We start from the raw sequence: 144179 nt of genomic DNA on the forward strand, positions 1-144179 counted from the left end.
TTACTCTAATTAATTCTGAACATAATTTGTTAACTCTTAATAGTGTCATCATTAACCATTAATGACTATCAATAATCATAGCTTTAAAACCGCTTAGTCAACCACACTTGGATATGCGTGTGACCTTCTAGATTCATCACTAAGTAGCAAATCGGGATGTGTCAAACACTTTGATGCTGACCAACCACTTTGGTCTACAACGAGGATCTCTTCGTCTCCTCAAAATATCCCAAAAGACCTTAAGTGACAACTAACATTATGTCGGGGTGATTCTACTAGTAATGAAGTTAGACTTCAATGAGGACCTATTTGGGCTTTCAATTTCTGTGTACTATAATCCCTCCATCGATTAACATCCCAATTGAGTGAGAGTCATGTAGTGATCAAACTCACTAACTTGATAGCTATGCCAAGATCTAGGGTGGTATGGTCGAGATGACACATCGAAACTTCTTCTGACATTGGAAACATTTTTCCAATCAAGTGTACTTTGGCCAAAGATTCATACAACCACAACCACCACTGATCGCATAGTATGTTTATCTCGCACCGGAGGTCGACTGATCCCATTAGCAATCACTTGCTTTCATATGCCACTACACAGAGACCACACAAGTGCATATCCCAATCCGGTAATCGGATAGCTTTTAGCGAAGGCAAATCTTAGGCACCGATATACAAGACAACTGTGTTGCCTCTGGTTTAAGGACTAGTAACACAATCAAATGCCTGTGACAGATCAAATATCCTCTCAGCCATGTGATCTGTCACATTCAGTAAATGTTCCATTAACATCTACTCACATGTCTACTATATCCATATCATGGATTATGGCATGCGACTCACCATTATTTATCATTAGTATCTCATACTAATCAAATGTAGTAACCCATGTGCCGCCAGTCTGTAATTGATTACTCATAGTCTGTTTCTAAGAAATCTAAGGATTGAGAATCTATACTTTAAGAAATCTTTAGCTTGATAGTTTTTGTCACATATTCTTAACATTTAAGAATAAGACTATCAATAAAAAATTTAAGGGCTCATTCATATACAATGATTGGAGATGTATGAATGAAGATATGACCTTAATATATGAAAATATATTATTATATTTGTAAGATTTATATCATTAACCCCTAATTGTTACTGTTGGATGTCATCTAAATATAACATTAGGGCACTAACACTAACAATAGTCACATAGAAAGTACTTTATGGAGGCAGGAGGCCACTCAAGCTAGGAACATAGATGCTGAAGCTAGAGAGAGAGAGGAGAGAAGTGGGGAAAATTGGGAAAGGAAAAATGGGAATAATGAAAAGAGACCATGGTAAAAATTGGGAAAAGAAATGAGGAAGACAAAATGTTGGATTTTATTTTGGGTTTAATTTTTTTAATAAAATATTTATTATTAAAAAAATAAAAAATATATTAATGACAAAAATTTTGGGCCTTCCTAAATTGGAGGCATTAGGCGGCCACCTAATTCACTTCATGGTTGGGCCGCCTCCGACTATGGTGAGACTTTTAATTGTTAAATGTGACACTATTTTCGTATTATTATCTTATACATCATTTAACATTTAATTATAAAAAGAGTTATGGATTTTATTTTAAAATAATAACTTTAATTTCTCAGTTGAGATAAAATTAAAATAGAAAAAATAATTATTTATGTTTACTTTAAATAACAAAATATAATAATTTAAGTAAATATAAATAATTTTATCCAATCACATATATATATATATTTAGGGGTGAGCAAATTTCGGATTAACTGAACTGAACCGACTGATTTGATTGGTTCGGTTCAGTTACTTTTAATAATCGGTTTGGTTATTAATTTATAAAAGAATCGGTTAATCAAACCGCATTAACACCCCCCGGCTCCCTCACCGCACGCGGCAATTGCCTTACAGCTGCTCAAGAAAAGATAGTGCCCACTGCCCAATATTAACAATCAATTGCCAGAAACCCATCTGTCACTGCCATCATTGCCAACACCCCATCCCCCCATCTGCTACTGCCAGAAACCTATCTCCCCAGAAACCCCTATCACTTTCTCTCTCTCCCCCATTCCTTCCCCCTTCAGCGCTTCTTTTCCCTTCCCCTTCTCTAGTTCTCCCCCCTCTGCGGTGACAACTGACCCACCGCCACCCCCCCACCTCTCTCTTTCTCTGCCCTTCCTTCTCCTTCGGCGGTCCCTTTCCCCTTGTGTTCTTCATCACTTCATCAGAAACTTTTTTGTGCGACAGCGAAGGCGGCTGCCATTGCTCTCTCCGATGAAGACACCGACGTCATGGACTTCAGTCACTCCATTTCAGCCCTTCGTCAGGTAAATTCTCTAGAATTTTTTTTTTTTGTATATTTTTCACTATAAAATTAATTTTTAGATCTATAACAAATTAGCCTTTGGATCAACCTTATTTTTTAATATATGAGATATTGCTGTTGTGAGAATCTGATGATGTGTTTCGATCATCGAAATCGCTGGCCGATGGCAATAGTGGTCGGTTAAATCAGTTTCAGTTAGTTCGGTTAGGTGGGTTTTGTTGGTCGGTTCGGTTACTTTTTTTTAAATGGTTCGGTTCGGTTAAGAATTTTTAGGAGGTTCAGTTCGATTATAACCGAATGCTCACACCTATATATATTTAATTTTAAAAACAATGAATTACACACACCTTACATGTCCAATAACTAATTTGTAACATAAGTTTACTCTAGAGTGACTACACCACTACACTAGACTATCTGCATCAACCCTTATCCAAATTGCCAAATCACTTCTCCCTTTAATGAGTGCAATTTTATTCACCCTTTTTAACTCACCCCTCATTAGTTTTCACTAAAGATGGGTGAGACTCATTTCTCAAGAAATTTACTCACTCTATTTTTTCTCTCTCTTCTTTCCTTGCTCCAGTATCTCTTTCTCTCTTCTCTAGTAATCACCTCTCATCATCTCTTATTATCTCATTATATCGTCTCGTTTCTCATGTACCACCCCTATAACATTATTTATTGTCACGAAGAGAGAAGATGCAAAGGCAATTGATGCACGAGAGGTGAGGCGACGAAACACTAGACAATGAGAGGTGGAGGAGACATGATAAAAAAAGAAAAAAAATAGAAAGAGAAAGAAAAAAATAATAATAATAACGAACCCACAAAATTAATGGGGTAACTTTCACCTCCGTTAAAGGTGAACAAAATCGCACCCCCCTTTGACACAAACCCCCCAAATCTCGTGTCCCTCGCTCTCGCATGAGATAAAATGGAAGGGAAGAGAAAGCACGTGTGACGCGCACGTGAGAGTACTCCACTATAAAATGAAGAGCCCTATAACTGGCGGGAATATCATTCATCTTGTAACTCCTCAATTTCCGACCGCTGCCATGAACAACGGCAACAGCAAGAAGCGACCGCCGCCGCCCCCCGCCCATCAACCGCCGCAACAGCAGCAACAGCAGAAGCACCACGCTGCCATGGATGAAGAAGAGATGGACGAGGACGTGTTCCTCGATGAAACCCTCCTCTATGAGGAAGAATCCCAGGTCCTCCGAGACATAGAGGAGAGGCAAGCCCTCTCCTCGCGTCTCTCCAAGTGGAAACGCCCCACTTTGTCACTCTCCTACCTCTCTCAGTCACAAAACATCGGTAAATCTATTGCCATCACGGCGCAGCCTGAAATTCTGTTCGGAGTTGTGCTTGCTGCTTACTAGGGTTTTGAAGTATACGATTTTTGAGTTTGCAGTGTTTCAGCAATTGGAGATTGATTACGTGATCGGAGAAAGTCACAAAAAATTGCTTCCTAATTCGTCTGGTCAGGCTGCTATTATCAGGATTTTTGGGGTTACCCGAGAAGGTTTACTCTTTACATCCCCCTTCCTCTTTGTACATGTACATTCAGTATTCTTGTCTATGGACTTTTGACGCAAGTCATACATTTTTTGTTTCCCATTTTATTTCCTTTTTTTTTTCTGAGTTGCCAGTGCACGTTTAACATCGTTTAATTCTAGTCCATCCCATAGAGTTCTATCTTCTTACAAGCCCTCATTTCTTGATGCAGTGTTGATTTCCATTTGCAATATATCGCTAGTCGCATATATAACAGGGTATTATTTTTGTACTAGAAGACGGAGCTGTATAATTGCTGAAGTTCAGGCCTAAATTGAACAGCCCCACAAATTAAGAATCCTATAAATTTTAAAATGGTTAAACTGGCTTTTGTTATTGTGTTTTTGAATTTTATGATTCTTTCCAGCCAGAATTAAATGGGCAACTGCTGAAGTAGTGCATATTCGTAGAAAGCATGGCCTTGCTTTTAAAAGTAGTGTTTGCCAAAAACATTGCTTTTATTGGTTTAGTGAATTTTATTTTTCTAATTAATACTAATTTACTTGTCTGTTAAACTGACAAAGTACTTATACAACAAGTAGTTTGAACATTTTACTCCTGCTTAACTGTTTGCAGCCAAAACCTTTGTTTTGTTCCTTAAATCATTTTGTTAGTTAAAGATGTGTTGTACACTTGGTGCATGACAATTGTATGCTCCAGAAAACTTTGCTGTTAAAATTTGTGTAGAGAATGGTTTCTCAAACTTTTAGTATCTTTGGCTATTTGGAAGATGTTATTAACAAGGAGCTAGTATTCTTAGTCTTTCAAGGGTAAAAACAGAAATAAGAAAGAAAAGGCCCGTACAATGTGTATATAGTTCTGTCATATAGAACAAAAATTTGTTTCTCATGAACTATGATTATATGGCTATTGTTCAGGACATAGCGTTTGCTGTAATGTTCATGGATTTGAACCATATTTCTACATCAATTGCCCTCCAGGAATGGGTCCTGATGATGTTTCCCATTTTCATCAAATTCTTGAGGTACTTTATTTACAGCTTGAATGATATATTTTCCTATATGTTTCTATGTCAATGTTTTTATTTTGCATCTATTGACACGGTTTTTGCCTGTGCTGTCATTCTTAGGGGAGAATGAGGGAGGCGAACAGAAACAGTAAGGTTCCTAAGCTTGTTTGCCGAATAGAGCTGGTGCAGAAAAGAAGCATTATGTACTATCAGCAACAGAGTTTCCAACCTTTTCTTAAAATTGTAGTTGCATTACCAACTATGGTTACCAGCTGCCGTGGTAAAACTAAGGCTTTTCTTACACCTCCAAAATTTTTATTTCAAGTTAATTTGGTGGTTTCTGTTTAACTAATGTTATAGAATCTCCTTTTCCTTCTTGTGAAATTTATACTGTACTTTATGCATGCTATGCTCTCTATGTGGCTTTTTTCTAGTGATGCCACATTTTTCAAGCTTTTCCTTGGCCTAATATGTGACACCTCCCCTGGAAAGTGAATCTCAAGCCAAGACTTAAAGATTATGAAGCCTATCCATTCATCTAAAAAAATCTACAAAGTCTACAAAAGAATTTAAACTAGACCACTAATTACTATTATCCCCAATGTTTATATAACTGAAATAAATACAAAAATAAGATATCCCTATAGTGAATCCATTGATGTCCCCCAATTTGAGTCTAACTCTAGTCCTATTGCTGCTGATCACCTGAAAAATGTAAGGTGGAGTGTCTAGCTTATAGGCTAGTGAGGGTTACCTTGCATATGTAGATCATATCCAAAATATTTGATTTCATATAAATATAACTAAAACTGACTTCATTCACAAATATTCCCAATGCATTAATTTGTGTAAACAATATAAACTCATGTCCCATGGTGTAGCAAGAATGAAGAATTTTGAACAGAAAAGCTTATTGATTCATTTACATGCAACCCTAGTTATAGGGTTGGAGTACACAGTCATAGGAGGTTTACAATAGGAAGGATTACAGCACGTTTGGGAAAGATTATAATACAAAGGATTAGGAAAGTTTCTTAATCTATTTTAAGAAACAAATCTAATCAAGACCAAAAAAATAAAACATTCTAAAAACTGTACTGCTGCCTCGTCTTCTTTCCTTTTCGGAGAATCCTTTCATGCCAACACTCCCCTTCAAGCTGGTGAATGAATATCTATCATTCCCAGCTTGCATATTAGGTCTTCAAATCTCTTAGTCACCAATCATTTTGTCAAACAATCTGCCATTTATTGCTCAGAAGGAACATAAGGAATTTGAATTATACCTTTTTCAAGCTTTTCTTTTATAAAGTGTCGATCAATCTCAATGTGCTTGGTCCTGTCATGTTGTACAGGATTATGTGCAATGCTTATGGCTGATTGGTTGTCACAAAATAACCTGATTGGTTTTCTGATAGCAATCTTCAAATCTTCTAGCACAATCCTCATCCATAATAATTTACATAGACCAAGTGCCATAGCTCTATACTCGGCTTCAACACTTGATCTTGCCACTAAGCTTTGCTTCTCACTTTGCCAAGAGACCAAATTTCCTCCCAAAAACGTGCAATACCTTGTAGTAGATCTCCTATTAGTTATAGATCTAGCATAGTTCGCTTCTGTATACCCTTGTATATCCAAAGAACCTCTTGCTTTAAATAGGATTCCTTTACTCAGGGTAGTTTTCAAGTAGCACAATATTCTTTTCACAGCCTGTATATGACTCTCAATAGGGCAATGTATAAATTGACTTACTAAGCTCATTGCATAGGTTATGTCTGGCCTAGTGTGTGATAAGTAAATCAAACACCCTTCTAACCTCTTATATTTGCCTTTATCTACTGGTGGGACTGCTGGTGTCTTCTCCCAATTTCACATGAGGATATACTAGAGCATAGTTACCTAATACGCCCCTCCCCCCCGGGAACCACGTTCTAGTACGCGCGCACTGGAACGCGGTGCGTTTGCGTCTTGGAACGCTTGGGGATGCGTCTCGGAACGCTTGGGGACGCGTCCCAGTTCCCCTGTAATGAAGACCCGGATCTTTGATGCCATTAATTTTGGCTTACACTCAGGCTCGCCATTAACCCTTCCTCAAACCCTCTCTCGCTCAAGCGCCTGCCGCCCAGCCGCCTCTGCCTTTCTCCCTCTCTCGCTTCGCTCGTTGTGGGCTGCCGTCTCTCACTCTCACTCGCTCCGGCCTTCGTGCCTTCGTCGGATGACTCGGACCGTCGCTGACTCGCTCGCCCTCCTCGGTCACTCGCCTCGCTCAATCACTCTTCCTTGCTGCCTCTCTCTAGCTCCGTCGCTCGCCTGCGCCGCCTCGCCCTCGCCCCCTCGCCCTTGATCGTCGCTCGCCCTTGTCGGCCGTCGGCTCTCCCCTCGGTCTCTCGCTTGCTGCCTCTCTGGCTCTCGCTCTGTCGCATTAGCTGGTGGAGACTCCACATCCCATTTTATTTTTTTAAATTTTATGATTTTATAATTATTATATTAATATTTATTTTTTTAATATTTTTATTATTATTAATATATTTAAAAAACTAAGTGACGAACCGGCGAACCGAAGAAGCCTACCCCCCACGTACTGCGTTCCGGGAAAAATGACGTACCACGTTCCCGTACCGCGTTCCGTGTACCGGACATTCCACGAACCAGGTAACTATGTACTGGAGTGCATACTCCTTTGCTTCCCAGTAAACCTGTCTCCTTCAAAAGGTCCAATACATACTTGTGTTGGGATAGAAATATACCCTTTTCGGAGTAGGCTACCTCTATTCCCAAGAAATATTTAAGTAATCCTAACTTTTTGATCTCGAAATTTTGGGCCAACTTGTTTCTTAGATCTTGCTGTTCATCCATATCATTCCCTGTCACAATGATGTCATCCACATAAACCAATAATGTAGTTACTTTTTCCTTCCCTGAGTGCTTGATACCCCATACACTTCATTGCTTTAGAAAATTTATCAAACCAAGCTCTCGGTGATTGCTTGAGACCATATAAGGCATTTTTAAGTCTATACATCTCATCTCTTTTTCCTTCCTTAAATCTTGGTGGCTGCTCCATGAAGACCTCTTCTTCTAAATCACCATGAAGAAATGCATTCTTCACATTTAGTTGGTGTAGTTGCCATCCATAGTGAGCTACTAAGGATAAGAGAATTCTTACCATGGTCATTTTGGCCATTGGAGAAAATGTCTCCAAGTGGTCAATCCCATATGTTTGGGTGTAACCTTTGGCCATCAATCGAGCCTTGTACCTCTTCAATGAACCATCTGCATTGTATTTTAGGTTAAAAACCCACATGCAGCCCACTGGAACCACTCCCTTTGGCTTAGGAACCGAGTCCCATGTGTTATTTTTCTTTAATGCCCTCATCTCCTCTTGCATGGCTAGCTCCCATTGTTTATCTTTTAAAACCTCTTCCACCGAATTAGGAATAACAATGGTGTCTAGAGCAGTCACAAAACTTCTATGTCTTGTGGACAACCTGTAGTAAGAGAGGTAATTGGCTAGGGGATGTTGAGTGCATCGCCTAACACATTTTCTAATGGCAATAGGAATATCCAAATCAGTAGAAAAGATATGGACAGGCTTAAGGGAACAAACCTTCTCAGGATCTAGCTAGGAATCATATGTTGTTTCATGCTGAGAATGAGGTATGAACAGTTCCCTGTGGTACACAAAAGGGGAGCCCTTGAACCTTACCGGAGATGTTGATGATCCAGGTTGATTGACTTGCTTAGGGTTCGGGAAATCATTTGGACAAGAAAGGAGTGACCACGAGGAGATAAGGAGACTGAATCAGTAGGCAAAATAGGGTTAGGAGTAGGATTATTAGAATATGCTGGTGTTGAGGAATTTGGGGAAAGAAGGTCAAGATCTAGGTTAGGAAGATTAGGATCAGCAGCTTGGTCTGCAATCTTGTGATGCTCCCCCTGAAGACCAACATTAGAATGACCAAAGAAGGGTTGTGACTCAACAAAAGTCTCATCTTTTGAAACAAGGATTTTTCGAGTAGAGGGATGATAGCATTTATAGCTTTTTTGAGTGGAAGAATGACCAAGAAAGAGACACCTAAGTGCCCTAGGGTCTAGCTTGTCTTGAGTATGTGGGGGAATATGAACAAAGGCTACACAACCAAAAACCCTAAGAGGAAGAGAAGTATGTAGACTAAGAGAGGCGAAAAAGGTGGAAAGACACTAAAAGGGACTGCTATGCCCAAGAACCCGAGATGGCACCCGCTTGATTAGGTAGGCTGCTGTCAAGACAGTCTCTCCCCAGAAACCTTTTGGAACATTATGATGATGAAGAAGAGTTCTAGTGACAATGAGGTGTCTCATCTTCCACTCAGTCATTCCATTTTGTTGTGGAGTGTTGATGCAAGAAGACTCATGAATAATCCCTTTGTCTTAGAAGAACTTATGCAATTGCTGATTAAAATATTCCCTTGCATGATCAGTTCCAAATTTCTGAATAGGAGAACCTAATCGAGTCAAAATCATGGAATAGAAGTGAGGTAACATAGTACTAACAACAGCCTTTGAGAAGAAAAACCAAAGTCATCATAGTACAATCATCTATGAAAGTAACAAACCATCTAGCCCCAGAACAATTGAGACTCTTAGATAGTCCCCAAACATCTGAATGAATAAGAGCAAAAGGATGAGAGGATCTTTTATTACTAATAGGATAGGAAACTCGATGATGTTTTGAAAGTTCACATACATCACAATGAAAAACACTAGGATTTACTTGTTTAAATAAAACAAGGTACATAGCTTTAAGTAAGTGGAAAGGTGGGTGCCCTAAGCGGTAGTGATGGAGCCAAATATCATTGTGAGAAGATTGAGAAGTACATGCTAGTTTGGGCTGGATTTGATGAGGCTGCAAGGTCTCCCTTCTCAAAACATACAATCCATGTTTCTCCTCAGCAGCTCCAGTCATCCTCCTTGTAGCCATTCCTTGAAACTCACAAGAATAAGGAGAGAAAATGACTCGACAATCCTCAGTGACATAATGAACTGAAATCAAGTTGGTTGATGACATGCAAAACTCTTTTAATAGTGAGTTTAGGATTTAGGGTTAAGAGTAACCTGTCCCTGACCTTTGATTGGAATAGATGTCCCATTAGCAATAACAATCTGTTTAGGTGTCACAAGGGGTTGATAGGTATTAAAAACATTTGGATTAGAGGATATATGATCTGTAGCTCTTGAGTCTAGAATCCACATATCATTCCTATTGGATTTAAAGGCTGTTAAAGAACTCAAATGGAGTTTATTACCTGGCTGATTACCTTGCTGGGCAATGGAGCATGATCCATCTTGAATAGTTTTTGGGAACATCTTGAGTTTGCTAACTTCATCAGCAAGCTTGTTGATTTCATCAGTTTTTAGTTGATTCTGCTCCAATCCGGGTACTGCCTTTACCTTTTCCACCATTTCTTCTTGCTTAGTTGAAAAATAAGCCTGATTTTTGGAGGTTATATTCTTGAATCCTCCTAGTTTCTGCAACACTGCCTCCTTCCCATACAACTTGAAGCATGTTTCTCGAGTATGCCTTGGTTTTTTACGGTGTGAGCACCACAATCCTTCTTTTCCATACATCTTGTTCTGTCTATCAGACCATACACCCTCTTTTCTAGGCAGCTTGCCCTATCCATCTTCCTTTCCTTGCAACAATTTAAACCTTGACCCTGCTCCTTTGTTTGTAAACATGGATGATCCTTGTAAATCATGTCTCCTAGCATTGCTATTCTCTTATTTTCTTCACTTTGAACAATTGAAAAAACTTCATTAAGAGATGAAAGTTTTTTCCTTCCAAGAATTTGAATCCTTACTTGGTCATACTCATTGTTGAGTCTGGCCAAAAACTCCACCACTCTATCCCTTTCAAAAATCGAATGAAGAGTGGTTGCATCTTTCTCGCATTCCATTTTAATGTTTTGGTAGTGGTCAGATTTCAGCCAAAAACCATTCATTTTGTTATAATATTCAGTGATTGATGAGGCCCCTTGTTTAGTATTATCTAATTTCATTTTAATCTCATAGATAACTAAAGCATCTTGAATCTTAGAATAGGGACACCTAATCATCTCCCATATGTCCTTAGTAGAAGACAAGAACATGAAGTTTTTTTTTTTTGATCGAAAGGTACATGTATATATATATATATATATATATATATATAAAGATCAAACTGTACATGATACATTGGGAAGAACATGTAGTTTTTACTAACATCTGGCTGTGCGGCATTCCACAATCGACATGATCATGGAATCCTCTATATCCCAAGCATGAAACCCTGGATCTGATTCCTTTGGGCTTGAATCAGTCAACTGACATATTTTTCCTTTCCCCCTTAGGAATGTCCGAACCAACTGCGCCCACTGCAGGTAGTTGCGTCCATCCAATCGATATGATTGGTGCATCCCTGGTAGATTGCCAAAAGATAGTCCTCCCATTAGAGCATCAACTGCATTAGCCTCATCAGTTGCTAATGCTGGAACTACCTCAGATACTTCTGACATGATCAAAGGGAAGAAATTCTATTGCAATGAAGACAAAGATAGGAAGGGAATTTGAAACTTAAGTGACTGGAAGTATGGAAATAACGGCCAGAACCAGTCAAAGGAGGATGGACGAAGAATGGTACTGAAGGCTGGAGGGTAGGCTGAAACTGAAACACGAAAAAAAAAAAATCTTGAGGCCAGAAATCAGAGGGCAATTGGAAGTGGCTTTGATACCATGAAGAATTTTGAACGGAAAAGCATATTGATTCATTTACATGCAACCCTAGTTATAAGGTTGGAATATACAGTTATAGGAAGTTTACAATAGGAAGGATTACAACACGTTTATGAAAGATTATAATACAAAGGATTAGGAAAGTTTCTTAATTTGTTTTAAGAAACAAATCTAATCAAGACAAAAAATAAAAAATTCTAAAACTGCACTGCTGCCTCCTCTTCTTTCCTTTCCCAAGGATCCTTTCACGCCAACAAAGAATGATTTAACATATTTTTACTTCAACGTACATAACAGAATTATTCAAGGGAACAATAAAATCCATAATCAATCATCAAGATAAAAGTCTCACTGGGTGTCTATTTAGCCCATGGATACAACAATGTACAAGGGACCATGGGATTTTGCCTAGGTCTTATCCCACTAGTACTTGGTGGGGAGACCAAGATGTACCTAGTTTCTTCTCCCCACTTTGAGAAACTATAATTACCTTTGCGCCATATAGGTAGCTAGATTCTAGCTGTCAGAGTAACTCCTTGTCTTCTACAATTGTCTCGTAACACACGTAACCATATATGCTATTGCCATAAATAAATCTTTTCATGTTTCTCAAAATGTCACAATCCATGTTCTAAATTTGTTTCATAATTATCACGTCATATATACACATCAAATAAAAATTGAGAAAATAGACATCATACCAATATGCTTTTCAATTGTGCATGGGAATAAATTTTCAAAACATATGTTATCATAGAAATAACCACTCACCTGATTCTTTTGCAGAAATAGTGCACAAATATCCTTAATTTGAGCCATCTCAATAGTTTAAGTCATTTATAATTTTTAATTCCTTAAATTTCTATATTAAGGATAGCCAATGGGTATACCCATAATTTCTGAAGTATCCCTCTAATTTCCAGCCAATGGGTATACCTATAATTTCTGAAATATTTAAGGGATAGTTTGTTAGTTTCCAAGACTTGAGGACCCTTTATTTAAAATTCCAAGTTGTAGGGACTTTTTTGTAATTTTATTAAAACATTTGGAATTAAACAACAAATATTTTAGACTCAAAGGGGTTTAAAGTACAAATAATAAAGCCTCTTTTCCCTTACTAGGCCAGACTTGACCTTGAATTGGACCTTGGGTCGAAATTTGGTAGTTGGTGCACTACCAAATTGAATGGGGCTATGCCCCAACTTTCTTTGCCATGAATGCAAAGGCCAGACTTTGATTGTGTTGCCTGGGCCTTGTTGGGCTCGTGGCTGACCTAGCAGTCTCAAGAATGGCCGGCAACCTTCATGGTGGTTAGTGATAGCCTTCTACCATGGTGATAAGTCAAAAAAAAAAAAAAAAAAAAAAAAAAAAAACCAGTAGAGAAAGAAAAAAGGAAGGTCACCTCAAATTTGCCACTGGAAAGAGGGAGCGTCGTTGCTGGTGTCGATTGAGCTCTGCTGAGTACTTTCTTCCTTTTCTTTGTGTGGTCTTCCTCTTTGGCTTTTCTCGCTTCTATGCATAAACCTCAAAAACCCTTTTGCAGTTTTCGTTCTCTTATATTTTCCCGGTTAATCTCACTTAGAATGCTCAAAGGTTTGTGTGATGATATAATCTCTTATATTTTCCTGGTTGATCTCTTATATTCTCTTCTTTGTGTGATGATATAATCTTCCTCTAGGCTTCATATTTATGGGCCTATTAGGGCTTATTCATTCCTCATCTGGATTGGACTCCCTTTACCTTTAACTTCTCCTAATCATCATTGAATCCAACTCAAATTATATCTATATATTGTTCTAATTTATCCCTACAATTTACATCTTGAACTGAATCCTACTCCCTCAAACTCCTCCACAATTAGTTCTCCTAATCTTCAATGGTTTCACAATTCCTATCTCGTTTTGGATTTGTATTTTTCTCTGGATGTTACATAATTACTTCATAAGCCACCTCTTACATGGATTGTAGGCAGATGGATTAGGTGCCAAGTCTACAGTTGTTACTGATTTATTGTTGCACTGGATTCACTACCACCCTTTAGGATTTTGCGTCCAAGCATGTGGGTTTGTAGTTCAAGCCGGAGTTTGACTGTGTTCACAGTCAACATATTGCCTCCTGCTATCCATTTATATCTTCTTTAACATGGCAGGTATCCTTGACAGAGGCATACAGATAGATGGGCTTGGTATGAAGAGCTTTATGACTTATGAAAGTAATGTTCTTTTTGCACTTCGATTCATGATTGACTGCAACATCGTTGGCGGCAATTGGATTGAAGTTCCATCTGGAAAATATTGCAAGTCAGTGAAGAATCTGTCTTATTGCCAATTAGAGTTTGATTGCCTGTATCCTGATGCACTGTGCATAGTTTTTTTATACTGATGGCTTCCACGTATTCACTTGTTATAACACCGTGTCCTCTGCTTGTCCAAAAAAAGGAAAAGAAAAAATACCTTTCTTTAACATTCTCTCTTAGTTATTCAGAACTGATTAGCCACGCTCCAGAAGGAGAGTTTTCAAAAATGGCTCCGTTTCGCATATTAAGCTTCGACATTGAGTGTGCTGGTCGGAAGGGTCACTTTCCGGAGCCTACACATGATCCTATTATTCAGGTTAATTCTCCATCATCAAATCTAATTTACTCATGTAACTCAATTGTGAGGTAATGTTTTTGTTGCTAATACAAAATTTCTTACTTCATTCTAGGTGGCCAATCTGGTTACCTTGCAAGGACAGGACCAGCCATTTGTTCGGAATGTCATGACCCTAAAGTCATGCTCACCAATAGTAGGTGTTGATGTGATGTCATTTGATACTGAAAGGGACGTGTTACTAGCTTGGAGGGTAACTATTACTATTACTACTGCTACTGCTACTTTTTTTTGTTATTGTTAATTATTATTCACAAATGATCATTAAACACTTAAAGTAATGACACTGTGCCTGAGTTTGTACTCATTCTCAAAGAACTTGTTGGGAAAAGATTGTGCTATAAGTGGAATGATATCCTTTTAGTATTTGCATCTCAATTCTTTTTGATTGTAGTTGTGGAAAAGGTTCTGAGGGGGTTTGGTGTTGTTATAAGGGGCAACATAGGTGAAGGAACAGTAATGCTGAAATCAACTTAATTTATGAAGTTTAGAAGACCGCCATGCATTTATCTGTCACATGACAAATATTTAGTTCTTGGCATTTCTTGAAGTACTTGCAAAAGTTATAGGGGTTTAGTCATTTATCCTCTGCTTTTTCCAATTTCTTCTTTTTTCTTTCAACAAGTGCATTTCTGTGTGCTGGTTTTAATGAGGTAAATTGGAGTCTGATATATTTTTATAATTTATTCTATATTGTTTCAGGTTCTCCTTTCCTTTTTAATTCATGCATTGTGTTCTAAGAGGATTGAGTAAACAGCATCTTTGATCACTTCACAAGAAAGTCTATTCGCTGCTTTGTTTTTCACCTTTATAGCTTCAGTCATGCAAGGTTTCTTTTCAGGACCTTGTTCGTGAAGTGGATCCCGATATTATAATTGGATATAACATCTGCAAGTTTGATTTGCCCTATCTCATTCAGGTTGTTTAATCTCTGCTATGATATGCTTCACTAATGCCAAAGTTACTTTCGTTTTATCTGTTTTCTGTGAGAGTGAGCAGAACATAAGATTTCTTGTTTCTGACCCTTGATCAAATTGATTTAAGCTCATTTGAATAATTTTGTTGTGTAGAGAGCTGATGTTTTGGGGATCTCAGAATTTCCAATACTTGGACGCATCAGAAACAGCAGAGTCCGTGTCAAAGATACTACTTTTTCTTCAAGGTTGTGTTAGATTGTTCATCCCTCAACTTTGTTTCTTTAATTTAATTAATTACAATTACCTGAAATGGCTGAATATGTAATTGTTAGTCTTGTACTTGACTATAAATTTCCACCTGTACAATATGCCACATGGCACACAACATATCTAATTTGACAAGACTTTCAATTTGCTGCTCAGTTAAGTTGATATTTTTAATATTTAGCAACCACATTATGCTAGTTTCTTCTCTGTTGATTTTAGTGATTGTTTCAAATTTCCTTACCTCATTAGTATGTGATAGATCATTTCATCTCTTCATCTCTGCTAGTATGACTTTTGTTGTTCTCCATTTTTTGTTAGACTTTTGATACTTCTCAAAACTGGTCTAGTTTGTAAGTTAGCCAAGTAGGCCCTTTAGCAAACTGCTAGGAAATTCAATCTCCTACTTATCACCAAGTAGACCTTGTAGCAAACCGCTAGGAAATACAACAAGATATACAATGAGAAGATTTGAGAGTTGAAACTCTTAGTTACAAGATCTCTCTAAAGTATATAACAAGGCTTTAACAAGATAATACAAATGATACATAGCCTTGGTTGAGAGAAAAATTGAAATAATAAGAACTAGTGAGAAGAATGAGAACACTTGTAAGCTTCTATTAGTTAGTCAACCTCGTTAGTGAATCCTTAGCTTGGTATTTATAGCTTTCGTCCGATCTTGGAATTAATTAGTCTTTTAACGAGCTGTTGGAGCATTTAATACTTGCAAAAATTAGCCATTTAAACAAGTTAGTGAAGAAACGTCGACAATTTTTCAAACTGGTCAATTGTTTTCATTGGCAAATTTGAAATCTTCTTGTGGCTTTGGGCATAGGGTTGACCTTTTCTAAGAATGACTGATTTTCTTGAAAAATCTGTCGATTGTTCTAAGTAACTGATCGATTGTTTTCTAAAATGGTCGACTGTTTGGCAAATAGGTCACTATTTTGAGAAACTTTCAACATGTTATGGTTACGTTGACTCTTTTTGAACTTTCACAAAAAATACATAGAACATGATTTTGCCTTGTTGATAGTTCATGAGAACAGTCGATTGTTTTTTCTCAAAGGTAAAAAAAGGTCAAAATCAGCTGACTGTTTTGGCAAACAAGTCGACTGTTTTGCCTTGTTTCAACGGCCCATTACCTCAGACTAAAATCGGTCGACTCTTTTTGGCCTTTTACACCTAAGGGTTAAACCTATCGACTCTTTTCTAAAACGATCGACTCTTTTTGGCCTTTCATAAAAAGTACAGAAAGTATTTAATTTTTTGAAAATATTTTGACAATTTACTTTTTTTTTTAAAAATTATTTGACTTCAAAATAAATTCTCTTTAATATTATCTTCCAAGTTGAAAATTCATGCCACAAAAGATTTTTGATTTTTCATTTTCAAGTTCCAAAGATATAAAATTTTTCATCATTAAAATATCATCAAATGTAAATTAACGGTCGACTCTTTTTGGCCTCTTATACACCTAAGGCTTAAACCGGCAGACTCTCTTCTAAAATGGTCAACTCTTTTTGGCTTTTCATGCACCTAAGGCTTAAATCGGTCTATTCTTTTTTAAAACGATCAACTAACAAAGAGTGTGTTAACTTTTTGAAAATATTTGGACACTACTTTTTGTACTTTTTGGTCTTTCATAAAAAGTACAAAGAGTGTTTTAACTTTTTGAAAATATTTGGACACTACTTTTTATAAATCATTTGACTTCAAAAATAATTTCTCTTTAATATTGTCTTTCAAGTTGAAAATTCATGCCACAAAAGATTTTGATTTTTCATTTTCAATTTCAAAGATGTAACGTTTTTCATTATCAAAACATCATCAAAAGCAAATCAACAATCTCCCTCTTTTTTATGATGACAAAATTTCTATGAGAAATCCAAAATTCTCCCCCTTTTTGTCATTATTCAAAAAATGCGTTTTACAAAAGTTTGAAGGATTTAAAGGAATTTTCCATTTGCAAAAGTGGGTGTGAGAATTGGAAAAACAATTTTTTAAAAATTTATCACTCCCCCTTAATCAAGATACTGCCTCTTAAAACATAGAGAGAATGAGACAACAATCAGATATAACTCACTCATAAGATGCATCAAAACAAGTTCATAAAAAGAAAATCTAAAAAAAGGTCTTGAAAATTATATCAAAAGCAACATTAAGAAATTTGAGAACAATTTTGATGATACAACTCCCCCTTAAAGTGAAAATCAAATATGATTTAAAATTTTGGAGAGTAATGTCACAGCGCTAGGGTTTGGCTAGGGTTGTGATAGGAATTTGGAGGGATTTAGGAAAGAGAAAGCAGAAAGGGAGGAAGGTTTAGAACTGAAACAGAAAGAAATGGGGAGGAAAGAGAAGAAGAATCGAGAGAGAGAATTAAGAGAGAGAATAGAGTTTGAAATTCATTCTTCAATTCAAGCATATCCTTCTCTACATGCTATAGCCTATTTATAGGCTTTACAACTAAAAGAATTATCTAGAATAACAGTCCCATGTGTTGTAACAAAATAACAAAAATAGCTCCGAACCAACTAAGGTAACTAATTACATTATTGCCTTCTAATTAGCCTTGGGTCGTGACAATCTCCTCCCCTTGAAAGGTTTCTTATCCCCAAGAAACTTATTATCATTGAGCCACTTCTCTATCTTCATCCAACTCCCACCTTCATTTTCTGTTCAATCTCTTTTTCCCTCTTTCTTCTTCTAGGCTTCTTCTTCTTTGTTCTTAGGATTCCAAGAATTGTCACGGGCATAACTTGGACCAGCACTTCAATAGGGGCAACCAGATTGACCTCAATGACTTTAGATTCAGTCTGAGTGCTTGATGGAATAGCAGATCGAAGCTTGGAGGCTTTAACATTGTTGTTTATGTTTCTTATGAATAGAGTTTGAGATGGTTGTTCCCCATGAGGATGTTCCCTATAAATCAAACTAATAGATCCTCCAGAATCACAATAAGGGTATCCTCCAAAAACTTTAGTATCTCCTAGTCCTGGAGGGAAGCTATCTTTCCCCAAGTCCAATTCTCCAACACTGCCAAAAAAATCTAAATCTTTAGTATCATCTCCAGCCTTGGATTGGGGCACATAGTCAACCCCATCAGTCACCCCCGACAGTAAGTCATCGCCATTAGGGTAAGGTTTTCCAATAGTTTGTGCCTCAATTCCCTCAAGGGATTCAAAAGGTTCCTCTTCCTCACAGTGAGATGTAGCAGCACCAATAGGAGGGCTACCTGGATTAGAAAGTTTACAGAACTTCACCATCTGGGATTCCACTAACCTCGGTTTCTCTAGGGCTGATGAAGCAACTGAATTTTTGTCTTCTATTCCTATTCTTCCATCCATTTTCACACCAAGCTTCTGACAAGACAAGGAAGGAGGTTCAACAGAGTCATAATAACCAGGCTTTGATGCCTCAATGCTGTAATTCCTATCATTGTGTTGAGGTTCCCCAACAATTAAACCATCTGCCCCTGTTGGTAATTCGACCACATCTTCGTCTTGTTCATTGGAATTTTTCTGAAGCTCACTCTCAACATTTTTCTCCTCCACATCAGCAACTCCTCCTTCCTTGTGTTTGCTGGAATTTCCCTCTATATGAACTTCTCTTTCAACAATTTCAGATTGTTCCCTTGCCTTTGCTGCCCCTATTAATCTGTTCATCATAGATTCCCTTTGGATAATGCCATTCACCACCAATATCATCACTTATGTTGCATTCCTCCTTGATAATTCTACATGAACCGGTACACTTCTTCCACTCCACATTGGAAATAGGTAGTGAATCCGCTCCTCGACTTCTTGCTCTCTCCTTCGGCTGCTCCATTTTAAGGAATTATTCTTTGTTAAAACTTCCATGATAATCCTCAAAGAATTCTGCAGGGAATCTATAATGATACTTCTTAGTAAGTATCATTGCAAACTCCTGCAAGTGTTCATGTAGCATCCGACCAAATTCCTTGCTCGATTCATGTACCACACTTCTTGTTCCTTTGTCCAATTGGCTGATCCCCTTCTCCAACTTCTTTTCCCATGTATAAGGCTCCTGGCCAAACTTCCCCTGATGTTTACCTCCAGCTGAAAATGCAGCATCCTGCTACTGCCAGTTAGGCTCCCATGGTCTCATGCAGGCTTTGCTCGTCATGGCGGAAACAAAAACCTGAATCACAACTGCAGCAGCTGAAGTCTGCTGGTTCCGTCGCTGCTGTGAGAACAGTCTTTGTTCCCTTTCGAAATAGATCAAAACCACTTTGGCCATGTCACCTTTAATTATCAGCCAACACACACCTCCTCTTGCGTCGGAATCAATTTCAAGATTTACCCAGAAATTTCCTTGTTGCTTCTCTGTCTCCAATGCCTAATTCTCTGGAATTGTTGGAATTGCACCAGAAGAATAAACCGAAGGCTAAGGAATTGCTCTAGGAGTCGCTGAAACACGTTTCCGATTGGCCTCCGAGATTCATTCGCTCCTTTTCACCTTCAAATTCAAACGAGAGGTTATCAGAAATTCGGTATCGCCAAAGCCGCCTGGCTTGTTTCGCCGCCACGATCGCTGGACTTTGCAACTTCTTGTGATATAATTGGCTCAGCTCAACCCCTTACAAATCGCCCGCTCTGTGACACCTTCCGATTCAGAATCACCTGGGTTGTTTATCTCCTTTGATCAATTGTGATGCAACCAACGGAATTCTCTGGAATTGAGAATCGATGGCTGCAGTAATCTATGAATTGGCTCCCAAATCTGTCGAAATTGCTTTGCCCATCCACTTCGAACAAACTTACTGCAATTTGCGGCTGAGTGTCAACCTTCTGCTCGCTTCCAAGAAAAGCCGAACAACTCTTCCAGACTACAAGCCGTGATCGCTTGTACCTTAGCTTCCCATTCCTGCTGCGCTACTCTGATTTGGACTTCAAATTCAACTCGGTATCACCGTCGGTCTCTCCTTTACACGCCAATTTCGAGCAAGACTTAATAAAATTCGCTGCCGTTCGTCAACATCTTCAATTCGGCTGAGTCCTGATTCCACACCCAATCACCGTCCAACACTCCAAGTCGGCCAATTGTTCGCCTATGATCGCAATTGCCATTGATCATCAATCGTTCAAGAATCTGGACTAGCCTCAATCGCACGCCTTCACAATATGGATCTTACGCACTGATAACAAAACTTCCAGATCGATGGAATTCTGCCAGATCGTCGAAGTTTCCTTATTGGAATCGTCTGGGTTGTTGCTCGCCTTCTTCACGCGTCTATGATGCAACCAACGGAATTATGCAGAATTGAGAATTCGATGGTTACAGTAGCTTACGACTTGGCTTCCAAATCCGCTGAAGTTGCGTCACTTTGATTTGCCTCACATTTGAAATTGCGACTGCAGCGACTCGGAAAAAATAGCAGCGAATCAACCTGCTGCTCCGGAATTCAATAGTCGAACCTTCCGCTTTTCTTCCACAACCGAGGTCGCCTTCAGAGTCCGATAACTAGTCCCTGCATTGGACAGCAGCTGTCAATTCCCGTCGGAAATTAATCAACGAGAAGAACCACCGAGGAACGATGCTCTGCTTCGAATCTGGCTTGCTTACTTCAAATCTGATCGGACACTATTGATTTTCCAAAACCACAGCCAAGGAATGACTGCTCTGATACCAATTGTCACAGCCCTAGGGTTTGGCTAGGGTTGTGATAGGAATTTGGAGGGATTTAGGAAAGAGAAAGCAGAAATGGAGGGAGGTTTAGAACTGAAACAGAGAGAAATGGGGAGGAAAGAGAAGAAGAATCGAGAGAGAGAATTAAGAGAGAGAATAGAGTTTGAAATTCATTCTTCAATTCAAGCATATCCTTCTCTACATGCTATAGCCTATTTATAGGCTTTACAACTAAAAGAATTATCTAGAATAACAGTCCCATGTGCTGTAATAAAATAACAAAAATAGCTCCGAACCAACTAAGGTAACTAATTACATTATTGCCTTTCTAATTAGCCTTGGGTCGTGACAAGTAGTTTTTCAAGCCAAATCATAAAGGTAAGCTTGCGAGTTAATATAATTATAGCATATAAAAAAATATCAATTATCACATGCATAGAGTTGAGAAATAGAAATATACCCTCTAAGGTTGAATTTTAAAACTTTCTTACCTTTGGTTGGCAATCAAGGGACTTCTTTTGAGGGGTGATTTCCTTCTTCACTTCCCACTTTTCTTTATGCTTGATTCATCCTTAAATGTTTTGACTTTGCAAACTCATTTGGATGTCAAGCATAGCAAAATTAACTATCCACATGCTTTTTTGGTACACAAACCATTTTGGGCCCATCATTGTTGGCATAGAAAGTTCCCTTTGGAATCTATATTTGTTTAAATCTTGTGGGATGGTTTCTTATAAAACACTTGTTTATAAAATGTCCACATTTTCCACAATAATGACAAATAATATTGGAATGTGACAACACAGATTTTTGTTTTCTATTTATAAAATTGTTTTGCCCATTTCTTCTTTTGTGAAAATCTTTTCATTGGTTGTCAAGGGTATTTTTCAATTCTTCCTTTTCTTTATTGACAATTTGAAGAGATACTGTTAGACTTCGGTTTTTGTCTTGATGTTCATCATTTTGAATTTTCAAAAGAACATTCTCACTTTTCAAAAAATTTACCTCATTTTCTAATCACAAAATTTTCTTTTTCAACAAAGCATTTTTCAAACTTAATTTCTTAAAATCATGGACTAATTCATCAAAAGCATTTTGCAATTCTTCAAAAGAGAAATTTATCTTCTAGAGTATCAAAAGTTTGATATGTTACCCCATGATCTTCATGTTGAGTCGTCAAGCATATATTGTCATCACTTGATTCATTGCTTGATGTCAATTAATCTTTATCACTCCAAGTTGCAAGTGCTTTCTTCTTGGATTTCTTCTCTCTCTCCTTGATCAATGGACATTCGGTTTCGTCATGTCTAAGTCTTTTACCCCCAAAACATTTTACTTCTCTTCTATATTGTTCCCCCTTAAACTTATCCTTCTTCTTCCTTGAGTTTCTTCTTTCTACCAACTTCTCCCCTCTAATAAATCTCTTGAACTTTTTGGTGAGTATTATTCTATCATCATCCTCATCACTTTCTTCTTCCTCACTTGAAGATTGGGAAGCTTTGAAAGCAAGAGACTTATCCTTTTTCTTCAACTCCTCACTATCTTTTCTTGTCATCATAATCTCATGAGTCATGAGAGATCCAATCAAATCATCAAAAGATAAAACATCTAAATCTTTGGCCTCTTGAATAGCTGTTACCTTGGGATCTCACTCCTTGGGTAGACTCCTAAGAATTTTTCTAACCTTCTCCCCATTCGAGTAAGTTTTTCCTAGAGCTTCCAAACTTGTGACAACATAATTAAATCTAGTAAACATATCCTTAATGGATTCCCAAGATTTCATAGAAAAAAGCTCATACTCATGAATAAGGAAATTTACCTTTGTTTCTTTTACTTGATTTATACCTTTATGAGCAACTTCTAACTTGTCCCAAATCTTCTTGGCTGTTTCGCATGTGGATACCTGGTTGAATTCTTCTAGGCTGAGGGCACAAAAGAGGATGTTCATTGCCTTGGGATTTATTTCAAAATTCTCTTTTCTTCTTCAGTCCATTCCTCCATCTTTTCCATTGAAGGTAGTGTGACTCCATTCATGATGGTATCATAGACATTGAGGTCTTGCCTCAAGTAGCATGAGATCCTCTTCTTCCAATATCCATAGTGTGATCCATCAAAGAATGATGGCCTTGATGTGCTTTGGCTTCCAAAATGTTGAGCTCCAATGAATTATGCCATCTAAGGAACTCCCTTACGTGATTAAACTTGCAAAAACAAAAGGGATATGCTTTGATACCAATTGTGAGATTGGCACAATTATGTTGACACACACACCCAAGGAGGGGGGGGGGTGAATTGGGTGATTTATAAATAGGAAGTTGTATTTCCTAGTGGTTTGGTAGAGGGACTACTTGGTTTAAGTAGGAGGTTTTTAGTGAATTTGCAAAATCTTCAACAGTGAGTTGGAGGAGTGGATGTAGGCGAGTTTTGCCGAAACGCTATTAATCCTTATGTTCATCGTCTTTCATTTCTTTCTATTTTACAGCTTTGCAAATCTTAATTTATATTTACTATTTCATTGCACTAAAAACCCATTTTCACTTAAAAGTTTGTAAATATCCACTTAATTTTCAATCACCCAAATCACCCTTCCTCTTGGATGTGTGGTGACATAATTGTGCCAATCCCACATGTACATCATCCCAAAATATTTTGTGGGTTTGTTGAAAGAAAATGAAATGATCTAGTGCCTTCCCATATTTAACAAAGGTCTTTCAAGATGTCTATTGGGATGAATAGGTGATTGTGTTAAGAATCAACTACATAACGCCACAAAATTTTGGAAGAATTCGGAACTTTTTACCAAAAAAAATGGAAACATAAATTCAAAAATGATATGGTAATTTGGGAGGAATCAACTTCCAAATTAGCCTAAAAATTGATTTTTATTTATTATATTTGTGAGGGCATTGATAATTTGTTGTGAATTGAAAAAGTAGCTTAGTGCACCTAATATGACTGAGCTCCCTTTTTGCCAAAACAATGAATCTCTAGGCTTCAAAAAATTGACTCAAAACTTTTTCAAAAACCAAATAAACAAACAGCAGAAACAAATCATTTCTTGCATGACACAGTGATAGCAGCCTATGCATATAAAACATAACCATACATTATGGAAATGCAATGAGCGGTAAATGATACCTCAGGCTCAAAGAGCATGCTGGTAGGCATGCTAGCTTCTGTTGCGCATTTGGCCTGAACTCTTCAATTTCCCGGTTGAGTTCCCTTGATCCCATTACGTACTAGCTCACCAACCTACTTCCTGAACTAGTTTCTCGTCCACTTCAGTATCTGTCCTTGGTTGACCAAGCCACCCCCACAAGCGCAGGGGACCGAGCCAGTCCGCCCGTGGGTCGCCTTGGAACCCTCCACTGGACTTGTGAGGGAGCTAGGACTGTTCTTCCAAAGGGGCTGTCCATCTCATGGACTTGAAGTGGGATACCCTAAAGGGGGTTGCGGTTGTAAATCCACCACGAGAGAGGGTTTCTCGATGTCACCATAAGAGAGGCTCCCAAGGGGAGTCACTTGGGTAGCTCGTTGAATGGCCGTGTGCCAGCGAGGGCGCGCGGGCTTGGGCGTGTGTGTAACGCCCCACTTTTCCAAATACATAACGATTTCAAATACAAGCTAACATCACTTACGGGCATTATGGAAATCCTTAATCAACGGAGGCAAGGATCGAACCTGAGTATGCTAAATAGCTAGGATTTCCACAACTTAAATAAAATCTGTCACGTACCACATACGTTAGAAAACTATATCACCCTTATGAATACATGAATTTGTAGTACATCCATAGAACCACACACAACACCATACATTCTTAAGCATCTTAACCGCTATTTACAATACGATATTGAGATTACAACGGTATATAATGAAATAAAGCCCATAGCTAATAGCAGACCCAAAACTAGCCAAGTACCACCTCTTTGCCCTTGCTCGATCCGGAACCTAGATCACCTGGCACGTCTAACACACCTGGGACGTTGAATATCCTAGGGGTATGAAACACCCAAGTTAGATTGTTACATCTAAGTGAGTGACTCAGAAGAGGAAAGGATGCATGCAAGAGCAATATGCAATTATGCTAAGTAATATGCTGAAATAAGAACGAAATCTCCCAAGATCATGGCTCACCGCAAGAGCATGAGGTTTAGGCTCATCGCAAGAGCACGAGATCCCCTGTGATGTCTCTACAACTAGCCACAAATACAAATATCGAGATGCATACAAAAATAAATAAGATACACTCAAGGCAACAAGCATGAGATGTAACCTCTCGGCCCCCTTACACAGGCACGAGATATCCTCCTTACTTGCCATGTATGAACCTCTCGGCCCCCTTACACAAGCTCGAGGTAGCCCCCTTACATAGGCCCACGTGGACAGCCCCCTTACACAGGCCCCCGTGGTAGTTCACACACGTCAAGCCACCAACTCGCCACAGTCACCCAAATGACACGATGTCCGACAAAGCAGAAGGAATATGCATAGCCAAGGGAAAATAAGACGTGTAAGTCACAAATGCATGATATGCAAGCCAACATCCACACACAAGTGAAGCAACATATGCTCAAAGTGTCACAAAACATGCAGGAATCACCCACCTCGTTCGTTTCCCTTCGATAGCACTGTTTGTAGCCCGATTTTCGAGTACTAGGGTTGTTTCTGCAGAAATCACGGATTTAGGTGAACCAAAACTTAAATCTTACTACATGGGGTTGTAGACAATTAAAATAGGAGAAGAATGGTGAAAATTTCAGGCCAATCGGAGGCCGGATGCGCCCTTATGTGTCCCTGGAAGGGTGGCCCCACGCTACCCCTTCTCTATTTTGCAACCCAAAATTAAAACGGCCATATCTTGCTCATTTTTTATCCGATTCGTTCTTCGTTTGAACCTACGGACTCCTATTTTCATGCTCTACAATCCTACGAAAAGAAAATTAGCTTACCCCTTCGAATTCCCTTCTTTTTTGGTAGTTTTCCAGCCAGGTCTCTCTTTCCTTTCTTCTTTGCTTTTTCTTTGCTCTTTCCTTGCACTTGCTTTTTTTCCTCTTTCCTTAGCTTCTCGTGGCCTTAATTCCTTCCCTTTATATAGCTTTTTAATGCCCAAATTCTCAAGATTTCACTTGGCCTCCAAGTTACTTATTTTCCACCCAAGTAATCATCACACTTTGAAAATTCTTCCAATCTTCTCAAGCAAGCTTCCACTTTCTCCAATCCTAGCCTTCCAACTACACTTCCAAGATAAGCTTTATCATCTTCTTTCCTTGCAAGCAACTCTTAGCCTTTAAGTTATCTACTTTTCTTCCCTAGTAATGATGGCTTATCTTTGAAAATTTTACCATTTGATTTTTTCTTCTTTTGAAAGCTTTTATTCTTCCAATCTCATTCCTCCATTTTCCCTTTATGTGGCTTGCAAAGCAACCCTTCTTATCTTCATCTTTTAGAGAACCAATAGAATTCTTACTTATTTTGACTTTAAGGTGTAGGTAATTATTATTATCTCCAAAGCTTTAAGACTTTTAAGTTAACTCTCCAATCCAATATCTCCAACTCAAAGCTTCTTAAATAAGCATTTATCATTACAATTATTCTTATTGTTGGAGAAGTTATCATTTCTTATTTGCATTTAGGTCCTTAAAACCATTTTCATTTGCACCTAAATCCAAAACTTCTATTAAAACACTTTATTACATCATCCATCCTTTATATTTAAATTTTGGGGTATTACATCCTCCCCTCCTTAAAATAAATTTCGTCCCCGAAATTTCCTTCTTCATAGCTCACTCAGAATCTATTGCCGAAGCAAATCCCTTCCCCAAGAAATATCATTTTACTCCTCAAAACTCACTTCGAGGTCGATGATTTATTTGACTTGGCTGCCTCGATCAATATGGTTTGCCTTAACTCTTAGCCTAAGGCACAAATTTCGAATAAAAAATCATAGCATTCTCCAAAATCAAATACCAGGGTTTGACCCATTTCCCATTGTCAACACATGACCACACATTCGAGTCTTCTAAAATAGATTGCCAGACTCGTTCACCAGATGGGAGTGAATTGCCAGGCTAGCGACGCAAACAGACGTTCCCTTAGGAATCGCATCCGCCATCAATGGCCATAGGCCTTCACCAGTCCCCACCCTCGGGTCATCAGAACAGGCCCATTCCTGCATCAGCCACTACGTTCACCCAGAACAGGCTATAAGAGCGGACTCACTGGCCACCACGTTCACCCTCCTGAGGTGATACTGGATTACATAACCACAACCCTTTGAAAACTCTGTCCACCGTTGCTACCCCGCATTCAAACCCCTCTGAAAGAACAAGTACCTTAAGCAATCATGAAGACCTCGAACCTTTCACACAGATAACACTGCCCAAGCATTCCCACTACTACATCAACATCTGTGCTAGGGCCAGATTCGGAATAATCAAATTAGAGCCAATTGCTCACAATAGTTGGGGTGTATAATAATTTGCACACTAAACCGAAGGTCAGGTCAGTAACCAGAATAAATCTCCCTTCCCAAGGCCAAATCTGGGGAACACACATATCCCCATGTATGCTATCCTAGAAACACACTTTCCTAAGCAAGTCCATACCACACACATGCCTACACTGGGAAGCATTTCACCCATGGTTATGACCTACCCCCATCCACGTATGCAATTACCATTCCTTTACCCCCATTTCCAAACCTCTGAATTCCCAAGCCCACTTAGCACACGATGTAGTAGTCACATTCCTGGTACCGACACTTTCTCATAATCAAATTCTCTTGAGGAGAACAAGTTAGATATCGGTTCGCAAATACAACCACAAACTAATCTAAGTATGATTTGAACACCTCAATCATTAACTCACGAGGGTTACAGGTGCATTAATCCCAGATACCATCACCAGATACTTATAATAACATGATCTAGAGTAACCTTGTTTCATCCTCCTTTCCACTCTTAATAACATTCCTTAAAACCACAAATCATACTCAAAGTTACAATTAGAACTCATTAACTCACAACTTACTACCTGGCATCCTTTTTTTTTTTTTGCCAAATTATAGGTTGATACATTTACCAGCATTGCTTAGGTGATGTGAATTGGCATAACCACGTTAAGGAGGATTCGAGGTACCTTGTGCGACCGTCGGGTTGTCACTGGCATCTTTTCTCGTCAATTGGAACACACGACCCTGCTATAGCTCTCGGCCTCCTTGATTCATCCTGGATTGATTGACTTCCCTCATTTGCGGGCAGTCCCTAGAGAAATGGCCAGTTCGTTGGCACCTGAAGCACCTGGGTCCTTTTGGACAGTCTCGTGCAACGTGGTCCCTCATTCCACAGGTGTAACATCCTTGGGTTCTTTCTTCACATGGTTTCCTAGGGTGAAACTTCTGACATTTGGGGCAGTTCCTTTTGTGTTTAAAATTTTCTCTTCGAACCCCAAGATCATGTCTTTTCCCAAGTTTTCTATCGTCGGGTTCCCGAAATTCCGTCCTCAAGGCATTCATTCGATGGAGGTTACTCTCCACAGTTAGGGCTTGTAACACCACCTCCGCGTAAGTACGTGCCCCTAGAGAGCTTAGTGCTAATTGGATCTCCAATTTCAATCCCCCAAGGAACTTTTGTGCCTTGGCTTCCTCGTCCAGGTTGTAAACTGGCATGTACTTTATTAGTCGAGTAAAACTATCCTCATATTGGGCCACAGTCATGTTCCCAGTTTGTTTTAGGTTCATAAACTCTCGGCCTTTTTCTAATTTCTTGCATAAGGGAAAATATTTGGTGTTAAAAAGTTCTTTAAATTGGGCCCATGAAATATTTAGCGTACCTTGCCTCTCAGGATCTGGCAAAGTCCTTTGCATAGTTCTCCACCAATGGTCTGCTTCATCCCGAAGTATAAAAGTGGCACAAGTAATCTTTTCCTCCTCTCTACAACCAATAAAATTAAATATCTTTTCGATCTGCTCCAACCAATACTCACTTTCACTTGGGTCAGCTCCCGCTTTTCCTCAAAAGATAGGCAGATTCAACCGCTAGAACCTGTCAATCGCATCAGGAGCTCGAGGGGTAACTCGATTTGTTAATTGCACCCCTTGCATATAAGTTACCATATTTTCCATGACTCGCTCCATTCGGTCCATGCAGGTTCCACCTTCCTAGTTTCCCCCTTGGAATGGGTTTTGTTGGGGGGTTTCTGATGTTTCCTCGTGGGTGTGTTGTGACTCTTCTTCCCGGGTAACATTCCCACGATGGTTTGGAGTAGCTGGTTCAAATCTTCGAGAGCGTCGGGTATTCACCATCTGAAATAGCCACACCCAAAATCATGAGGTTAATTTTTAAACCTTAACAGTAGAATCATCATTCATAACCATCTAGCAAAAATCATATATTTCCCAGCATCCTCGACCTCTGTGGACCTAGCTAAGTTTTCGACTTTCTCAACTCATGTGAACCTTGTTGGTCACCAATCCAACAAATTCCAAACATCTATATCCCCGAATTTTGTATACGGATTTCATGAACTAGGTGTCCACTAGACCGTTATCACGTTCATAACCTTGGTTAGGATAATCTCCAAAACCCCAAATATTTTTTTGTAAAACAATTAGACAACAAAATAGTTTCCCAAGAGCTTGTTATCCTCCAAAATCCTCGAAACACCTGCAAAACATTCGTTAATTCTAATGAACCTTAATTTAAGTATTTACTTGTACCATTCTCTAACCTACTCATCCCACTCACTCACCAAATCCTCTATGTTCTTCAAGCTATCATCTACCCCTTTTTTTTCCCACCATAAAGCCTTCATGGTTAGTTCTTCTAATATGGTAACAAATACAACTCATAGAAAACTTTCACTATTACATATGTACATAGCCACTTCTAGTGCACCACTTTATTTGCACATGACTAAATACCATCTTGTTTCTTTCGTACATATCCACAAGTCTACGTCCTCAAACAACAAAATTTGTTCCTTAGGATAAAGTTACTTTTCCTCATTTTCTGATCCTGGAGGTGGCGTAAGATCTCGTTCCTCAGGTTCCTCTTCGCAACTCTGGTTTGTCGCTTCCCCCATGGGGTTTAGGTATGCCTCTACCTCGCGTAGATGGGTAATAAAAGTTACAAAATCATCATAGGGTCCCAAAATGCGAAGATCGTTTCCAACGTCCTGCCACTCTGGGGTTAGTAAGGAAATCAAATAGAATATTTGTAAGTCCACCATATAGGGATTCATCACATAGGTTGGAAACTGTTGTAAAGTAAGGGTAACTAAATTCAGAAAATTTACGAACTTTTCCCCCGGATGCATATATCGTCCTCCTAGCAACGTGGTCCATCCTCCCATGACGGCACGCTGAAATTGGTTCTCTACTATCCGCGGATCCATTCCTGTCACAGACCAAAATATCTTCCAAGATTAGTCATATCAACACTCAAATAACTCATATCACTATTGCATCTTCAAAGTTAGCTAACTCAAACACAATCCAAACTATTCATTCTAGCTTTGATACCAACTGTAACGCCCCACTTTTCCAAATATATAACGATTTCAAATACAAGCTAACATCACTTACGGGCGTTATGGAAATCCTTAATCAACGGAGGCAAGGATCGAACTTGAGTATGCTAAATAGCTAGGATTTCCACAACTTAAATAAAATCTGTCACGTACCACATACGTTAGAAAACTATATCACCCTTATGACTACATGAATTTGCGGTACATCCATAGAACCACACACAACACCATACATTCTTAAGCATCTTAACCGCTATTTACAATACGATATTGAGATTACAACGGTATATAATGAAATAAAGCCCATAGCTAGTAGCAGACCCAAAACTAGCCAAGTACCACCTCTTTGCCCTTGCTCGATCCGGAACCTAGATCACCTGGCACGTCTAACACACCTGGGACGTTGAATATCCTAGGGGTATGAAACACCCAAGTTAGATTGTTACATCTAAGTGAGTGACTCAGAAGAGGAAAGGATGCATGCAAGAGCAATATGCAATTATGCCAAGTAATTTGCTGAAATAAGAACAAAATCTCCCAAGATCATGGCTCACCGCAAGAGCATGAGGTTTAGGCTCATCGCAAGAGCACGAGATCCCCTGTGATGTCTCTACAACTAGCCACAAATACAAATATCGAGATGCATACAAAAATAAATAAGATATACTCAAGGCAACAAGCATGAGATGTAACCTCTCGGCCCCCTTACACAGGCACGAGATATCCTCCTTACTTGCCATGTATGAACCTCTCGGCCCCCTTACACAAGCTCGAGGTAGCCCCCTTACACAGGCTCACGTGGTCAGCCCCCTTACACAGGCCCCCGTGGTAGTTCACACACGTCAAGCCACCAACTCGCCACAGTCACCCAAATGACACGATGTTCGACAAAGCAGAAGGAATATGCATAGCCAAGGGAAAATAAGACGTGTAAGTCACAAAGGCATGATATGCAAGCCAACATCCACACACAAGTGAAGCAACATATGCTCAAAGTGTCACAAAACATGCAGGAATCACCCACCTCGTTCGTTTCCCTTCGATAGCACTGTTTGTAGCCCGGTTTTCGAGTACTAGGGCTGTTTTTGCAGAAATCACGGATTTAGGTGAACCAAAACTTAAATCTTACTACATGGGGTTGTAGACAATTAAAATAGGAGAAGAATGGTGAAAATTTCAGGCCAATCGGAGGCCGGATGCGCCCTTATGTGCCCCTGGAAGGGTGGCCCCACGCTACCCCTTCTCTATTTTGCAACCCAACATTAAAACGGCCATATCTTGCTCATTTTTTATCCGATTCGTTCTCCGTTTGAACCTACAGACTCCTATTTTCATGCTCTACAATCCTACGAAAAGAAAATTAGCTTACCCCTTCGAATTCCCTTCTTTTTTGGTAGTTTTCCAGCCAGGTCTCTCTTTCCTTTCTTCTTTGCTTTTTCTTTGCTCTTTCCTTGCACTTGCTTTTTTTCCTCTTTCCTTAGCTTCTCGTGGCCTTAATTCCTTCCCTTTATATAGTCTTTTAATGCCCAAATTCTCAAGATTTCACTTGGCCTCCAAGTTACTTATTTTCCACCCAAGTAATCATCACACTTTGAAAATTCTTCCAATCTTCTCAAGCAAGCTTCCACTTTCTCCAATCCTAGGCTTCCAACTACACTTCCAAGATAAGCTTTATCATCTTTTTTCGTTGCAAGCAACTCTTAGCCTTTAAGTTATCTACTTTTCTTCCCTAGTAATGATGGCTTATCTTTGAAAATTTTACCATTTGATTCTTTCTTCTTTTGAAAACTTTTATTCTTCCAATCTCATTCCTCCATTTTCCCTTTACGTGGCTTGCAAAGCAATCGTTCTTATCTTCATCTTTTAGAGAACCAATAGAATTCTTACTTATTTTGACTTTAAGGTGTAGGTAATTATTATTATCTCCAAAGCTTTAAGACTTTTAAGTTAACTCTCCAATCCAATATCTCCAACTCAAAGCTTCTTAAATAAGCATTTATCATTACAATTATTCTTATTGTTGGAGAAGTTATCCTTTCTTATTTGCATTTAGGTCCTTAAAACCATTTTCATTTGCACCTAAATCCAAAACTTCTATTAAAACACTTTATTACATCATCCATCTTTTACATTTAAATTTTGGGGTATTACAGTGTGGGTGCGTGAGCACCACTTTCGAGTGACCCCCACTTGGGGGTGCTTGGGGTGGCTTCTGGTCGGTTGTAGCCTTTCGGTGAAGGCCCCCGGCCTTGCCGGGGGGGGGGGGGGGGGTGGCCTCTGGGGAGGCCACTTGTCACAGCCTCGCGTGCTGGGCCCCCTGCCTCGCGACCACCCTTGGCTGCCTCCCTTGAGTTACCCCCACTCGGGGGGGCCTACGGTGGTTGTTGGGCGGCCATTTGGTCTGCTGTGGCCTTGCGTGCTGGGGCTCGCCCGACCTCGCAACCTCCCCTTGGCTGCCACCCCCTGATGACCCCCACTTTTGAGTGTCGGGGGTGGACCTGGGGCGGCCATGTGGGGTCTTGACCTCTTTCCCCTTAGCCCTTGGCCCATTTTGATTGATTTTTGCGCTCACTTCAATTGATTTTTCGCCTATCCAGACTCTAGACTTATTTTGCCAGGCATAAGAAAAATTAATACATATGAGCCATAGGGCTTGTTATTTTGTTTAACTATAGGATTATGTCAATAACTATTGATTTTATTTCCATGATGAGCTTGAGTTGATAAGATTGTAGTTTTATCTAGTATTAGTGGTTCAACTTTCATAAGGGGGTTGATTAATATGATCTTGATTTATTTGGCCTTAGTTTTGAGTTTTTTAAGTTGAAATAATATTCATACTACTATTATTTAGGTGCAAAGTTTGTGCATTTTTTTTCTTAATATTTTCTTCCTTAGGGTTTCTTTGGAGGCTATAGCTTATGGTATTCGATCCTTCACTTCCTGGATTTGCAGATTTTGCCACTTTGACTTCTGATTGAATAACATTTTATCCAAGTTAAATCAGTATGATTCTTTTGGGCTCACCGGTTTAGTTTGTTCCAAATGTAATTGGATTTAGACGGTAATTTCATTCCATAAGCCCAGCTTTAGTTGGCTGCTGAGTATTTGGGCACCTTGGATTCATTGTTGTCTGACATATCTAGATGTGGTGCATTTTCTTCTGTGAGTGTTGAAACGATGACCTCCTTCAGAGTCTGTTTTCTCTCATGTGTGATGATGCCCCTAGGACTATGGGATGGCATTCTGATTGTGGATTAGGAAATTGCTAGAGGTAAATCTCTTAGAGAGTAGATTAAAATAGCAAGCCAACTTTCCCTCAAAAAGTTTTTTATTTGGTTGATTTGGTGTCATGTCCCAAGGAGAATTAGAAGGGTAATATTGTGATAGGGATATAATAAAAGAGTATTATTGTAATATGGTAGAATAGTTTGTTTTGGATATTTTAGCAATTAGTTAGGTGCACATGGCTGCATGTGCAAGGCTGTTAGGAGACAAATATGCCTATATAAGGCTGATGTAAATGGAGGGGATTCCCATGTTGAATGATAATTGAAATTCCAATTTGTCTCTACAATTTCTCTCTAATCTCTCTCCCTCGTTCTTCTGCCATTCTCTCTCAATTCTCTCTAATTTTCTCCCCCCCCATTCTTCTTCAATTTCCCTTCTAGACATTCTGTTCTTAACTTCAACTGTATCAGATCCTTTTAATTTCCATTCTAGTCCTAGGCGAAACTCTAGGACCATGACAAATGGTATCAGAGCAGTCAATCCTTGGTTGTGGTTTTGATTCCAGTTGAAGGCCGATGAAATCAATATCAGTGATTAAGATCCAGATCGAGGAAGGGAGTGCTGGCTCGGATCTGAAGGTGAAGTAGGTGAATTGGTTCCGAAATGGAAAGGATCGTAGGAAGTGATTCTGGACACAACAAAGAATGGATTGAATAATTGAGTCAATCCATTTAGGAGGCTGTGCTGGAGGCGACTTGGCCAATTGGTTTGGACAGTGCCTTTGATGACTCTTGGTTTGAAATTCAATAAGTGTTGGTGGGAGATTGTGGACAAGCAGACAAGACGTCTCCGATGGAAGCTTCAACGATTCATAGAAGCGGAAGAATAGGTTGATTTGTGACTGATTTTTCCGAGATTGTTGCAGGTGCATTAGTAAGGCGAAGAAAATATTCTAGTGAGTTCGATTGTCGATCAAGGCGAACTCAAGGAGTGCGGTGGTCCTTCAGTCGTGGTCGGTGATTGGGTGAGGGAAAAAAAAAAAAATAGTCGGCGGGAGGCGATCGTTGCGTCCGTAGCAATCGCGAGCAGAGCCGATCTCGGCCATCTAGGTGAACACCCTTAGTTCGAACTTGGAAGGTGCAACAGGCACTCCTGTTTCGAGTCTTGAAGAGGAAGGCGGACAACTGAGGTCGAAAGAAAAGGCGCGGCTGGGAAGATCGCTGAACCATTTCAATTCTAGCAAGCAGTGAAGGCGTAAAGTAGACCTAGATCCGGGTGATCTGGAAGCTATAACTATCGCGAGCAGATAGCGAGTAAGTCCAGAGGGTGTTATCCCTCGCGTTAGTCGATTTTGATTGGGCGGTGAATTTCGACACTCGCTGGGTGGGGAAGTAGGTCAGGCAAGTCCTCCTACCAATTCTTGGTGGCGAGTGCAAGGATCCTCAGGCTGTGATTGCTCCATTCCATCGCTGCTAATTTCCAACGCTTCATGACTAATTTATGACTGTTCATAAGCAACGTCCCGACGGCTCTCGGTTTGAATTTTGAAGGCAAGATCAGATTCAGCTACCATTCTAGTCCGCGTTACTGACGCGATTCCAGCAAGTATAGAGACTGCTTGCAGCAGGCGAGTCAAGAGGCTGTTTATCCATTGTGTTAGTCAGCTCTAAGTGGCAACTCAGTTGCAGCAGAGTGGCGCAACGGATTCGGCGGATTCCGTGTGAGAAGTGGATTCTTCAGCTTATCCAGCTAGTTGATTGTTGGCGCTTGAGGCTGTGAACAAAGGGAACAAGAGGTTGATTTAAGCTTTGAAATTTGGTTAACTTTGTTTGAAGAAGGGAGGCGAAGTAGAGCGGGTGTTCTTCAACTATTGAGTTGCAATTGAGGTGAGTATAGGAACTGCTATAACAGGCAAAACAGAAGCATGTACAGAACTTCCATTCTGTGGCCGTCGAAGTATGTTGTTGGTGAAACGTCGGCCATGGGGAGCAGTGCATATATGAGACCATTGGAGTCTCAATTGCAGCCGAATGATGCTGCATTTTCAGTGGTTAATTTTCAAGCAAGAGAGCAGCCTCAATTGCAGCAGAAGAGTGTTTCATTTTCAGCGGAAATGGAGCCTCATTGGCAGCCAAAGAAGGCTGCATTTTCAGTTGGTAGCAACATGGACAAAGGGACAAGCAATGAGATACATGATACAAGCAAGGAATTTGGTCTTATAATACGCGAGAAGCTGCAAGAGTTTGTGATGGTACTTATTAAGAAGTATTATTACAACTTTTCGATGGAATACTTTGATGATTATCACGGAAGTTTTAACAAGGAGGAATTCCTAAAAATGGAGCAACCGGAGGAGAAGTGCAACATCAGAAATGATATTAAAGGTGAATGGCATTATCCAAAGGGAATCTGTAATGAACAGATTGATAGGGCAACAAAGACAAAAGGAGAATTAAAGGAACACACCAATTCCTTTGGAAAAGAAGTTCTCGATGGTGATGTTTTTGGGATTCTGCAACAAGATCAGTCCAACTTTAAGGAAGAAGGAGAAGAGGAAAAAGAGGTGGAAGAAGAGAGTGAGGAGAAGGAATTGGAGGATGGCACTCAATCAATTGACAGCCTCTCAAGCACTCTTACTAGTGCTGAGACACTTGGCCAGGTGTCAATCATGGAGCAATCGTTGGCTGGAATTGAAGTTGTAGCATCTCCTAATGTTAATGCTCACAAACAGCCTTGGTATGAGCATTCAAGGCAAGTCAACAATTCCCCATTGCTGCATTTCGAGGCTGTTGTTGATATTTTTACAGCAAAGCATGGCTGTGGGTTGAATGGGGGTACAATAACAACTATGGCTGTAGATCTGCTCTCCTTACTTGTATTGGATGGTAGTGAAGTTTTCCCTATTGAAATTCTGGGGCAATTCATACTTGGAATTGATCTTGAAAACCTAAGAATGAAAAAGAAGAGACCTAGAAGTAGAAAGAAAGAAAGGAGGATGATCCGCATAGAGAATGTTGGAATTGGATGAAAAGCAATGGCTACTTGCGGCAAGTTTTTGGGAACAAGAACTCTCTTAAGGAGGGAGGAATTGTCATGTCCCTAGGAGGATTAGAAGGGTAATATTGTGATAGGGATATAATAAAGGGGTATTCTTGTAATAGGGTAGAATAGTTTGGTTTTGATATTTTAGCAATTAGTTAGGTGCACATGGCTGCATGTGCAAGGCTGTTAGGAGACAAATATGCCTATATCAGGCTGATGTAAATGGAGGAGATTCCCATGTTGGATGATAATTGAAATTCTAATTTCTCTCTACAATTTCTCTCTAATCTCTCTCCTTCGCTCTTCTGCCATTCTCCCCCAATTCTCTCTAATTTTCTCCCCTCCATTCTTCTTCAATTTCCCTTCTAGACATTTTGTTCTTAACTTCAACAGTATCGGATCCTTTCGATTTCCATTCTAGTCCTAGGCTAAACCCTAGGATCATGACATTTGGTGTTGGGTATTGCTACCACAATAACTTTCGAGAATCAAGGAGTTTAATCATGGAAACTGCAACCTGATATGTAGGGCTGTTTAGTTGAATAATTCTGCTATCTCGGTATTTATTTACATAGGAAATTTAATGTTGAAAATCGTATCTGGATCCTGCAACAAATAAATAGTTATTGTTATTATAGACCGGCTGGTTTAGATGTGAGCATGATTTTTTCCTTGCTGGTCATGGCTACAATCAGCAATTAGCATTTACTTGGCTGCTTTAGAACATATTTCCTAAGTTTATAGTTGCCTCTTTTAAAGCTGGGAGTGAATCCCTTCTCTATTCCAACTGCTGGTAGTTTGGATTGAGTTTTTCTTGTCGCTTTTGTCTTTCTGCTCATAACTTATACACCTATTTTTTGTTTTGAATTGAAAGAACTAACAAGATGTACTGCTGCTGTCACTGAGAAATGATTTCAGCAATGTTGCAAATATTTTTTTGTGGAACAGCCTCATGCCTATTGTTGATGTACATTTTGTATTTTTTGATTTGAAAGTCAAAAGGAAACTGGATAGTAAATTTCAGGCGTATGCAAACTTTGGATTGGATAATGGATTCTTAGGTTCAAATTTATATTTACTTGCTTTCTTAGATAGTTGTGTCGCCATTTGTATTCTCTATTGTCTACTTGATTGTTGGCAACAATGTAACAAATGCCAAGAGATTTTGAAAGCCCACACTGGATGAGGATGCATTTTGTAGTGATTTACACCTCTGTATGTCATTAGTCAATCACGCTCTTCTATTCTGGAACATACAAACTTTTTATTCTCGCATTATCTTATGAACAAGAATCAAATTTTTCTCCCCGTAGATTTATTCCTTCATGCATGTCGGTGGCAAATTACTTCTGATTTAGTTGTAGTGTACATTGTTGGAGTACTTGACTGATAGTTCTAGTATGACAGGCAGTATGGAACAAGGGAAAGTAAAGAAGTAACAGTGGAAGGGAGGGTCCAATTTGATTTGCTTCAGGTTTTATTCTTTAAGATTGTTTTCTCAAATCTATCATAATGGTCTTTGAAAGCATATTCGTAAAGATTCAATCAAAATCAAATGTTTCTGCTGTCCTTATGATTATCCAGGTCATGCAAAGGGATTACAAGTTGAGTTCGTACTCGCTGAATTCTGTTTCAGCACACTTTCTTAATGAGCAGGCAAGGTTTATGCTCTTTCTATTTTTTGTCATTTCATGGAGGATGTCTAGTTCATTTTTTTGCCTACCCTTATTATTATTATTATTATTATTATTATTTGCATTAGAGAACACTTTTGGACATTTGAATAGTGAAGAGCACATAATGATTCTAATTGTGATGGATGTGCAGAGTAGTTGATCAGAGTGTTCTTTAATTGATAATCATCTGAAACAAATTTAATTTTTTTTACTCTGTTTATTTATCACCATCGCAGATGTGAAAGTATCCATTTGAAATTTGATCAGTGCCTTGCGTCTAATATATCAAAAGTCAAAACCTGAGATGAAGGGAAAGTTAGACCATACCTGATGTTTGCATGAAAAAATGCAATTTAGCATGGCTCAAAAGTCAAAACCTGATCCTTCCTCCCCCAAAGGTTTGGACTGAAGGGAAAAATAAATGGTTATTATAGTTAGGTGAAAAGCTGAAAATTCAAATATGATACTTGTGGTTTTAAGAAGAGAGATGGGGGGAGGGACCTGTAATAACTGTTTTTCAATTTTTTTGGACAAAATTAGTGCTTGAAGTATGCTTGTTGTTTAGTAGATTCCATTCATTTTATACTATTGTCCAAGCCATAAATCTATTTTTGTGATTCTTGAGTTTTGAATTATAAGAGTATGTATGCTTTGTACAAATCTAGGGAATCAAGGTTTGGGATAGCTTTTCTATTTGAACGAGAAAAGACTGATGTCCGCCCAATTAGTGAGGAGGACCTACAAATCCACGCCTACGCTTTATTCACCAAGATGTTGAGGGTGTGAAGAAAGATTTCCTTTGTTTGACTTTAAATAAGCCGATGTTATTATGTATGAGAGGAAGTGAATTGGTTTCTGATCTTAGAAGAAGCTAGTAGGCAAAGGTCTAGATTGTGTTGTATTAGAGAAGGTAATGGAAAAACTAGATTCTTTCATAGGAAGGAGAATCTACAATGTAGAAATAATCATATTTGTAGAAATATCTCTAATTTATGTAATTGATTCCCCAAATCACCTCCTTGATTAATAGAGTATGTGTGAGGAATATTCTGTATATTCTTTCATTTTTTTATACTTTCCTATTATGTTGTACTCTTCCTCTCTAAGAACAAAGAGGAATCAGTGTATTATGAATATAAAAAAAATAGAGAAATTTATTTTCTCCATCTCTTTTAGTTTATATGATATCAGAGCAAGAATTAGGGATTAAATCATAGTCGTTTACTGTGAATTCTTAGGCAGCCTTTCAATCACAGCCGTTCCCTGTGAAACCCTAGGTAGCCATACCTTTATCCCTCTGCCATAACCCAAAAATCAGCCAGCCGTCGTCCCATCAGCCGCCTCTATCGCCTTAGTACAAATCCGTGGGCCGCCACTGCCATTGTCCATCCTCAGGCTACTGTCGCTCAATATTGGCTACTGTCGCCGCCTCTCTATCGGCCACCAACGCTCATATTTGCCCCATCTCTGCGCCGCCCCGTCAGATTTGACCATTGTTTGCCCTTAGGCTGTGTCGCTCAACATCGGCCGCCGCAACACCCAGATCTGGGTATCAACGAAGACTAGTTCTGAGTGTGTCAGCAGGTGAGGACGTCGCCTCCCTAAACTGGCCTCTGTCATTAGATCCGTGGGCCGCCCCTGACCAAGATCCATCCCCAAGCAACCCCTACGAGACCGCTAAAATCCTAACCGTGACGGAGCATGGTTGTCTAGGGGTGAATGCACCCACGGCTAATATTGTTGCTGCCGCTGAGCACGAGATTACGCTTCTGACAGCCATGGCTTAGAACATTACGCAGGCTGATGCATCTATAAAAGCTGTCAAGTGGGAGTGAAGTAAATATGTTGGAGTTTCCCTTGTTGGTAAAACACTTGCTGTAACTAATTGGACAACTAGTCTCCCAAGCTTCTCAGAAAGTTCAAGAAATGATTTTAGTTCTGTCAAAAACTCAGAAGGATCCTTTAGAAAAGAGCAGCTCGATCAAATCCTGCGACTGCTACAGTCTAATCTAATACTTGGTACACCTAATTGTTCTTTGGCCCATTCAGGTAGAACTCCTTTAGCCCTATCAAGTTCCTTAAAATTTGCTCCATGGATCATTGAGTCAGGGGCATTTGATCATATGACCAGCTTGTCTAATCTATTTAATTCATATACTTCTTGTTCAAGTAGTGAAAAAATAAGAATAGCAGACGACGATTTTCCTCATATTACTGGTAAAGGCCTCATTAAAATCTCTAAAAGTATTGATCTTCGTCAGTACTTCATGTTCCTAAACTTGCTTGTAATCTTTTGTCTGTCAGTAAACTCTCAAAAGATTTTAATTGTCGTATTACCTTTGATTCTTATTGCCTATTTCAAGACCAGAACTCGGGGAAGACAATTGACAGTGCTAGAGAGATAAACGGGATTTACTACTTCAATGGGGATTTCTTCGATAATAAAAAAGCTCACGGATTGAGTGGTAAGAGTTCAATTTCTGTCTCTAATCCAATAATGCAATGGCATCTTAGGCTAGGCCATCCTAGCTTTCCTTATTTAAGACACTTGTTTCCTAAATTGTATAAAGGAGTGGATTGTTCTATGTTTCAATGTGAAAGTTGCTATTTGTCTAAAGATCATCGTGTTGAATTTGTTTCCAAACCTTACCGTTCTTCTAAACCATTTTATTTGATTCACAGTGATGTTTGGGGACCCTCAAAAGTTATCACTTTATCTAGTAAAAGATGGTTTGTAACTTTTATCGATAATCATATTAGACTATGTTGGGTTTACTTGCTTAACAAAAAATCTGAAGTAGCAAGAATTTTCAAAGATTTCTTTTACATGATTGAAGCCCAATTTAAAACAAAAATTTGTGTTCTTCGTTTTGATAATGGAACAGAGTATTTCAATGAACGTTTAGGGGAATTTTTGAAAGAAAAAGGTATTTTACATCAATCAACTTATCGTGAAACTCCTTAGCAGAATGGTATCGCTAAATCTAAAAATAGGCATTTACTTGAGGTAAGTAGGCTATTATATTTTCTACGAATGTTCCAAAATACCTCTAGGGGGATGCTGTTTTAACTGCTTGCTATCTAATCAATAGAATGCCAACTTGGGTCTTAAATTTTGAGACACCTTTAATTCTCTAAAAAAACATTTTCCTCTGTGCTGGTTGTACTTCGAACTACCTTTTAAAATTTTTGGATGCACATGCTTTGTTTACATTCCACAAATTTTTCGATCCAAACCGGATCTAAAGACTGGAAAATATGTTTTTGTTGGTTATGCCCCAAATAAAAAAGGGTACAAGTGCTTTAATTCTTTGATAAAAAAAAACTCACATAAGCATGGATGTGTCTTTCATCAAGAATCGACCTTATTTACCAAAAATCATCTTCAAGGAGAGAATAATGTAGTAGAAGATATTTTTTTTGGAAATTTCTAAACCCCTTCCAAACATGATTGATATGATTGACACTCCACTCCACTTTGATAAACAATCCAAGAAAACTGGTGCCCCAAATAATAAAGAACATGATGTGTCTAGTTCATAGGTGCCAAGCATAATGGAGTCGCAACCAGGGGGAGAATTACTACAAATGGATCAACGCAATCCGAAACCTGAGCTTCAGTTTAATATCTGAAGAAAATTTCAGAGAAATTCTATTGATCCGAATATCCCTCTAATAACTGAACAATTGGCATCTTCAAATGATGGCCATTCTTTCACTCAGTTTAATTCTAAACTTACTTCTTCAAATTCTCCCTCATTTGATTTCTCTGATCTTGATGTCCCCATTGCCATTAGAAAAGGAGTAAGATCTTGTACTAAACATCCTATCGCCAAATATCTGTTATACCAAAAACTGTTCAATAGCCACAAGGCATTTCTTTCAAATATTTCTAACTTGTATGTACCAAGAACAATTCAGGATGCCCTAGGTGATCCTGATTGGAAGTTAGCAGTAAAGGAGGAGATGAATGCTCTTGAAAAGAACGGGACTTGGGAGATTGTGGAGCTACTGAGAGGAAAAGACAACTGTAGGTTGTAAATAGGTCTTCATTGTAAAATGTAAGACAGATGGGAGCATAGAGAGGTACAAGGCAAGACTTGTTGCCAAGGGGTTCACCCAAACATATGGCATCGACTATCAAGAGACCTTTGCTCCAGTGGAAAAGATAAACTATATTCGAGTCCTCCTCTCTCTCACAATGAATTTTGATTGGCCTTTACACCAATTTGATGTAAAGAATGCCTTCCTAAATGACGATTTGGAGGAAGAAGTGTTTACGGACCTCCCACCTGGATTTGAGAAGAGCCTTGACACTAAGGTATGCAATCTAAAAAAATCCTTGTATGGTCTAAAACAGTCCCCAAGAGTGTGGTTTGAAAGGTTTGGAAAGGCGGTGAAAAACTATGGTTATATTCAGAGCCAAACGGACCACACAATGTTCTTTAAGCACTCTAGTGACGGTAAGAGGGCTATTTTAACTGTTTATGTGGATGATATAATAATGATTGGTGATGACGGGAGAGAGATTGAAGAGCTTAAGAGGAAACTAACACATGAGTTTGAGATTAAGGACTTGGGACCCCTAAAGTATTTCCTTGGGATGGAATTTGCGAGATTGAAGGAGGAAATCTTTGTCAACCAACGTAAGTATGTCCTGGATTTACTCAATGAAACAGGAATGCTTGGGTGTAAGATAGCTGAAACTCTCATCGAACCTAACTTGAAGTTACAACCTGTTGAGCCCAAAGATGCGGTAGAAAGGGAGAAATTTCAAAGACTTGTGGACAGACTCTTCTATCTATCCCACACTCGACTTGATATAGCATTTTCAGTAAGTGTAGTAAGTTAATTTATGCACTCACCAGGTTCACAACATTTTAAAGCTACCTACAAAAGTCTAAGGTACCTAAAGGGAACTCCTGGAAAAGGTTTGCTCTTCAAAAAAGGAGGACATCTTCACATAGAGGTTTATAGAGACGTAGATTGGGTAAACAGTGTTACTGATAGAAGATTTACATTGGGGTATTACACCTTTGTGGGAGGTAGAAGTAGCCAGAAACAAAACGTGGTAGTCAAAAGTAGTGTTGAAGTTGAATTTCGTTTAGTCACCCACAAGATTTGTGAAAGTGGATAAAGAGGTTACTAGAAGACTTAAGGGTCTTCGAATCCTTACTGGCTAAGGTTTATTGTGATAATAAAGCTGCAATTTCCATTGCCCATAATGTGGTACTATATGACAGTACTAAGCATACAGAGGTGGATAAACACTTCACTAAGGAGGAAATTGATAATGGGGTAATTTGTATGCCCTACATTCCAACAGTTGATTAAGTTGCTGATATTCTTACAAAAGGTACACAAAAAATAGTTTGAAAAATTAGTGAGCAAGCTTGCTATGGAAAATATCTTCAAGCAAGATTGAGGGGGAATGTAGAAATATCTCTAATTTATGTAATTGATTTCCCAAATCACCTCCTTGATTGATAGAGTATATGTTAGGAATATTCTGTATATTCTTTCCGTTTTTTTTTATACTTTCCTATTATGTTGTACTCTTCCTCTATAAGAAGAAAGAGGAATAAGTGTATTATGAATATACAAAAAACAGAGAAAGTTATTTCTCCATCTCTTTTAGTTTATAACATTGTCTAGTTGGTTATTGATGGCATTGAGGTGGTTGGAAAGAAGAAAAATTCCACGGGCATATTAGTTTCTGTGTGAGATTATATAGTGAGGAAAATTGGTCATGATGTGGTTGTAAAGTTATGAGTGAGGATCATAGGGCTCTTGGCTAGAAAGACCTTTCTTGGAAGAGGTGGTTCTAAGGACACTTCCTAGCATGCAGGATGTCAAGTTGTTGTGTCCCAATAGGTTTAGCTTGGTGTTTTTAGCATTGGTATGGCGTTTATTAAGTTGGATGGTTTGGACTTCTTATAGGCTCTTCACGAGCTTAGTTTATTTGAGAAGAAGGTTGGATGCATCATTTATTGCCCTTTTCATCAAAGTTGGAGTGGATGAGGGGTTGAAGAACTTTAGGTCTATGTTACACGAATTTGCATTTTCAAGCATTGTACTAGTGTCAACATGACATGACATTGGTATTGGTATGGGATGTGTCGAACTCTGCATTTTTAGGCTTGTGTTTGTTGTGTTCTTAATACAATAATTAATTTATAATGCGGGAAGAGTGATCTTGATAATCTAGGGGCAATGATGATCAGGAGAATGAGTAACGATGATCAGGAGACTGGGTAACAATGATTAGGAGACTAGGTAACAATGATTAGGTGGCCTGTAGGTCTAAATGCAAATGATCTGAAGAGTCTTGTGGATGGCTAGATGCCTTGGTGAATGAGTGGCTTGCTAATGAACGAATGATCTCTGATGACTGGGTGACTTGCTGATGAATGAGTGGTCGGCTGATGACCGGGTGACTTGTCGATGAACGAGTGCCTTGTCAATAACCGAGTGACCTACCGATGAATGGGTGCCTTGTCAATAACCAAGTGACCTACTGAGATGAACAACCGATTAGGGGCGTAGGTGGATGTCCTTGTGCAAACCCTTCGATGCTTAAGTTTATCTTTGAGTGCTTCCTTGTTGTTGGGCTACTTGTGGGACAACGAGTCTTATATTTTCTCATTGTTGGGCTCCTCGCGAGACAACGAGCTTATCTTTCCTCGCTGTTAGGCTATTCACGGGACAATAGGTATTATACTTGTTGCCAGGCTATACGCGGGACATCAGGATTTATTTTTCCTCATTGTCGAGCTACTCGTAGGACAATGGGTGTTATACTTCCTCGTTGTTGGGCTATTCGTGGGACAAGGGACTTATCTTTCCTCGTTGTCAGGCTATTCGCGAGACAACAGGCCTTTACACTTCCTCGTTGTTGGGCTACTTGCAGGACAACAGGTGTTATACTTCCTCATTGTCGGGTTACTCGCATGACAATAGGCTCTTTCATGAGGAGGGGACTCATGTCATGAGGTAGGAATTCATGCCGTTCTCATGCCTCATATGCTTTTGGTTCTAGGGTTGTGTTCATTTTCCTGTGTGACAAGTTAGAATCTCGTAGAATATATAAAATTTTTCAATAAATTATTTAAAACTTTTATTGCTTATGCTTCACTTTTCCTTAGAAAAGGGGGGACACGCCGCTCCTTGGTCCTGAGTGGATGATGGGCGAGCATTATGCCCGCTCCCTAGTTCTTTGTTGGCGATGTACTCGCGTTTTTGATTTTTAAATGATTCTCACTTAGAATTTTGGTTGTTGAACCATTCTCACGCTCTTGCGCTTCAGTTTTAGGTACTGAATATTGAGCTCTAGATCGTTCTCGCATATCCCACACTTTGGTACTAGGCTTTGATTGTTTACTGGAGCTTTGACCCCTTTTTAGTGCATTCATTGTCCAGAAAAACAAATTCACAAGGAGGGCATGTCATGCATAAAATTCTAAGATTTATAATCTTGCCCACGATACTTCCTTGAAGCGTTCATACGCATTCTGAATTCTTTCGAGGGCTCTTGGTCTTCAGGCTGTGTTACATGTTTCTTGGAAGAGTCTCTTCTCTGTTATTACTCTTCCCACCTTGAATTATGCCCTTGGCCTCCATGGCTGTTTGTAGGTTCTTCCGCCCATGCTCCTGTGTCCATGAATTCCACCAGTTCTCCGTCCTGGACCAATGCCTATATCTGATTTTTCAAGTCTTGGCATTTGTTGGTTGAGTGGCCACGAGTACTGTGTTATTGGCAGAAGGTGTCCCTTTTCTTTTCCGTAGGTTTGTCAGTCTTCTTGGGGAATTTAATAAGAGTCGTTCCTTCTCATTGTGATTGTTTTCTCCCAGCCTCTTATTGGTTGGGCTATCACCAGTCATGCCTCTCACCCTTCATGCCTTTCACCAGTCGTGCCTCTTACCAGTTGCACATTTAGCCTCACCTCTCACTGGCTGTGAATCTCACCGTCCATCATTCTCATCGGTTGCATCCTCTCAACCAGTCATTCTCCTAGTCGCCCAAGACAGGTCACACCCTTTCAGATCCTGATAGCACGACACACGAATCAAAGTTTACGCTCCTCCTTTCCTTCACTAGCCAACACCACCTTCGTCTCCTCCTCCAGTCAGCATGCAACCTTTGATTGTGCAACTTCTAGGCGCTATTGTTACTGTTTCCTCTAGCCAGATGTATTGTCCATCATGATATCTACATTGGTGTGCAGTGTTACTTCATCTACCTGGGCACTTTCATGAGTTGGTATCTAAACTCAAGTTAGCTATCCTCTTAGCTTCTTGAGTTTTGACAGGGGATGTTAGAATCTATTGGGAAAATTGTGAGAATATTTTATAGATCTTTTATATATTCTTTGTAATCTCTCTATTGTTTATTACCTTTTTAGGCTAGTCAAAGACCTTATATATACCCATTGTTTATGTTATATAGAATAATAGAAGAATGCAATATTCTTTCACTGTAACAGCAGCAGCAAATTATAAGATTAACAGTTCCATGATTAGAAAATCTGAGATAATAATGTTCACATATAGGTCAGAGGAGAACAAATGTATAATGTCTGAAATGATTGGAAGCTATGTTATACAGGAGGGGTTGCATTGACGGTGCCAATTAGAGCGAAGCAAAACAATATGGCGGAGCAATATCTTTACTTTGGCTAATTTACAAGTTAAAGTAAAATAAGTAAAGAAAAACAAAGGACTAGGATGTGTTGGAAGTGGATTTAATCAGATTGAGTTTGGCTGCTACAATATTATGTGGTAGAACTTCTTGTCTTACTCAATGGTGGGTTTGCCCAGTGTATTTTCTCGACTAAGTGTTATCTTTTTATTTGTGGTGAGTGAAGCTATCTTCTTAGATATTTGCTGCTACTTTTGCTGCTATTATTCTTGTCAGTGAAGCTGTGGGGGTGAATGACGGGTTGTAATACAAAGTTTAATGTATATAAATTTTTCTTCTCTTTCTTTCTTTCTTTCTTTTTTTTTTTTTTTCCATTCCGTTCTCTCTTCCTTCATTTTCTCATCTACCCTAACCAGGGAAGTGAGTAAAACATTCCTCCTTCCCCAAAAGAAAAAAAAGTTCACTTATTTTTTTTTGCTCATCTAATGGTTTCTTCTATGGAACACACAAATAGCTGCTAACAGTTGGAACTTTTTGTGAACAGAAAGAGGATGTTCATCATTCTATCATATCTGACCTTCAGAATGGGAACCCAGAAACAAGGAGGCGATTGGCTGTATACTGTCTGAAGGTGCTCATATTATTTCATATTTTTAAATAATTTAATACATGTTTTCTTTTAATGGAAGAGTGAGGATGGGCTTGGTTCGCTCTGGTAATTAGAAACTTCTAAGTCTGGCCTTACAGGCCGAGTGGCTAAGTTGCTTTATGTAACTTGATGCCATGGGCTCAAGGCCCCTTAATCTTGCTGAAAGTTTAATGGAGAAAAGAAATGAAAGAAGTAAAGAAAGTAGAAAGTATTCATTAGGTTGCATTTGACAAAGTTAAGATGGTATATATGATTAAATTGTTGATAAAAGCCCATGTTTCTGGTGTTTTAAGGGCTCATATCCTTGCATTTAGAATGTTTTACTCAGGTATGGGATTATCTTCTCTCAAATGGAGTTGTTTCTAACAGCAGGATGAATATAACTTTCTTTTGGCCAAGGCTAAATCACTCATCTATATAATTTATCATCATCACATTCTCCAACTAACCTTCAACATCGCCACAGGGTGAAGTGAATAGTTAGTTTTTGGACACCAGAGTTGTACTGTACCCATTGAAATGGATCTTTGAACTTTTTATGTTGCTGGATAATGTTAAATGTCTAATCTGCAACTAACTTGATGCCCATAACTTTTGTAGTTCCTACAGAAAAAAATAAAAAATAAAAATAAAGTAAAAACTGTTTCTTAAAAGTATGCATCTAAGGTAATAGTTGTAGTGTTTTATACTCAAATCTTGTATGGTTTGTTTAGGTGTTTATTTAAATGTTTGATCCTCGTGTGGAATGAAAGAGCTTTATTACATCAATTGCACATCTTATAACAAACTAAGGGTTCATTTGGCATTACTGTGAAATTTCTGTTGTTGGAAAAATCACTTTCATAAAAAGTACTTTTACAGTAATCACTTCTAAAATAATCAGTTTAGTGCTTGGCCAAATTATCTGAAGAAACTTTTAATGTTGTTATATGCTGTTGAGAATTCATAATAGTTTGATTGTTTTAGGTGCTGCATGTATTGGTTGTACCTTGTACCTAGCTTAGATAACTTGTTCATAGCAGTTACAGTAGTTTAGTATAATTATCTGCAACCCTAGTTCAGTATAATTGAATTAGTTTTTCCTTCCAATCTCTCTTTTCCCTCTCCTCTTTTCTCTCAGTTCTGTATATCATTTCACATGGTGTCAGAGCCAATTGAGAGGTGAATCTGGAGAATTGGAGCAGATTTGATGTAAGTCAAACATCAAATCTTTTCTAGGTTAAGTTGTGATCTGCTGTGATCTGGATCTGGTGACCTAGTCTCCACATTGCGATCTGGTTGCTTCCTGTGATCTGTGATCTGGTTGATTCCCTAGATCGTGAGGTTCTTCTGTGATCTGAAGACTGACCTGTTGTGATCTCAGCTAGGGTTTGATCTGGTTCTGGAGGTTTGGACTGGTATTGGATTGTTGCTGTTGATCTGTTGAAAGCTAGGGTTTGTCAACCAGATCTATCTTTCGTGTGTCAGATCCTGAAGCTGACAGTAGGGAATTCTCTCTGTTTTAGAGAGAATCTCACAGAAACTAAGAGAGAGAATGAGTCGAGAATTTGGGGGGAAAGTTAGAGAGAATTTGAGAGAGAATGAGAGAGAATTGAGAGGGAAATAACATTGATTCAATTATCAAAAGTGAGTACAATTGGGCTGAGGCAGGGTAGTTATACTGCCCAGCTGGAAATAGGCGCCAAAATGGTTGCCTAAAATCCTTTCTAGAACCAGCCACTTGCCTCCCGACTTGTAGGCGTTAGTTAGCTTGCTACACATGTTATCAGCGAGCTAAACTCCCCTTCTAATCAACAAAAACGGAAAAGCTACTATTTATTACAATATTCCTCATGTAGCCGCTAGGTACGTGACATCTTCTCCCCCCCTTCAAACATTTCTTGTCTTCAAGAAATGTGCAGTAGGTTGGCTGTGGTGGGAAACTGCTTCAGTAAATCTGGGAAGTACTCCCATGTGTTGTTATCTGAGTGTAGGGAAGACCATTTGACCAACACTTGGATGATAGGGGCCCCTTGCTTGTAGATGACATGCCTGTCCAATATAACCATAGGAATTGTTGGCTTTGCTTCTTCCTGGAGACTAGATGGAAAGGAAGGATTGGCGGCCTGTGACCCCACACTCTTCTTGAGGAGAGAGACATGGAATACCGGATGCATTCGGGCTCCCTCCGGTAGTTGTAGTTTGTAGGCTACTGGCCCTACCTTAGTTAGTACTGGAAATGGGTCATAAAATTTGGGGCTTAACTTGGAGACTAGTTGGCGAGAGATAGTCTTAAGGTGTTGATGGCTGAGTTTCAAGTACACCTCCTCTCCTTCTGAGAATTCCCTCTCGCTTCTCTTTCTGTTGGCCATTTGTTTCATTCTGTTTTGAGCCTTGGATAATTCTGCTTTCAGTAGCTGCAGGATTTCTTGTCGTTGTTGCATGTAGGCCTCCACTGCGGCAACTGTTGTTGGTTCTTCCACTGCTGGTAACAATGCTGGCTTATAGCCATATAATGCCTCAAAAGGAGTCATATGTGATGGCATGAATTGTACCACCATTGGGCCACGACCAACCACTTGTGCCACTCTCTTTGCTTAAGGAAACAGAGGCACCTTAGATAGGACTCAAGACATTGGTTCACTCGTTCAATTTGTTCATCCGTTTGAGGATGGTAAGCCGTTGACATATGTAGCTTAGTGCCCAGGCATTTCATTAACTTCTTCCAAAATAAGCTAGTGAAGATCTTGTCCCTGTCGGACACAATAGACTGTGGCACGTCGTGTAACCTCACCACGTTATCCAAAAACGTTCTTGCAACTTCTTGGGCTATGAATGGGTGTGACAAACCAAGGAAATGACTGAATTTGGTAAATCTGTCAACTCCATCTGCTTCGCACGCGTACCGTCGGCCATCACCTCTACCAGGTTGCTGCCTCTGATACCAAGTGTTAGGTACTGGTTTGACAATATGGATTCTTCCATAAATTGGGAGGAACGGGCAGAGTCGGGAAAGGATTGAGGAGGAGAAATAGGGAGAAATTAGAGAATAGAGCTAGCGAAGAGAGAATTGAGAAATGAGAGGGAAAGGAATTTGTAGATTAATCCTCACATAATTCCTCATCCTCGACTTATCTGGTATTTATAGAGGAGTTACAAGAATTGGCATGGCAGTTAGAGAATCTGCCCGTGCGTGTGCCTTAAGGAATTTGAATTATCCTTACACTGTTTTATTACATCAATGCCACTACTCACCTCTAATTACAATTATACCCTTGGTCTATGATAGTCTTTCAATAAGCTTGGTCATTTCATGAAAGCAGGATTAGAGGCAATATGAAGAACTGTTTGCTTGTCACACATAAGCTGCATAGAATGGCAGGTCAACGATGAGATTTAAGAAACAAAAGTTTCTGTGACTGAGGAGATCGATGGTTGCGGCAGCAGCAATGCTGCTCTTGCTCTTTGTTGGGGATGAGAAATAGGATTTGAGAAAGAAAAGGGATTGAAGAATCAAAGGTTAAATGAGAGGATAATTGTTGTAATTTTAAATATTTATTGAGGTTAATTGTGTCAAATAATAATTTTACTTTTTGCATCTGCTTTTGCTGTACAGCAGAAGCTCCAAATTCCTGCTTCTGCTGTACAGCAGAAAAAGCACTTTTCTTCTTTGTGACCACATGGCAAACAGGCACTAAAGCTGGTAATTCTTTTGCAGGATGCCTATCTCCCACAACGGCTTTTGGACAAATTGATGTTCATTTATAATTATGTGGAGATGGCTCGTGTCACAGGTGTCCCTATCTCTTTTCTTCTTTCCAGAGGACAGAGTATTAAGGTTATGTTATTTTCAAATTTTAACTTGATGGAAGTTGTGGAATTGATTTTTATTCTGAAAAATAATGTTGACAACTATTACCTTTAGGTGCTTTCTCAACTTCTTAGAAAGGCAAGACAAAAGAATCTTGTTATTCCAAATGTGAAACAGGCTGGATCTGAACAAGGAACTTATGAAGGTGCCACTGTAAGTTTATTCTTTGCTGTTCCTCAATTGAATTGTCGAAGTAATCTCTTCTTTGGGGAACCAAACTTATAGTGAATTGGATTAACAATATGAGCTAAGAAACACGGCAACTTGTATGTGGCACTACCTTGTGCTATATGATGTGGGATATTCATCTTGACTTGTCCTATAACTATTTTTAAACCTGTTAGAACTGGTAAAGTTTGTAGACATGGTGACACTCATCCTAATATTTAGACAAAAACAAAAACAGATTGCAATTTTGTAGAAAATGAATTGGGGCATTGCACTAAAATCAAGAGAAGGCATATTTCTACCTATTAATTCTTCTATAAAATTTTTAGTTGAAGAAACTTGAAAGCTAGTGCTTCTTCTCCTTTGGTTCACTTATGTTTGAAAATACGAAATAAAAAAATTAAGTTCCTCTTTTGATAATAATAAATACTGATTCTTTTTTATTTAAGGATTAAAGAAATTATGTCCACAAAAATATCTTTAAAAAAGTATTGTTTTGTCCACTTGCCATGTCATATCCTTATCTCTTAAAATTTTCATGCTTCGTATGTTTGTGCTTCTAATGGAATTTATCCTCATGTAAATAGATTAGTAGACGGATAGATTCAGGGTGAGGGCCAAATTAGCTCTTGTTCTTTGGCTTAGGGGCCAAATTAGCCCTCCTACTTCCAAAAGGGTCAAGGCCGGCCTTGTTCTTTCAAAGTAGTGGCAAAATTGGCTCTTATTGTACTATCAAAGTAGTGGCAAAATTGGCTCTTATTGTACTTTCAAAGTAGTGGCAAGATTGGCTCTTACTTTCAAAAGGGCCAAATAAGCCCTCATACTACTTCCATGCTCAAGGCCAAAGGTAGTTGAGCTATAAAAATAATGACCATAACAACCCAAATGGAACCCAACCTCAAGCCTAAATTGAACCTTAAATTGCAATTGCATCTCACGATCGCATTTGCAACATCATTCACAATTGAAGTGGCCCTTCCTTTTCCGAATTGAACACAAGAACCCTAGCAACAAAATATGTGATGCAATTGAAACTTTGATTTGAGTTTGATTTTGGGGATTAGGTTTGATTTGGATAAACATAACTCGATTAATGAAAAATGCACTCCCATTTGATGGCGTTTAGATGACATGCATTGTAAGGGTTAATGTGGCTTAAAGTCTACAAGTACAAGGGCTTATTTGGTCCTTTTGAAAGTAAGAGGGACAATTTAGCTCCCTAGCTGAAGTACAAAGGTTAAGTTGGAACTTTGACCATAGATTTATTATGCAATGGGCAAGAAAGCACGATACCAACTTTGTTGGTTCATTCAACGCATAAGATAACTCACAATTGTGGAAGATAAAACTTATGCAAAATTTCATATAATTATATAGAAATATAACTTATTAAATATTTGAACGATGCCATAAAAATCACTTGATCGTCTAGTCTATCCAGATTATTGTTATTATTTTTGATAGTTAACTTATTTGGGATGATTTGTAGGTGTGAATTATTTCACTTATTTTATGGATTCCAAACAAGTGTAGGAAGACTACTTTAGTTCCTATTTGAGATCAAGATGTTCAAAATTTTGGAAATTTTAAACGAATAAAGTTAATAAGCTACACTATGAGACTTTGGGAGAGAGTGATTAAACAAAGAGTGGGAAGAGAAACCAAGGTATCTAAAAACCAATTTAGTTTCATGCTTGGTAGGTTAACAGTGGAAGCGATATATTCATTGAGGTGCCTAACTGGAAGGTATAGAAATAAATGAAAGGATTTATATATATGGTGTTTTCAGATGTAGAAATTGTGTACACAAAGTTCCTAGAGAAGTCTTATTAAGAGTTTTTGAGAAAAAAGAGTCCAAATTGCTTATATACAACTTATTAAAGACATATTATATAACAGAGACTTGTGCTAGAACATGTGGAGGAGACACGAAGCTTTTCTAATTACAATGGATTGCATCAAGGATTTGTTTTATTCATTGCCTAATTTCCCTAATAATGGATGAACTCTCTAACCATATGCAAGCAAAGGTGCTATGGTGTATGTTATTTGTAGTTGTCGATGACATGGTGCATGAGACAAAAGAAGGCATGAACGCTAGATATGGAGGAACATTTTAGAATTTAAGGTTTTAAATTAAGTAGAGTGAAAACTGAGTATACAGAATGTAAGTTCAGTCAAAATATTAGTATGGATGATGTTATGCTAAAATTGAAAGATCAAATGATTCCAAAAAAAAGACCAATTTGGATATCTTGGATCAATCATCCAAAAAGATAGAGAGATTAATGGGGATGTTATCCACAAATTAAGGTAGGAGGGTTAAAATGGAAAGTGCATCTGGTGTTTTACATGATAATAAGATTCCATTAAAGCTGAAAGGAAAATTTTATAAGACGTATATGATAATAAGATTCCATTAAAGCTGAAAGGAAAATTTTATAAGACCAACTACATTATATAGTACAAAATGTTATGTAGTAAAGTAGCTACATGTGCTAAAAGCCTAAAAATGAGTGTGATGAAGACGAGGGTGTTAAGATGGATGTGGGGCATATAAGAAACGATCAACTTAGAAATGAAGTTATTTGTAATGTGGTCTGAGTGGCTTCTACTAAAAATTAGATAGAGGAGACACTATTAAGATGGTTTGATTATGTGAGAAAAAGACCAATAGAGGCTTCTATGAGGAGAGATGATGGAATGGAAAAAGTTAGTAAAATAGGTAGAGGAAGACCAAAAAAACTTGGTGGGAGACACCTAGGGTTGATATTAAATATGTGGGCCTTATAGAAGATAAGGCAATGGATAGAAATGAATGGAAAACAAAAATTCATGTAACTGACCTAGCATAGTGGGATAAAGACTTGGTTTGTCGTTTGAATGCAATCAAGGTAATGCAAGTTGTGTCTATTTTGTTTTATTAAAAATTGGTTAACTTGTGCCAACAATTCTATGAGGTGACATGAAAGTGTAAATTTTCAATTGGTGCATGAATTTAGAAATTTGAGGTCTTAATCCATTAATTATGTTTGGTGTAATCTGGTCGAATAGAGGTCTACTCTACTATTGCTTCAAGTAGCGTCGGTCATAGTTGTCAAAGGCGAGCGGTGCACGCCTCATGCAAGGCGCATGGGGTGCATTCCTTGTATGTATAAATTTATTAAAACCCTATTTGTTGTCCATTTGTCATCTTAGATGTTATTTCTTGTTGATTTGATTGCATATTTTTGTATATCGGTGAGTGGCAAATCTAGCGAGTAAGTCGGATGTTTGCTAGATATCCCATTAACTGGGATCCTTTAGCAGTGATGTTTACTCTCACTAGAGAACTACTCATGTTTGTGTTGGATTTCATTTTTCTTTCTTCTAATTCCTTTTGCAATTTAGAAGAAACTAATTCTTTGCTCTAATTGGTTTTTTACTGTGTGTTCTACTCTAATTCTTTTTTCTTTCTTCTAATTTCTGTTGCAATTTAGAACTAATTGCTAAGAAAAAAAATGTTTTCATTGTGTGCTTTACTAAATTTTTTCTCTTCTAATTTCTTTTGCAATTTAAAAGAAACTAATTGTTTCATAACTGTTTTTCCTGTATGTTCTGCTGTAATTTTTTTCTTTTAATTGCAAACAAAATAAATTAGAAGAAACTAATTGTTTTCTTATAATTGTTGTTTTTTTTTGCCAATGTGAAACTGTTATAATTTTTTCTTGGCTATAATATCTTTTGCAGTTAGAAGAAACTAATTTATTTTCTGCAATAATATTAGTTGTTATTATAGAGTTGTTATTTGTCATTTATGATTTTATGAATTTGCCTCTTACCTCCACATAGGTACATACTGAGAATAGTGCATAAGTATTTTATAAGCATTTTGCATAAATGTGCGCCTCATGTGTTTTGAGGCTCATGCTTCACCTTTCGCTTGACAACTGTGGTGTTGGTCGATGTTGAACAATTTTACTGCCATCCTTAGAAATTAATTGTGTTGGAAAGGCGTTCTGGTCCTTTTCTGGGTACAGTACATGTATGCCACAGTATGGGTTGACAGCTTATGCCACTTCTTTTTCAAAGTTTTTTCACCCACATTCCTTTTATGTTCTTGTTCGATTCTTATTCTGTCCTCAAGCATCATCTTGGTCAAGCTGTAGCACCTCTAACTCTTCACAATTATTGCATGTAACTGCACCTTGACATTAGGGCATGCTGTAACTGCAAATGTGCTACTAAATTGGCATATGCAGAACCTAAAATACTGTTGTAGAAATTGATTTATCATTCTTTTCGAATTTCAATTTTGTAGCCTGTGCCAGTTTGATATATACATTTTAATAGCTAGATGATAGAATGATGGATTGGTAGATGGCTAGCATTTTTAATCCATGGATAAAAAAACCATTAGTAGTTAAAGTTTTAATGTTTACATTTGGCAGAACCCTTAGTAACCTAAGTGATCTCCAAATAACTACTCATCAGTTGGGGAGCCATAATTAGAAGTGAATTCTCTCTCTCTCTGAATTTTGCACATTGCAGGTTTTGGAGGCTAGAGCAGGATTCTACGAGAAGCCAATTGCAACATTGGACTTTGCCTCTCTGTATCCATCAATTATGATGGCATACAATTTATGTTACTGCACTCTGGTAAAATGCTTTTGCTTATGTTCTGTGCCAGTTTGTCTTGAATCTCAAGTTAAATTTAGTTTTAACTGTTAAAGGTGATAGTTTTTATCAAATGAGCTAGTAGATAATTGTTAATTGTACTTTATTGCATGAAGGTAACCCCTGAAGATGTTCACAAACTCAGTCTTCCACCAGAATGTGTTAATAAAACTCCATCTGGTGAAATATTCGTCAAATCAAATTTACAGAAGGTGGGATCTTTTCTATTGTCGTTAACTGTTATCTATTTATGTGCTTTGTGATATTTATAAACAGCAAAAATTATTGTCATTTTTCAGGGGATACTTCCAGAAATTCTTGAAGAACTGCTAGGGGCTCGTAAAAGAGCTAAAGCTGATTTAAAGGTTTTATTAATTGTTCTAGGACATTAAATTCTAATTTATTTTTTGTTGTTCTGCCATGTACTGGAGTTAATTGATTAACTAGTAAGGGATGCTAATTGTTATGTGTTCAATTGTTCAGTCACAGTGACTCTTAACTGAACTCAAATAAATATAAGCTCATGTGAGTATGCTAAACATCATAGGGTCACATTTCCTGCCAGGAATAAATTAATTTCTCTGCCTTTTTCCTCGATTCATATCGATGTATGGGGTCCTGCTAAAATTCTAAATATCAATGGCTTTCGTTGGTTTGTTTCCTTTATTGATGATTACACAGAATGACTCATATTGAAACAATATGGTAGAGCAGACAAAATAGTAGATTAGGGCACAATTGAGAGAGACGAAACTCGTGAATTTCTGAATAGAACTGAAAAATGTGATCAATATACAACGCTATACTGAGTTTATATTTATACTCAACACCTCCTAACTACACCGCCACAATACATACAACTATTTGATAAATAAACACAGCAATTGCAGATAAGAAAATACAGAAAACTGAAATGAAGTTAATAATACTTCTACATTCCCCCTCAAATCAAACTTTCTTTTTGGATGTTTGCTTATCTGAGACTCCTTCAAAGGCAGCCTTTTGAATAGGTGACAACTTTAAGACTGAGTTTGTCACATAGAAGCTGAAATCTACTTCTTGACAATCCCTTAGTAAAAACATTTGCTATCTGATAGGCTGTAGGAACATAACCTATATCAACTTCTCCATTCTCCACCTTTTCTCACACAAAATGAATATCAATCTCAATATGTTTAGTGCGGGAATGAAATACTAGATTTTCAATAATGCTTTTAGCGGCTAGATTGTCACTCCACACAATAGGAGGATGAATACACGAATAACTCAGTTCTGAAAACAAAGATTTAAGCCACATAAGTTCAGTTACACCTTAGGCAATAGTCTTGTATTCAGCTTCTCCAATTGACCTTCCTACAACTGACTGCTTTCGAGAGCTCCAAACTATCAAATTATTTCCAAGAAATAAACACAATCCACTTGTGGAACGTTTATTTACTTTGCAACCAGCGTGATTAGCATCAGTATATACAACTAGGGGCAGATATGTAGAAGGAGGAGAAAATAACAAGCCCAAACGAATAGTACCCTTGAGGTATCTAAGAAGTCTTTTACAAACCAGCTAATGCTGTTGCTTGGGGGCAGATAGGAATTGACTGAGCTTATTAACCGCAAAAGCAATGTCGGGTCTAGTGTAGGTTAGATACTACAAGGAACCAAACATAGTCCCAAATAGAGATGGATTAGAGAAAGGATCACCCTCATTTGTTAAAGATTCTACTGTATTTACTGGAGTGGCACACGGTTTACAGTCTAACATAGCTTCATTTTTCAAGAGATCCAATGTGTATTTGGATTGAGTAAGATAGATGCCACTATGATCTCTATAGGCTCAAATCCAAGAAAATAACTATAATAGATCCAAGAGTCTTTTGAGCAAAATGAGTTTCCAAATCATGAATACAAGCTCTAAGTGTTGTGTCATCTGACCTGGTGATTAAAATGTCATCTACATACACCAATAGAAACAACACAAATTTAGAAGTTCTCTTGACAAAGAAAGAGAGATTAGATATAGCTCTAGTAAATCCCCAAGATTGTAAAGTAGCTCGCAACTTAGTATACCAAGTTCTAGGAGCCTGTTTGAGCCCATAAAGCAACTTTTTCAACTTGCAAATAGATTCAGGAAACTGAGAATCAACAAACCTTTTTGGTTGAGACATAAACACTTCCTCATTAAGCTCACCATTTAGAAAGGCATTATTTATATCCACTTGTTGGATGTTCCAACCAAACGTAACTGCCAATGAGAACAAAACTCTAGTAGTAGGAGCTTTAACCATAGGGTTGAATGTGTCGGCATAATCAATGCCCGAATTTTGAAGAAACCCCTTGGCCACTAAGCGAGCCTTATACTTTAGGATTGTGCCATCAGAATTATATTTGATCCAAAACACCCACTTGCAACCAATTACATTCATATCCTTAGAATAGGGAACTAAATCGCAAGTGTGATTACGCTGCAAGGCAACAAACTCCTATTCCATGGCTTTAACTCATTGTGAGTCTAAGAAGGCCTCATGAACTGAACTAGGTTCTAAAGAATTCATTAAGGCATGAGGTGATGTAATGGCAAGAGATTTGGCCTTGGACCTAGTCAGCATAGGATGACAAGAAGGAGCTAAAGGAGCTGAAAATTTAGACACATGGGTTATAGGTCTAGGAGAAGAAGAAGAAGACTGCACAAGTTGTGAAGAAATAGTAGGAGACAGAGGCAAAGAGGCAGCAGAATTAACAATTTGATAAGGAGGAACCCAGATGTTGTGCTACTGCAGAGGAAGGAAAAGGAGGGGACTAAAAATATAGTGTGGAAAAACTATTAGGAACAGAAGGTGAAGAAGACTTGAATAGACTGAGATAAGGAAAATCATCAGGATTGAATTTGACATGTCTTGAAACATAAATTCGTCCAGTAGGATGCAAACACCGGTAGCCTGCTTGAACATGACTATACCCAATAAAGATACATTTGGCTGAATGAAAATCAAATTTGTGCTTGACATATGGTCTTAGATAACGACAACAAGCACAACCAAAATGTTGGAGCATTAGGTAATTTGGTTGTTTATGATATAACAGTTTAAATGGCGTGTGGAACTTGAGAGGTGATGAAGGAAGCAAATTAATAAGGTGCACTGCTGTTTGAAATGCTTCTACCCAAAATTGAGAGGCATATGAGCATATGACTCATAAGTAAGCCCCATTTCAACAATATGCTTATGCTTCCTCTCAGCTACACCATTCTCTTGATGGGCATGGGGATAAGTGAAACGTGGCTGTATGCCATGACTATGGGGATAAGACAAAAAGGCTTTGAATTTCCCCCGATTATCTGTTTGTAAGGCTTTAATTTTGGTTTGATATTGAAATTCAACAAGTTTGTGAAAGGTAACAAAAGTCGACAAGGCATTAGATTTTAACTTTAAAGGGTATAGCTATGTATAACATGTGTAAGCATCAACAAAAATGTTGTAATATCGATATCCTTCAATGGACAAAGTATGAGATGGACCCCATAGGTCTGAATAGACCAACTCAAGAGGTTTTACAGCTGTAACATGGCAATCAACAAATGGAAGTTGATTTGAGTTTTCCAATTTGACAAGAATCACAAAGAGAAAGTAACGTGGAAGAACAAGGAATCTGAATTTTATGTAGAACTAAGCGTAGTACATTGAAAGAGTGATGCCCTAGCTTTGCGTGCCATTGCTGGTACACATTATTGTTTTGGGCGACATTTACACTAGTCACTAGGTGACAATCCATGACTAAATGGAGCTTGTCTAGTACACTTGCCGAAAGAAAACTCATTACAGTTTGAAGGAAATGTACCGCTAACATGTCTAGGTTTAATAGAATGAGCTGAAGAGCTGGGAATAGTAGGATCAAAAGCTGAACTCAGTTGGTAGAGCCCATCCTTAAGTTGTCCTCTGAGTAGCACTTGTCTGGTATTCTTGTCCTTGATCAAACAAGAATGAGAGTTAAATTCAGTAATAAGATCACAATCTCGTGTGAGTTGTGAGACAATAATTAGATTTTTCTTCATGTTAGGCACATGTAGAACATTTGAGAAAGTAACACAAAGATGTAGGTTTTGTTTGTGAAAGAAAATGTCCAAGACCAACATTAGAGATAGAGAGTTGCTTACCATTTACCAACTGAAACTTTGTCTCCACCATTGTAAGGAGCATGAAGTGACAAATTGTTTAGATTGGAAGTGATATGGTTCGTTGCACCAAAATCAACAAACTAGGAATTATCTGATGTAGAAGGTTGAAGGTTGTGATCAATAGGAGAAGAAGAAGGAAAATGATTATAGTGAGAAGGAAATTGATTATAGTGAGTTCCTTGGACAAAACCTATATCATTCATGTAGGACTCATTAGAATCATTTAGGGACGCTAGAAAAGCTCTTGAATAAGACTGAGTAGAGACTTAAGGATCAAATCTTTGATTAGAATTAGGTGTGCTCTGAAAATTTCTATTAAATCTGTGATAACATCTGTCAACAAAATGCCTTGGCTTGCCACACAATTGGTAATAAATCCGCCTACCAAACTATCTTCCTCGTCCTCTTCCACCTCTATTCATATAACCACCTCCTCTTTGACCAAAACCATCTCGATTGTTCACGAAATTACTAGCACCTCTTGCTGTATATGCAGTCATATTGACTTGCATAGATGAAGGTGTAACTGAATCAAAATTAATTGTCGATTGTGGCAAATTCTTAGATGCTAGTATTTGTTCGTGCATTAGCAACAAGTACTGCACTTTCTCAAGATCTATTTCATCCATTTGGTAAGTAATTAGGCTCACAACTATTTCATAATCATGACCTAATCCATTAAGAATTGCAAGAAGTAACTCCTTATCATCCAATGGCTCGCCTATTGTAGCTGGAGAATGTCCAATCGTTTTGAGTTTAAGGATGTAGTCATTAATAGACAAAGAATCCTTCTTAAGTGATCTTAGCTGCTGCTTTAGTTGAAAGGATTTAGCAACTGTTTGTTATGAATATAAACTTTCAAGTGAAAACCATACCTCAGTAGATGATTCACAATGAATTACCTGTGCCAATACCTCCTTATCAATTGTTGAAAAGAGCCAGCCTAGAAGTAACTAGTCCGATCGCAGCTAATTAAGATATTCCAAGTTCATTGTCTGAGCTCCAGATTCTCTGTTATCATGATCTACTACATACTTTGGTGGCGGTGGAGTCTTGTTAAGGAAAGGCAGTAAATCAAAAGCTCTGATCGTAGCCAGAACTTGAGCCTTCCAAAAGATATAATTGTCGGAATCCAATTTTATCGGAATGAAACTAAATGCTTTTGCAATCGCAGAAAAATTCGATTGCGATGCAAATGATAAAGAAGAGGATGAGCGAGGTGGAAGAGAAGAAGAGGCACTAAGATCAAGATTCGAATTCAGGACTTGCGTCAATGGCTTTAATACCATGAAACAATATGGTAGAGCAGACAAAATAGTAGATTAGGGCACAATCGAGAGAGACGAAACTCGTGAATTTCTGAATAGAACTGGAAAATGTGATCAACAACATACAACGCTATACTGAGTTTATATTTATACTCAGCACCTCCTAACTACCCCGCCACAATGCATATAGCTATTTGCTAAATAAACACAACAAATACAGGTAAGAAAATACAGAAAACTGAAATGAAGTTAATAATACTTCTACACATATCTTATGAAAGAGAAATCAGAGGTTGGGGTTATCTTTCAATCCTTTCACAAAATGATTCATACTCAATTTGGTGTTCCTATCAAATGTATTCGATCAGATAATACCAAAGACTATTTCAATCATGTTCTTAACACCTTCCTCCAAAATGAAAGAATTATTCATGAATCATCTTGTGTTGACACCCCACAACAAAATGGAATTGCAAAAAGGAAAAAGTGTCGCCTTCTAAATGTTTCTCGCTCCCTTCTATTCCAAATGAATGTACCAAAACATTTTTGAGGGGAGGCTATTCTCATGGCCACTTTCCTCATCAACAGACTTCCTTCTAGTTTTCTTTGAAACAAAACCCCACTTTAGCTTCTCTCTAAAACCTATCCTAATGTTGTCTCTGACGCTGTTCCAACACCTAGAGTTTTTGGATGTGTTGCTTTTGTTGACATCTCTTCCTAACATAGAAGTAAATTGGATCCAAGAGCCTTGAAGTGTGTTTTCCTAGGCTATTCTCACTCTCAAAAGGGGTACAAATGTTACCATCCTTCCAAAAAGATGTTTGTCTCTATGGATGCCACCTTTCACGAAGCTAATCCATATTTTTCCCAATCCAATTCTCATTATCAGGGGGAGAATCACTCTTAAGGATGATGACATTTTTCCATTAGAGTTAACTGGTGGATCAGCTGAGCAAGCAAATCCAGAACCTAGCCCTATCTCTCACACTGAATGTGATACTCAGCCAGAACCTAATGAGAGGCAGCAACAGTTTAAGAGTCCGCTACATGTGTACTCAAGGAAAGGGAAGTCTAATTCAGCTCAAATTCAGGTTCAATCATCTGAACCAGATCCTAAAACTGAGGTAACTGATTCTCACACTAATAATTCTCTCCATGATATTGCTAATGACCTTGATCTCCCTATTGCTCTTAGAAAAGGAACCCGAAGTTGTACACAACAACCTATTTCTCACTTTATTTGTAACGGCCCTCTCTCGGAGATCCCGCTAACATAGGACATCCGAAAGGAGGTCATTAAAAGTATAGGTACAGATAAGACTCAATTTAAATCATTCACTTTGAATCTCATAGACAACATAGCCATGAAAGAACATATACATTTCTTAGAAGTTCAACATTCCCTTAAAATCTGCATAGGGCTGAAGCGCCCATACATTACAAAATAAAAGGGCAATAATGAAAAATTTACATCATAAGCTAATCTATCTTTGCCCTCAAAATACCCTAAGACCTTTTGGTTGGGAGAGCCCTATATACGCCTATAATCACGCCTTGCTCGGACCAGCCCCTTCTTTGGCCTTACCTTTAGCTGGAATGATGACAAAAAAGCAAAGGATGAGCCACAAGGCTCAGCAAGTATACAATATATAGCAAGCAATGAATGAAAAGGAATCGAGACATGGATAATTACGATAAAATGGGATAACTCTTTTTCATAATAATTCATATTCTTCCCACATATATATGAAGACGATGAGAATATGGAAATTGAATCAAACTTTTATTCAATTAGTCTTAAAATCCTTTACATACTCGGTCCCTATTTAACATGTATTTAGAGAACAAATGTGGAAACATAAAATTAAACCCAAATAATCAGCCCCAAATAATTAGCCTAAACATTCCAAATATTGGATCTCATTATGGTCTCAATCTCTTACCACAATCTCCTCCAAATTCTCTTCAAATCATTCAGGATTTCAACACTCCCCCACAAGTTGGATCATAGATGTTGATCATGTCCAACTTGCAGATAAACTCTTCAAAGCTAGACCTCTGAAACCCCTTAGTGAATATATCTACCAATTGTTCTCTAGTAGGGATATAGGTCATGCAGATTGTCCTTTTCTCAATTTTCTCCTTTATAAAATGTCTATCAACTTCTATATGTTTAGTCCTGTCGTGCTGAACAGGATTATGGGAAATATTGATAGCAGCTTTGTTGTCATAGTAGAGTTTGATGGGGAACTCTACCGTGATATGTAGTTCCTTCAAAAGCTTTTGTAACCATAGCCCTTCACACATCCCTTGTGCAACAGCTCTGAATTCAGCTTCGGCACTATTTCTGGCTACCACACTTTGCTTCTTACTCCTCCATGTTACTTGATTTCCCCAAACATAGGTGCAGTAGCCAGTAGTAGACCTTCTGTCTTCTGCTGAGCCTGCCCAATCTATATTTGTATAGATCTTTATCTTTTTACTGTCTTTTTTCTTAAAGAATAGATCTTGCCCTGGTGAGCCTTTCAGATATCTGAGAATCTTGTATACCGCTTCTAGGTGACTCTCATTTGGTGAATGCATATGCTAGCTGACCACACTTATAGCAAAAGCAATGTCAGGTCTAGTGTGAGATAGGTAGATCAATCTACCCACTAGCCTCTGATATCTTTCTCTATCCACAAGCTTTCCAACGTCTTCAATTATTTTCCTTGCCTCGATCGGGGTATTGCTATGCTTGCAACCAAGCATACCAGTCTCAGTCAAAAGGTCAAGAACATACTTTTTCTGAGAGACTAATTCCCTTATTTGATCGGCGACTTCCATTCCCAGAAAATATCGCATTTGACCTAGGTTTTTTACCTCAAACTCTGTGGCTAAGACCTTCTTCATTCTCTCCCACCTCTCCTATGTTATCTCCAGGGAGTATGATGTCATCGACATACACGATCAAAATGGTCCTCCTTACATCATTGGATTGTTTGAAGAACATAGTATGATCTGACTGTCCCTGTTGATATCCTTGATTCTTAATTACCTTCGAAAATCTATCAAACCACGCTCTTGGTGATTGCTTGAGCCCATATAGAGATTTCTTCAACCTACTTATTTTGGTTTCTTTTTCCTCCTTGTAAAATCCTGGTGGTAGTGTCATGAATACTTCTTCCTCTAGCTCACCATTCAGAAAAGCATTCTTGATGTCAAACTGATGGAGTGGTCAGTCCAAGTTTGTTGCCAAGGACAAGAGAACCCGTATAGTATTTAGGTTTGCTACTGGTGCAAATGTCTCGGTGTAGTCAATACCGTATGTTTGAGTGAACCCCTTTGCAACTAGGTGGGCTTTGTACCGTTCTACTATGCCATCCGCCTTGTACTTTACCGAGAACACCCACTTACAGCCCACTGGTTTCTTCCCCCTTGGCAACGTTATCACCTCCCAAGTTCCATTTTTTCCTAATGCCCTTATTTCTTCCATCATTGCTTCTCTCCATTCTAGAATCTCCAAGGCTTCTTGAATATTCTTAGGAATCTGGATTTTGTCAAGGTTAGACGTAAAAGCACGACACTTGGCAGAAAGAGCATTGTAAGATAAAAATTTTGAGATAGGATGGAGAGTACATGAACGAGGTTGTTTTCTAAGAGCAATGGGTAAGTCTTCAAGATTTTTTACCTAGTCAGGATTGGGTTTTGGCTCATGAGTAGTCGGAGCTATCACCGGTTCAAACTCTTTTGGTGCTTTGGATGTGAGAGTCTCATCGGGCTTTGATTTAGGTCTCCTTGAGTAGGCAAGTGTCTCCCTGTCTGTTTGTTTTCCCACACCTCCCCCCGAGTTCAAGATTTCTTCTGCGTTGGACAAAGAAGGTGAGGGTGTAATGTAAGGGATAGACTCAAAGATCGCATCATCAAATTCGGTGTCTGAGGGTCGAGCTTCACTCAAGGGCTCCCCCTGAAGCGAGTAGTAGGGAGTATGCTCAAAAAATGTGACATCCAGACTAACTTATAATTTATGTGAAAGAGGGTCATAACATTTGTAACCTTTCTGAGTAGGGGAGTAACCAAGGAAGACACATTTGAGGGTTCTAGGATCCAACTTAGTACGTTGGGAGGCGTGAATGTGGACAAACACGGTGGACCCAAACACACGAAGCAGGAGAGATGAACTGAACCGAGAATCAGGGAAGATCTCCTGGAACTTTTGGAGAGGGGTTGCAAATGAGAGAATTTGACTAGGCATTCGATTGATGAGGAATGTAGAGGTCAGAATGGCATCGCCCCAAAAATTATTTTTCATGTGAGAGGTGAACAGTAGGGCACGAGCTACCTCAAGAATATGTCGGTTTTTCTGTTCAGCAACCCCATTTTGTTGGGGGGTGTAAACGTAAGAACTCTTGTGAATAATACCTTTGTCTTGATGATAGGGGCCCAAAGAATGATTGAAGTACTCGGTGCCATTATCAGTACGAAGAATTTGGATTTTTGTATGAAATTGGGTGTAAATCATAGTATAGAAGTTCATGAAGACAGAACTAATCTCAGATTTATCATGTAGTAAATACACCCAATAGAGACGAGAATGGTCATCAATAAAGGTAATAAACCATTTTGTGTGCGTCCTATTGGGAACTCGTGAAGGCCCCCAAAGGTCACTGTGAATCAGATTAAAAGGCAGTGATGGTTTATAAGGACATGAGGGAAAAGTAGTGAGAGGATGTTTTGCAAGTTCACAAACTTCACATTGTAATCCAAGGGAGTTTTATTCGAACAAAGTGAAGGAAACAAATGTTTTAAATATTGAAAACTTGGATGGCCCATTTGTTTGTGCCATAACAAAAGGTCACTATCCCTAGGACTAGATGTAGAATTACAAATAGGAGGATGACACTGTTTACTCATGTGAGCATCATCAAAATAGTAAAGTCCCTCACATTCCTTAGCACTGCCAATCGTCTTCCCCGATGATAGATCCTGAAAGACACAATGGGAAGACAAAAATGTAGCTGAGCAATGAGATTGGTTGGTTAGCTGACTAACAGACAACAGATTGCAAGACAGATTAAGAACATGAAGGACATACTCCAAGGTAATAAATTCAGAGATACGGATACTCCCATTTCCAACTACTGGGGATAAAGTACCATTTGCAATTTTTACTTTCAAGTTACCAGCACAAGGTGAATATGTGGGAAATAAATGATAGGTATCAGTCATATGGTCGGATGCACTAGAATCAATGATCCAGGGAGTACGACGCAAAGTAGTACTAAGAGTAGTAAAAAAAGTACCTTTGTGGGCTAAGGAACCCGATAGCAGAGGAGTAGAAAACTGGCCCGAGGCTTGAAAGGTCGAAAAAATAGCATATAACTTCTCAAGCTGCTCGGGGTTAAAACCCCCAATAGAGGCCGACAGAGTGTGATGGGCTGTTTCTGTTTGCTGTTCAATCAAGGCCTGGTACCCATGAGATTTGTTGGGCTGTCTAGGCTTCCAGTCAGCAGGCTTGCCATGTAAAACCTAGCAGGTATCTTTGGAATGGCCTAATTTCTTGCAATGGTCGCAAAATGGCCTTTTGTTTTGTCTCAGCCTAGATCTTGTGGGGGGCCCACGGGTTACAAGGGCTGAAGCTTCAGGCCCAGATGCGATTTTCTCCTTCAACATCACTTTTCTTCTACTTTCTTCACACCTAATTTCGGAGAACACCTCCCGAATGGAAGGTAATGGCCGGCGACCCAAGACTCGGCTCCTCACATCGTCGAGCTCTTTGTTGAGCCCAGCTAGAAACTCGTACACCTTCTCGTTCTCCATTTTCTTCTTGAATCGCACACTATCACTCGTGCACTCCCAAGATTCTTCACAGCTAAGGTCCAGTTCTTGCCATAAACCCAGCATCTCTGTGTAGTATTTCGTCACCTCTCTTTCTCCCTGCTTCATCTGCCACAACCGAGTCTTTATCTCGAAGATTTGAGAGGCATTCTCGGCGTTGGAGTAGGTTTCGTGAACAGCTTCCCACACGTCTTTCGCCGTCGGCAGGAACATGTATGTTTTGCCAATTGCTAGTCGCATGGAGTTGATCAAGTAGGAGCTGGTGAGGGAATTCTCAGAACGCCATTTCTGGAAGGCTGCTACTTCCTTGGAAGGTGGTTGTTTGATCTCGCCGGTAAGGAAGCCTAGTTTGCCTTTGCCGTCCATGGATTGGGCCCATTCTCTGTAGTTCTTACCATTCAGCTTTTCTACGGTAAGATAAATTGTGGAATTTTCAAACCCGCTGGTCGAACCCATGGAGGGGATTATCTCTGATTCTCCCTCCTGAGTTACCGATTGGATAGACTCATATGGCTGGCGGCCATGGCTTGCTAGGATTTTCAGAGTAACCTGGGCTCTGATACCATGAAGACGATGAGAATATGGAAATTGAATCAAACTTTTATTCAATTAGTCTTAAAATCCTTTACATACTCGGTCCCTATTTAACATGTACATAGAGAACAAATATGGAAACATTAATCCCAAATAATCAGCCCCAAATAATCAGCCTAAACATTCCATACATTGGATCTCATTATGGCCTCAATCTCAATCTCTTACCACAATCTCCTCCAAATCCTCTTCAAATCATTCAGGATTTCAACAACATATTATTTCATCATGTCTCACATTCATCCGTACCATATGCCAATGCAATGCTGAATAGTATCATACCACTGTATTGTGGACCATTGTCCACCCACGCTCTAGTCTTATACTAGATGCGCCTTATGAGCTGAAGCTCCCACAATAGGCAAATGCCTACTGACTTGCTAGGATATCCTCTTCCTCAACTGCGGTCATAACCGTCGCGCAAACTAATAAGTGCGCTACTTTCTCACATATATAAAATGCCATACATCACGAGCCACAAGTGTTGATTAAGACCGAAATAAACATTCGTTGGCATTATTGGGATTACTTATTATGCCATGCCCAACTTAGCCATTCACATTTAGTAATCATTTATAACATAAACTCCAATAATCCCACATAACAGATTTTCCCACCCTCCTAGGATAGCAATTAAGATCATGTGTTGACGAAGGAGATTATTGAAAGCTCACATGGCAGCTTGAAGGTGGATCAAAAGCATCAAAAGAAGGAATAAACTACTAATGGTATCAATCGGTCGACAGATAGAAGGGATCTATCGATAGCCAAAATCCAATACAAGCCATCGGTTGACATATGACTCTCAATCTGTCAACTAACAGAATATAAAACAGGAATCGGTCGACAGATGCAATGAGTCTGTCGACTAACAGAATACAAAGTAGGGATCAGTCGACAGATGCAACGGATCTATCGACTAACAGAATACAATTTCTCAAGTAGTCGATAGATCACCACGAAAATGTCAAGAATGAAGCAAGAATGCATGCAAGAAGTCCAAATTCTTGCATACCACTAAACTTTAACAAAAACTCATCATTCCTTAAGAACATGGAGCGAGCCAAGACTCCATTCGGCATTTAAAATGATTTTTCAGATTTTAAGAAAATCCATACTAAATACAAACAACCGGTTACAAGCCCTTTTTAGAAATGAGGTAGGAATTTTAGGATCAAAAGTCCAAAAGTGGATAGCCAAAAGATACCATAACGAGGGAAAAAATTAGGCTCTATAAAAGTTTAAGGGAAGAAGCAACCCAATAGTTTTTACAAGAATCATAGAAGAAGTCTTGCTATATAAGAGAAGGATAAGAACTTGCCTTTTGATGAAACCAAAGAGAAGAAGAACACCAAGCTACAAACCCTCCACTTGAAGCTTCAATGGAAATAACAATGGAGGGAGAAGGAAGAAGGAGGAACAAGGAAGAAGAAAAGAGATGGTCGATCGGGAGAGGAGGGAAGAGAGAGAAAAGAGACAAGAAAAAAGAGAAAGTATGGGGGAGGAATGGGCCGCCATCAGCTCACCAACCACCCCTGGCTAATTACCATTTTGCCGTTCTCTTTAAAACATACTCAATTCCCTCATTAAACCCATTTTGGTCATTTGTCTCTTCTTCTTTTCTTTTCCAATTTCTTTTTTACTCAATAATACACACAAAATTATTTATATAAAATACCCATTTATGAAATTCCCATTTTACGCTTAGCTTTATCACACTCAACCTATAAGGCAAACCCTCTTTAGTCATTCCATCATTTCATTTTCATTTAATTAAGACACCTCATTTTATGCACATGGGCTCAAGCCCAAATCAATAACCAACTCATTTTTAGGCCCAATGGTTTAACTCTTCAACCCTTGGCCCAAACCTACTTTAGCTCACTCAGAACTTTTCAATTCATTGCTAAGGCCCATGCCTTGAATTCTCAACCACTAAATCAATTCACTTATGTTGACTTTTCAACTTAAACTTAAATTCTTGCTTCATGACTTTTCAACCATTTATACTACATTTTCACTTAAATTCTCACTTACATTTTCCCCCCAATTTAGCATTTTCACTCATGGCCTCATTAATCACAATATTTCTAGCACTTTATTCTCGATGCTAATTTATCACACATAATAAATCATAATTCAAATAAAAACTAGACCCACTAACGGGTCGTTACATTATTTCTTATAATAAACTCTCTCCCCAGCACAAAGCCCTTCTTACCACCCTCAATTTTGTTGATGTTCCCAAAAATGTGCAAGAGGCATTAAAAGACAGAAAGTGGGTTCAAGCCATGAAAGAGGAGATGAATGCAGTTGAGAAAAATGAGACATGGGATATTGTCACAAATTTTTAGTTGTTTTGGTAGGATGCAAATGGGTGTGTACTTTGAAGTATAAAGCAGATGGCTCCTTGGAAAGATACAAGGCAAGCCTAATGGTTAAGGGATATACTAAAAAATATGGGGTTGACTACCTAAAGACCTTTGTACCTCTGGCATAGATGAATTCTGTCCAAGTCTTATTGTCCTTAGCTGTAATTTTTGGCTGAGAGAAGATGTCTCCAAGAAAGTTGGCTCAGGAATTTGAAATCAAGTATCTTGGAAGGTTAAAATACTTTCTTGGGATTGAAGTAACCTACTCCAAGGAGGATATTTTCTTATCTCAACAAAATATGTGTTGGATCTTCTGAAGGAAACTGGAATTCTAGGTGGCAAGGCTGCAAGTGCTCGTATTGATTAAAATCATAGATTGATTCAACTGCATAATGATAGTAAAATTGATAAAGGAATGTATCAAAGGTTAGTTGGAAAATTGATCTCTCTCTTTCTCTCATACAAGGTTGGATATAGCCTTTACGATTGGTGTTGTTAGTCAGTTTATGCACAAGCTAAGGCTAAAACAAATGTAGGCAGTTTACAAAATTCTTCACTATTTGAAATCCACTCCAGGAAGAGGTTTCCTATTCCATCCTAATCAAAATCTATCCCTAACAGGATACATTGATGCTAATTATGCATGCTCTCTATCTGACAGAAGGGGCTACTGCACTTTCCTAGAGAATAATTTGGTGTCATGGACCTAGGGTTCAACCTAGGATTTTTTAGATATAATTGGAAGGAATTGGGAAAGAGAGATCAGAAGGAAAAAATGGGAGGGAATTGGGGAAGAGCAGAAACAGTGAGAGAGATTAGGGAGAACCAAGAGAAATAGAGGGAAATTGAGAGAAATTGAAATCAGATTTCATTCAATAATGTTCTTGTATGTCTTGAATTAGATTGGATCAATCTTATATATTGATTTGGTAGCCAAGCTTTGATAGAATAGAAAGGCTATGGCACACACCAAGAGAGGGGCGGGGGTGGGGGGGGGGGGTGAATTGGTATATTAAAAATTCTTTTGGTAAATAGATATGTTGTTTGAGAAGACCACGGCTTCGATTAAAACTCAAGACCTTAAAATAGCACGATGAGGGATATAAATATGCGAAACAAGAGAGAAATAAAAGGAATGCTTGAAAAGATAAAATGAAAAGACCACAAGCACACAAGAACACAATGATTTATAGTGGTTCTGCTTAACTAAGCCTAATCCACTACCTTAGCTCCCCACTAAGGATTTTCAAGCAAAACACTATAACTCTCCTATCACACCGGATAGGCCCTCTAGCATTAAGCTAGGAAGATACAAACCTCTTGCTTAAATAAGCAAGCCCTCTTGCTAACCTAGGTAACAAAACCCCCTACTTTGACAAGTAGGTTCTCTAGCTATACAAGCTAGGAACATAAGAGATGATACAAGAGATTAGTTTGCCCACTTAATTACAATGTAATCAAGAATATCAAGGCTACAAATTATGCTTTGAAATAAATAAAATACAAGCCTTGAGAGCAAGAGACTTAGGGCACAATTGAAGCACGATTGATGAGCACTTGGGAGCTAGTTGATAGATTGCTTCAGTAGTTCAAATTCTTCTTCTTGACTTGCATTTATAGAGGTTTGAAAAACAGAAATTGAAATCATCCCGTTTCAAGTGGAGACAACATTATGGAAGAAGGAATTTTGGCCGTTAAAAGCTGTCTGCCATAGAGATTGTCGACAGATTAATTCAAATTTAAACAACTGTCGACAGTGTTGATGTAGTGATTGTTGACATTTAGAAACCGAGAGCATGCAAAAATCATGTCGACAGTTTAATTAAGATTGTCGACAGATTGGGCTAAAAATTAATGAACCGGTCGACAGTTTATGATATATTGTCGACATTTTCTCCCAAACAAAAGATATTGTCGACATGTTCTTTCAGAACTGTCAACATTTTCTAAAAAGAACTCTTCGAATCATAAGACTACCTTTCTTCTTTTTGATTTATTAATATTGAAAATATGTTTAACATAGTATCAAGTAAAAGGATTTTTTGGGAAAACAAGGATTTTTTTTTTTGGGAAAACATATTTAAATAATGATTTTGATTTAGATAACATTTTGATTGAAACGAGTGTAAATATATTTTGCCAAGCAAACCATTCGAGTTGATCATCATCAAAACTTAAAGGAAAGAAGAAAATTATCAATCTCCCCCTTTTTGATGATGACAAAAACTATATAAAAATCATTTATTGAAACCATTTACCCTTCTCCCCCTTTTTTGACAAAAATAAAAAGATATAGGAACACAAAAATGCACTCCGTTAAAATAAGAAAGAATTGAGAAAGGAAGCAAATTACAAAAGACTCCCCCTTAAGGGAAATATTATCATAATCTGAGCATTCAACTAGAGAGAAACAAATATCGATAAGAGTAGGCAAGGCATCAATTAATAGAAAGAAGGTAAAATACAGATATTTATCCTTGCATCAAAAGTTTAGACAAAAACAAAATTGCTCTACACAGTAAAAGAAATATGTGTGAACATCATGAAAAACTACTAAGGTTCTTGAGGAGGCTGAGGCTGCAGTGATGATGGACCAGGTGGAGGCATGCGAGAAAGAAGAGCTTCTAGTAGCTACGTCATATGACTCATTTGAATAGCAGCGTTATCTTGATTAGCCCTTATCTCCTTCATCTCATCTTCAAGAGAGTCAACTTTAGCTTTGAGATAGGCGATACCATGAACGATAGCATCATCTTGGGAGTGAGAGGATTCTCCTATGTGATGAGGTGGAGAAGCAGAAAGAGGAGAAGGGATATCTTCATTTGGAAAAGGATCATCCTCACTAGATGGCTTTTGACGCTTCTTGGATTTTACCCATTGATCGGATTTAGTTTTGGTAAAACCGACATGCCTAAGAGAAGATTCGCTAAGAATTTTTGAAGGAAGCACATATATACGACGGACATATCCTAAAGTGTCAACTTTTGAGTCAATAATTTTACTAAGGAGCATGCCATATGGAAGGCATCTTTTCTTAGTTGTGAATGCACCTATCATTTCTCCTACGATGAGAGAACATAAATCAATTCTTTGTTTAGTCATGATGTGAAACATAATCCAACAATCTTCTTTTGTGACTTTAGAAAAGTTGCCACTACGAGGAGAAATAATATGAACGACAATAAGATGGAGAAGGCGACCCATCATAGACAATTTTGTGGAAGCGTTAATGAAGCGAGGTAAGGATTCATCTTCAAAAATGATTTTAGTGGCTAAATCAAAGTTAAAATCACTAGAGTTATAAACTTCACCACCAGTGGGAATACCAATCTGATTATGAATAAGATTGGTATTGATAACAAATGGAGTTCCACAAACATTTGTTTTGAATTGATTGTGAGAAGGAATGCGATCAAATACATTAGATGCATTGCAATAAAGGGCTCTGATAACATCTTCGTAGACATTTCTATGAAGTGTAAGAAAGTTTGTCCACCCAAAATTTTCTAGATTTGATGCATAGGGAAAACTAATATCGTTGAGGAATTCAAAAGTAAGAACCCGACCAAGAAGAACGTCACAAGTGGCAAAGGAAGTAGAATACTTTTCTAAATTTCTAGAAATATGAACTAACTGTTGAACATCGGTGGGTTTGGTGGACTAGACGTTGGCCGCGGCTTGAGGTCGCTTGGTTCTAGCCATTGGAATCGAAAATTGATGAAGAAATAAGAGAATAATGGAGAAATCGAGTGAGGAGGAAGATAGAGAGTAGAGAGAGTCGGAGACTAGAGAGAGAGAGAGGATTTCTTTGAATGAGAAGATCGATGGTCGTGGGTTTTTAAAAACCTTCGACAGAAACTGTCGACAGTATTGTTCAGGATGTCGACAGTTTTTGAAAATCGGTCGACAGTTTTGATATAACTGTCGACAGTTTTCCTGTAGTTCACACGATTTAGATTTTTGCCTTGATGATTGGTCGACAGCTTTAAACATACTGTCGACATCTTGTTAGAAATATGTCGACATTATGAGGCAACATGTCGACAGTTTCTTAAGAAGGCTTTTAAATAAAATCAATAACTAAAGAAAATAATACACATTTCATATTAAACATCATGCCACAAAAATTATCATTCTTAGTTCATTGCAAAAAAATTCAAATTTATTTTTGTCCAAAGGTTTAGTAAAGATGTCAGCTACTTGATGGTTTGTATCAACAAACTCTAACTTTATATCTTCTCTTTGAACATGATCTCTTATAAAGTGATGTTTGACTTCAATGTGCTTAGTTCGAACATGAAATACGGGATTTTTTGTCAAAGCTATCGCACTTGTGTTGTTACATTTTATCGGTATATTTCTAAGTTTTATGCCATAATCTTATAATTGATGTTTTATCCACAAGATTTAAGCACAACAACTTCTAGTTGCTACATATTCAGCTTCGGTGGAAGAGAGTGCGACGGTATTTTGTTTTCTACTAAACCAAGATACTAATGAGTTTCCTAGAAGAATCATGCTAGATGTACAACAATTTTTGTACATTTTGGGCTACATAACGGGGTATTATGACTAAAATATCTTGCGCCTCACGCGCCTCTATGCGCCTCATGAGGGGTTTTTGTCATTGGTACACCTTTATGTAGCCCAAGGTGTACACAAAGGTGTACCAATAGCATTTTCCTTCTTAGAAATTGACATGAGCCACTAGTGATTTTTCTATCAATTTTGCACCCATCATAGTCAGCATCAGTATAGGCTTTAAGAAGAAATTCATTTGATTTGGGATAAAATAGTTCTAGATTAGATGATCCTTTTAAGTATCTAAAAATTCGTTTTACTGCTTTTATGTGAGATTCTTTAGGATTGGATTGAAACCTAGCACATAGGCAAACACTAAACATAATATCCAGCCTACTTGCTGTTAGATATAATAATTATCCAATCATGCTTCTAAGCAGTTTATTGTCCACCTTTTGTCCTATCTCATCTTTGTCCAAATATAATGAATTACTCATAGGAGTAGCTATGGGTTTGCTATCTTGAACATTGAATTTCTTAAGAAGATCCTTAATGTATTTTTGTTGGGATATATAGATCCCTTCATCTTCTTGTCTTATTTGTAATCCTAAAAAAAATTTCAATTCGCCCATCATACTCATTTCAAATTCCCCTTGCATTATATTTGCAAATTCATCGCATAGGGATTTATTTGTTGATCCAAAAATAATATCATCAACATATATTTGAACTAATAGAATGTCTTTACCTTGAGTTTTTATAAATAATGTTGTATCTATTTGTCCTCTTTTGAACTCTTTTTCTATAAGAAATTTGCTAAGTCTTTCATACCAAGCCCTAGGGGCTTGTTTTAAACCATATAAAGCTTTAGAAAGTTTGAATACATGATCCTCAAATTTTGGATCCTCAAAACCCGAGGGTTGTTCTACATATACTTTCTCATTTATGTAACCATTTAGGAATACACTTTTTACATCCATTTGAAATAATTTAAAATCTTTGTAGCATGCGAATGATAATAGCATTCTTATGGCTTCAAGTCTAGCTACGAGAGCATAAGTTTCATCATAATCTATTCCTTCTTCTTGATTATATCCTTGAGCCACTAATCTAGTTTTATTTCTTGTAACAATACCATTTTCATCCATTTTGTTCCTAAATACCCATTTGGTTCCTGTGGTTGGGTGATCTTTAGGTCGTGGAACCAATTTCCATACTTCATTTCTTTCAAATTGATTCAATTCTTCTTCCATAGCCACGATCCAATTTTCATCATTCAAGGCATCTTTAATGTTTTTAGGTTCTATTTGAGATATAAAGGCAGCATATTGACATTCATTTCTAATAGATGCTCTTGTCCTAATTCCTTTAGAAGGATCACCTATAATATTATTATCTTCTACATATTTTCTTTCTCTTGGGAATGATGGTTCTTTTTCTTCTTGAGGAACAATTTCTTCATTTTGACTTTTGTTGCTTGAGGGTTGATTATTTTGATGTTCTAATGAAAGTTTTCTTAATTCATCTTCATCTTCTTCTTGGAATTGTTGAACAATAGAGTTTGTATCATCAACTTTTACTTGAATAGATTCTTCTATTGCTAATGTCTTCTTATTGAATACTCCATATGCCTTACTTAGTATTGAATATCCTAAAAATATGCCCTCATCACATTTTTGAATCGAATTTACCTAAGACATCTTTATTATTTAGAATGAAGCACTTACTACCAAAAATGTGAAAGTATGAAATATTAGGTTTTCTTCCTTTATATAGTTCACATGGAGTTTTCTTTAAGATTGGTCTTATGGATACTCTATTTAGAATGTAGTAAGCTGTATTTACTGTTTCAGTCCAAAGATTTTTAGGAAGATTTTTGTCGCATAACATAGTTCTAGCCATTTCTTGTAAAGACTTATTTTTCCTTTCAACTACTCCATTTTGTTGAGGGGTTCTAGCATAAGAAAAATTATGTTCAATACCATTATCTTCACAAAAATATTTAAAGTGTTCATTTTCAAATTCTCCCCCATGATCACTCCTAATCTTTGAAATGCATATTCCTTTGTCTTTTTTAATTCTTTTGCAAAAAAATTCGAATTGTTTGAATGTTTCATTTTTAGAAGCAAGGAATATTACCCAAGTAAACCTAGAGAAGTCATCTACAATAACAAGAGTATAATGTTTTCCTCCTAGGCTTTGCGTTCTCATAGGTCCAAAAAGATCTAAGTGAAGCAACATTAAAGGTCTAGATGTTGAGATTACATTTGAAGGTTTAAAGGATATACTTATTTGCTTGCCTTTCATACTATTAAAATTATTAGTATAATTAGATATATTGCATATTTATTTATTTATTTGTTATAACTATGTGTAATTAGGCTAAGTCCATAGGCTAAGCCCGTAAGTTATTAGACCCATTGTGCCTATTATAAATAACACACTAAGAAACTAATCTCTTAGTTTTTCTCTCATAATTGTTTTCTCACATGGTATCAGAGCCACCGGTGAGAAAAACCTTAGTCACCGTTGTGTATCTTTTTCTAGCGGCCTAAAAACCCTACTTTTCTTTTTCACTATCATTGTTTAGGCTGAAAAAAAAAAAAAAAAAAACCCTAGTTTTCCTTCACCTTCACTGTTCACGCCGGAACATCACTTTCCGGTTGTCGTTTGTTGGAACCGACCCTACCCTAGGGTTCGCCACCTTCAGGCCGAGTTGCCGCTGGAAAATCAAAGCCGCTGAAGCTCCCACGCGCCGCCACGCACAGCCGTCCACCCCCCCACTCCAGTGCGTGAAGCATAGTTATTAAAGGCGCGCCTAGGCGCAAGGCGCCTTAAGGCGCCAGTTTGGCGCCTCGCCTGGGCTGAGGCGAGGCGGTTTCTGCAAGGCGCGCGCCTTGCAAGGTGAGGCGCTGAGGCGCGCCTCATGAAAATTGCGCCTGCATCCTGCCTGCATCACTTTTTTCTCTCCTCTCCAGCATCCCCTCTTCTCAGTTTCAGCATGTATACATCACTACTTATTTACATTTCTTTAGTTTAAGTAAATGTCCACATTTTCTTTTATTTATATTTTACTTTCCATTTATTTTAATACATAAATGTAAATAAGAAAGTACCCCCCATTTGGATTCAATAAAAATATCTAAAAAATCAAAATCCATAACAATAAGAAAATAGAATTTTGATTTTAGTACAAATTCAAGATTTAGCGATTTTACCACCCCCAAAATACATACCTACTATTTCTTGAAAAATTCATTAAAAATCATTTTAACAACAATGAATATTAACTATCAAAATACCGGGAGTTAGTTTTTCAAAATGAAAACATTTTCTTATATGTCTCCTTATAATGCCCTAATCTTCCAGACTTAGAAAAAATGCGCTAATCTTCCAGACCTAGAAAAATAGCATTTTTCAAAATGAAAGCATTTTCTTGATTGTGGACTTGTAGTGTTTATTGATTGTGGAGAATACTAAAGCTATTCCAAAATGTCCTCCATCAACAAAACAAGAGATTGGAGAGTACATGCAAAAGAAGAAAAATAACAGGGAATCAGGGATGAGCAAAATATGGCACCGTAAGATGATGATTTTCAATTTGGTGAAGGGTATGATGATGATTATGATTAAAACTTCTTTATTGATTGTGGACTTGTAGTGTTTATATGTTTGTTTAGAACTTTGCACGATGGTTGGTACTTGTTTGAGTTTGAGACTTTAAGTTTGAACTTTGATGATGTTTCTAGTTTAGAAATTGTATGATGAATGAATTAACTTTGATGTTGTTAGTTTAGAATTTGAAGATAATGAAACATTAATGATATGCATGTGTTATTATTGATAATTTGATAGTTTTTTATGATTTTACAAGATTTTTAGTTTTTTTTCTAAAAGGTGCGCCTCGCTTCGCAAAGGCGCGCCTCGCCTCGTGCGCCTCGCGCCTCAGGCTCCAGGACCCTTTGCGCCTCGCTGCGCCTCGCGCCTTTCAGAACTATGGCGTGAAGGCGCGTCCACTGGCTGTTTTCCTCCGGCTTCTCCAGATCAGCTCGCCTCCCTTCCCTAGGCCTGTTCTCGGTGTCAAATCTTTGCTATGTCTAACCTCAGTGATGCAATTTCTGTTGGTGCTACTCCCGCAACTGCACGTGTTACTCCTGCTGCCTCTCAGTCTTTTATTGTCTCTAATTTCGGAACAGCGAATATCACCACAGTTAAGTTGATAGGGTCTGCCAATTATCTCTCATGGGCAGCCTCTGTCAAAATGTGGTTCAAAGGGCAAGGCCAAGTCGATCATCTTACCACAAAGGCTGAAAGTGTGCCGGAAGTCAATCGGGCTAGATGGGAACAAGTTTATGCCCAATTATGCAGTCTCCTATGGCAGTCCATTGATCCATCCATCATGCAGCTCTTTTGACCATTTGAAACTTGTGTTGATGTGTAGAAGGAAGCTGAAGAATGTTATACGAATGGCATCCAGCGTTTGTACACTGTGGTCTCTAATATCAAGAATTTGAAGCAAGAGTCGTCTATGGAATCTTATTTGGGATAGGTTCGGGCTCTCATGCAAGAATTTGATGCTCTTCTTCCCATTACTATGACCAAGACCGAACAGGTTGCTCAAAGAGAGAAGTTTTTTATGGTTATTGCTCTTTCCGGTCTAAACCCAAAATTTGATGCCATTAGACATCAAATCTTGACCAGCTCCACTAATCCTACCATGGACTCTTTTAAAAGGTTGTTCAACATGACCGATGCACATGGTATGTCCTCTTCCTCTCTTGTTGTACCTCCAGCCGAATTTTCAGCCCTTGTTTCTCAGGCTTCTCACTCAGGAGGAAATAGAGGCCTTAATAATAATCGGACACGTCCACAGTGTACTTTCTGTAAGAAACTGGGTCATCTGAGGACAGGTGTTGGAAGAAACATGGTCGGCTCACTGCTCCGCCTACATCATCTCCCAGTGCTGCTCATGCATTCTAGAGTGATCCTAGTTTTGCCCAATCTACATTGGGTTCACAGTTGATACCTATGTTTGCAGCTGAGTATGATGATTTTTTGAAGTTTCAGACCACCCAACAGTCTCATCCTGGTAATCCCGTTTCTTGCATTGCTAAAAGCCCATCTCTTGGTCCTTGGATTATAGATTCTGGCCCCACTGATCATATGTGTGGTAATGAACTTCTTTTCTCTTCACTTACTTATTTTGATACCTTGCTTACAATTACCCTGGCTGATGGCACCAAAATTGCAGTTAAAGGGATAGGCTAAACCATGCTTACTTCGTCTTTTTCTTTAAATTTGGTTTTATATGTCCCTGACAGTCCTTTCAATTTGATTTCAGTTAACCAGCATGCTAAAACCCTTAACTACTTAGTCACTTTCACTCCTACCTTTGTTTTTGTACAGGACCAGGGTACGGGGCGGACGATTGGTGCCGGGCGTGAGTCATAGGGTCACTATTATCTTGCTATGCCAATGGCTTGCACAAGTGCTACTTCCCCAGATCTCCTCCACTCTCGTCTTGGTCATCTTAGCCTCTCCAAATTGAAGAAATTAGTTCCTAGTTTGTCATCGTTGTCTATTTTTGATTGTGGGTCATGTCAGCGTGGTAAACATGCACGTAGTTCTTTTTCTAGTCGTGTCAATAATAGGGCTGAGGCTCCCTTTTCTCTTGTGCACTCTGATGTGTGGGGGCCCAGTCGTGTTACTACTACTCTTAGTTTCTCATATTTTGTTACTTTCGTTGATGACTTTTCTCGCTGCACTTGGTTGTTTCTCATGAAGAGTCGGTCTGAGTTGTTTTCTATCTTTCAGACATTCATTGCTGAAATAAAAACACAGTTTGGAGTTTCTATATGTACTTTACGTAGTGATAATGCCCCTGAGTACTTTTCTTCTCAATTTACTACTTTTATGACTACTTGTGGCATTCTGCATCAATCTTCTTGTCCTTATACACCTCGAAAAAATGGTGTTGCCGAGCGTAAAAATCGCCATCTCATTGAAACTGCACGAACACTACTTTTACACGCCAATCTTCCCACCAAATTCTGGGGAGATGCTGTTCTTACTGCGTGTTATCTGATCAATCGCATGCCATCTTCAGTGTTAAAGGACAACATTCCTCACTCTCTTTTGTTCCCCTCCTAGCCCCTTTATTCTGTTCCCCTTCGTGTATTTGGATGTATTTGTTTTGTGCATTCCTTTTCACTAGGACATGATAAACTTGCTGCCAAATCCCTCAAGTGTATTTTCCTCAATTACTCTCGATTGCAGAAAGGCTATAAGTGTTACTCTCCTGAGTTGAACTGCTATCTTATGTCTGCTCATGTCACATTCTTTGAACAACAATCCTTCTTCTCGGTTGTTCAGCCTGATTCACAGTGCCTTGACTAGGTATTGCCTATTCCTTCTCTTCCGTTGCCCTTATTAGATTTGTCTGTCTCCTCCTTGGTGGACCCTTCACTTCCATCTTCCAGGCCACACTCCCCAACTCCTCCACTTCTTACTTATCACCGTCGTCCTCATCCTTCTCCTGGCACCGACATTCCTCTTGACTGCGACTCTCCTGACTCACTCTCTCCATCAGTGGTCACTCCTGCCATGGATCCTCAGCCCGACAACCTTCCTATTGCACTCCGCAAAGGTACACGGTCTACTCGCAATCCACATCCTCTTTATAATTTTTTGTGTTATGACCGTTTGTCACCTGCTTATAGTGCTTTTGTTTTGAGCCTTTCTTCTGTTTCTATTCCTAAAACAACAGGTGAAGCCATGTCCCATCCTAGTTGGCGCCAAGCTATGTTTGATGAGATGGGTGCTTTGCATTCTACTGGCACTTGGGATTTGGTGCCTTTGCCACCAAGAAATACTCCCGTTGGTTGTCGGTGGCTGTTCACCCCTAAAGTGGGCCTCGGCGGACATGTGGAACGTCTTAAAGCCTGCTTCGTTGCCAAAGGCTTTACACAAATCTAGGGTTGGATTACAGTGATACCTTCTCTCTAGTTGCTAAAATGGCCTCTGTTTGCCTATTTCTCTCTATGGCTGCCACGCGTCATTGGCCGCTCTATCAATTGGACATTAAGAATGCCTTTCTTCACGATGATTTGCAAGAAGTGGTTTATATGGAGCAACTACCTAGTTTTGTTGCTCAGGGGGAGTCCAATGTAGTTTGCAAACTCAAGAAGTCTCTCTATGGCCTAAAACAATCTCTACGAGCGTGGTTCGACAAGTTCAGCACTGTGGTTCAAGCCTTTGGTCTCACTCGAAGTAAAGCTGATCATTCAGTTTTCTATCGATATTTTTCTTCTTTATGTATCTACCTCGTTGTTTATGTAGATGACATTGTTATCACAGGGAACGATCGGATTGGTATACAAAATCTGAAGGAACATCTCCATCAGCACTTTCAGACTAAAGATCTAGGCAAACTCCGGTATTTCTTGGGTATTGAAGTTGCTCAATCAAGAGATGGGATCTCAATCTCTCAGAGGAAGTATGCACTTGATATCTTAGAAGAAACTGGTATGGTGAACTGCAAACCGATTGACACCTCAATGGATCCAAATGTCAAACTCTTGTCGAGACAGGGGGAGTCTTACTCAGATCCTGGAAGATATAGAAGATTGGTAGGCAAACTGAACTATCTCATAGTCACTCATCCTGACATTGCTTTTGCTGGGAGTGTGGTGAGTCAGTTTCTCAATTCTCCATGTGATTCTCACTGGATGCTGTTATCTGGATTCTGAGATATATCAAACAAGCACCGGGTAAAGGGCTACTCTATGAGGATAAGGGGCACACATATATTTGTTGTTATGTAGATGCAGATCGGGCCGACTCTCCTTCTGATCGTCGATCGACCTCTGGATATTGTGTTCTTGTGGGAGAAAATCTGATTTTTTGGAAAAGTAAGAAACAAAATGTAGTAGCTAGATCCAGTGCAAAGGCAGAGTATCGGGCTATGGCTAATGCAACTTGTGAGCTTATCTGGCTTAAGCAACTCCTGGAGGAACTCAAGTTTTGTGAAGTGTCTCTCCTATGAAGCTTGTTTGTGATAATCAGGTTGCCTTGCACATTGCTTCCAATCCAGTGTTCCATGAGCGAACTAAGCATATTGAAATCGACTGTCAATTAGAGAAAAGCTGGTTGAAGGTGTTATTGTTACAGAGTTTGTTAACTCCAGTGATCAACTTGCTGATGTCTTCACCAAGTCTCTAAACGGTCATCGGATAGAATATATATGTAACAAGCTTGGTGCATATAATATCTATGCTCTAGCTTGAGGGGGAGTATTAGAATTATTAGTATAATTAGATATATTGCATATTTATTTATTTATTTGTTATAACTATGTGTAATTAGGCTAAGTCTATAGGCTAAGTCTGTAGGTTATTAGGCCCATTGTGCCTATTATAAATAACACACTAAGAGACTAATCTCTTAAGTTTTTCTCTCATAATTGTTTTCTCACACATACATGCATCAGAAATGTGATCTCTTTCATATTTTAACTTAGGTAACCCTTTAACAAGATCATGTTTAGATAATTTGTTTACAAGATTCATACTAGCATGACCTAGTCTATTTTACCATAACCAAGCATTTTGAGATATGGTGCTTACTAGACATCTTTCTATACTGATAGGGATAAGTCTAGGTAAATTATGTATACATTATCAATTCTATTTCCTACAATTTTTATATCATTTGTTTTCAAACATGACACCTCACATGCAAAGGTATTAAAGCATACTTTATTTCCATTGTCACACAATTGACTTATACTAATTAAATAGTGTTTAAGACCATCTACCAAAGCAACATTTTCAAGAACAAAATTTGGAAAACATATAGAACCAATACCACGAATTTTGCCTTTTGAGTTGTCACCATAGACAACGTTACCTCTTTGTTTATAGGTGATGTTGTTGAAGAGTCGTTCATCTCCGGTCATGTGTTTTGAACAACCACTATCAAGAAACCACTTGCTTCTCACAACATTTGTAGCAAGAGCAACCTGTCATGCAAACAATCAAGTTGCTTCCTTTAGTACCCAACCCATTTTGGGTCCATCCATGTTAGCATATAACTCTCTTTTTGGTACCCATATTTGCTTATATCTATGTGGGTTGTTTCTTATGAAACATTTGTTGATAGAGTGATTATGTCTCCCACAATAATAGCATGTGTTCTTTTTCTTTGAAAAGTATTGTTTACAAAAATGATCTTTCGGTTTTTGATAGGAAGCTTTTACAAAAACAGTTTTGTTTTGATTATCTAGACACGGATCAAAACCTAATCCTTGTTTTCAAATTTTCTTTGAGCTCCTAGGATCATTTCAAGTTTCTTTTTCCCTTCAACAAGTTTTTCTAAAGATTCTTTTAAGTCAATATTTTGTTTGGAGAGAATTTCATTTTTACTTACTAGGTCATTTTTCTCAACCATCCAAGAGTCTTTTTCTTCTTGCAATATTTTTACTTCACTAACTAATGACATTGATTTCTTTATGAGAACATTGTATTTGAAACTAACTTCCCCAAACTCATTCATGATTTCATTTAATGCATCTTGTAATTCTTCACGAGTAAAATTCAAGGATTTAGAAGAACTTACCTCTTCAATATTGGCCATAAGATAGAGGTTGGCAACTTCCTCATTTTTATCTTCATCCTCCGAGGAGAAGTCATTCTCACTCCATGCGGCTAAGGCTTTCTTCTTCCCTTTCCATTCCTTTCTCTTCAAAGATGGACATTCGGATCTTAGATGACTTGTTTTCTTGCACTCATAACATTTAATTTCCTTAGTACCTTCTTCTTTTTGCTCATTATCTGTAATACCCCATGTTCGTATGAGGATGCCACGTAATTTCGATGAGTTTAGAATATCGAAAAATTGACTTGATAGTAGTTATAAGTACCGAATCGGCTGTAGGGAATGCCTCGAGGTGAAATTGTCTAAGGAAAATGATATGGTTTCGATGAGCGTTTCGAGATAGGATTTATGGTATCAAAAGAAATCAGATCAGGAATGGTTTTCGGTACAACTAAAATACAGCTGCCATTTAGGCTGAAAAATCGAATCGTTGTAGGAGGCTCCCAAAAAAATCAATGAAACCCTAGGCGGGCTTTAGTTTTTCGTAATAATCAACCCTTCAGTAGTTTCGAGATAAAACAATGGCCCGGTGAAGACATTGGGGCAAAATCGTCCTTTTAACTAAGCTTCAAGTTATTAATCTTGTGTTTTTGGTATCGTAATGCCAATTAATTTAGTGTTTGAGGATATTATTGCAATTAGAGAATTATTCTAATCAATTTAGGGTTAAAATGGGATTTAAGTATATAATTTTCTAATTTTTATAATGCAATATATAATTATACATATATATATAATATATATGCTCGTGCGTAAGGCATTCATAGCCATACCCTGCAACCCACGCCTTTGCAAAATTTTGGAAGCCTTTGCACGCAAATCTCATGCCTCTGCCCACAAATCCCATGCCTCTGCCAATTGATGGCTGCACTAGAGTGACCTTCACGCCAAGAGAAATGGCCATGGCAAGTTTGGGGCGCTGGCTTGCCTATAAATAGGATGAGAATTGAAGAAGAAAGAAGCAAGAAAATGGAAGATGAAGGCAGCCAGATCGGGCAAGCCTATGGCTGGGAGAGAGAGGTAGAGAGAGCTTGTGAGATCAGAGAGTAGAGCGAGAGAGAGAGGGGCGCCGAGAGTGTAAGATCGGAAGAGGCATAGGAGGCAGCAGCTTGCGGCAGCCATGGCCGCAAGCTCGAGCGATGAACGGGTGGCCAGCGAACAAGGGCGGGGCTGCATTGGGAAAGGAGAAGGTTAGTAGAGGCGGTAGAGATGACTAGGGGGCATGGCTATATCAGCTACAAGGCTGCTGTTACAGCAACCAGGCGCGGCAATGGCTGTTGGCAGCGAGCAGGGGCGATGGCGGCTGGTGCTGCGATGGTGGCTTCGAAGGCAACATCGAGCGGCGACGATGGAAGCTAGGTGGTGGTGAGCGGCGGTGCTGGTGCGAGAGGGGCATGGCGGAGGCAGGTCGGGCGTCGCAGGTGCAGGCGCGGTGAAGAAACCGAGGTTGAAGATGAAGTAAGGAAGAAATAAAAGAAAAAGGAAAAAAAAAAAGAAAAGAAAAGAAAGAAAGAAAAAAAGAATATAGGAAATGTGGAAAAAAAAATTTGAAAAATAGGAAATGGAGTTTTATGGATATTCTGGAGATTTGGGGCGAGAAAAACGGTTTGGGCACGCGTTTCGAGAATATGGTACGCATACCGAGAAAGCCGAGAGGCTAAGTTAAGGTGAGTAAAATTTTTTAGAAAATTTCAGAAATTCAAGAATATTATTTTATGAATTTTCGTAGTGAGATATTTGAGAAAAATATTTTAGAAATATTTAGTTTGGATTTATTGAGGAAAAATAGGAAGAAATAGAGAGAAAATTAAAGAAAATGCAAGAAATTATGGAAAATAGGTTTTAATGTTTATTTAAATAAATGTGGTGATTAGGATGCTTTGACGCTTAAAGTTGAAGTGACTAATGCGAATTTTGAGGTTGGCACGCAAATCAAGGTGATGCATGAATTTTGAGACAAGCACTGATATCGAGGTAAGTGGTACTCCCCAATTAAAGTTAGTTTTTTGGAAAATGCTTGGTTTGTAAGTGGTTTATGTTCCTCGAAAATGTTTTCATCATATTGACATACTCTGATATGTATCCATCACGTAGACTGCATACATGACATGACTATGAAATGCATATGTACACGTTGGTATCATTGATCACACACATTGAGGCCGTAGGGAGTACGAACTGGCACCGCTAGCAAGGGTGCCCCTAGACACCCCAGGTTTGAAAGAGGTGGCTGTAAGAATGATAGATAGTATAAGGAGTGCAGTTGACACCTACGATAAAAGACATTTCATACACTCATGATATAGCATTATGTACCCTTACTTAGATGATTCATCATCTAATTTGGACTTTGCCCCTGGAATATTCAAACGTTCCAGATGGAGATTGTAGCAGATACGAGGATAAATGAGGCATGAAATGGCACTTAACAGAGTGCATAAGAATGAAATGTATGTTACGTAGCCCATGTATTTAAGTTCTGCTACTTTGAATTCTGAACATTTTAAGGAATGATGATGTATAACCTTATTTAGGGTTAATGTTAGTTGAGAATTTATGCTATGTTTTAAGTTATGTTGTTGAACGATGATGTAAGAATTTCAATTAAAGTTAAGATATGAGGTTCGATCTTTGCTTTTGCATTTGATGTATATGATGATTATCTTTCGAGATTAATGTATGGGAATTCTGGGACGTATTCGAGAAATGATGTGATTTAGAATTTAGTTTGAAAAGAAAAAAAAAAAAAATTATTGTCCCAAAATTGTCCCAATTTATAACGCGCCCGAAAAAGCGGGGCGTTACAGTTGGTATCAGAGCTTAAGTTTATGGGAAGCCTTAAGTGACTTGGATATAGTTGATATAAGAGTTAAATTCCTATTTAGGAGATTCGGGAATTGTCGGTTGAAGGTTTAGAGATTACTGGATTTAAGTGTTGTAGTAGAAGTGCATGTCTAGGAAAGTTCTGGCTAAGGAAAGACTTGGTATTTAAGTGTGTCCATTTCTGACCCACTTCTCTTTCCTAGAACTTACCTGGTGTACTATTCACGTACAGACACTATTCTAGTATACGGTTACTATTCTTAGTGAATAGTGGAAGCCTGATGAAAGCTAGTACAAACAGAATGATCTAGTTATTGAAGTTAGGATCCGATGATATGATTCGGGTGTAAGGTTAACTTGGTGACCATGATTCAGAGACTGCTAATTTAAGGTCATCCTTATAATGAAAGATAAGGTAACCGTGGTTATCGAGGATGATCGAATCATAGATGATTAGTCTGATGTGACATAGCCTAGCTAAAGAGTTAGGATCAAATGATAAATATTTTTCGAGAATCATTTAATGTCTCGGAAATGAGATGTAAATATCAGGGATCTAACATATTGGGTCAAGCAAGAGGCCGAAGATGGCCAAATGATGGCGTAACAGTTGCGCCAATTGATGAGGCAACGGTGGTGCAACTAATATGACTCGCAGAGACAGGATAAGGAACCCTGGCAGCGTGACGGCACTACTGATTTGGTGTTCGCAGTGACAAATCTGGATCTAGGGACCCACATGCAGATGGTTGATGGATGTCTTGCGATAAGGTACGGGAAGCCCGTCGATCAAAGCATCATAACAGACTGCTTGGGAGACGATCAGATGATGAAGATCTGGGACAGCCCAGTAGGGTCTGTACCTTGTATCTGTTTAAGTCCCAATGGTCTAGGAGCGAGGTGCTAGAGCGAGGTGTACCACTAGCTGTGATTGATCAAGGTCGGAGAATCAACCCGAAATGAAATGGATTGAGTATGGACTGTGTGTCCTATTGAAAGAATTGTATCAGGGTTCGCGGTCATCTTGGGAGTAGGTGGCACGACGAACAATGCGAAGCTCGAGGAATAGAATACCGCGATATTTAGTAGGGCAATGGGATCGTGAGATGGTAGCCTCGGTTCAATTAGAGTTCGGGTATCGAAAAAATGAAAGAATTGCTTAATAGGTCGTATCAACCCTAAAAGAATGATGAGAGACCTAGTCAATAGAGGTTGTGATTACGGTTCAGTGTGCCAAGTGGGCTTGAGGATTCAAAAGGTTGTGAGAAGGGACATGTGAATGGGTTTTGTCTTGTGCAACCGCATGGAGACCTGAATCACTATTTGAGGTTTAAGGTATCCTTAAGTAAAGAGTTCCGGGAAGTTTTTGAGGTTCGGTTATTTATAAAAAATGATTGGATCCAGTTAACACGATCTGATCCGGGATCTTCAAAGATGAATCAATTTGGGATTTTCGAGGAATTTCCCCTAAGGGATGAGAATCTAAGGATTTGTGATGAGACTTTAAAGTTTTCCAAGAAAAGATTTGGAAGGTCCTTGGGTAATCTCGTTAAGGAAATAGAGATTGATTTTCTTAAAGCTGTGAAAGTCACGATTCAGTAAAAATCGGAGTATCATGGGAGACGTAAGTACCTACCCACTCCAGTTAGCTGGATGGTTACGGATTGATGTATTTGAGAATCTTTGGCGTATGTGAGAGAGACAGGTAATGACAGATATGCCAGGATGTTAGTAATAGATCAAAATCTATCGGAGATCTAAGATTTTCGATTTTGAAGAATAAAGGTCCTGTGGACTAGACGATTAGTCTAAGATAGCCCTGGTGGGCAAATCGAGGATGTGTAGCTGGGCGATGATTAAAATGATGTCAGTGAGTAAAAAAAAAAAAAAGCCTGTGGATATGTGGTCCAAGCGCATGCGGTTAGTCAAAAGTAGTAAGCAAGAGAAATGCTAGGACGTATTCCCCAAAAAAAAAAAAAAATTATTATTATTATTGAGATTATTTCTTAAATGATGAGTCTGAATTTTTATTGGGATTATTTCTTAAATGATGAGTCTGAATTTTTCAATGATGGCTTGAGATTATTGGATGCTAACCTGTGTGTGGACTAAGAGGCTAGAATAGTACGAATAAAGTTGATAGCACTATTGTCAAGACGATTAAACATTAGAGTCAGGGAGCAACTCTAAAGATTGCGAGTTGGCAAGTGAACCTGTGTTGCAATTGACTGGAAGTCAAAAGAGCCGATGGTCAGATGCTAAGAAAGTAATCAGATGATTTCTTTATGATTGGCATAAGATGGTGCCTTAAGGATTGAGCATGATTAAAATGAAATGTTTTTACTCGAGAATTAATTCAAGCAAATTTGAGAATCAAATGAATAGTCTGATGATATAAAATGATCACTTCGAAAAGTACGAGGAGTTATGGATGAATGGATATTAGTTTGGCGACCAAGTAACAAAGGAGCAAGCGATGCAAGGATATTAATATTGAGAGACTCGGAAGATAACGTTAAATTTCGGTCGATGTTAAAAGTTAGATTACGAAAGGAAGATTTCGAGACAGATAGAATCTACTAATAAGATTTCTTGAGAAAATAGTTATATGATTAGAAGATGATTGTGGTCAATTGGCAGAAACTTGAGATTATATCGGGAGATGAATACCTACAAGAATGAGGAAACAATAGAAATCTCGAATAGATTAGCACAAGTAAAGATTAAGCAATGACTAAGTTTGAGATGACTTAAGGTAAGGCATAGCTGGTTTCGAGGATATGTGATGACGTATATTTGTGATAGGATCTAAGGGTACGTGAAATAGTTGATGACATAAAAATATTTCTTTGAGGATCGATTTGATAAAAGTCAAGATGTATCGAGATCAGGGACTGTTGTGCTAAGGTTGGAAGATTATCAAAGCATGATTGATTAGTTCAAGAGAATTGACGTCGTGAAAAATCGGTAATAGAGAAGTGCCAAGAATAAGGATATCGATTGGATGACTTAGTGAAAAGCAAATTGAAAATTGAGGATGTGGATATGAGAGCTGTGGCCTCATTATAATGATGTGGGTATCGGCTTGGATGGGAGTTTAGGTTAAGACTCGTGGCCCAAGGATCGAGTTATGCGGTAATGATTTGAAAGGTATGCATGGTTGACAAGTGTACTTGTCTATGGGTTGATGAGCATGGTCAGTCCAAGGGTTCGGATTTTGATATGCGCATCGGTATTCACAAGTTTTGAATAGGATCTTCTCTAGTTATTTGATCAGTCAGGTGTTAATGTTAAGGATGAAATTTTGAGATTTTAGGACATGTGGCAAATTTCGAGGACGAAATTTTTGTAAGGAGGGGAGAATGTAATACCCTATGTTCGTATGAGGATGCCACGTAATTTCGATGAGTTTAGAATACCGAAAAATTAGCTTGATAGTAGTTATAAGTACCGAATCGGCTATAGGGAGTGCCTCGAGGTGAAATTGTCTAAGGAAAATGATATGGTTTCGATGAGCGTTCCGAGATAGGATTTATGGTATTAAAAGAAATTAGATCGGGAATGATTTTCAGTACAGATAAAATACAGCTGCCATTTAGGCTGAAAAACCGAATCGTTGTAGGAGGCTCCCAAAAAAATCAATGAAACCCTAGGGGGGCTCTGATTTTTCGTAATAATCAACCCTTCAGTAGTTTCGAGATGAAACAATGGCCCGGTGAAGACATTGGGGCAAAATCGTCCTTTTAACTAAGTTTCAAGTTATTAATCTTGTGTTTTCGGTATCGTAATGCCAATTAATTCAGTGTTTGAGGATATTATTGCAATTAGAGAATTATTCTAATCAATTTAGGGTTAAAATGGGATTTAAATATATAATTTTCTAATTTTTATAATACAATATATAATTATACATATATATATAATATATATGCTCGTGCGTAAGGCATTCATAGCCATACCCTGTAACCCACGCCTCTGAAAAATTTTGGAAGCCTTTGCATGCAAATCCCATGCCTCTGCCAACTGATGGTTGCAGTAGAGTGACCTTCACGCCAAGAGAAATGGCCATGGCAGGTTTGGGGCGCTGGCTTGCCTATAAATAGGATGAGAATTGAAGAAGAAAGAAGCAAGAAAATGGAAGATGAAGGCAGCCAGCTCGGGCAAGCCAATGGCCGAGAGAAAGAGGTAGAGAGAACTTGTGAGATCAGAGAGTAGAGCGAGAGAGAGAGAGAGGGGCCGAGAGTGCGAGATCGGAAGAGGGATAGGAGGCAACAGCTTGTGGCAACCATGGCCGCAAGCTCAAGCGATGAAGGGGTGGCCAACGAACAAGGGTGGAGCTGCATCGGGGAAGGAGAAGGTTAGTAGAGGCTGGAGAGGCGGTAGAGATGACCAGGGGGCGCGGCTATAGCAGCCGCAAGGCTACTGTTACAGCAACCAGGCGTGGCAATGGCCGCTGGCAGCGAGCAGGGGCGATGGCGGCTGGTTGCAGTAGGTCGCGATGGTGGCTCCGAAGGCAGCATCGAGCGGCGACGATGGAAGCTAGGCGGTGGCGAGCGGCGGCGCTGGTGCGCGAGGCGCATGGCGGAGGTAGCTCGAGCATCGCAAGTGCAGGCGCGGTGAAGAAATGGAGGTTGAAGATGAAGTGAGGAAGAAATAAAAGAAAAGGAAAAAAAAAAATTATTGTCCTAGAATTGTCTCAATTTATAACGTGCTCGAAAAAGTGGAGCGTTACAGTTGGTATTTGAGCTTAAGTTTATGGGAAGCCTTAAGTGACTCGAATATAGTTGATATCAGAGTTAAATTCCTATTTAGGAGATTCGGGAATTGTCGGTTGAAGGTTTAGAGGTTACTGGATTTAAGTGTTGTAGTGGAAGTGCATGTCTAGGAAAGTTCTGGCTAAGGAAAGACTTGGTATTTAAGTGTGTCCATTTGTGACCCACCTCTCTTTCCTGGGAACTTACCTGGTGTACTATTCACATACAGACACTATTCCAGTATACGGTTACTATTCTCAGTGAATAGTGGAAGCTTGATGAAAGCTAGTACAAACAGAATGATCTAGTTATTGAAGTTAGGATCCGATGATATGATTCGGGTGTAAGGTTAACTTGGTGACCGTGATTCAGAGGAGAATAGTATATATCAAGGATAAGTAAGGAAGGAAACAACACCAGCTGGATACCTTTTGGGCTGAATGTTGGCAAAGAACTCCCAAGTTAAGCGTGCTTGACCTGGGGTAATCCAAGGATGGGTGACCCCTCTGGGAAGTTCGCGTAAGTCCATCAGGGTAAGTTGTTCTGGTCCTTTTTATCGCTCGATGCAGGATGTTACAGGTGGTATCAGAGCCGACCCCCGAGCCTCTGAGCGCGGTGGTGGGGCAAACCTCAGCGAGGATGCTGAGTCCCCAAAGGGGGGTGCGTGTAGGCACCTTAGGCGAATCCTACATCGGCCATGCAAGAGGGGGAGATCTGGGATTAGTTGTAAGGTCGCATGACGAGGACGTCATGTGCTCAAACAGGGGAGAATGTAATACCCCGGGAGCCCAGAGGAGAATAGTATATATCGAGAATAAGTAAGGAAGAAAACAACACCAGCTGGATACCTTTTAGGCTGAATGTTGGCAAAGAACTCCCAAGTTAAGCGTGTTTGACCTGGGGTAATCCAATGATGGGTGACCCCCCTGGAAAGTTCGCGTAGGTCCATCAGAGTAAGTTGTTTCGGTCCTTCTTATCGCTCGATACGGTATGTTACATTATCTTTCTTAAAGTGTCTTCTTTGAGTAAATTTTCGTTTTTTCATGAATCTATTAAATCTCCTAATAAACATTGCAAAGTGTTCGTCCTCACTGTCTTGTGAATCTTGGTTGTCGGTTTCTATCTTAAAAGCTACATTTTTGTTTTTCTTTGACTCATCTTCATCATTTATTTTCATCAAAATTTCATGAGTCATTAGTGATCCTAACAAGGTATCAAAGGTTAGGGTATCTAGGTCTTTGGCTTCCATTATGGCGGTGACTTTTGGATCCCAAATTCTAGGAAGACTCCCTTAACACTTTTCTAACTTTTTCTGCATTTGGATATGTTTTTCCTAGAGATTCTAAACCTGAAACTATATCATTGAATCTAGTAAACATATCTTTTATGGACTCATCTTCTTTCATGGAAAATAATTCATAATCATGAACAAGTAAACTAATTTTTGTTTCTTTTACCTGTTTTGTACCTTCATGTGTTACCTCTAGTTTGTCCCATATTTCTTTGGCAGTCTTGCAAGTTGATATACGGTTGAATTCTTCTGCACTTAGGGCACATATCAATGCATTCATTGCTTTTGCATTGATCTCCATGTTCCTCCTTTCTTCTTTCGTCCAAGTTTCAATTTTTTTCATATCGGCCAAACTAATATCCTTCTTGATGGCTTGCATAAGAGTAGAATCCTGCATAAGATAAATTTGCATTCTTGCTTTCCAATAATTATAGTTAGTACCATCAAATAAAGGTGGACGAGCTGTACTTTTACCCTCGGTATGGGATGAACTAGCAAAATGAGCCATAGATGGATCTTGTCCCTAGGTTGTTAGACCTATTTAAAGAAATGGGAATTAGGCTTTGATACCAATTGATAGAATAGAAAGGCTATGGCACACACCAAGAGGGGGGATGAATTGGTATATTAAATTTTTTTTTGGTAAATAGATATGTTGTTTGAGAAGACCACGGCTTCGATTAAAACTCAAGACCTTAAAATAGCACAATGAGGGATATAAATATGTGAAACAAGAGAGAAATAAAAGGAATGCTTGAAAAGATAAAATGAAAAGACCACAAGCATACAAGAACACAAGGATTTATAGTGGTTCGGCTTAACTAAGTCTAATCCACTACCTTAGCTCCTCACTAAGGATTTTCAAGCAAAACACTATAACTCTCCTATCACACCGGATAGGCCCTCTAGCATTAAGCTAGGAAGATACAAACCTCTTGCTTAAATAAGCAAGCCCTCTAGCAAACCTAGGTAACAAAACCCCCCACTTTGACAAGTAGGTCCTCTAGCTATACAAGCTAGAAACATAAGAAATGATACAAGAGATTAGTTTGCCCACTTAATTACAATGTAATCAAGAATAAATACAAGGCTACAAATTATGCTTTGAAATAAATAAAATACAAGTCTTGAGAGCAAGAGACTTAGGGCACAATTAAAGCACGATTGATGAGCACTTGGGAGTTAGTTGATAGATTGCTTCAGTAGTTCAAATTCTTCTTCTTGACTTGCATTCATAGAGGTTTGAAAGACAGAACTTGAAATCATCCCGTTGTAAGTGGAGACACCATCATGGAAGAAGGAATTTTGACCGTTAAAAACTGTTTGCCATAGAGACTGTCGACATCTTATTTTCAAACTGTTGACAAATTAATTCAAATTTAAACAACTGTCGACATTTTGACAAAACTGTTGACAATGTTGATGCAGTGACTGTCGACATTTAGAAACCGAGAGCATGCAAAAATCATGTCAATAGTTTAATTAAGACTGTCGACAGATTGGGCTAAAAATTAAAGAATTGGTCTACAGTTTATGATATACTGTCGACATTTTCTCCCAAATAAAAGATATTGTCGACATGTTCTTTCAGAACTGTCGACATTTTCTAAAAAGAACTCTTTGAATCATAAGACTATCTTTCTCCTTTTTGATTTATTAATATTGAAAATATGTTTAACATAATATCAAGTAAAAGGATTTTTTGGGAAAACAAGGATTTTTTTTTTGGGAAAACATATTTAAATAATGATTTTGATTTGGATAACATTTTGATTGAAACGAGTGTAAATATATTTTGCCAAGCAAACCATTCGAATTGATCATCATCAAAACTTAAAGCAAAGAAGCAAATTATCAAGCTTGACGCCAATAGGGCTGCCAAATATTTAAATCAAGTACAATTGATGGCAACGTTATCTTTTAGGTGTAAACCACTACAACTACCATACAACTAAAAAGAAATTCATCAATGCAACTAAAAGGAAGTTCATCTATTATCTAATTATTACTATGTCCTTGGGTCATGACATTTGGTTACATGGAAAAGTAAAAACTAGAACATAAAGTTGGACAATGATTTGTCATCTGTAAGCTAATGTGGCTTAAGATCATTCTAGATGATTTGGGAATTTAGAGAAATCATAACATGAAGTTGTACTCTGATATGTCAGCTATTAACATTGCACATAACCCTGTGCAACATGATTGAACCAAGCATGTGGAGATAGACAGGCACTTCATTAAAGAAAAAATAGAAGCAGTATTTATCAGCCTACCCTATGTGGCTTCTGAAGAACAGATTGTGGCTGTTTTGACTAAGGGGCTTCCTCCAAATAGATTCCAGAAACTAACAAGCAAGCTGCAAATGACACATATTCATTCACCAGCTTGAGTGATGAAAATTCGTGACAGCTTTGACAGTTTGTGGCTTTCGGTTTACATTTTTGAGTGATAGTGATTGATAGTAATTGATTCCCCCATTTTTTTCTTCCTCTAATTTAGGATCTAATATCTAGATACCTCTGATTTAGGATCTGAATCCTTTATTTTAGGAATCAGTTCCTTTGATTTAGGATCTGCATTCCTCCTTAGAAAGTACAGCACATTGTATATAAATACAGAAAAGGTGTACATATGAAATACAAGATTTCTATTCCAATTTACGATGATGCTATAGAATTCATCTTCAACAAAACTGGTCATTTCAAGTTAATTTATATCCTATTCGAATAATGGTAAATCTTAATTTCAGAACTCTTGTATTCACTCATCTTACATCACTAGTCCATCAAGAATTGGCATTGCAAAGTCCATTTTGAAATATGTTTTGGATTATTTTAATTAGTTTAATTATTATGTTATTCTCCATTATCCTAATTTTTGTGTTTCTAATTATATTGTAGATATCTGTCCATATGTATATTTATATCTTTAGACCTTTATATTTTTTTTATTATTATGTTTTCCTAAAATTTTGGGTTTTTACACAACCTGTTCAGATAACCTCCATATATGTTTTTGATTTATCTCTCATTTATACCTTAAGAGTCAATCCTAATCCTTCTCAAATTCTCTTCCAATAATATGTATATATCATTGTGATTTTTCCTTACTTATCCCAGACTTAGTCAAGTTTATCCTCAATTTAGACTTTCAATTCAATCTAAATCCCTCCAAGACTATGATAATCTACCTGATTTCTATCTCCAAGTATCCAAGTTTTGGATGAGTAATGCCTCTTCAACTAGGAATTAGTTTGTTTCCAATTCTGATTTATCCCCAAATTTAGTTTCTTGTACCCTAATTCCTCCATAACTATGATAATCCATATCATCTCAATTTTCCCTTGTATGTATCTCCTTCTAAAAATTTGGGCGTCACATTTTTGGAGTCCCTCAAATTTTTGAAAAGTTCTCAACAATTTTGGAAACAAAAACCCCAAACTTAAATGAAATTTTAAATTTTCATTGTCAAAATAGTGAAAAGCACATTAGAAATTGAAAATGGAAAGCCTACCAAATAGGCCCTAACTTATTTACACATTGCATTTTCAATTATTGATAAGCTTTTCTGCTTTTTAATGTCTTGTTTTCCCTTATTTCTTTTTTTCCTTTTCTTTTCGGTTTTAGGAAGCAAAAGATCCGCTTGTGAAGGCTGTGCTAGATGGTCGTCAGCTGGCTTTAAAGGTAATGCATGTTATTATCCATTATTTGGTCATCTATTATGCGTTGATGATCTTGTGTTCTTCATTGTTCTTAATGTACATGATGTTTTAACTTTCTTATATAGTTTAAGCTCCATGGTGTCTATTGACTTTTCAGATAAGTGCAAATTCCGTATACGGGTTTACAGGAGCTACTGTTGGTCAATTACCATGTATAGAGATATCTTCAAGTGTTACAAGCTATGGTGATATATCCTTACTTAATTGTATTTCTTGCTAATGCAGTACAAAAACTTGGATTTGAAATTTTGACGTATTTCTATTTGAGCCCTTATGAGTTACCTATCCTAAAGGTCGACAGATGATCGAGCATACAAAGAAACTTGTGGAAGAGAAATTTACAGTACTTGGGGGTTATGAGCACAATGCTGAGGTAATCATTTGTCTGTTGGAAAATTTATTTTATTTGCAAGGACAGCTACAATGAAAAATTACAATTAACGTTATGTTCTCTGCCAGCATTTCACATTGAAATGGATTCTAAAAAACTAAATCCAGCAGCTAAATAATAATCTTTTTACATGTTCTTCTTTCAAGTTTGTCTAAAATTGTACTGTCGTTGATGCTAATGATCCAGACTGATAGACTAGAGAACTTGAGGCAGTAAATGGTCAAGGCCAAGAATCATGGCAAGATACCAATGAATAGAATTGGAAGGTTCTTTTCGTTTTTCATGATGACATCTTCAAGGAAATAACATTATTGTTAAATCCTTCCTGCAAATATTGCACAAAGGCACCCAAAAAATTTGTTGATAATTGCTTTTATATTTACTAAAGCTTCCAGTCTTCCAAAAATCCTTGTGATAATTGTATAATTACTTCTATTGGCCTTCTTAGTGATTTCTTCAGTTAGTAGGATTAAAACTTTATAGGTTGTTTGTTGTTTTTAGTGATTTTGGTTATGGGCTCAATTTGGTGTTTTGACGGTGACTGTTTCAACCTTTATTTATTTCTTCTTTCAGAACATATGCTGGAAACTGAATATATACTCTCTATTTTATTATACTATTGGTTGATTTTAATTATTGCTCCTACCATTCTAAAACCACTAGCTTTCTTGTGTATCTTTCAGCATTAGCATCCATTCTTTTCTCAAAATACTTGTTAGTTTCTCTTGAGTGTGTTTTTACTCTCTGCTTTATAGTTCACTCTAAGATATCTCAATGCATTAGGCTGCATTCTCTTTACTGTTTTTAAATCATTTTTAGTTTTTAATTTTCTAAAATAATGAAAACGTGTTCTCTTTACTGTTTTTAAAAATGTATTTTTGAAAACAAAAAAAAATTGTATAGAAAACTCAAAACAACAAAAAATTGTTTTGAGTGTTTTCATTCAAAAATAAACTCTAAATTTAAAACACATTTATTTATTCATATTTTATTATTGTAATGGAAAATTTTTTTCAAAATTCATTAACTTTAAAATGTATATATATTTTTTAATAATATATTAACATTAAATATTTCTAATTTACTAAATAATCAAATTTATTGAATAAAATATTATTAAAAAAATATTTTCAAAATTTCAAAGAGAACGCGTTTTCTAATTTTCTGTTTTGAGAAATAGTTTTTTAAAATGACAAAGAGAACGCGTTTTCAATTTTCTAAAAATAGATTATCAAAACAGAAAATTAAAAATGAATTCAAAACTCAAAATTAAAAATTGAAAAGCAAAGAGAATGCAACCTTAGTATCTTTGGTTTGTTTCTCCAACAACAATATATAAGGCCTGAATTTCACTATATGGGGTTGACTACATAAATTCTAGCTCATCAGTCTTGTTTTGTCCATGGTATTATTTTGTAAGGCCCTTATAACCTAGGTTACATGGACTCGAGACGGGTGTAGAATATGGATATGTATTCGAAAGTCAGACTTGTCAATTTTATGAATTTTAGTATACAAGGATAAGTGTCTAGTCGTAGGACACAAATATAGGGATACGACATAGAGAGCAATAAATGTTACTACCCTACCACTACACCTAAATATCTTTGATCTTTTAGTTCTAAAGGATTCATGAACTGATAACTATATATATGTAATTTTAAATTACATTAAATTAATATTTTTTAAAAAATTGATAAAAGTTACATATATTCTCATCTAAATTATAGAAAGAATATATAAAATATATATCTTTTTTTGTTGGAAGAAACCGAGATATAAGTCACGAACTAAACTCCTAGATGAAGGAAGAGTTTAGATAAGGTAATAGTCCTAGATGGGGAAGGAGTGTAAAGAGATCAACAGTAGATAATATCTGCAGTTTTATAGATATATCTAATGTATATTTGTAAAATTAAATGAAGGTTATCTACAGTTGTAAAATAGGAGTATTTTTAGGAGATTTTTTAGATTTCTCTTTGTATAAATATCCTCGTAAAGCTAATGAATAAATTACGGGTGAATGATTGATTTCCCCTAGTTATTCTTTCATGGTATCAGAGCCAGATTTCTATTGGCCTAATTTTTCTTAAAACCATCCCAAGTAGACGGATTGAGTCTCCAAGATGGTCGATGACTCCAGCAGTGAGGTAACAACCTCTAATCCTTCTCCGGCAAGGACTCTTCCTGCAGCTCCATCTCTCACGACAGCCTTGGAAAGTCCTTCTCTTCAGATTACAAAATATAAATTGAATGGAACCAATTTCCAAGAATGGTTCCCAATCAGTCCTGTTGGTGGTTAGAGGCAAGGGCAAGGAAGGCTACTTAACTGGTGATGTGGCGAGGCAAGGGCAAAGAAGGCTACTTAACTGGTGATGTGGCGAGACCAAGTATAGAGTCTGCTGGTTCAAGTATATGGGAAGCCGAGAATGGCATTGTTATGGCTTGGTTAGTAAATTCAATGGAGCCTAAAATCGGTAGGACATATCTCTTCTACAAGATAACTTGTGAGATATGGAAGGCTGTTCAAGAAATATATTCTGATCTAGAGAATTTTGCCTAATGTTTTCAAGTTAGATCTCTTATTCGAACCACAAAACAAGGTACAAACTTGGTCACTAAATATTTCAATACTTTAACAGCTTTGTGGCAAGAGATGGATCTCTTTTATGAGATAAAATGGGAGTGCACAGCAGATAATAGAAAATATGGTAAGATGATGGAGAAGGAGAGAGTTTTTGATTTCCTTCATGGCTTAAATTCAGAGTTAGATGAAGTTAGGGGTCGGTTGCTAGGGATGAAACCCTTCCCAACCATCAGGGAAGCGTTTGCTAAAGTTAGAAGGGAAGAAAGTAGGAAGAAAGTTATGCTCCTAGAGTCCGGACATCCTATCAATGAAATCTATTCCCCTGCATCAGCCTTAAACACTTTTAAGGGCAAGACTTCTTTATCCTCTAAAGGAGAGGCTGCAAGAGAAAAACAATGGTGTGATCATTGTAATTGACCTTATCATACTCGAGAGATGTGCTAGAAAATCCATGGAAAACCAACAAATTGGAAGCTTAGAAATCAAAGAAAAGGAGGACATACAGCAGGCCAATCAGCCTATATGGTAGAAGCTGAGAAGGGGAATTCAACACCTTTTACTCTTACTGCAAATCAGCTGGAAGTATTACAACAATTAATCAGTCAATCCCAGATGGTCAAAACTGAGAATGCAGATAATCTTACTCCTGTGGCTTCCTTAGTCACAAAAGGTAATATTGCACTCTCTTGTATCTCAAAGAATTCCTACCAGCAGTTGGATCATAGATATGGGTGCCTCAGACCATATGACAGGTTCTCTATATTTGTTGTCCAATTTTGAATTATGTGATAAACCTATGAATGTTTCTATGGATGATGGTACTATATCCTTGGCAAAGGGAAAAGGAACAGCTGTGATAGGAGGTCTAATGCTTAAATCAGTTCTTTATGTCCCAAACTTGCAGTGTAACTTAATTTCAGTAAGCAGATTGACTAATGATAGGGATTTTTGTGTAATATTCTCCAAATCATCTTGTGTTTTTCAAGATCTATCCTTAGGGAAGATGATTGGCAGTGTTGAGATGAAATGAGGGCTTTATCAAACATCAAGGCATGATCATTCTACTGCATGTAGGTCTCAGTTTTTATATTCTTTAGCTCTTGTTTCAGATTCAAACATTATGTTATGGCATCAGCAATTAGGACATCCAAGTTTTGAATATCTTAAATTCTTGTATTCCTCTTTGTGTAGCAATAAAACTCACAATTTGTCTTGTGAGCAGTGTATTCTTGCAAAACAGACCAGAAAATCTCACCCTAATCATGTTTATACTCCTTCCACATCTTTTCACTTAGTCCATAGTGATATTTGGGGGCCATCTTGCACTTCAAATCTCACTAATACACGATGGTTCATCACTTTTATTGATGACCATACAAGGATGTGTTGAGTATTTTTAATGAAAGAAAAATCTGAAGCGTTTTCGATATTCAAAAAGTTTCATCACATGGTCAAGAATGTGTTTCAAACCTCAGTCCATGTCTTGAGAACCAATAATGGAAGAGAACATTTCTCCAATGAGTTTAATTCATATTTAATTGAGCATGGTATCATTCACCAAAGCTCATGTCCTTATAACCCCCAACAAAATGGAATTGCTAAAAGAAAAAATCGTCACCTACTTGAAACAACAAGAGCCATGATGTTTACTACTTCTGTTCCAATTTCATATTGGGGGGAAACCATATTAACCTCAGCCTATCTCATCAACCGCCTACCCTCCAAAGTCTTAAAGTTTAGGACTCCTTTGGCTGTCCTTCTTGACGTTTTCCCTCACTATGATAGTCCTAAACTCCCTTATCTCTCGAGTGTTTGGATGCACTGTTTTTGTTCACCAAAGTCCAATCTCTTCATCCAAACTAGACCCTAAGGCCATCAAGTGCATTTTTGTGGGATATTCTCCAACACAAGGATACAAATGCTACAATCCTAATACTCGCAAATTTGTTGTCTCCTATGATATATCTTTCCTTGAAACTCAGCCGTTTTTTCAGCTTACTTCTCACCCAAAAAAAGTCACCCATTGGACTCCTCCGGTTCTAGACTCTTCTTCTTTGATTCCTCTCGCTAGTTCTAATCCGATAATTCCATCACATGTGTTTGAATTTGATTAAGGAGGAGAGAATGAAAGAGACCAAATCCAGAAGAGTGATCAAATTCAAACTGAACAACCACTATTGGTGTATTCAAGGAAGCCTCGTGACACTCAATATCAGCAGCAGTCCATATCATTTGAACCGAAGGTGAGTCCAGAAAAATTACAGAAACATGAGGTTGAGAGGGAGGCTGATATTCATGGAAATAGAGAAGAAGTGCAGCAACAACATGAGCAAGAGTATGATCTAGATGTTCCCATTGCTTGGAGGAAAGGAATCAGAACTTGCACTAAGTATCCTATTTCTAAATTTCTGGGATATTCAAAACTGTCTTCTAAATTCAAGGCATTTACAGAAAGCATCGATGATGAGGCTGTCCCTAAGGATATTTACTATGCACTACAAGAGGAAAAATGAAGGAAAGCGGTTATGGAAGAAATGCTAGCCCTCGAAAAGAATGGCACCTGGGAAACAGTGGATCTTCCATATGGAAAGCACACAGTTGGCAGCAAATGGATTTTTACCATAAAGTACAACTCGGATGGGAGAGTGGATAGATACAAAGCAAGGCTTGTACCTCAAGGTTTTACTCACACACAAGGCCTTGACTATGAGGAAACATTTGCACCGTTGGCCAAACATAACTCTATCCAGGTGTTATTGTCATTGGCAGTGAATTTGGATAGGAAACTCTATCAACTAGACATAAAAAATGCTTTCTTGAATGGTGAACTGGAAGAAGAGATCTACATGAGAATTCTCCTTGGTTTTGAAAGGAAAGACAGAAGAGGAAAGGTATGTAGATTGAAAAAATCCTTGTGTGGTCTAAAACAATCTCCTAGGGCATGGTTCAAAAGGTTTAGTGACACACTAAACCACCTAGGATACAAGCAAGGACAAGTAAATCACACTCTCTTTACAAAAGTTGATTGCGAAGGTGAGAAAACTATCCTAATAGTCTATTTAGATGATATAATCATCACAGGAGAGAATTCTCAAGAGATAGAAAGGTTGAAGCAGCAATTGAAGGAAGTTTTTGAAGTAAAAGACTTGGGAGAGATGAGATATTTTTTGGGAATTGAAGTAGCAAAAAGCAGCGAAGGTATTTTTCTATCTCAAAGAAAATACATTCTAGATCTTCTAAAAGAGACGGAAAGCTTGGTTGTAAGCCTGTGAGCACTCCCTTAGAGCCTAATTGGAAAAATAAAAGGGAGAAAAATGGGGAACAATTGGTAGATGTTGGAAGATTTCAACGTTTGGTGGAAAATTAATTTATCTATCTCACACACGACCATATATTGTGTATGTAGTGAGCATCATCAATCAATTCATGCATTCCCCAACCAAAAGACACCTAGAAGCTGCATATCATATTCTTAGATATTTGAAAGGGACTCTCGGGAATTGAATGCTATTCAAGAAAATTGAGGACAACTTATTTCTCTCTTATTCCTTTGAGATTAGAAAAACTTCAGTTAAGGGTTTGACTCTTCAAAAATAGAGTAGAGGTGGCAGCAAGAAGCTCGTAGAGAAGATGTCACAAATTCACAGGTTGGAAGTAGTTGTGGAGAACATGTTGCAGGCTGGAAGTAGTTGCGAGACCATCACTAAATGTGTTCATCACAAGTGAAGATCTCGTTGAGAGTAAGATAGTCATGATTTGATCCAACCGGGTGATGTAGAACCCGAACCAAAGAAACAAGAGTAATTCTAATTACTCAAACCAAATCTTATTAATCAATATTATGCATCAAAGTTTGACCTACAATACATTACTAAAGGATTATATATAGATAACTAATAGATAAAAATCTACTCTAACTGGGATTTCTTGACCCAATCTAATTATGATTCTGAAGATAATCCAAATCTAATTAGGATTTTAGGAAATAAAAGAAATCAAAAGGAACTAGGAAACAAATTAAAAATAAGTAAATTAGAAAATAATATTAATTTCTACTTTTACATCTAAAATATTTTTCCCAAAGCATTTGTTTCTACGATCTTCATCACTAGGTATATTGTTTACACAACCAAATACGAGTTGTGCGAACCCAAATCTGGGTTTTTCTTTGAGATTGATGAATGTAGTCGTATTCGATTGCAGATAATCGACTCCAACACATATTCCATACCAATATCGGTGTCATGTTGTTTCGACACCAATACAACACTGGCAAGTGTCAAGTCCATGCAACATAGCTTGTAACTCATATGGTCCCTAAAATTCTCCTACCATTTTTCTTTGTATTCCTCTATGTCTTTCGCTAAATGCTTGTTCCATTCCATCCATCCTCCTCGTAAGAGCTACTATTCATCTTCTCACATGACCAACACATCTTAATCATATCTCATGAATTTTATTTTTAATAGGAGCCACTATTACCTTATTACAAATAACCACATCTCTAATTTTATATTTTCTTTTATGGCTTCCCATCCATTTTAACATCCTCATATTTTTTATGCTTGTATTTTGTATATCTTGGTGCTTTGCCAACATTCCATGCCATACAACAAAGATGGCCTTGTAGCAATCTTGTAAAATTTTCCTTTTAGCTTTAATGGAGGTAATTGTTTTACCATGCAGGTTATATATGGAGATACAGATTCTGTAATGGTACAATTTGGCGTGCCTAGTGTTGATGCAGCTATGCACTTGGGCAGGGAAGCTGCTGATTACATTAGTGGGACATTCATTAAAGTAAGTTTTAGTGCTTTGGGTTGCTTATTTAATTTGCTATTATCATTTTCCCCTAGTATTTCCTGTATATACTAAAGAAATCATATTAAACTAGAACAAACTAATATGATCTTGCCAAAATCAGCTGAGGTTTGACAGACTTGGTGTTATGTATGGTTTGTGCACTCAACATTTACTAGTTGTTTTGCTGGTTATTTGAGAAGCAAAAATTCTACTTGTACTTTATCATATTGGAACACTTTCTAGAATTGTATTGCTATTGCATGCTGCTCGAGTAGTTTGTATTCCTTGCCACAAGCAAACTGAAATTGTGCTGTTTTTTGGTTGGAAGCTGTCACTAACTTCCCAATTGGGTATCATCTCTAATTTTATGTTTTGCAATAATGCAGTCTTAAGTCACGATGCTAGCACTGGGTTTAGTTAACAGTTTAATTCTTAGACACTTGAGCACCTAATGAGTAGTGAATTGTATGGATTTACTTTAAAAATGTGGCTGATTAGTGGTTACAGGTCTATCAGTCTCATCCTTGGGTCTTCTTTTAGAACATTTACATTTAGACTTTGTGCTATGATTATTTTGTACTGATTAAGAAGCACATCCCTCTTCCCCTGAATTGGTTGTTTCTATTTTCTTTTATGGTATCCGTGGTTTGAAGCCCATAAGACTAGAGTTTGAGAAGGTGTATTATCCATATCTACTGATTAGCAAGAAGCGATATGCTGGTCTTCTATGGACAAATCCAGACAAGTTTGACAAAATGGACACTAAAGGTGAGAATGTTATTGTTTAACTGTCAGTGCCTCATCATATTATGTTGACCATGTGTAGTGATAAATCAATTTATATTGACAGGCATTGAAACAGTTAGAAGGGACAACTGTCTTTTAGTTAAAAACCTGGTAAATGAATGCCTTCACAAGATTCTAATAGAAAGGGACATTCCTGGTGCTGTCCAATATGTCAAAAATACTATATCAGATCTTCTCATGAACCGCATGGATTTGTCTCTTTTGGTAATTACCAAGGTAAGATATAGATTTAGGTTAGGTATTTCTTCCTTTTCTATATGCTATGTTTTGAAAGTTCTAGTCATACTTAACATAGTAACAAAATATCTAACCTTGCATGGAATATCTCAATTTATTAGGGTCTAACAAAAACAGGAGATGATTACGAAGTAAAGGCAGCGCATGTTGAACTTGCCGAGCGGATGCGTAAGGTTGGTAGTACTCCATTGACCAAGTCATGCAATTGATTTGCTTTGAATGGAAAACTTATCAACTAAGAAGCAGGGAGAGTCCTATAAGCATGATGTATTGTGGTGGATACCTATATTGGACACTTCCGAATGTGTCGGGCAACCTATCAAATGTATTTTACACTTGGGAAACACTCCTGTATATCATGGAATGCTAAGAAGCACTGTTATAGATATGGATACTGTAACAAATGTGTACATAGATAGAGGGTTGTGATTGAAAAAAATTAAGGATATGGGCATAAGAAGAATATGATAGAAGACTTATATTTTTTTTATAGTTGGTATTGAATAATATCTATGATCATACTAACTAAGGAACAATGAAAATATTCAAAAAGTATCATTAGTCTAATATGAATGTACTGTTCAATCCTTCTTCTGCCCCTGTTGGTATGCTGTAGCGTGATTTGTTTTCAAACTAAAATGCATGTATATCTTTATTTCTTAAGTCATATGAGGGATGTAACTTTGAGCTTTGATTTGCAATATTCTAGTGGAAGATTTTTCTGATAGGTAAACTAATGAAAAAAAATTAATTCTCTTATATATATTTTAATGTTTCAATTGACAGAGAGATGCTGCTACTGCTCCAAATGTTGGGGATCGTGTACCATATGTCATTATTAAAGCTGCAAAAGGTGCCAAGGTAATCTATTTAGCACTTTATAATCTCCCAACAGTACTAATGTTATGCGTGCCAGGTATAAATCAAATTGATCATTTGATGACAATCAGGCTTATGAAAGGTCGGAGGATCCTATTTATGTGCTTGAAAATAACATTCCTATAGATCCTCAATACTACCTTGAAAATCAAATAAGCAAGGTTAGTTTAGCGGCTGAATTTTCATTCATATAAGCTTGCAGTATCTGACACGCATTTATCTTTCTCCTGTTTTCAACATGCTCTCATTGATATCATTTATTTGCAGCCACTTTTAAGGATATTTGAACCCATATTGAAGAATGCTAGCAAAGAACTTCTTCAAGGCAGTCACACAAGGTCTATCTCCATCTCAACTCCTTCAAACAGTGGCATTATGAAATTTGCTAAGAAGCAGCTTACTTGCATTGGCTGCAAGGCTCTAATCAGGTACAGTTCAAATGCTACACCCCGCTTACCAAAAAACAAAAGCGTCTAAATATTGTATTTCATTACTGATTTGAGTAGCGAACTTGAGCACATGGCGCCGTTGAGGCATGGCAGCACCGTTGAGGCCCTAATATCGTCTAAATGTCAAAGAATATTATATTATATTATATTACGAATGTATAATTACACATGCACACACATATATATATACACAAGTGGTATGGTATATACTAAAATTATCACAATACCCTAGCTTATATGCCTCATTAGGTACTATTGTGGTTTAATTTGTGACTTATTTGTTGTCATCATGATATTGCACATACAGAAGCTTGCTTGACCCTAATGGGCCAATGCCTCATCAAGGGTAGGCGCTAATCATAAGCACCCATCTGGGTCAAGGCATTAAGATAGATGTGTAGCCATATAAGAAAAGATAAAATTAGAAATAAAATTATTAGTAATAAGGTCAGAGTGACTCCTATTGGAGGTAAGATGCGTGAGACTGACATGATTAAAATGGTTTAGTCATGCAAGAAGAAGACCAATGAAGGTTCAAGTGAAGAGAGTGGATGGAATTTAACAAAGTATCAAATAAAAGAGGTAGAGGAAGACCAAGAAAAACTTGGTGGCAAACACTTGAGGTTATATGAGTTATAAGGGCAATGCAGAAGATAAAACCATAGATAGAAATAACTGGGGAGCTAAAATTTATGTAGCGGACCCCACATAGTTGGATAAAGACTTGATATGTTGTTTTATCATTGTTGCAAACCTTGAGAATGTGTGAGAGACTGTATGCATTTTGACCCCCACGTGTTCAATAGTTAACGAAATAACTTGTGGATGGAAGAAACATTTTGTGATATCCTTTAGTTGGAGTGGAAAGTTCACGAAAGTCAAAGGGTGCCTAAGTTAGTTTGATTGGCCTTGCTATAAAAATTAATGTAAAAGTGCATAATTTAAGGAAGTCTTCCTTTGGCGAGCTTAGTCCCTTGAATTTGAAATTGATTAATGCTAACAAGTCAATGAAGTATTATATGAGAAAAATTAGATTAAAAAAGTTATTGGTTTGTGTCATGGTGTATCCACTTGATGACATGATCAATATTCCCTTTATGTTTGTAGTGTAATGGAACTTAGATTCAAAACTATATCTTTTTTGACAATAATAGCCAATACCAACACTAAGGTTAAGATTCTCAATCTATTTAACTCATGTTAGTGCAATCAGAGAAAACAAGAGCACTTCCAAGTTGTCATAATTAGTTTATTTTCATCATTTGACCTTTGTGGGCTGTACTGATTTGGCAATTTTCTAGGTTGAAATTCCTTAGGAAGAACTTTTTACATTTAACTAAGCTGAGTCCCATCCTAGCAGACTAGCCATGTAACATATACTCCCAAACAAACCACTTTTATCTTATAGGGGAGTCCATTTATATATTTAGTTGAAGTGCTTTTTTCCTCTCTTTGGTTTAGATGTTCCATTTATTTGCTTGAGTGGTAATGCCACTAATCTCTCTTTCATGAAAAAAATATGGGTTAAAAAAACAATATTACTAATAATAATAATAATTGTAATTAAAAAGATTGTTTAATGTTGATTATTCTCGAAATTATGGGAATTGGTTGGTGATATTTTTTAGTCTAGCTTTCCTAAATCAGAACAGATCCTATCTCTAGAATTTAGAAAGAATATTTGTTTTAGATATTTCCTATTCTTGTTTTATATCTTTTTACTTTCTTTGTATAGTGTACAACATATCTTTCCTTTTATGTATCTTTCCTATGTTGTATTCTTCTTCCCTATTAATAGGGAATGTAATACCGGTGTCTATCAATCAACAATAATAGAGAATGTTCTTGTTTCTCCTACATATTTCTGATCCAATTTTCTACATGGTATTAGAGCCTATTCTCCCTGATCATCAGTTGTGAGCCTTTATTGCCACGATTACTCCTTTGTTTTCCCCTTCATTGCCTTGTTGTAATTCCCTATAATCTCAAAAATCTCTGAAATAGCTTCTCCCATCTCAATGAGAGAAGCAATGCCAATTGAGCAATCTGTCGGGGGTCTCCAGCTGGTGCGCTACCAAGAATGCACCATTACTATCGTCTAGATGGTGGGAACTACCTTCCATGGTCTCAGTTGATGAGAACTTTTTTGAAGGGTCAAGGGAAAATTGCTCACCTCATTGGACCATCACTGAAGGCTTCAGATTATGCATTTGCTACTTGGGATGTAGAAGACTCAATGTTGATGTCATGGCTTTGGAGTTCAATGCTTCCCAAGGTAAGCAAGAACTATGTGTTTTTATCTACGACTAGGGATATTTGGGAAACAGTTAAGAAGACCTACTCTAAGGTGCAAGATGCATCAGTTGTATATGAGATATAAACAACGATCGGTAGCACAAAACAAGGCTTTGTCTATAACTGATTATTGCAATCGGATGAATGGCTTTTGTCTTAAATTAGACCATTATTAAGACATAAAAATGGTGTGTAGTGAGGATGTTGTTATTTTGACCTCTATGCTGGAGAGAGATGGAATAGGAGAGTTCTTAGCACGTCTTAACCCTGAGTTTCATTAGGTGAGAGCACAAATCCTTAGCAAGGAAAAAATCCCATCATTAAATGAGGTATATTTTATAGTAAGGGGTGAGGAGCATAGGAGGAAGGCCATGTTTAATGATCATAACATGGAGGGGTCGGCAATGGTGTCTAACAAGGTGCAGGGTTCATAGATGAAGTGTCTGCAAGGCAGAGATTAGTCTTCCTCTAAGCAAAATAAGGAGGGTTTATGGTGTTCTTACTGCAAGAAGCCAAAGCATACGAGGGAAACATGCTTTAAATTGCATGGAAAAGAGGCAATGCTAAACAAAACGGGAGGATTTAAGAACTTGTAGCCTAAGAATCAAGCAAAGGCATATCTCTCAACTAAAGAACCAGGGGAGCCAGCTGAGAAAGCTGACTCTACTATCTCCTTTGATCTGGGAGAATTAAATGCCGAGGAAATTGGGAAGCTGAAGTTTTTCTTAAAGACTCTTCAAGGAGAATCATGTTCCTTGGCTCCAGCAGGTATGTGCTTTAATTCTGAACTCTCTATTGCCTCATATAGAGCTAGGAATGAACTATGGATCTTAGATTTTGGAGCTATTGATCACATAACTCCTGACCTAAAATTGTTTGAGAATTATGAACCAATAACCAACTCCAAAAAATTTATAGTAGCTAACAGCCATACTGTTCCTATAGTTGGGCAAGGAAATGTGTGTTTGAACCCCTCTCTACTTGGCCAACATGTGCTTCATGTGCCTGGCCTCTCCACCAATCTACTTTCAGTTCATAAACTTACCCAAAATTTTAATTGTTGTGTGATTTTTTCACCTCATGATTGTGTGTTTCAAGATCTGGGCACAGGGAGGATGATTGGTGTTGCTAAGGCACTAAATGGGTTGTACTACTTACAAAGGATCAGTGAGTCACCTGCAGGAGATTAGCCTATCCTAGCCTGCTCTTCTCTACCAACTTCTACGCAATCTAATGTTTGGCTCCAACATTTTAGATTAAGGCATCCACCTTTTTCTTTGTTAAAAGCCATGTTTCCAAATTTGTTTCAAGGTTTAGATTTCAATAATTTCCACTGTGATGTGTGTGAATTATCTAAACACCATCGGATGCCTTATGCTATTAGCAATAAACTCTCTTTGTTTCCTTTCTCTTTAGTGCATTCTGACGTGTGGGGGCCTTCTAAAGTTGCCAATTGTTCTGGTGCTATATGGTTTGTCTCGTTTGTTGATGACTGCACTAGAATGACTTGGGTATACTTACTAAAAGATAAAACAACTATCATTGGCATCCTACCTTTGTTTCATAGGATGATCTTCACCCAATTTAGGGTTTCCATTAAAAGGTTCAGAATTGATAATGCAAGAGATTACTTTAATCATTACTCAAATCATTTTTTTCATAATGAAGTACTCCCCAGCATAATGGAGTTGCTGAGAGAAAGATGAGGCATCTCCTAATTGTAATTTGAGCTCTCTTGCATCAACATTCTGTCCCTAAGTCCTTTTGGGGTGAAGCAGTGCTAACTGCAACCTATTTGATCAATCAGGTCCCTTCAAGAGTCCTAAGTCAGCTTACTCCTTTTCATTGTCTCTCTTCTCACTTTCCAAAACTTGGTTTTCATACTTATCTTGCTCTTAAAGTGTTTGGATGTGTGGCTTTTGTTCATATTTCTAAATATCACTAGGATAAATTTGATCCTCGAGCCCTTAGATGTGTCTTTCTTGCCTACTCTCCTACCCAAAAGGGGTACAAGTGCTATCATCCTTCTACTCGAAAGATCCTTGTGTCTAAAGATGTGGCTTTTGTGGAAACTGAGTCCTTTCTTAAGCCTCCTACTTTTGGTCCCCAGGGGGAGATTGTAGTCGGTGACCATGATCTAACCTAATTTGGAGTACTCTTCCTTAGAATTTTTTCCACATCCTAAAACCTGGCCACATTCTTCACCTTTTTCACTAGATCCTACCTCCGCTGCCTTACCTACTTCTCCTAACCCCAAGTCCACAAAATCAGGAGAATTGGGAATACCTCTTGATTCTCTAATATTAGTCCATCCAAGGACATCTCCTACTAGGTTCAAGGGCTCACCTTATGTGTACTAGAGGAGAGATAGTAACACTTGTACCCCTTTTGAGTGGGTGAGTATCTAAGAAAAACACATCTGATTGCTCGAGGATCAAGTTTATCGTGGTGTTGTTTGGGAATGTGAACAAATGATACACAACCAAACACCCGAAGGGGAAGAGAGGAATGTAAGAACTGATCGAGAAAGAAAGAGGATAGACAGTGAAGAGGACTTTGATTTTGTAGTAACTTGGTAGGGACTCGGCTAATGAGATAGGCTGTTGTAAGGACTGCTTCCCCCCAGAAGGATTTAGGAACATTGCGGTGATGAAGAAGAGATTGAGCCACATTAAGGAGGTGTCTCATCTTCCTTTCAGTTGACCCATTTTGTTGGGGAGTATCAACACATGAAGATTCATGGATTATTCCTTCTTGCTGGAAGAATTGGTGCAAGTGATGATTAAAACAATCCCTTGCATTATCAGTTCTTAATCTTTTGATAGGCGAACCAAATTGAGTTGCAATCATTTTATAGAAAAGGGAAGAACTGAACTAATGGTGGCCTTATCTTTTAATGGAAAAACCCAAATCATACGAGTACAATCATCAATGAAAGAGATAAACCAACGAGTTCCAGAACAATTAGGGATTTTAAATGGTCCCTACACATCTGAGTGAATCAAAGTGAATGTTGTAGAAGAGATTTTATTGCTAAGAGGATAGGACACACGGTGATGCTTAGACAGAACACAAAAATCACAATGAAAAAGGCTAGGGTTTAAAGATCCAAACAATGTAAGAAACATGGATTTCAATAGAGTTAAAGGAGGATGACCGAATCGGTAGTGTTGCAGCTATACATCCCTATAATTTGAGGTTGACTGAGATGAGCAGGCAACAGTTGGAAGCTGTTCCTTTGTAGGATAAGTGACTTCTCTCATCAGGAAGGACAACCCATTGCATTCTCTAGCAGCACCAATCATCTTCCCTGTTGTCATGGCCTGAAATTCACACAAATGAGGGGAAAAAATAGCCCAATAATTCAAATCTTTGGTTAGTTGGTGAATAGAGACAAGATTGGCTGATAAACTAGGTACATGAAGAACCTGTTTGATGGAAAATCGAGGGTTTAGAGTGACTGTACCCTGGCCTGAAATTGGAACAGATGTTCCATTGGCTATTGTGATTTGTTTAGAGGTGGAAAGAGATTGGTAGGCATCTAAAACATGGGAATGAGGTGCCATGTGATCAGTGGCCCCAGTATCTAGAATCCATACATCATGTTTATCAGTCTTAAAGGCTGGAAAAAATGCTAAATGAAGGTAGTTACCTGAGGAGTCTTGGTGTGCAAGAGAGCATGAACTGTCTTGTAAGGTCTTGAGGAACAACTTTAACGTAGAGATCTCATCAATGTTTAAAAAATAGCACCTGGAGCAGACTCAATTTGGGTAGTTAATCCCACTGCCTCTTGATCCTTGCTGCATACATATGCTTGAATCTTGGCTGCCAGATTTTTAAAACTTCCAAAACGATTCAAAACCACTTCCTTTCCATGGAGCTTGAAACAAGTCTCTCTAGAATGCCTCGGTTTATTACAAAAGGTGCACCATAGCGCCTTTTTATTTGCAGCTTGAGACTAAAATTCTCCCCTTCTTGCTTTCATCCTCGATCCGCCTCTTTTGTTGGACGCCATGGCTGATTTTTTTGGACCAGTTTTAGTCACTACAACAGCCCTTCGATTGGAGATTATGGCTGATCTTTCTGACCCAGCTTCATGAAGCATTGTTGTCCTTCGATTCTCCTCACTTCTAACCATAGCGAAGAGCTCATGGAGTGCTGGAATTGGAAGCTTTTCACTCCCTAAGATTTGCACCCGAACCTGATCGAAGTTGAGGCCTGCTAGGAACTCAACCACTCTATCTCTTTCAAATATTTGACTAAGAGTTGCAATATTAGTATTGTGTACCATTTTAATATTTTGATAATGGTCTAACTCTAGCCATAACCCATGCATCCTATTATAGTATTCAGTAACACTCATGCCCCCTTGTTTAGTGCTACTATGTTTAGTTTTAACCTCAAATATAGCTGATGCATCATGGATTTTGGAGAAAGTCTGCCGTACGGTTTTCCAAATCTCTAGCCAAACCCAAAAACATATAATTTTTACTTACCTCGGGTTGTATGGCATTCCAAAGCCATGACATGATTTGAGCATCTTTTACCTCCCATGTTGGAAGTGCAGGATCTGTTAGTTTTGGAGGAGTCAAAGTCAGATGGCTGATTTTTCCTTTACCCATGAGGAATGTTTGTACCAGTTGGGCCCATTGTAAATAATTCCTATTATTTAATCGGTAGGATTGGTGGATTCTAGGTAGCTCTCCAGTCCCTGATCCAGTTCCGGCTTCCCTTGATGGAGCCATTGGAGTCGATTTTCTAGTTGCCAGATCTGGAGTTACTCCTGAATGGTCCGACATGGCTGTTCCAGTTGGTGAGAAAGAGATCGAATGCAATGAAGGCACGTTGAACACAAGGATGGGCTAGAAAAATGTTGGAGGGCTGATCTGGAGTAGCTGGAGGCGAGAGGGTGGCAAACGCATCGGCGCATGGGGGTCGGAGACGAACTGGACGGTGGGGCGTGGGGGCATGTGACGGCTTCGATGGAGGTGGGTCTTCGATGGTCAGCCGATCTGATGGCAGCGAACCCAATGGCAGTGACGATGCTGGTAGGTGGTGGCTAGATAGTGCGCTGAAGGCACTCGAATTGACTAAAACCGGTGGTGGAAGAGGAACCCAATGAGGGGGGGGCTGGTGTAATAAAGGCACTAGGGTTTTAGTATATTAGGCTCTGATACCATGTTAAACTCTCTGATACCATGTTAAACTTTAGGAGAAACTCAATGATCTTATTCATCTAACTATGAACACAATCAGCTCTCTTATAGAGAGGGAATACAACAACAAAGGAAACAACAAGAAAGGAAAGATAATCAACAATAAGGAAAAAGGAAAGATATATACAGCCCTTTAAGGAAAGATCCTAATTCTAGTTTAGGAATTAATCCTAACCAGATTTGGATATCTCTAGAAGAAGGGTTCCATATTAGACTAAATCTCCATTGCTTTAGTCTTAGATATACTCATGATCCAACAACTCCCTTTGTATTCGAGAACTCTTCCATCCAACCTTCTATCAAAGAAAAGAGTGGGGAGCTATTGTTGTAACATAGCCTTCAAAAGACCCTTTGGAGGGAATCTCCCCCAAAGGCACCTAGCCAGCGGAACAAGCTTCAGTGACCTGAAGACTCTTCTGCAGGCCCCTTTGGTGCTCATCAAGCTCAAAGGCCTAACCTACCTTGGATGATGACCTACTCCACCCCTCTGAGCCTTCGGGGCTTCTCTTATGGCTTTACCCAGGTCTCTTCTGAAGACCTAGCCAGCCCCTCTTCAGGGCACCCTTCCAGCCTTCCGATCTTAACCCATAACGCTTACACCCAAAGGGTATTTTCAAATGTGTTCGTGCATGGGTGCCACATGTCCTTATCAAAGAAAAGAGTGGGGAACTATTGTTGTAACATAACCTTCGGAAGACCTTTCGGAAGGAATCTTCCCCAAAGGCACCTAGCTAGCAGAACAGGCTTTGGTGACCTGAAGACTCTTCCACAAGCCCCTTTGGTGCTCATCAAGCTCGAAGGCCTAACCTACCTTGGATGATGACCTGCTCCACCCTTCTAAGCCTTCGGGGCTTCTTTTATGGCTTCACCCAAGTCTCTTCCGAAGATCTAGCCAGCCCCTCTTCGAGGCACCCTTCCAGCCTTTTGATCTTAACCCAGGACACCCAAAGACCTGACGCCTACACCCGAAGGGTCTTGCCAGATGTCTTCATGCATGGGTGCCACATGTCCCAGTCCTTTAGCGACTATAAATTACTCCTTGGACCCACGCCTTCGGGGACCAGTAAGTACTCCAAATACACACCTATCAACAACACCCTCTTTTAGGGGACCTCGTTCCTTTCGAAGCCCATACCTGTATAGCCCAGTCCCCTTTCTGAAGAGTCATTGTCATTCCGAAGACTAACACCAAACATCAACACTTTGCACCCGCATCATCATCATTAGCCCTATCAACATGGCTAACTTAGGCATCGAAGGGCCTGCACAGTAGAGATCCCTACTTGCCTTTTGACTGTCTTTGTCTTGTAGGCAACCCCTGAAGACTTGGAAGGCCCATCTGGAGATTACCTCCTGAAGACTTCCAACTCTTTCGGAGCTGAACTCGACCGAAGACTCAGCCAACAACCCTACAACACCCTTCAGGATCTGTCGCCTCCGAAGACCCTCTTTGGGGTTCTCTCATCAAGACCAATCCCGAAGACCCTTCGGGCCTCTCCTTCCCAAAGACTTCTTCAGGTCAATTCCATATAAGATTTCTTGAGGACTCACTCCTGCTCACCCACTCCGTCCTCACCAGGCCCTATCGAGCATTCCCTAATGATGAGAATCATGGAGGGCCAACTAACAATGATGCAATCAAATCAGTCAATCCAATCAACCGTGTTGGAATTGGATGGATACTAATTCCTTTTTGACTAAGATTCTTATTTAACAAGATATTTACTTATTTCCTATATAGTTTAGGATTGAGTTAGTTTTATTATTCCAACTTATAGTTGGATTTGGATTAGCTTAGTTTTATTAATCCAACTTGTAGTTGGATTGGGTTACTATTGTTATTCCTACTTCTATTTGGAGTGGGCTAACTAAAACCCATTATATTTAGGATTTGGATTTTTATTAGTTTTCAAGTAGAATTAGGATTTAATTATTTTGGCCTATTTAAAGGCTTTACCATTGTGAAAAAGGGAGAGAAGATTATGAATTGAATTTGAGAGATTTCTCTTTTCTATCTTGTTCTTCAATGAACAAAGTTTCAAACTTATCAAAGGAATGATTTCTTTGTGGCGTTCAAATTCTGAACTTATCAAAGATCTGGGCAGTCTTTGTGGCGTTCAACAACACAATTCTTGGTTCTTGTTTTCGCATATCAACGGGTCTAGTTTTTAACATAATCTAGGTTCTTGGTTCGTGAATCAACGGGTCGAGAATTATTTGCCTTATATCCGATTTTGGCTTTTTTAGGGTTCGTTTCAATCTTTCGTGCTTCATTCCATCGCGGGTTCACATCAGTTGCTATCAGAGTTCCGAAGCGCGTATCAGTTAATGATGAGAATCATGGAGGGCCAACTAACAATGATGCAATCAAATCAGTCAATCCAATCAATCGTGTTGGAATTGGATGAATACTAATTCCTTTTTGACTAAGATTCTTATTTAACAAGATATTTACTTATTTCCTATATAGTTTAGGATTGAGTTAGTTTTATCATTCCAACTTATAGTTGGATTTGGATTAGCTTAGTTTTATTAATCCAACTTGTAGTTGGATTGGGTTACTATTGTTATTCCTACTTCTATTTGGAGTGGGCTAACTAAAACCCATTATATTTAGGATTTGGATTTTTATTAGTTTTCAAGTAGAATTAGGATTTAATTATTTTGGCCTATTTAAAGGCTTTACCATTGTGAAAAAGGGAGAGAAGATTATGAATTGAATTTGAGAGATTTCTCTTTTCTATCTTGTTCTTCAATGAACAAAGCTTCGAACTTATCAAATGAGTAATTTCTTTGTAGCGTTCAAATTCTGAACTTATCAAAGATCTGAGCAATCTTTGTGGCGTTCAACAACACAATTCTTGGTTCTTGTTTTCGCATATCAACGGGTCTAGTTTTTAACATAATCTAGGTTCTTGGTTCGTGAATCAACGGGTCGAGAATTATTTGCCTTATATCCGATTTTGGCTTTTCTGGGGTTCGTTTCAATCTTTTGTGGGTTCATTTGGCTTCATTCCATCACAGGTTCGCATCAGTTGTTGTCAGAGTTCCGAAGCGCGTATCAGTTGGTATCAGAGCTTTGGCTCTAAAATTGGGTATTATCTATCCTTTTTTTTTTTTTTTTTTTCTTTTTTTTTCATTCCTATATCATGAAAGATGCTTGAAGGTTTGGAAAGAAGGCAACCACAAAAATATCATGATTGGCAACATAAGCGTGATGTTTGGGATGAATTTGAGGAAGAATTAAAGTTCATGTGAGTGTTGTTGAATCGTCTCGAAAAAGAGAAGATCAAAGAGAAACATGAGATTGAGAGTTTAGAAAAAGGTGCAGATGATGGTGGCGATCAGAATGTTCATATCATTGAAGTTGAAGACAAAGACGAGGGCGATATAAAAAGGAATCTCATTGTTGAAGAAAGTGAAGTTGAGAAGGCTCTCATGGAAAATCAACAAATAATTTTACATGAGTACGAGGAGCCCTACCTTGTATGTGGAGAAACTAACAAATCTGTTCCAAGTTTGGTTAATTCTTTGTTACAAGATTTCGAGGATGTGACCTTTGAACTTGGTGAACCATTCCAAGTGTTTGGGAAGATTCATGACTATGCCGACAAGCTGATCGTTCCAGTTTACGATTCAAGGACGAATCGTCTTGAAGAGAGAGGGAATGATGAGAATCATGGAGGGCCAACTAACAATGATGCAATCAAATCAGTCAATCCAATCAACCGTGTTGGAATTGGATGAATACTAATTCCTTTTTGACTAAGATTCTTATTTAACAAGATATTTACTTATTTCCTATATAGTTTAGGATTGAGTTAGTTTTATTATTCCAACTTATAGTTGGATTTGGATTAGCTTAGTTTTATTAATCCAACTTGTAGTTGGATTGGGTTACTATTGTTATTCCTACTTCTATTTGGAGTGGGCTAACTAAAACCCATTATATTTAGGATTTTGATTTTTATTAGTTTTCAAGTAGAATTAGGATTTAATTATTTTGGCCTATTTAAAGGCTTTACCATTGTGAAAAAGGGAGAGAAGATTATGAATTGAATTTGAGAGATTTCTCTTTTCTATCTTGTTCTTCAATGAACAAAGCTTCGAACTTATCAAAGGAGTAATTTTTTTGTGGCGTTCAAATTCTGAACTTATCAAAGATCTGGGCAATCTTTGTGGCGTTCAACAACACCATTCTTGGTTCTTGTTTTCGCATATCAACGGGTCTAGTTTTTAACATAATCTAGGTTCTTGGTTCTTGAATCAACGGGTCGAGAATTATTTGCCTTATATTCGATTTTAGCTTTTTTGGGATTCGTTTCAATCTTTTGTGGGTTCCTTTGGCTTCATTCCATCGCGGGTTCGCATCAGTTGCTGTTAGAGTTCCGAAGCGCGTATCACCTAAGCTTCCTAAAGACAAACAAGTTTTAATTGTTGTATCCTTGCAACGACGACGATTTGATACAACAATTACAATGATAATTGAGGGTTTAAACATTTTAGTTCCTTTTTCCACCAAAATATTAGAAGAAAAAAAATCAGTATATTAAACTTTTGAAACATTATATGTGTATTCAAAGTAAGGGTCATTGTCTCCTCTTCCTCTATGCATATTTTTTTTTTTTCCCTCTCATACTTCAATCCTGTTGATTACTAATAATTCTTGTTACTTGGATCAGTAATTCTGATCGGACTCTCTGTTCACATTGCAAAGGAAGAGAAGCTGAACTCTATTGCAGAACTGTAGCTAATGGTATGTAAAGAGCTTTATTTATTTTAAATGTTGAATTTGATTCCTGATGCTGTGATGGAAACATGCTGGTCTTTCCTGGAAAATAAGTACACAAATCAATAGACATAGTTTGTTGTAGTGTCTGAGCTCGAGAAGCTTTTCGGGAGGCTGTGGACTCAGTGCCAGGAGTGCCAAGGCTCTCTTCATCAGGACGTGTTGTGCACCAGGTTTTCCTCAACCCAACTCATGATCTTTTCCTTGTGTTATGTGAGCAACACATTTTTTATGTGCCCCTTTTAGATTTTTTTACCACATTGGCATCATGAACATGAAATTTGACCATTATTACAGGGAATAGCATCTGAAGAAATGTTAGTTGCAATGTGAAGCCTTTGTGCTATGTCTGAAACTAGGACTAGTGGAAGGAAATAAAATCAAGGGAACTTGGATGTAAAAATGCATGTGACAAACCTGTTCCATTCCATCAAAAAGTCCTTGTCCAAAGATATCCTTAATGTCCCCCGCATTAAAAATTGACACTGGAAATTTTAAGCAATGGTCTTCTAGTTATCATGCTTAAGATATATCATTTTCTTGTTCTTTTTATTAAAAAAAAAAAAAAAATCCTTGTTCCAAACATAGCCATAGTATCCCTCATGCCAAATAATGACACTGGGAAATTTAGGCAGTGGTCTTTCAGTTTAATGTACGAAACGATATTCTTATGGATAGCCTTGGCGCGCGGTTGAATTAATATCTGTTGTTTGCTTCTTGATTTCAATTCTGTTTTATGGTTTTTTTAGTCGGGACTGTCCAATATTCTACCGGAGGAAAAAGGCACAGAAAGACATGGCAGAAGCGAAGCTTCAATTAGATAGGTGGAACTTTTAGCACTGTGGCTTCAACAGGATGTGTATCTTTTTGCCTGCTGGAAGGCTGGTGTCTTTTTTGGGTAGCAGATGAAGCAGTTGAGATAATGGAGTCGCATCTCATATCTGACTGAGGTATCAATTTCCCGTGGAAATTTGTGTTGGAAAAGAAGATAACTTAAATAGATGCAAGGCCGTTGCCCTCCTCTCCCTTGTAATCCTCTCGTGTGTGTGTTTTGGGTAATTGCAATTCGGTGGATGGAAACCATTTTAATTTGTTAGGAAAAGAAAGTTCATATAGGTGGGAAGGGATGAAAAACTCAATATTTGCAGCAAATGAAGTGTATTATTGTATTGGAAGCGTTTAAACGAGAGCGTTGGTTATATGTAGAATTGTTGTTTGTTAGTAGAGAGAACTGAGAAACTTTTGTTTTTTGCAGCGCAATTGTTAAAGCCATGAACGGAGTGGTTCCGCACTTCCACTTCCACTTCCACTTGCATCGAACAAGAATCCCATCTATGGTGACTAATCGTATAACCGGCTGTAATTTCCTTTGTTTGTTTGTTTGTACGAACGAACTCTAAACCCTAAAGTGGTTAATGTGATACTATATATTACAATTGCTTGCTCGTTCCACTCATTCATTCATGGCCTTGCTTGATATATATATATATATAGAAGGAATGTTGCTGCTAGATGAAAGCAACTATTTAACTTTACTCTTTCTGTGATTTCTGTACAGTCTGTCTTTTCAGCGCTTAATTCCGCACATCTGGCTAATAAATTAGACTGTTGCCTTGAAGTATTGGGCCTGGCCGCCGCCTTGCAGTAAGAGCTCAAGCATCCTGGATTTCTACGAGGAACCGAATCCAAATCCAAATCTATCAATAATAATAACATCGGTCCGAAAAAATTCAAACCACAGCAAGAAAGTCCTCATCAAACCGTCCGTCTCCATGATGTATAACATTTTACCAACACACCAAAGTTAATAGACTACACTCTACCTTGAATGAATATAACAATGGCATTCTGACGTGTCATGAGATCCAAACTATAAGAATAATGGTAAGTGTCATGATAGTCATGACACTAGCGGGCAAGTGTGGTGTGTTGCGCCTCACATGAGAGGAGGCGCAGCACACCCAATGGTGTGCTGCCAGTCAGGCGTCATGACTGTCTTCAGTCCTAGCATTACTCAAAGTATAATAGAAAACTTTGTCATCCCCTATTAAGTCTTAGCTAGCTAGCCGGCTGGCCCCACAACATGCATGGTCTAACATAACATCTTTAATAAAATTAAAATTAAGATAGATAAATCAAAATAAGGTATGGCTCATGTTACACAGAGTGATCATAGTCTAGCATTAGATCCTCAGACGATAACCTTGCCTGTTACTAACTATGAGGCTTTCTTGAAATTCCAAATTTCTTAGCAATCTACTAGTAATTACATGGCCTTGTGTTATTCAAAACTCTTCTATTAGGCCTTGGATTTTGAAGCCTTGTGTTATTCAAAACTCTTCTATTAGGCCTTGGATTTTGAACTCTGACACCACCAATCACATGTGTGTTAATAAAGACATTTTCTTTAACCTTATCTTTTTTGAAGATTTACCAACAATCACTCTTGCAAATGGCACCAAAACGCCAGTTAAAGGGATTGAGACAATCTCTCCTGCCTCTTCTTTCTCTTTAAATTCTATCATTTATGTTTCACTTAGTCCTTTTAATTTGTTTTCTATTAAATGCTCACTAGAGACTTAAATTGTTTAGTAACATTTACTTCTACTTCTATTTGTGTGCAAGATCGGGGTATGGGGCGAACGATTGGCGTTGGACATGAGTCACGGGGTCACTGTCATCTTGTTGTGCCTAGTTCATTGCTAGCTTGCACAAGTAATGCTTCCCCAAACCTTTTCCACTGTCGTCTCGGTCATCCCAACCTCTCTAAACTGAAGAAGTCAGTTCTTAATTTGTCGTCATCATCCACTTTTAATTGTGAGTTATGTCGGCATGGTAAACGCGTTCATAGTTCTTTTTCTAGTCGCATCAATAATAAGGCTAAGGCTCCATTTTCCCTTGTGCACTCTGATGTATGGGGGCCTATTCGAGTCAACTCAACTCTAGGTTTTTCATATTTCGTTACTTTTATTAATGAGTTTTCTCGTTGCACTTGGTTATTCCTCATGAAGAGTCGGTTCGAATTGTTTTGTCTTTCAAACATTTACTACTGAAATAAAAGCATAATTTGTGTTGGTCCCTTGACACACACAATGGCCACTCAAGAGAGGGGGTGAATTGAGTGATTAAAAACTTATTAAATCGATTCTTTCCTTTTTAAAACTCTTGAGATTTTCTTATACACAAATATACTTGTTATAAATATGTATGTTGTTTGGAAATGATAGCAATATAAATACACAAACAACCACAATATAAACACAAGATATATAGTGGTTCGGTGTATCCAACACCTATTTCACTCTCTCAAGGTCAAACCGACACTTGAGGTTCCACTAAAACCACCACTAGGTTTCCACATAAGATCACCTAGCAAACTTGTACACCCCGAGGTTTCATTTTAGCTCACCCCGGAAACTAATACAACACAATAATACACCTAGATTACTTAGGCTCTAAGATGCCACTCACAATCCACAATCTAATACAAATAAATCAATCCTAAGTCCAACACACTTGGACTACAATGGATATCAATACAAGATCAATATTCAAAGCAAAATGAAATTATACAAGTTACCAATAAGAAGAAAACTTTTTCTTTGCCTTGAGGCTCCAATAGATAGATCTTTGAAGCTCCTTGGGCCTTGGATTGCTTTGATTGAGTGCTTGAGAGTTTGGGTGTGCTTTAGGAAGATAGGAAATGGTAGAGCATTAGCCTTCTCAAGTTTTCTCCCTTTGATATTTATAATGGGGCTCCCAAAACGACCTGCAATGGCTCCAAAAATCCGACCGTTGGAGTCTGGCAGTCGACTGCTCAAACTGACAGTCGACTCTGCAACACCCATAGTCGACTCTCACTGCCGACAGTCGACTCTCGTTCAACCCACAGTCGACTTTCTCACAGACAGTCGATTCTCATTGGCCTACAGTCGACTCGACAGTCGACTGGCCAAAACCCACTCTCGACTACCTCGACTCTGCATAAACAAGGCTCGGTTATATCGAGTGATGCACATCCACAGTCGACTGCCATTGACTTACAGTCGACTGTCCCTCACCGGGAGTTGACTCTCAGTCCAGATTTCAAAAAAGATAATATTTGCTTTGATAATACAATACATAGCATAAATTCATTACAAGATATTTAGGCTGCATTCTCTTTGTTTTTTAATTTTCAGTTTTGAGTTTTGAATTCATTTTCAGTTTTCTGTTTTGATAATCTGTTTTTAGAAAATTGAAAACGCGTTCTCTTTGTCATTTTGAAAAACTATTTTTCAAAACAGAAAATTAGAAAACGCGTTCTTTTTGAAATTTTGAAAATATTTTTTTAATGATATTTTATTCAATAAATTTGATTATTAAGTAAATTATAAATATTTAATGTTAATATATTATTAAAAAATATATACATTTTAAAGTTAATGAATTTTGTAATATTTTTTTCCATTACAATAATAAAATATGGATAAATAAATAAATAGATGTATTTTGAGTTTAGAGTTTGTTTTGGATGAAAACACTCAAAACAACTTTTGTTGTTTTGAGTTTTCTTTACAATTTTTTTTTTTTGTTTTCAAAAATACATTTTTAAAATTTTTTTTTTTTTGTTTTCAAAAATACATTTTTAAAAACAGTAAAGAGAACACGTTTTCATTATTTTAGAAAACTGAAAACTAAAAATGACTTAAAAACAGCAATGAGAACGCAACCTTACATTTCTTGGTTCGTTTTGATACACAAAATACTATAATACTTAACAAGTATCAAAAATCCATTAGGGGTTTTAAACATACTAAAAATAGTTTTACTAAAATTATGAACATCAAAATACACAATAGGTTGATTGGAGCAACTTAGCTCAACAATTTAGAGTTTCTATACATTCTTTACGTAGTGATAATGCCCATAAGGACAGTACTTTTCCTCTCAATTTACTACTTTCATGATTGTCAATGGCATATTGCATTAATCTTCATGTCCTTACACACCTCAACAAATATTGTTGTTGAGCGTAAAAATCATCATCTCATTGAAACTACACGGACACTACTTTTACATATCGATCTTCCCACCAAAATTTGGGGAGATGTTATTCTTACTGCATGTTATCTGATAAATCATATGCCATCTTCAATTTTATAGGACAAAATTCCTTATTCTCTTTTATTCCCTACACAACCACTTTATTCTATTTCCATTCATGTATTTGGATGTATATGTTTTGTGCATTTTTTTCACCCAGACAAGATAAACTTGCAGTCAAATCTCTCAAGTGTATCTTTCTCAACTATTCCCGATACAAAAAGGCTATAAGTGTTACTCTCGAGTTAAACTGCTATCTTATGTCTGTTGATGTCACCTTCTTTGAACAGTAGTCTTTTTTCTTGGTTGCTCAGCCCGATTCACAGAGTCTTGACCGCGTATTGCCTAGTGTTCAAAAAATCGTCCTGGGCGGCTACCTAGGCGTCAATGTGGAGCTAAGCTACCGTGAAAATGCCCTAGTTGGGCCTCCTAGGCACCGACCCGATTAATCGGCCGAAGGCGGCGCCTAGGCGACCTGCATCGCCTTGGACGCCCAATTTTTTGCTTTAAATATCACGTTTTTAGGGTTTTCGTTTTCCATTTCTCAATCGTTCGTCTCTCAGTCTCAGCTGTCTTCCCCTGTCATACTCCTCTCATCCCAAGGCAGTCGTCGCCTCAATGCCACCGGTACCTCACCGTATTCGCTGCCTCCAACTCTATCCTTGCCGCCAAGCTTCATCCTCTCCACTTCTACGTCATTGCATCCTCCTCACTGCCTCAACATTATCGTCGTTGTCGCGTCCTCGCCATCAAGCTTCATCTCCGTCGTAACCTCTCTCTCTCTCTCTGGTTATTGGGTTTGGCCGTTCTTTTATTTCTGTGTTTTACTTTTGTTTTATTTTATTTTTCTTTTCTATTTATATATTAGATATATATTTAGTTTATATTATTAATTATATATAATATGTGTTTTTACATGATGAAAAAGATTGAAAACATAAAATTAGATGAGGTTATTGGTTATTTTGTAGAAAATATATGAAAACATAAGTTATTTTGTTGTTTTATTATTTTAATTTGATTATTTTGCAGTTATGGCATGATATGTCATTGTTATTTTCAATATTAAGTGAGGTTATTGGTTATATATATATAGGTTTCTATTGCAAGTTTCTTCGATTAAATTAAAAATGCCAAATGAGACTCAAAGTATGAGAGCATCATCCGATGTATCTTCAGTTCTTAAAAGAAAGTCCAATGATATTGGATGGGAATATAAAATGTTAATTGATCCGAAGAATATGGATAGAGTTAAATGTAAATTATGTGGTAAAGTTATGTTTGGTGGAGTTTACAGAGTAAAAGAACACATAGACCACATTTTCGGAAATGTTTCTGCGTGTCCAAAATCTTCTACGGATGATAAAGCCAAATGTAAGAATGTTATTGCTGAGGCAAAGACTCTGAAGAAGAATAAGAAGAATGAGGAAGATTTGATAAGATTTTCTGTTAATATTTCTGAAGGGGGGATGATGAAGATGAATTGTAAGAGTTAGGTAGCAAAAAAATGCCCCATACACTTGGCCAAATGGATAAGTTTGCAACCTCCATCAGTCCTGAAACAAACATGACTGGGGGAATGACGAAAAGGCAGTAAAATATCAACGAAACACTCTTTAAAGAAAGAATACATACTGTTCGTGAGTATTGTGCTAGATAGGTGTACGAAACTGGTATACCTTTCAATGTTATAGATCATGATAGCTTCAAATTGTTTATTGAGGTAGTTAGTCAATTTGGCCCGGGCTTCAAACCTCCCAGTCAATACCAATTGAGGGAACCATTATTAAAGGGAGAAGTTAATAGAACTAAATAATTACTGAAGAAGCATGATGAAGAGTGGGCACAAATGGATGCTCCATTATAATAGATACTTGGACAAACAGAAAAATGAGGAGCATCATGAACCCATGTGTTAATTCTAATGCAGGTACTATTTTTTTGTCTTCCAGAGAGTCTTCAGATGAAGCACATACAAGTGAACTCATTTTTTAGTATGTGGACAAGCGCATTGAGCAAGTTGGGCCACAAAATGTTATCCAAGTAGTAACAGACAATGCTGCCAACAATATGGGAGCAGCAAAATTATTGAAGTTGAAGAAGCCAAATATCTTTTGGACATCATGTGCTACTCACACCATCAATTTGATGCTTGAAAGTATAGGAAAACTACCGAGGTTTAAAAAAGTCATTGATCAGGCCAAGAGTTTGACAATCTTCATTTATGCACACCATAAGACCTTGTCCTTAATGAGGTCAATTACAAAGAAAAGGGATATTGTGAAATCAGGAGTCATTAGATTCACTTCTTTCCTTACTCTACAAAGTTTGATGGAGAAAAAAACTCAAATAAGAACAATGTTTACCAACTCTGAATGGGAGGAGTGCAAATGGTCAAAGACTGTTAAAGGGAAAGAAGCATATGCTATGAGCATTTCTTTTTGGAATTGTGTGAATTTATGCCTTAAGGTTTTTGCACCTTTGGTGAAGGTGCTTCGAATTGTTGATGCAGATAAAAAGCCTTCTATGGGCTTTTTATATGGAGAGATTAAGCATGCAAAGGAAGCTATTAATGAGGCCCTAAATAATCTTGAGAAAAACTATCAGCCTATTATAGAGATTATTGAAGTAAGGGTGAAAGATAAGCTAGATAGTTCATTATATTTTGTGGCTTACCTTTTGAATCACTACTATTTTTTTAAGGATATGAATATAAAACTTCATTCCTCATATCCATCTCAAAATTTTCATACATTTATCTCAAAAGAGAATCATCATAAACATCAATTGCGGAAGCTAGAATCAAACCTAGCATCTTAACATTAATCACAAATAAGGTTATACATCATCATTAACCATAAATGAGGTTATACATCATCATTCCTTAAAACGTTCAGAATTCAAAATAGCATAACTTAAATACATGAGCGACATAACATAAATTCAACTCATCATTTAATTCATCATGCACTTTGCTAAGTGTCATTTCATGCCTCATTCATCCTCGTTTCTGCTACAATCTCCATCTGAAAAGTTTAAATATTCCAGGAGCAAAGCCCAAGTTAAATGATGAATCATCTAACGGTACGCCATTTAATGCACCTATATGAATGAAATGTACATAACATCATTACTCTTATGTTTGGATCGACCGCACCCAACTGTTACCCGCCATTTTTACAATCTCCCTGCCAGACCGAGGTGTATGGGTGCACCCTTAGCAAGGCAACGACGCCAGTCCCTAATCACAAACCCATGCAACATATGACCGTGAATCTCATCGTGTTCATATGCATATTTTATCATCAGAAAATATAAATGCACTCTACGTGATGCATAACATACTAAGACATGACGACATAATAACAAAACACTTTCATGAAACTGGATTTTTGGGGTTGAACCACTTACTTTCTCAAGCTTATCAGGCTACATCGATATCAAGCATTGCCTCGAAATACATGCATCGTCTCGATTTGTGTGTCAACCTCAAAATTCGCACAAGTCACTTCAACTTAAGCCTCAAAGCACCATAGTCATCATATTTATTTAATTAAGCATTAAAACCTATTTTTTCATAATTTCTTGTATTTTCTTTATTTCTCTCTATTTCTTCCTATTTTTCCTTAATAAATCTAAACTAAATATTTTTCTAATATTTTCTCAAATATTTCACTATAACAATTCATAAAATAACATTTCTGAATTTTTAAAATTTTCTAGAAAATTTTACTCACCTTGACTTAGCCTCTCAGACTTTCTCGATATGCATGTCTTGATCTCGAAACACGTGCCCGATCAATTTTCTAAATCCAAGCATGCTCTTCTAGCCCCAAACTAATTCCTAGATTTTTTCTAGAATTTCTTGGAATTTCTACACATTTTTCCTTTTTTTCCATTTCTTTTCTTTCTTTTTTCCTTTTTCTTTCTTTTTTTTTCTTCTCTTCTCTTCATCTTCCTCCCTCCTTTTTCCTCCCCTGCTCCCGCGCTAACTTCCATGCTCGCACAACCAAGCTCGCCAGCCCTCCGTCGACCGCCGCACCAACAACCACCGGCCTCGCTATGGTTGTTGCTGCTCTACCTTCGGTGGCCATGGCCGCTTGCTACTTATCTCAACCCCGCCAGCCGCCTCCACCTCCAGTCACCTCCATGTGCGTCACCGCGCCACCGTTGGTCTGCCACCAGCCTCCATTGTGGCCGCTTCCAACTGCTTGCCTTCCTCTGCGCTGCCATGGCTGCTGTCCGTTTGTTGTGGCCGATTTCGGCCATTATTTCAGCCACTAACTCGGCCCAAGCTCTCACTCTCTCCCCCGATCTCTTTCTCTCTCTCTTTCTCGATCTCTTACAGATGCTCTCGGCCATTGCTTTGTTTCAAATCTCTAGGCCCTTTGCTTCTTCACACACACACAACGCAGATATGTACATACATATATATATATATTAATCTCTCGAATTTCTTCCTCAAATTGCTCCGAATTTACTTGCAGAATTTTCTCATATTTATCTGCCAATAGCTTTCAACTTGCAATAATTCTGGCCATCACTCTTTCTTGTGGCGCTTCTCTCAACCCAATGCCCTTAAATGGTGCAAATTTGTCCCTCAAATGATGTAAATTTGCCCCATTGTCTCATGCGCATATATATATATATATATTTCGCACATTTAATCCCTATTTTACGTCTTTATTACCCTTGGGTATTTCTTAAATTGCAAATACACCCTCTAACGTCCAATTAATTTGCATTACGATATAATAAATCCAATATTAATAATTCCAAACTTACTCGATAAGGACAATTTCGTCCATGCGCCATCATCGGACCTTTGTTTCGTCCTGAAACCACTTCAGAGTTGATCCTTACGAAAAATCGGAGCTCCCTTAAGGTTCCGTTGACTTCCCGAGAGTCCCCTACGATGATTCAGTTTTCAGCCGAATCGAAGCTATATTTTAGTTGTACTGAAAATCATCTCAATTCCGATTTCTTTTAATACCATAAATCCTATCTCAGGATGCTCGTTGAGACCATATTTATTTTCTTAGACAATTACACTATGGGGCATTCCCTGTAGTTGATTCGACACTTATAAATGTAAGAAATTACACTTAAATCCTTAATCTTTGGATAATTTCACCTATAGCCCACGTTAAAATTACTTTTCAGGCCTTTAGAAAATTTGGGATATTACACCCCTGGCCAGGGTACATTTAATTGGAAAGTGTTCCAATGTCGGAAAGAGTTATGATGTGTCATCTCAATCTCACCACACTGATTTTGGCATAGTCATCGAGTTAGTAAGTTTGATCGGCCCATGACTCTCACTCGATTGGGATGATAATTGATGGAGGGATTATAGTACACGAGAATCAAAAGTCTAAATAGGTTCTATTCTAAAGTAAGACTTTATTACTAGTAGGATTGCCCTAACATAATGCTAGTTGTCATTCAGGGTCTTTCAGGGTACATCAAGAAAATGGAGAGATCCTCATTGTAGACTAAAGTGTATGGTCAACGTCAAAGAGTTTGATATGTCCTGATTACTACTTAGTAGTGAACCTAGGTCACATGCATATTCGAGTGTGATTGTTGACTAAGTAATTAAAGTTGAAACTGTCATTAAGAGTTAAGGACGTTGTCGTTAAGAGTTAACGATTAGGTTAAATGATTAATTAATAAGGAGCAATCGTCAAGAGTTGACGTGCATGCCATTAAGAGTTAACGAGGGCCTTAGTGTCATTATGAGATAATGAATGTGCTATTAAGAGTTAATAGCAGGCTTAGATTCAATTTCTAAAAGATTTGGTTAAAGGGGTCAAAACGGTCGACAGCCTAGGAAACCAGTTCCAACAGAAATGATTGTAACAACCCGCTCCCACGTACGGGCACCACCAATGAATAATCGATCGATTACTCACCTGACAAACCAAACACTAAAGGATTGGACTATATTTCAACAGGAAACGCCCTAAGTGGGGACTAGGCTTCGTCCTTCCCTTCGCTCCACTCGAGGAATCGATCCCAAACACAGACAAGAAAACACAACGGATTGGGACCCAAAATCCAAGTGAGTTTCACCTTTCTTTAGCTCGCCTCATAGTAAGCCAAAGGTGACCCAGGCACAAAGCTAGCATAACACACACTTCGCTGAGTATTAGGGATTTATGGGAACATACCTTACTGATCTTTACCCAATCCAAACTTGGCTCCACCAACTAGGGCCATATACATCCAGCCTTCTCGAAATCACCTACCATGCTATGATGAATTACAACAGCTAGAGACATCTAGCGCTCAACAACACTTACATTCAATCACATGAGTATAAACACATACCACCATATGAATACATACAAAGATAATATAATTCACAGACTCGAGCAACAATGCTAGTCGCCATATCAGCCTCCCGATACCATCTTTGCTTCCATTTGGACATGCTTAATCTACAACATGAGGTAAAACCTCATGAGTTATAAAGACTCAGTAAGGGTGCAATGGATGTAAATATGAAAATAAACATGATTATGTATGCCAAGTGCATGCAAACTAGGGTTAGGTCCATTCATCTTCACCACCCACCGAGGTTTGAGGAATCAACCTACCCCTTCCCATAACATTAGTCCTCTATATGCCCATAGGTACACTAGAACCCATATCATGCAACTGTTAACCACTATATGCAAATGCTACATAAAAACTTATAAACCATATTTATCAGCTTGCAAGGCCACCTCCACATGGGGCCATCCCTTACTTGGCTCGAAGCCTCTTCTGCCTCGGCACAAACTCCAAACTCTTCTAGGATCTCTGTAACGCCCAAGATTTTTAAACTGAAATATAATTTAATACTTGGGATTTTTAGCTTCTAATACTTGAGCAAATATGTCATTTCAAGGGATTATAGAAGCCTTGAGACAAAGGTTCAGTTTTTGAGCCAGTGGCAAAATCGTAAATATTGAGGTTCGGGTAAAAGTGTAATTTACCTAAAAATCAAGGGTATTAGCGTAATTAGTCCTTTCTTCGGGGACTAAAATGCAATTAAAAATTGGCCTAGGGACCAAGTTGAAAAGGGTCTAAGTGCAATTACCTGAAAAGTTTGGGCCAAAGTGTAATTCTTGAAATATTTTTCCTAAGGGCATTTGGGAGATTCAAGAAAAGCCTCATAAATGATATTAGAGATAAGGATGAAGTCTCATGATGATATTAGAGATAAGATGAAGGCTCATGATGACTTTAGAGATAAGATAAGTGTTCATGATGACTTTAGAGATAAAGATTAAGCCTCATGATGACTTTAAGGATAAGATTTGATATGATTTGGATAAGATTTGATAAGACCTTATTTGGATAAGATTTGATTCAGATAAGATTTGATAAGAATGATTGCAGAATATCTTAGAAGATATGGAATGATTAGAGAATATTTTAGAAGATTTGAAATGATTGGAATATCTTGAAAGATTTAAAAAAGATTTGAAATGATTGTGACTTACTTGGTGGCCAAGTTTCCAAGCCTATAAATGGGGCTCATGGCCAAGGGTTTCCTCATGCTAGACGGGAATGCTTTGAGCTTTTTGTAAAGGTGAAGCCTTCAACATTCAAATCTCATCAAACCAAGTTAAGGTAAGTACATTATGAACTATTTATGATGTTTAAGCATGACTATGAACTATGTTATGTGGTCCCTCATGTTATGTTATGTTCACGCAAGTTCCGGGACCGGAGCTCGGTAGCGCTACGCACGAGAGTTCTTACCCCTGCAAGTTGGTGGAACCTCTCGTGTCTCCATATGATATGTTATGTTATGTCATGACTTGTTTAAATACATATGATGGTTCTCTTGTACTTACTGAGATTTGCATAATCTCACCCCCCTTATATTTCCCCCTCCCCCAGGTAAGCATGAATGAGGAGACCAGGACATGGACGTGGAGCGTGGTGGCTTGTTTAAAAAGGATTTTCAAGAACTTAAGTTTAGTTTCCTTTTGAAAACAATGTTTCTAGGGTTGAACTCTGATCTTTTCTTATATGTATGCCATAAAGCATGTCTTGGAATTTTATTTGATTTAAAGGAAGTATGATTTTGGTTTTAAGCTCCGAATATTTTTAAATGAATATTATTATCATTAAGCATGTAAGTAAGTTACGGGTGTCACAATCTACGCCTCCCCGATCGAGCCTAGACGCAATCACACAAAACCCAACAACATTAGACATTAAACCAATGCCTCCCAAATTTCTCCATACACCGCAAAAACCACTCATCAACAACTACTTCCGAACAACACCAACCACGACATAAACTAACCATCACTTCATATAACATCATTCCACAACATCTCATATAAAGCGAAGAATTCAAAAGGAAATAATTAATTACCTCATCCCATCTGGAGGGAAAAATCGGCTAAACGCCCACATCGGCGTTATCCCATGGGATGTCGCCTTGGGCTCAAAACCCTATTTCCAAGCCTCCGGCATGCTCCACGAACCCCTAAAATAATTTCCAGAATTTTATCCCATTTTTATGGATTTTCTAGCTATTTTCCCATTTTTCTCCATTTTTCCAGAATTTCTTTTTATTTATTTTTCTTTCTTTTTTCTTTTCTTCTTCTTCTTCTTCTTCTCTTTTTCTTCTTCCTCTTTGTCCCACGCGCGTCCTGATCCTTCTTCCTCTCATAGTGACCGCTCCAATGCACAATCGCTACCAGCCTTCGCGTCCTGGACCTTGTTGACTAATGTTGCGGCCAGCTGCACCACCACCATCCGACCCCTGTCGTCGCGCCACCGCCGCTTCGCTCGTAGTCACCGCGAGCTTCAACCTGCGTGCGCACAGCAGCACCTCCAGCCGTGGCTTGCCCCTACTGCTCTAGCCACCGACCGCCACCATCCCGAGCTACTACTCCACCCGGCATCGTCGTCAGCCACCGCATCCATGGTTGTTGTTCGCCTCAAATTAATCCCACGCGGCTGCCTCCATCGCCGCTGCTCCTCAAGCTGCTGCTTGCTGATCGACCATCAGCCGGCCATCAGCCACCCTTATGGCCTCTCTCCCTCTAGATCTCATTTCTCTCTCAGTCTCTCCATGCTTTGCCATCGCTCTCACGAGCTCTCTCTCTCTTTTCCTTTACTTCACTCGACCAAATGATTCAACATAGAACAAATTAATTTAAATGCTACTACTGTAGCACACTTAGTGTAATACCCCGAGAGCCCAGAGAAGTTAGTATATATCAAGGATAGTGTAAGAAAGGAAACAACACCAGCTGGATACCTTTTGGGCTGAATATTGGCAAAGAACTCCCAAGTTAAACGTGCTTAATCTGTGGTAATCCAGGGATGGGTGACCCCCCTGGGAAGTTCGCGTAGGCCCATCAAGGTAAGTTGTTCCGGTCCTTCCTATCGCTCGATCGGGATGTTACAGGTGGTATCAGAGCCGACCCCCGAGCCTCTGAGCGCGGTGGTGGGGCAAACCTCAGCGAGGAGGCTGAGTCCCGAGGGGGGTGTGTGTAGGCCCTTATGGGGGGTGAGTGTAGGCACCTTAGGCGAATCCCATATCGGCCATGCAAGGGGGGAGATCTGGGACCGATTGTAAGGTCGCATAACGGGGATGTCATGTGCTTAAGGGGAGAAGAATGTAATACCCCGAGAGCCCAGAGAAATTAGTATATATCGAGGATAGTGTAAGAAAGGAAACAACACCAGTTGGATATCTTTTGGGCTGAATGTTGACAAAGAACTCTCAAGTTAAGCGTGCTTAACCTGGGGTAATCCAGGGATGGGTGACCCCCCTGGGAAGTTCGCGTAGGCCCATCAGGGTAAGTTGTTCCGGTCCTTCCTATCGCTTGATCGGGACGTTACACTTAGCCCACAAGCCAACCACAAATTACACATTAATCCCTCAAATAAATTCCTTAATTTCACTTAAGAGAATTATTTATTACGCTTGGACCCTCCAAGTCAATAATTAATTACCATCAAGCCACCTAAATTCTTGATTTATCAAAATTAATTACTGAGAATTACTCGACAAATTCGATTTCGTCCCTTCTCCTGCACAAGACATTCATTCCACCCGAAAATGCTTTAATGTAACGCCCCATATTTTCAATCCACAAGGTGGCTATGTTTAACATTTACAACACCTGGGCGATATTGGAAATCCTTTACCAACTGAAACAAGGACCGAACCTGAGAGCTTAAATAGTTAGGATTTCCGTGAGTTATTAAGGATGCATACATATGCTTAAGTGACTTCCAAGTATCTTAGCAACTGTTCACAATAGACCACTACGACATAATTGCGACATCACGAACACATGTATACCCACACACAAGTACCAAACACAACCCTTCAATTTTAAGATGTACCCATCCAAACAACAGTTATTCCTAAACCACAGCATAACCTTCTCAAGATCAAAGAAATAAGTGCAACATACAACTCCCACACTCTTATAGGGTTTAGTAGTACATCACTTGAGACATATGTTTACAGTACTTTAAGTTTGATACAATGGAAATTAAGTCTTAGCCACTTCCTTTCTGGTTCTTCTGCTTATCTCCCCAGTACCTGGCACAGTTATCATACCTAGAATGTGGAATGTTCCAGGGGTATCAAACACCTAAGTTAGATATTGACATCTAGGCGAGATGGTTCAATGATAATAATGCATGCAGATGTAAAATGCAACGTGAGAATGAAGTCTCCTCAAACACCTTAGTGCACCGGGGCACGTGATTGGAGTTAGATGTCCTTAGCCCCTCTGAGGGCACCGGACTCCTTAACCCCACCGAGGGCACCGGATTCCTTCTCCAAATCACCACACCCGCCTCATCAACCATCCACAACACAGAACATGCATGCAAGAACGAAGAAATATGCTTTAACAAAGAGAAACATGAAGTGTAAACCACAAACATCACACAAATGAACCAACATATGACCAATATGGAGTTTATTGGATGCAAGAACCACTCACCTTGTCGGTTTACCTTTCGGAGTTACTGTTCACAGGGTATCGGCCTTGGTTTTGCTGCAGTTATAGAAGTTTCATGTCACCAAATCAAAATATTTTTATACAGTGTTCTAGAGAATTAAAAAGGGGGTATTGCATAAAAATTTCAAGGAAAAAGGGCTTGTCACGCGCCCGCACACGCCACTAGAAGGGTGGCCACGCGTGGCCACTCATAGCAGGTTACGGCGTGTGCGTTACATGCGCCGCTGCCTCTTCCGCCGGACTTTCAGGCTGCCATTTAAAACGGCCATATCTCCCTCATTCGAGCTCCGTTTTGCCTCCCGTTTGAACCTACGGACTCCTTGTTCAGTGCTCTATAAGATTATGTAGAGAAATCAGACTTACCTTTCGATTTTTCTAGCAGTTGCAGGTGTTTTCTGGTAGCTATCTATTTTTCGACAACCCTCTCGTTCTCCTTCGTCTTTCACTCTTTTTCTCTTCCGCTTTTTCCAGAATTTAACCCTCTACAATTCTCACCTTCACACCCCTCAATTTTTCCAAAGGTTGGCTCAAACTTAACTTTAGAATGAATTTTGGTTGAGTGGCTATGGCTTATATAGAAGTTTTTGGCCAATAGGATGCTTCCACACCTTAGGGACACTTGGAAGCCATTGATTGGTTGCTAAAAACTCAACTTTGTCCCCTTGAAATGTCATTCTTTTGTTTCAAAAATATTTTAAGGCCTCTTATAGGATCCTTTACCCTTGAGTGCCCACCATTGACCAAAAACAATTCTCCAAATATTTTTAGGAAACTACATTTTGTCCTTCATTTCCATGAATGACCCCTTTTGCCCTTAGGATTTTCGTCATTTCCTTGGATTTACGAGGCATATCATTTCCTGTAAAATAGACAAATCCTATAAAGAGTTCGGGTATTACATTTAGGGTTTCCTTACTCACAAAATCAGGCCACCCCTAGGGTCCCCTCAACTTCTCGGAGGTCCCTTACAATCATTCGATACCGACACCCATTCGGGCTTATACAGAATTTATTCCAAAAATTATTCCTGATCGGACTGCTTCTAGCATCATTAGCCTCACCTCGAAGCACTCATCAATCAAATGCCCTTTCTCCTGGACATCTAAGTCCCGGGGCACTCTCTGTCGTCGATTCGATAAATTTTTATTAATTAATTATTCGAAATCAACCTTTGGCCTTCTCGAACCACCCAAGATCCTTTCCAATAATTGAAAATTATTCTTTTCCAACACCATATAATATCGGGTATTACATTCCACCCCCCTTAAAAGAATTTCATCCTCAAAATTCACTTTACCTTACTTATCTACTCAAGACAATCATATTCTCCAGCAAATCATTGAACTCCCGTACTCGAGAATCTCAAAGCTTAGTCCTCTAACTCTCGAGGACATTCATCAACCAATGCCACTTTAACCTGTTGCCAAATCGCACTGCTAGTCGCTGGTCACACCTTACTGCAACGATGTCCATCTCTTGATGGATTTCAACTGTCTCCAACATTGTTTTGCAGTTCACTTCCCATTTTTCACATCAAACCAAAATCAAACACGACAATGCCAATCAACTCAGCAACACTGCATCACTGATCAATCAACAACAATTTTACACCGATCACACACAATAACATTTCCCTTGCCAATCAGACATGGCCACAATTTTACACTGATCAAACACAGCAACATCTTAATACTGATCAATCACATCAATGTCACTTCTAATGCCCATCAGGCACACTGACACCCATGCAACCATTGCATTTCGTCGTCAATCACATACATATGCATAGCTTAAGTCTATCCTCATGGAAACTTTTCATTACCGATCGACTATAACCACACTAGCACAATATGGGAAACAACCATTTGGCTCATTTAGCCATACCTGACCATTTCTCATATGGTCTATTACCTTGACTAGCCGACCTCCACTTATTATTGACTTGCGCATAACCCACATACCCATACCTCATAATAGGTAACTTCATGCTTCAACGAAAAAACATGCACTACCTGGGTCCACACCTCGGGCTTAACGATACACGCGCCTTGACATTCTCCCAACTAAGGATTCGTTCCATTCCCAACACAGATACTAAGGCTTTTCTTATTGGCCGATACCACTTGCCAACTGGGGTCACTTACCCACATCTGGGACTCTCGACGGGCAACCCCTCTTAAATGTTCTGCACCCATACCTCAGTTTCCCACCATCATGACCCATACTAGGCCTTACTCCGGCTGTCAAACCCTACAACAAGTAAGTGATCCTACCATTTTGCTTTATGGTTGTAGAACTTTAACCGCAACCCTCGCCATCCCTTACTGTGCATGCCACAGATTTTTTACCCCTACCCACCCGCATAATCACTATATTGCCCTGTGCATTAGGCGAGCCAACACCCAGTCCTCACGACCGTGTTTCTCCCATATAAGCACGTCAGGGCCCAACACCAATCTCCAGTAGCATAGCCTAGGCCGGTCACTAATTGCATCGCACTCGTAGTATGACTCTGAGCCTTCTGTTCCCACCTCCACCTCAAGCCATCATGGTTACACCACTACCCATGTAACGGTTTTCTAACCAAGTTTACTAGCCTATTCAATTCCATCAGAACATTTTTTATTTCCACAATTTCGCACCATAGCCTCACTCTCATAAGCATGAGACTTCACAGCCATCCCTTAATAGCTTACTTCTCAATTTGCAACTGAAACCTGACTTTGCAAGTCTACCATGCCCAATGGTTCTCTTTGTCCTTCTTGACAATGAACATACCATGACAGCAACAAGTTTCTTCCCAAGGTCGTTGCATCCTAACTTTCCTAGGTTGTTTCAACCTCTGCGACCTCAATCTTGGAGTAGCCTTTTCCTCATTACCTTGCCATTCTTGAATAGCTTACTGATCCCCGAGAAACTACAGCTTCTCCCGGACTCCTCTTGCACCTTTCACTTCTATCGAGCTCACATCATTTGGTTAGCAACCACATTGGATCTAATGCAACCATCGTCGGCCAAGACAACCTCCTACCATCGCTTGGTGCCACAACCGCCACTCCAGAGCCACCAGGCCACTGATCGACTACTCTCACGACGCCACACGACCATGGCTAGCCGCTTGTGTGGAGGCCAATTTTCAGATTGTGTGAGGATCGAAAATGAATTTCCCATAAATCCTCAGTACTTAGCAAATTTTTAATGTGTTATTTTTGTGTCTGGGTCACCTTTGGATTATTGTGGGATGAGTTGAAAAAAGGTGAAGCTCACTTGGGTTTCGGGTTCCATTTCGCTGTGCCTCTTTTTATGTTTTGAGACCGATTACTCAAGTGGAGCGAAGGGAAGGATGAAACCTAGTCCCCACCTCGGGTGTTTTTTATTGAAACATAGTCCATCCCTTCATTGGTTGTTTGATGTGTGAGTAATCCAATCGATTATTCACGAGTAACGCCCGTAGATGGGAGCGGGTCGTCATAGTTGGTATCAAAGCATGGCTAGTAATAAGAGTGGGGAAAGCTAACACATTGGTGGTGTTATGTATGGTCGGTTAAGTGATTGATGTGAGGGATATTATCAGTGTTATGAGTCGAGGATGTTTGACATAATTTGGATATAAGTTAGAATGTCCTAGCTGTTGAGTTGGGGTTGGGAACGATTGTTTTTAATCTCAAGGTTGGATGAGAGATTGATTCAATGGCCTCGAAAGTAGGACATGTGGTCCGAGGACCTTAAGGGCTTGGGTTGAGGCGTTGAGGCCTTTGATGGTTTGAAGGGTATGCTCGGATATTCTTATTATAGGAATAGGAATAGGAAATACCATGGGTTGAGATGATATACCCGTAAGAGGTATACGGGTCGAGTAATGAAGAACAGAAAACCCAAGTATGGGTGTTGGTGTCCAGAAAACCCAAATGTGGGAATTTGGGGCTATTATTCGTTCTAAGGATGAAAATTCCTTGAGATTGAAGTGCTGAGGCTTGTGTGGGGACACAAAGCTGAGTCATAACAAGAGTCATAAAGAGGCAAGGAGAGCCTGTGGCATAACTAATCTGGGAGGGTATTAGTGGAGTGTCCCTATGTTTGGGGAATTAGCCAAGCATGTATGAGGGAATAGAGTTTTCCCTTAGAAGTGGTGCGAAAAGGCTTGTGAGATAGTGAGCTAAAGTAGGAATTAGCTCGAAGCTCAAGGAAAGGAGTCATCAACAGGCCATGTGATGAGCTTTAGGAAGGGAGTAAGGTTACTTATAATGAGTCTCTGAGTGGAGCATGCATGTAATGCATATGCTTGTCATGGCTAGTGTAGGCATGACATAAGTAGCTTACGGAAGGACTCCAAAGGGAGTCATGTGTGATGTATGCATGCTAGATGTATATGGTATGATGTGATTGTATTGTTATGACAATCTCGAAGGGGATGTGTCTAGGGTATGAGTGGACCCTAACTGGTTTCAAGATGAAACGAGGTCTATCCTAAGGAAGGATAGGTGTGTGGAAAATGGACCCTAGAGGGCATTTACATGAGATTAAAAGTCCCTAGTGAGTTGAGTTGAGATTCAGAGGAATCCAGATCGGGAATGAATGAGTTTGACGTGTATTGATATGCATTTGAAAACCATAGGATTAGTAGTCCATGTTGTGAAGGGCTAAGAAATTGTTCATGTGTTGATGGATGAGGGGCCAATCAAACCCTCATTGTGACGCTTAGGGCTAGGTGGGACGCCTAAGGTCACGGGAGAAGAAGGATGAATAGACCCTAATTGTGTTGCTTGGCATCGGGGAGGACACCTAAGGTCACGGGAGAAGAAGGATGAATAGATCCTCATTGTGATGCTTAGCGTCGGGGAAGACACTTAAGGTCACAAGATCCTTGTTAGGGTGATGAGGAGGTCACCCAATGAAGGGTATGAATGGGTTATGTGGGTTGATGGCAATGATAGGAAAGATTGTGGTTACATGACATCCATGGGTTACGCACGTGAAGGAAATGCCAACTGTAGATGTTGAGTAGGGCGGGGGCGTGGCTAGTGATTTAGAAGCCTCGGGTGGTAATTCCAAAGTCTTGGGAGCCCGAGTAAGGAGTGTTGGAAGGCCTAGTTAGGCGTAGTGACTGAATGCATACATGGTTATGCAAGGAGAGACATGAGGTCTCGACTCACCTGGAGGGTGACAATATATGCTCTGGATGATGGGTGCTAGAACTTAAGCTAGACTCAGCATGATGGTTATGGACTGAGAGATCGATGTTAGTTAGGTCATAAAGAGGTGGATGAGCTTGAAAACTTTGTGGCTAATGATGGATTTGGATCCATTATTGTAGAAAGTTGGGACTTTTAGATTTTTGTTGAAAGGCCATGAGATATGATCTTGTGGGGTAAGATCATGAGGCTTTAGGAGTTGGAATGGTTTGGGATTCTCTTAAGTTGTAAGAGATATAAAGTTTTGAGGAATGAGGTTCATGGAGTAAGCTTGAGGTTATCAATGTAAGGACAACCTTAGGAGGTTGCTTTTGTTAGTTGGAGGTGGAATTAGCATAGCTCGCGGAGGCTTCATCATAGCATTAATGCTACGGGTGCAAAGCTTGCAGTGACGGATCTGATGCTATGGACTATGTGGCAAGCAACATAATTCAATCCTTTTGTCAATGTATCTTCTGTGGTCTCAAGTCTGGCTATGTGTTGCTTGATTAGGATCACATGAGTTTTCTTCGGTCATCCGGATATCTTCACTTAATAGAAAGTGAATCAATAACTCCTTATTGATCTCTTTCACCATGACCATGGATTTAAAGTGAATATCCACCGAATGCGCCTTAGATACATCATCCTCTATCAAGGGATAGACGAGTCCTGTCTTGGTTATGCACCCATCTCTGTAAGCCTCACAATATGCCCAACGATCACCCACGTGCAGCCTTTGTCTAGGCCCATCGAAACGATGTCAAAACATACCGATCTTCTTATGAGATGACTATGACAACCTCAGGTCCAAGGATTAGTTACACCCATCTTGTATGAGAATTCCATCAACATATAAGAAAAATGGATTCTCATGGCAAGTTAAGTCTAGTGACACGTCCTCCAACATTGGTCACCTATGTACTTGTCTAGGCATCCCCATGTCTATGGGTGTGAGACCCCTATTGCTATCACATAGCACATACAAGTCTTGTCTCAATTATCAATGTCTATTCTTGACATTGCTACAACTTGGGACATTTAATGATGTCTAAAAAGGGTAATGCAACATCTTATATTTTTATGGATTAATCACAGTATACATCATATGGACTTCTATCTAGTTTCATCTGGTCATTACAATAATAACAAGAAACTAATAGAATGACTTCTTATGAAATTGAATAACTCCTTATTCAATAATAAATATGATTGCAATTGTCAGTGTATAACATGTCCAATCTGATTAGGTCTAGAGCATGTACACTAACAGTAGAGTAGCACGATTAATGATAATGACTCAAGTACTGAGATGATTAACGCCTATTGTCAAAAAGTAAGCTTAGTTGAGTGGCTGAGAGATCTCGAGTTGGGAAATGAATATGTTCTACGTATGAGATGATGTAGTCATCTATGTGAGTGAAGATTGCGTAGAAACTAGTTCAATGAAGGATGTGGAGCCAGTGGGAACATTGTGAAGAACCATAATGAGAAGGGATACCGAACTCATGAGGGAAGAGTTGGGTAAGTGCATGGAGGCTAAGTTGGGCAAAGTGCACTAAGGCACAAGTGGGGGTTAAGCCTTTCGCTTTAATAAAGTGGTGATGAAATGGTTCGACAGATGTTGAGGTTGTATGGTGGCTCGAGTTGTTCAAAGAGTGGAATCCTTGGAAAAAGAACGAGTACAGTGTGGGAATAATGCTACAGATGATGCCTACCAATGACGGGTCTAATGTTAGGGACCATTGAATACAGATGGTAGGTGTCCAAATGGGATAGCTCATGGTGAGGGACTACAACCCTCTATGTGAGTAACTAGTCTGTTGTGGAGACGATTAAATGCTGTAGACCTAGAGTGCAATGTAAGTTATGTCTAGGCTAGGCCTGAGTTCCTTAGGGACTGAAATGTCGTGGTAGTGCCACTAGCTTATTGAAGGCTTGTGAAGTGGTTGAGTGATATCTTGTGGTATGATGACAAGATAGTGATGATGCTCCTTGTTAAAGGATCCTAGCTGATTTGTGGCTAGAGTTGATAATGATTGATCTAGTAAATTGGGATGTTGGACCCAATGTGACCCTGTAGTAATGCAAGAAGAGAGGGTTGATTGGAAGAGTTTGCAAATAACCCTAGGATGTTGTGTGAAGTAAGTGTCGTGGAGGGCGAGACTTTCAAGATGAAAGCCAACCATGAGATGGGAATACTGAAACGTGTGAGGGTTTTAGGTATAGGGATCTCTAAACTTGTGGTGTGAGTTGTGATAAGCTAAACATGTGGCTATGGCATGGTTGCGAAATCTGTGAAGGATCACAATTACACAATCGAGTGTTAATTCTGAATGTGTCAATGTGATAATGAGGAGGCATCCTCATGTAACACTGGATGGATTTCCAGTTGGTGACACAGGATTGATTGCTAGGTGGTAACACCTTTGATGGAAATATTGCGAGCGTGAGACTTGATGACTGTGAATGTAAAGTCTTGTTGATTGTCGTGTATGGAACAATATGAGAGTTCGGTGAGATCTAATGGTTAGATCGGGCAGATTTTGAGAAAGAAATCTGAAGCTTTAGAAAATGGTTTGGCAGAGCAAGGATGTGCAGCTCGAATGAGTGTTGCTCCGAAATGGGGGTTAAAGATGGTAGTTTCAAGTGTGGCGTGGGTTAGAACTTAGGACGTTCTCCCAAGAAAAGCTAAGCATGAGGCAACAACACTGGATGAACTTCCTAAAGGACTATAACTACTACATGATGTATCTCCTAGAAAAAGCCAACGTGATGACAAATGCTTGAGTAGGAGAGTCATATGGCATTGAGTGGAAGTGTGAGTTCCACAATTGTGGCTAGGGTGATTTCTAATTAATGGAGATTGATTGAAGTGATAGTCGATGATTGCTAATGTAGCGCCTAGAGGAATGTTGTGTTAGTTACGAGCCTTGCAATTCAG

The 144179-nt window shown here is 38.4% G+C and overlaps 1 protein-coding gene across 1 annotated transcript; it reads left to right on the forward strand.

The window, feature by feature from the left end:
• Positions 1-3288: 3288 nt before the first annotated feature.
• Positions 3289-121418, forward strand: LOC127799508 (DNA polymerase delta catalytic subunit). Its single transcript, XM_052333593.1, has 31 exons — positions 3289-3655; positions 3753-3863; positions 4774-4880; positions 4986-5145; positions 13765-13960; positions 14092-14227; positions 14322-14459; positions 15108-15185; positions 15337-15428; positions 38311-38377; positions 38488-38559; positions 47762-47848; positions 51564-51683; positions 51771-51869; positions 56415-56522; positions 56657-56752; positions 56840-56905; positions 97432-97488; positions 97624-97711; positions 97820-97899; positions 105191-105304; positions 105961-106075; positions 106158-106330; positions 106453-106524; positions 107138-107212; positions 107302-107391; positions 107498-107658; positions 119873-119946; positions 120065-120152; positions 120729-120929; positions 121235-121418. Exons 1-30 carry the CDS (start codon positions 3328-3330, stop codon positions 120814-120816), a joined length of 3336 nt encoding a protein of 1111 aa, XP_052189553.1. The 5' UTR covers positions 3289-3327; the 3' UTR covers positions 120817-120929; positions 121235-121418.
• Positions 121419-144179: the final 22761 nt, after the last annotated feature.

Source organism: Diospyros lotus, chromosome 4 (genome assembly GCF_014633365.1).
Source record: "Diospyros lotus cultivar Yz01 chromosome 4, ASM1463336v1, whole genome shotgun sequence".
NCBI lineage: Eukaryota > Viridiplantae > Streptophyta > Magnoliopsida > Ericales > Ebenaceae > Diospyros > Diospyros lotus.

What these genes read in the sequence shown, in the direction of transcription:
- LOC127799508 (XM_052333593.1), top strand. Translation starts at nt 3,328, where the DNA reads ATGAAGAGCCCTATAACTGGCGGGAATATCATTCATCTTGTAACTCCT. An exon ending in TCCAATTTGATTTGCTTCAG is followed by an intron (nt 38,378 to 38,487) that starts GTTTTATTCTTT and finishes ATGATTATCCAG; the next exon opens with GTCATGCAAAGGGATTACAA. An exon ending in GGCTGCAAGGCTCTAATCAG is followed by an intron (nt 107,659 to 119,872) that starts GTACAGTTCAAA and finishes TACTTGGATCAG; the next exon opens with TAATTCTGATCGGACTCTCT.